This window comes from Lepidochelys kempii, chromosome 2 (genome assembly GCF_965140265.1).
Source record: "Lepidochelys kempii isolate rLepKem1 chromosome 2, rLepKem1.hap2, whole genome shotgun sequence".
NCBI lineage: Eukaryota > Metazoa > Chordata > Testudines > Cheloniidae > Lepidochelys > Lepidochelys kempii.
The window spans coordinates 252,441,460-252,563,355 of NC_133257.1; the positions used below are offsets into that span (position 1 = coordinate 252,441,460).

The window sequence follows — 121,896 nt, forward strand, 5'->3', positions numbered from 1 at the left end:
AAGAGTCAGATACCAGGAGTCAGGTCAGAGACAGGAGTAGGTAGCATTGGATGAGCAGGTCAAATCAGGGTAGAGCCCAGACAATTTCCTGCTCCTCCTTCAGGCTAAAGTAGGGGGAGCAGTCGAATCAGGCACTTCAATGTTCCACAAGTCAGGGCCCCAGGGGTGGAGGTGTCTATTGAAGCTGGGCTTCATGGAGTCTCAGTTCTAGTTGATGCCAGTAAGCTGTCCAGTGGATGGGTGAAGTGTGGTGACCTCCAGGAACCCTGCAGCCCTGATTTGGGAGCTGTAGGTCATGACAAAGTGATTTTGTGTACATGCTAAAGCAGTGGTGGTCAACCTTTGTTTTAGGGGTCCACGAATAAAAAAAAAAAATCTCAAATGGAAGTGCCAACCCCTTTGGAAATCTTAGCCATAGTCTGTGGACCCCCAGGAGTCTGCAGACCACAGGTTGAAAACTGCTGTGCTAAAGTGAAGGTCAGGTTGAAACTCCTTTAAAAATGTGGCCATAAATGTATGCATACTGTACACTGGGATTTGATATGTTTCTTATGCAGCAAGTTTGCTATTCAGGGCACATGTGGATTTTGGAAATTTGTGCAGTTGTAACTATATTGGTGCCAACCCCAATGTAGACACACCACACCAGTGCGAAACAGGATTTGCACAGGTGTCACTTACTCTAGTAATTTATGAGGGCATATTACACCATCAGTGCAAAAACCTCACTATAAGCAGGGCCTAAGTCTCATATGTTTCTCCAACAGAGTAAGGTCCCAGTTCTGTAAGGTGCTGAGCACCTCCATGGGAGTTGAGGAAGCTCAGTACCTCACAAGAAGCCATTCAGCATTGCCAGCTCTTATGATGTTTGCTTCAGCTATTCCTAACAAGCCCCAGCCGTAGTCATGCAATGATATGAGAATCTCAGTTCTCATATAAATAAAACAAAGTTTCTAGCCCTCATGGTTGAGGAAAAACGCTGGAAAATGTAAACCCTAAAGGCTCAAAAACCCAAAGGCAAATAACCCCCCTTCCCCTAAAATTTATTAATTTTTAACAAACTCATGATTTTTAAACCAATTTGATTTTGGGGGGCTGAGTCTTGAACGTTGGGATTGATAATACAGACACCTTGAAGGATCAAGGTCTACAAATGGAAATTTAGTACAACACAGGAATACTGGAAAGCCATACTTATTGTCTAATAATCAGATTTAAAGTATATAATATACAAAAGGACTTTTTCATGTAAATGTTCCTTAATTCCATATATATTAAGCTTGTGTGAAATCCTGGTTTCATTGACATCAATGGCAAAACTCCCATTGATTTCAGTGGACCTGGAGTTCACTCCTGGCATTCATATAGAAGTGATGTCTGAAGTGAGTGAGGGAAGATATATGAAAATTGGTATTATTATATGCACAGTTTCTTGTTATGGTGTATGTTTATTTGCTTATAGTATATAATACATATGCAAAATATTACATACAACATATTATATAGTTATATTCTATTGCATGTGTAAATATATATTAGTAATATAAAATTCAAGAATATGATTTATTTAATCTGGAAAGATAAATAATTACAAAATGCTACAACTGATAAGCCTGTTCCTGGGGAAGAAGGAAATCGGATGGGATTTGTTTGTAGTTAAAAAATAAAACAGAACAAAAACCTTTAGACTTGATACGTGTGTAACTTTTTCTCTCCAGATTTTTATGCCTTGTCCACCCAGTCCTGTGTAGATTAGCAGCAGACACCAGAAGACAGGAGTGAATGGGCACTCACCCCCAGAGTTGTTCCTGTAGATTAGTATTTAACGATGATTTCACTGAATCCTCTTATTGTGAAGAATTGCCCCCATTTCAGCTGAAGAAACTTGTAACCCTAACAGTGCTGGAAAGAGTATGTTTGTCACTAACTGTTATTGACATCATGCTAGAGACACAGATTGGACATGGGTCCAGGTGTTGGCCTGTAAACAGAGTTTGAAATTAATATCTGGTAAATATTTGTGGGGGGGTGGTGGTGGTGAGAAGGGTATAATATTTACCATCAGGATTTTTCAGTCTAGTTCTCTATTCTCTCTGATCATAAAATAGGTTATAAACATAAATGCAGAACTTGATGTAATTTTTTTTGCCATAAACTGGAAAATAACTTGTTGGAAGATGACTCATTAAATATACAGAGTATTAAAAATAGGTTAGTTAATTTAATCCCCCTCTAATTTAGAAACTAATTAAGGGACAGAGCCTGCAAATTCTTACTGATAGATTCTAAGGCCAGAAGGCACTACTGTGATCATCTAGTCTGACCTCCTGTGTAACATAGGCTAGAACTTCTCCAAAATAATTCCTAGAGCAGATGTTTCAGAAGAATATCCAATCATAGGAGTAATCTTTACCACGTGAGTGGTCACCTTAAAGCCAACCAGACTACTCACGTGGATAAAGATAAGATATTCATATGTGGGCAGATTGATAGCCCTACTTGTATTGAGTAGCACCTTAATTCATAAGTAGTCAGACTGAAATCAGTGGGGCCGCTCATGGAATAAGATACTACTCTGCATCAGTCAGGGTATCAATCTCACCCATTATTAGTAATAATTTACAAGATCAAGCCCTATATTTGAAGTTGGAAGCTAGAAAAAAGAGATGTGAATATCAGGATATAAGATTTAGCTAGATTTGTCAGTTGACTTCTCTGACTTCACCATTTCTGGCAGAAAAATCAGCTACAAAATAAACCTAAAGCAAAATAAAGTCCTTAATAACTGTCTGGATGGGATGTGTATGAGAATAACATTTCTTTTCTTTAATAAAAAGTAATTGTGGGGTGGGAAAGAGACTGTGTCTCAGTTATGTTGTGAAGGCAGAGAGAGCCTAATTCTTTCTCACAAGCAGTTTTACTGCAGCGCAGAGCTATTAGATCTGTCTCCTAATTGGCTTCAGTTGCATTACTCCAAACTTACATGGGTGTAAAAGGAAAAAATCAGGCCCAGAATCTCTAAAAATCCCACAGAAATTTCAGTTCATTTCAAATATTTATAAATCTCTATATGCATGCAAAATTATGAACCTGGCTTAAATAACTTCCTGAACTTTACATATATATTTCATTTTTAAGAGCCTCTGACAGAGACTACTGTGACTGTCATTTCAGAAATGAATTTACACAACTCTGTAAATTGGCTTCCCATAAGTCTCTGAGGCCAGCCCAACTAATAAATGAAATTTTTAAAAAATCTCACATGCTATTAAAAACTGTCTCTTGAAATGCCCCAAGGAATCTTGAATTGAAAAAGAACTACCTTCTACATTAAGACCAGCACTAATGTTCCCAATCTCATCGCACGATTCTGCCCCTCAGGGTACAAGTAACTCTCATTGACTTCAGTGGAAGGCAGATACTCATATACTGTGGGGAAAGAAAGGAGCCTCTGCTGACTGGGAAAAGACAAATTCAAACAAATGGAGAAAATTGGAAACTATTTCCCTTTGCAAAAAATGTATTACTGTTTACTACTTTCTCCCTCCTCCCCCCCCTTTTTGTTTTAAATTTGATCGCATTCAAACAGAATTTATTAAAAATGGGGGGGAAATGGAAGCAATCATTGATGTTGCAAAAGACAGGGAGAAAAATTTGTGATACTCAACTGGTATAATCTTTGGGCCCGATCCTGCTCCATGCCAATGGCGGTTTTGTCATGAATCTCAGGATCAAGGACCTGAGTTTTAGTCTTCCGATTTTAGACCTTAAAGCTTTTATCCCTAAAATCTTATCTCTGTTTAGTTTTTATAACCTGTTTGGGGGGAGGAGGGGCGGGGAAGTATTCCTCATTCTAAATATCCAGTAGTTTGGGTTTTTTCAAATGTACCAATCCATCAGGAAGATATTTTGAAAGAAAAAGGCTGCAGTAGAGAAACTGTAAATTACATATTGGGAAAAACTTTACAACTGTAAGGCATTGTTTTTTAAATGCACCCTTTTTAGAGACTAAAGATTATAAAATGGATTTCTGTCTGTGGTGCAGTTTTATGGACTTTCCCCCTTTTTATTCACATTGCATTAAACATGCCCAGATGGAATTAAACTTCATCCTGAGATCTTTATCATAATTGGCCAGGAAAAACAGTTTGGTTAAGACTGACACCTTATTAATGGGCATTAAGTGATAGGTCTCAATGATTTAAACATGTGCAGGGCTCTGACCTTGCATACTTAACATCTGATATTTTAAAGAGGCTGTCAGGTTGATGGGATTTTAAATATCAGGTGGATCTCTTCTGCTCCTGATTTGTCTTGCTGAATAAATACAGTAGAACCTCGGAGTTACAAACACCTCAGGAATGGAGGTTGTTTGTAACTCTGAAATGTTCGTAACTCTGAACAAACATGGTTGTTCTTTCAAAAGTTTACAACTGAACATTGACTTAATACAGCACTGAAACTTTACTAATCAAAAGAAAAATGCTGCTTTCCCTTTATTTTTTTTTTAGTAGTTTACATTTAACACATGACTGTACTGTTTGCCCCGCCCCACCCCCTTTTTTTTGTCTCGGCTGCTGCCTGATTGCATACTTCCGGTTCCAAATGAGGTGTATGGTTGACTGGTCAGTTTGTAACTCTGGTGTTCATAACTCTGAGATTCTATTGTATTGGAAAATCAAAGCGGCCCAGCTTGCCTCTGCCTAGCATTACTGAAGCAGAGGCCTGGGCAAGGGTATTTATTATTAAAAATCATGTACATAGCGCTGTCTATTTGCAATGTGCTTTCTAAACCGTGTAAAACATAGTGTCTGATTTGAAGAGTTTGCAATCTAAAGGATTAGTACTAGGAAAATCCAAGTCACAATGATTTCTTCCATGAGTAATGAAAATGTGAGTAAGGCTTTGTAGAACTGGGCCCTAAGATACCCAAAAAGAAAGAAATGCAAGACATAGGTCAGCAGTTCAGGGAAGGGAGTGTGATGAGAGATTGCTGAAGAAAAGTTGGAAGAAAGGATTCCTGGAACAAGTAGGTTTTAAGGAGGGATTTGAAAAAGGAGGGGGGGGGGTCTTGATGGATGCGGTGGTAAACTGTGTCGACTTTGAGGGACAGTATATAGGAAGCACAAAAACAGGAGTGAAAAAGAGATATAGGGAGTGATAAAGTGAATTGATTGGGAGAAGAATAGGGAGCAAAGGCAGGAATAGAAAGGAATGAGAGCAGGGAACAAGATTGTGTAAGGTCTTGACAGAGAGGACTAGGAATTTCAATTTGATCCAGTAAGAGGCAAAGTAAGCAAACAGATTCAAAGAATGAAGTGTGTGATGGAGGGAGAGCAGAGGGGGAGAAATTTGACTTCAGCCGTTACAAAGGGAGAGGAGAGGTTTCAGCAGTCAAGGTGTGGACCATACAGTGGGGCAGTGTGGCTAGTGAGGATAGGATGGATTTTGATGACACTACAGGAAGGACAGGGCTTAGAGAGTGGCTATGTAGGAAGAGGAGAGAGAAGAGCTGAAGATGACATCAAGATTGTGAGCCTGAGAGATGGGAAGGAGAAGGGGAACTGTTAATAGCGACAGAGAAGATAGGTAGAGGAGAGGAATCAGGAGGAAAGATAAGAAATTCATTTTTGGTGGGGGTTGATGGCAGTGGAACATTCAGTACAAGGTACTTGAAGATATAACACTGGATGATAGAGGAGGAGTCATTGGTAAAGAGACAAATTTGGCAATTCATAGAATCATAGAATATCAGGGTTGGAAGGGACCCCAGAAGGTCATCTAGTCCAACCCCCTGCTCAAAGCAGGACCAATTCCCAGTTAAATCATCCCAGCCAGGGCTTTGTCAAGCCTGACCTTAAAAACCTCTAAGGAAGGAGATTCTACCACCTCCCTAGGTAACGCATTCCAGTGTTTCACCACCCTCTTAGTGAAAAAGTTTTTCCTAATATCCAATTAGATTTGAGAGACGGCAGATGAAGCCATGGGAGTGAGTGAGATCACCAAGAGAAGAGTATGCAGAATAAAAAATGATGGAACTGAGGACAGAAACCTGATGGATACAGACATTTGGGGAAGAGGGAAGAATGAGGATCCACTGAAGATGCAGAAAGACCCATCAGGAAGATAGGAGGAGATGCAGTAGACCTAGCACAGAAACTTATAAGCCAACAGCATAGAGAAAGCTTAAGAAGAGAGAACAATAAACTGTGTTGATGATAAATAAATGTTTGACTTAGCCATGAGAAGATTGTTAATAAGTTTGGTCAGAGCAATTCTAAAAGAGTGGAGAGGAGAGAAGCCAACACAAATAGCAACACAACTGCTAAAATACTTATTCTTTTAAGATTTGTTTTAAATGATATTTAAAAGGACTTAAACCATAATAGCCATAAACCACATGTGATTGCTAATTTTGAAGTAGTTACAATATTCCATGGAAAATGTGAATTTTAAGAAGAAAAATGTATCAGGAAGTTTAAATAATAATTTTAATAGAAATATTTGGGGGTGACCTGTATACAAATAGCAATTAAACAACTTGGAGTATGACAGCAAGTAAGCATATCTAAGCAATAATTATTTAGGACCCAATTCTGCCTCACTTACTCAAATTGAGTAGTAGCTTATTTTGAGAGAATATTATTCTTATTCAATGGGGCTACTCCCAGAGTAAGATACTTTTCAATGTGAGTGAGAGCAGAATTGGGTCTTCAGTATTTAATGATAATTTAAAAAATTCTCCCTGTAACTGTCCTATGAATTGTCTTACTTCCTTCTATGTTGCCCTTACGTTGTATACTGTATATTATGCCTGGTGTATTTTTTAGTATCTTGTCTGTTGTATCCAGTATGTGTTTAATAAATCCGTTACTATCTGTAGTAAATTTGTTGTTTTAAATTAGCATGCATTTGATATCTGCTATATAGTCTGCAATTTTTGTTCATGTATTCCGTAACCTAATAAAATGTTGTGACTAAGTAATAATCCTAGCATTATGTCTGACTTTTCATCCAAGATTCTCAAAGCACCTTACAACCATTAGCAGCCAGATTCTGCCACCACTAACACTCATTGAGCAGCATCTTAATTCACAAGTAGCTTTTTCAATTAAACTACTCCGAGTGAATTACTGTAATATCGAATATCAGGGTAGCAGCATCTGGCCGTAAATACTTAACTGTCATAATACCCCTGTGAGGTAGAAATTATTATCCACATTTTACAACTGAGGAAACTGAGGTCCCAGTTCAGCAAAGCACTTACAAGTTTAAAGTCCCATTGACATCAAAGGGAGTTAAGCAAGTGCTGAAATGCTTTACTGAATCAGGGCTTGAAGTTCAGGAACAGAGAGTAGCAGATCAGTAGCGGACCTGGGAAGTGAGCAGTAGCTCACCAAAGCTTATGCTCAAATAAATTTGTTAGTCTCTAATATGCCACAAGTACTCCTTTTTGCGGATACAGAGTAACACGGCTGCTACTCTGAGACCTGGGAAAAGAACCCAGGAGAATACTTTTGTTCCCTGAGGCATTTACTACTGGATTGCTTGACATATGTAAAACTGTACAAATATTAATACTCATTAGGACACTATCTATAGTACCTGAACTATCACAGCAGGCAATGATTAGTCACTGAATATTGATTAGGTCCCCATGGACAGAGAATGGAGCCTTGAGTGATGAAGAAGCCAGAGGTAACATATAGGACTTGAATCTTTGCGTGCACCAGTGTTTTAAAATGGAGTAGAGCAGCTCCAATCTCATGTTTGTAACTGGGAGCCATGGAATACAGGGGGCAGGGAGAAGGGCAATAGATGGGCTTGCTCCCTCCTAGCACTGGGGACTGGAAAGGCCTGAGTTAGTCCATGTCTACACTAGTACTTATGTTGGCAAAACTTTTGTGTCTCAGGTATGGGGGGGGGAATGGTCACATCCCAAGTGACGTACATTTTGCCAGCATAAGCACGTGTGAGCCCAACGCTATGTCCGTGGGAGATGCCCCCTGAGCTGCTTTTAGTGTGTGGAGGGGAGAGCTCTCCCCCCACCCCGACAACAGGCGGCTACACCAGCACTCTTCCAGCGGCACGGGTAGGGGGCTGCCCCTGTAAGCTTAAGGACTTGGGGCACCTGGGAGACCAACACCTTTATTTGCGCAGAAGCTTCCCTGAGCGACAGCTCCCTTCGCAGCCCGCTCCCTGCAGGGGCGAGGGGACCGCGCCATCCGCCTGCACAGCGGGGAGGGAGGCGGAGGGACAGAGCCAGACATCTCCCCCTCCCCCACAGCAGGCCGGTCTGTGGGGGCCGGGGGCGGGGGAGTGCAGGCTCCTTTCCGGAGGTGCCCACGTGTGCCCAGGCGGGAGGAGGAGGAGGAGGAGCAGCGGGGGGAGCTGACGGGAGGGGATGGGGGAGAAAGCTGGCGGGGTGGGTCTGAGCCAGGCATGAGGTGGGGGAGGGGAGAAGGGCTGAGGCAGGAAAGGGGGGGGGGCAGGGGGAGGCACGGGGCGGGCGGGGGAGCAGGGGACACGGGGAGGGGAGGGGAGGGGCGGGGCCTGCGAGGGGAGCGGCTTCCCCCCTCCCTGTTGTTTGTTAATGGGCGGGACCAGGCACCCCCGCCGCCTGCCCCGTTCGCTGGGGAGGAGAGTCCATTGAACGTGGCGAGAGGGGGGAGTGGCGGGCTGCGCGGCGTGGTTGAACGCAGGCGCTCGGCCCTGGTTCCGGGAGAGCCCGTGCCCGTGCCCGGAGGCGCAGCCAGCGGAGTCCGTGGCAGTCGGGGACGCTGATCGGACCGCTCGGCTCAGTCTCCCCCCGGGTCCCGGCGGGGGATGGTGCCTTCCGCAGCGCGCGCCTTGCTCCCGCGGTTCGGCTGCTCTGACGGGGGAGGGGACGTGAGCGCCAGGCTGGTCCCAGGGAGCGCGGGCCGCGGCTCCGCACGGACTGGACCATGTCGGCGGGCGGGGAGGAGCTCAAAGTGCCCGAGGAGATGTTCAAAGATGTCAAGTTCTTCGCTGTGGGAGACATCGACCCCAAGGTACCGAGTCACCCCCCCCCTCCCCCGCTGGGCACTGTGGGTTCTTCCACCGCTTCCCCGCGCGGCTCGCGCCGGTGACAGCCGTGGGAGCTCGCGCCGCTTTAAAGCTCGCGCCGCGCAAAGGTGGGGCGGTGGGGAGGGACTCGCGCCCTCTCTGAGGGGGGTGCGGGCGAATGGGCTGCAGCCTCTGTCGACCCCGCGCGCCGTAGAACCGGCCGCCCGGCCGCCCCCCGGTGCGCAGGCCCCACAGCAGCCTGCGCCGAGCTGCCGGGACGGGGCTGGGGAGAGGGATTTCCTGCGGAACAGAGGCGGGCCGGGAGCCTGCTGCTGTTGCTGCCCCGGGCCGAGCCAGTGCCCCGGGCCGAGCCAGTGCCCCAGGCCGCTAGGGCAGCGCTGACCCCGGCCCCCTCCGACGGCGGCAGCCCCCTCTCTGGGCGAGCCCGTGGGCACGGCCCCTTCTACCCCCGCCTCCCCCCCGACAGCCCCCCACCGTCCTCCGGGCCAACCCGCGGATACAGACTCCCCCACAGCCCTCCCTTCCCCGGGGCCAGCCTGTAGCCCCCCCCCCCCCCCCCCGCGACAGCCGCCTCCTTCCCCTCTGCCCCTCCCCAGGCCAGCCCGTGGGCACTGACCCCGCTGCCAGGCAGCCTCCCCCTTGCCCATCACCAGGCGGCCAATACAGATCCCACTGGCAGGCCCCTTCTCTCTCCCCATGCCCAGTTCCAGGTGACAGCCACTGGCAGTCTCTCTCTCCCTGTATGCTCGGCGCCAGCCTGCAGGCACTGACCCCATTGACAGACCCTTCCGACCAGCTCCGAGCCATGGGCACTGACTGCTCCCTCTCGTCCATGCCCAACTCCAGGTTGCAGGGATTGACCCCATTGACATACCCCCTTCACACACACACCCCATACCAAATTCCAAGCTATGGGCACTGACTCCACTGATAATTCCTCCCCGCAGCACCCGACCATGGGCACTGACCCCAGTGGCAGCTCTCTCCCCAGCTCCAGAGCATACTGGTCATGTTGGCTTTTATGCAGAAAGTTAGCTTGTGGGGGATGGAGAACATACAGAGAACCTTGTCATTGTGTTCTTGGGTTGAAAATGAATACACTTTAACATGTGTGGACTAGGGGTGTGAGCAGCCTACTTAGTTACTATATTTGCACATAACTTTTGTTAAAGCAGACAGTTATTACTTTTTTGCATGTGAAAAATGTGATTTGGGGGCTTTTTAGGACTTGTTATAGTTTCATATGATAAACTTGAAATATTCATCTCTGTAAGTATTAGAATTGTATAAAAAAACCTATCGTAACTAACTGCTGGAGTTGATTAAAAGAACTTTTCTCTACTTTTTAAAGTAAAGTAAATTAGAATATTCTTGCAGTCTAACTTCTTCACAAAGTTTTGGCTGATTGTCAGTAAGTAGCACACAAGGCCCCAATCAGACCATTCTAAGAAATCACAAACATTCCAGGAGTGAAAATAAAACAGAACTTGAAGTACCACCTGCAAGGATACATGCGGGGGGATGGAGGGAGCAGGTGGTGTTGTCAGGGCAGGAGGTTTCTAAATGGTAGGGTGCACTTGCATCAGAGACAAAATAAAAAATGGCAGAGTTTTCAGAGACAATTTACCTAGATTTGTTCTGTTTTTGTAGTTATAATACTATTAAACACACACACCCAAAAATGTTTTTATTATTAAAGTAGCAAAGTAAAGCACCCAAAAGGTAGGAAATGCCAGAATTAATGTTGCCTGTGCAACCTAAATTCAGCTCCCTTATGCATATGCATTATGAAAAGTTTTTTAATTATGTGATCATGTATTATTTTTCCCATAAGACCCCTGCCTCATTCCTTGCAAGTATGGATGTCACTTACTTAATAAGCGGCTAGCTATTCAGTATTTTGTTTTATCCTCATTGTTCAATGTGTGTGACCCCATGCCTTGTTTACTGCACACTATTCAAACTCTGCTGTGGAGACAGAATTATTAATTTTCTCAAGGGTATTTCTGTGGTGCCCCTCACTGTAGTATTAAAGTGCTTCACAAACATATATTAATTAAATCTTCACAATGCTGCTGTGAGGTGAGGGGACAGTATTATCCCCATTTTACAAATGCAGTCTTAATTTTGTTTTTTCCTAACTTTTGTGTGCTTGACCTGGCAATGTTAATAGTGGTATTTCAATATAGCTTTTTATGTGTAACTTTCTAGGTTTTTAAAAAAACAAACTAAAAAACAGAAATTCTAACATGTGGTATTATATTGACACCCACAGTGGTCATCAGCAGGGTTGGAATCTTTAGATCCAGTGAAGAGATCTCTGCTATTGTTGGAACAGACCTCCATTATGGAGTAACTAATAGCAGTAGTAGTTTGTCATCCTCTGTGTGGACCAGCACATTTGCCAGTTGGTTTCATAGATATTTGCTGACAACAGAGGGATAGTTAGCTTCAGCAATCACAAGTTCTAGTCCAGCCTGTGGAGTGGAATGTACCCTACTAGGCACAGACTCTTTGGCAATTCGTCCCAAGCATTAGCCCTTCTACCCTGTCCCTCTTTCAGTCTTGTCTCTTTCCCACCCCTACTTCCTTGTCCTATTCCCACTGTTCTTACCCTTTCAGTCCCAATCTGCCTTTTTAGGATTCTCGTCACAGTCTCTCCCCATTCCCACACCCAGTCCCCATTCACCTCTTCCAGCTCCTCATCTGATCTGTGTCTCCCATCTTCCCACTCCTGCCCCCTTGCTCCTTGTCCCAATCTCTTTGCCCAGCCAATCCTAATTCTCCCCTCACATCATAGCTCCTTGTCAGATTTGTCTCCTCGCCCCATCCCTGTACACACTAGTCCTACTCTGCTCTCAGCTCTCAGCTGTCCAATCTCAGTGAATCCCCTGTTTCCACCAGCAATGTGGCTCTCTGTCCCAGTCCTCCTCCAACATATCCCTTACCAGCTCTCCACCCCAGTTTGTTTGCCCAACTAGCCTTCTCTTCCCCTCCAGCTCCCAGTCTCAGCAGACCGCTCCAAAGCATCGGGACACTAGAGCAGTTCAAATAAAAGGTTGCCAGAATTTTTTAACATGGACAAAACATTGTATTAGTTTCTAGTCTGATTCTCGTAAACGACTAAATTGTTTTGGGGCCATTGCTGTTCAACATTCATAAACAATCTGGAAAAGGGAATAAAAGGTGAGGTGGCAAAGTTTTCAGATGATGCAAAATTACTCAAGATAGTTAAGTCCAGTGGTTCTCAAATTGTGGATTGGGACCCCAAAGTGGGTCACGACCCCATTTTAATGGGGGCGCCAGGGCTGGCTTACACTTGCTGGGACCCAGGACCAAAGCTCAGGCTTCAGTCCCCCCTCCTGGATAGTAATTTTTATTGTCCAAAGGTGGTCACGGTGTCATGAAGTTTGAGAACCCCTGATTAAGTCAAAGCACACTGAAGAGTTACAAAGGGATCTCACAAAACTGGGTGACTGGGCAACAAAATGGCAGATGAATTTCATTGGTGATAAATGCGAAGTAATGCATATTGGAAAATACCCCAACTACACATACAAAATGATGGGGTCTAAGTTAACTATTACCACTCAAGAAAGAGATCTTGGAGTCATTGTGGATAGTTCTCTGAAAACAGCCACTCACTGTGCCAAGGTAGCCAGAAAAGCTAATAATGTTAGGAGCCATTAGGGCAGGGATAGATAATAAGACAAAATATTATAGTGCCACTATATATATTCATGGTACGCCCACACCTTGAATACAGCGTGCAGTTCTGGTCACCCTTTCTCAAAAAAGGTATATTAGAAATGGAAACGGTATAGAGAAAGCCAACAAAAATGATTAGGGGTATGGAACAGCTCCCATATGAGGAGAGATGGAAAAAACTGGGACTGTTCAGTTTGAAAAAGAGATTAATAAGGGGGAATAGGATAGAGGTCTCTAAAATCATGAACGGTGTGGAGAAACTGTGTACAGGGAGGAGTTATTTAACCCTTCACAGAGCAGAAGAATTAGGGGTCACCCAATTAAATTAATAGGTAGCAGGTTTAAAACATACATAAGAAAGTACTACTTTCACATGATGCACAGTCTACCTGTGGAACTCATTACCAGGGGATGTTCGTGAAGGCCAAAAGTATAACTGGGCTCAAAAAAGAATTGTCAAGTTCGTGTAGGATCGTTCCAACAGTGATTATAAACCAAGATGATCAGGGATGCAACCCCATGCCCTGGGTGTCCCTGTGCTTCTGACTGCCAGATGCTGGAACTGGACAACAGGGCCTGTTCTGTTCATTTCCTTAGAAACATCTGGCAGTGGCTGCTGTCAGAAGACAGGCTACTGGGCTAGATGGACCATTAGTCTGACCCAGTATGGTCATTCTTACGTTATGAAATTTTCCAAAATAATTCAGTATAATTCCCCATATAAAATTTCAGCCAAATGGTTAAAGTTTGGCAAAGTTATAAGCAACTGAAAACAGGGTCTTTTAATGGGCAGTGTGGGGCAAACTTAATATTAGGCAGTGCTACCAGCCTTGCCTACAACATAATTATGATTTCTATAAGAAGAGAACTAAGTGAAATATTACTTCTCCAACCCCCAAGAGTTGTTAGTGTTGCTACATTAATATTTTTCTCAAGCCAAAAATTATCAGATGACCTTTTGATTTGTCTTGCTCTTTGGTTTTTAGGTTATTCAGCTTCTGAAAGCTGGGAAAGCAAAGGAGGTTTCTTATAATGCACTGGCTTCACACATTATTTCGGAAGATGGGGACAATCCCGAGGTTGGAGAATCTCGTGAGGTCTTCGATCTTCCTGTGGTAAAGGTGAGTAACTACTGTATAACACAGTAGAAATGTTAATATAATTGTTTTCCACTGTAATTCATTGTAATTTGGGGTTGTTTTTTTTAAAGTATCATTCATGTTCACCTGATGTGTGAAGAAAATGGGGGGAGGGGTGTCTAACCTGCTCTAAATTTGGTGCCCAACTTGTTTTCTGAATGACAGTTATAGGTTTTCAAAGCATCATATAACCCTTTTACCAGCACTGTGCTCTTCCCCCCTTTTTTTTGGTTATTAGTTGCCTGTTTGTTCTCATTGTCCTTCCCAATTTTTTTTTATCACCTTTGCCTTTCTTCTTCCTCTGTTATCTAGGGTGCTGTGGTCCTAGTTACAGTTATTTGGCCTGGGAAAGTCTGTCTGCAGTTGCGGGCAATAAAATACTGTTATAAAAAATAGTCTGCATATACATTTCTTCTTCACATGCACATTCTGAGACCCGTTTTTTTAAAAAGTAAAGCCTAAATAGATTCCATATAAATCTCAGTGTTATCAGCTTTTGTGATGTTATTGTGAGTCTTTTGGTGCTTTTTCTTAAAGTGCAGGAGTCTTGTGTATACACCAGAATCTCATTTTTTTTTTTTTTTTAATGAAAGCTATGTTTCTTGATTTCATGTTTGTGGAAATAAGCTTGAAAATGTGAACCTAATTATTTAAGAGACAGAAAGTCAATATAAAGATCTTAGAATATATTATTTTAAAAATCTCATGGTTTGGGGATGAGAGGTCATGACTCATGATTTTTATTATTATTATTATTTTTTTAATGCTAGAAGTTGGCAATACTGAATTCTGGTGGCTCGTAATATATTGTACAGTAGAACTTCAGAGTTACGCACACCAGAGTTACAAACTGACAGTCAACCACACACCACATTTGGAATCGGAAGTCTTCAGTCAGGCAGCAGCAGAGACCAAAAAAAAATAAGGCAAATACAGTACTGTGTTAAACATAAAGTACCCCCTGCCCCACAAAAAAAAAAAAGGGAAAGCAGCATTTTTCTGCAAAGTAAAGGTTAAAAGCTGTCTTAAGTCAATGTTCAGTTGTAAACTTTTGAAAAAATAACCATACTGTTTTGTTCAGCGTTAGGAACATTTCAGAGTTACGAACAACCTCCATTCCCAAGGTGTTTGTAACTTTTAGGTTCTACTGTAGTACATGGGTTTGCATGACACTGTAGAAATGCAAGAAAACTAACAGGACATAGTGGAAGTCAAAAATGAAATACCATTAGGAGCAGGTTTCTATTTAAACACAAATCAAACAAGTCCATTTTGGCTCTTCGGTTTAGTAATAGTGATGATAATACTTTACTAATACAGCTCTCTTTACAATGCTTTTCATCTGTGACATCAGTGGAAGGGGAGTATCATTTCTCCCTATCACATTCTGGGGTGCAATCCAGATCAGTGGGGGGTTGTGTTACCACCTGCCTTCAACATTGGGTGCCTCACTATGCTTTCAGAGTAACTGCCGTGTTAGTCTGTATTCGCAAAAAGAAAAGGAGTACTTGTGGCACCTTAGAGACTAAGCAATTTATTTGAGTATAAGCTTTCGTGAGCTACAGCTCACTTCATCGGATGCATGCTGTGGAAAGTGTAAAAGATCTTTTAATATACACACAAGGAGGAGGTATTTTTTCATGCTTTGTGTGTATATAAAAAGATCTTTTACACTTTCCACAGTATGCATCCGATGAAGTGAGCTGTAGCTCACGAAAGCTTATGCTCAAATAAATTGGTTAGTCTCTAAGGTGCCACAAGTACTCCTTTTCTTTCCACTATGCTTTGCTGCCGTAGCTCCCAACCTGGGTCCTTAACAAACAGTATGCAGGTGTCTCCCTGAGCATCTGTATTGCTGCAGCCTGCCAGCCACGCCCCAGTCACACTCTGGCTTCCACCAGCCTTGGTTACCACTTGGAAGATGACCCCAACCCACTCCCAGTCCCAGAATTTCCCCCAAACGTGTGTTCTTCACTGTCTAGCTGTCTCCTGGACAGTTCAGATGTTAGAGGTCTGTTGCCCCTATAAGGGATCAGTATCCAACAGTTTGCTTTTTAACTGGAGATACCCAAACAGTTCAACTTAAATACAACACTGGATTTAAATAGAACACTCGTTCACCTGCACATCTACCAATGTGATATATCTACCAATGTGTGCCAGCAATGCCCCTCTGCCATGTACATTGGCCAAACCAAACAGTCTCTATGCAAAAGAATAAATGGACAGAAATCTGACATCAGGAATCATATAATTCAAAAACCAGTTGAAGAACACTTAGAATATCAGGGTTGGAAGGGACCTCAGGAGGTCATCTAGTCCAACCCCCTGCTCAAAGCAGGACCAGTCCCCAATTTTTGCCCCAGATCCCAAATGGCCCCCTCAAGGATTGAACTCACAACCCTGGGTTTAGCAGGCCAATGCTCAAACCACTGAGCTATCCCTCCCCCACTTCAGTCTCTCTGGTCACTCAATAATAGACCTAAAAGTGGCAATTCTTCAACAACAAAAACTTCAAAAACAGACTCCAATGTGAAGCTGCATAACCGGAATGAATTTGCAAACTGGTTACCATCAGCTTTGGCCTGAATAGAGACAGGGAGTGGTTGGGTCATTACAAAACCTGAACTTAATTTCCTCAATACTAATTTATCCCTACTGTTACTCACACCTTCTTGTCAACTGTCTGTAATGGGCCACTCTCTTACCACTTCAAAAGTTATTTTTCCTCCCTTGGTATCCTGCTGTTAATTGATTTATCTTGTTAGACTGACCTCACACTTGGTAAAGCAACCCCCCCATCCTTTCATGTATTTGTACCTGCTCCTGTATTTTCCTCTATGCATCCGATAAAGTGGGTTCTAGCCCACGAAAGCTTATGCCCAAATAAATTTGTTAGTCTCTAAGGTGCCACAAGGACTCCTCATTGTTTTTGGTAACACTGGATTAGTTTTGATCTTTAACTACAAAGAGAGATTTTAAACGAGTACAAGTATGAGGCATTAAAGTCATAAATGGTTAAAAGAGAAATAAAGATAAAATGTTTTCTGGTAACTAAAACTTAGCAAACAAGACTTAGTTCGAGATAAAATCCTTACACATGTTCCCAGCAATGGGGCTGACCAAATTCTCAGGTCAGAACCCTTTCAAATTCCAGAGTCTGGTTCCTTTGTTGTCTTAGGAGAAAGAGAGCGAGAGACAGATACGGAGAGAAAGAAAGTTAGAATACCTGGGTTGTTTTTGACCCTCACTTATAGTCTAAAGAAAAGGAGTACTTGTGGCACCTTAGAGACTAACCAATTTATTTGAGCATAAGCTTTCGTGAGCTACTGCTCACTTCATCGGATGCATACTGTGGAAAGTATAGAAGATCTTTTTATACACACAAAGCATGAAAAAATGGGTGTTTACCACTACAAAAGGTTTTCTCTCCCCCCACCCCACTCTCCTGCTGGTAATAGTTTATCTAAAGTGATCACTCTCCTTACAATGTGTATGATAATCAAGGTGGGCCATTTCCAGCACAAATCCAGGGTTTAACAAGAACGTCTGGGGTGGGGGTAGGAAAAAACAAGAGGAAATAGGTTACCTTGCATAATGACATAATGCCACTCCCAGTCTCTATTCAAGCCTAAGTTAATTGTATCCAATTTGCAAATGAATTCCAATTCAACAGTCTCTCGCTGGAGTCTGGATTTGAAGTTTTTTTGTTGTAATATCGCAACTTTCATGTCTGTAATCGCGTGACCAGAGAGATTGAAGTGTTCTCCGACTGGTTTATGAATGTTATAATTCTTGACATCTGATTTGTGTCCATTTACTCTTTTACGTAGAGACTGTCCAGTTTGACCAATGTACATGGCAGAGGGGCATTGCTGGCATATGATGACATATATCACATTGGTGGATATGCAGGTGAACTAGCCTCTGATAGTGTGGCTGATGTGATTAGGCCCTATGATGGTGTCCCCTGAATAGACACAGTTGGCAACGGGCTTTGTTGCAAGGATAGGTTCCTGGGTTAGTGGTTCTGTTGTGTGGTATGTGGTTGCTGGTGAGTATTTGCTTCAGGTTGGGGGGCTGTCTGTAGGCAAGGACTGGCCTGTCTCCCAAGATTTGTGAGAGTGTTGGGTCATCCTTCAGGATAGGTTGTAGATCCTTAATAATGCGTTGGAGGGGTTTTAGTTGGGGGCTGAAGGTGACGGCTAGTGGCGTTCTGTTATTTTCTTTGTTAGGCCTGTCCTGTAGTAGGTGACTTCTGGGAACTCTTCTGGCTCTATCAATCTGTTTCTTCTCTTCCGCAGGTGGGTATTGTAGTTGTAAGAACGCTTGATAGAGATCTTGTGTTTGTCTCTGTCTGAGGGGTTGGAGCAAATGCAGTTGTATCGCAGAGCTTGGCTGTAGACAATGGATCGTGTGGTGTGGTCAGGATGAAAGCTGGAGGCATGTAGGTAGGAATAGCGGTTAGTAGGTTTCCGGTATAGGGTGGTGTTTATGTGACCATCGTTTATTAGCACTGTAGTGTCCAGGAAGTGGATCTCTTGTGTGGACTGGACCAGTCTGAGGTTGATGGTGGGGTGGAAATTGTTGAAATCATGGTGGAATTCCTCAAGGGCTTCTTTTCCATGGGTCCAGATGATGAAGATGTCATCAATATAGCGCAAGTAGAGTAGGGGCGTTAGGGAACATCAGCCACACTATCAGAGGCTCGTTCACCTGCACATCCACCAATGTGATATATGCCATCATGTGCCAGTAATGCCCCTCTGCCATGTACATTGGTCAAACTGGACAGTCTCTACGTAAAAGAGTAAATGGACACAAATCAGATGTCAAGAATTATAACATTCATAAACCAGTCGGAGAACACTTCAATCTCTCTGGTCACGCGATTACAGACATGAAAGTTGCGATATTACAACAAAAAAACTTCAAAACCAGACTCCAGCGAGAGACTGTTGAATTGGAATTCATTTGCAAATTGGATACAATTAACTTAGGCTTGAATAGAGACTGGGAGTGGCATTATGTCATTATGCAAGGTAACCTATTTCCCCTTGTTTTTTCCTCCCCCCCCCCCCCCGGACGTTCTTGTTAAACCCTGGATTTGTGCTGGAAATGGCCCACCTTGATTATCATACACATTGTAAGGAGAGTGATCACTTTAGATAAGCTATTACCAGCAGGAGAGTGGGGTGGAGGGAGAGAAAATCTTTCGTAGTGGTAAACACCCATTTTTTCATGCTTTGTGTGTATAAAAAGATCTTCTATACTTTCCACAGTATGCATCCGATGAAGTGAGCAGTAGCTCACGAAAGCTTATGCTCAAATAAATTGGTTAGTCTCTAAGGTGCCACAAGTACTCCTTTTTCTTTTTTGTGAGCACAGACTGACACGGCTGTTAGTCTGAAACTTATAGTCTAATCACCCTTTGAAATGCATCTTCTTGAGGGTTACCCCTAGATAAAATTTCTTTTCACTTTGAGGATGGAGACATGGAGTCTCATGGTGAGAAGTTCCATGTTGCTTCTTAAAATGCAAATCGATTTGTTCTTGCTCCCCGCCAGTGCCAAAGAATGGCCACTTGACCAGTGATTGCCAGTCAGCTTTGATGAAACCTGGCTAGAGGCGTTAACTTGTCCTTTGTCTTTAAGGAACAAGTTTATTCCTCCCAGACTTGTCTGGTAAACACATTTCAGCCATAGTTTCAGCTTATGTTCATAACTTTACCTGTAATGTTGCTACTCACATTTCACCATGATATTATTGACCAGTGAGTTGTTAGATTTCAAATGATGCATCAAAAGGCGTATGTTATACAATGATTATTAAACTAGTGTGTTGGGTGTAAATACAGGGTTGCATTTGGTCACACACCCCACTTCATAGATGGGGAAACTGGCACAAAATTGTGTGACCTTGAGACACTTCCCTGCCAGTCTCACACACAGCTGGGAAACAGACCCCAGGTTCCAGATACTTACCCATTCTGGTGCCAAGAGGCAGATTAGGGGTTTGTGGGACCCTGGGCCAGAGCAAGTGGGGGTCCCCTGTTCCCCCTCTACTCCTGCCAGGGAGCTGATGTGGGGAAATCCCCCACCCACCCAGGGCTCCTGCCCCGCCCAGTACTCTTGACAGGGAGCAGGGTCGGGGCGCGTGGACTTCCCCCGCTCCCCAGCAGGAGCGCCAAGCAGGTTGGGGCACGGGGGCACCCATTTTTCTGGGGACCCTCAATTGGCCGGGGCCCCTGGGCACAGATTCCGTTGGCCCAGTGGCTAATCCACAACTGCCGGTCCCCTGTCCATGCTGCTTCTCAAACTTTTTTATCTTTTCTGGTAACTCCGTGCCCCTGCTTTTGTATACAGTAGATATGGATCTGTTCAGCTGGGGCACTTGCAGACACATTGTATGCTATGGCTGATGGTTTGCATGGAATGCTCTGTGGCTTACTTCTGTATTCACAAACAAGGAGATTGCTGTAAGTCTTAGGTGCAGAGGAAGGGCTTAGAAACATTAACAGTGCTTTCCACTTCCTAATGGCTTTAATTTAAATAATTTAATTTCATGTAGTAGTACCAACTTTTTTTTAAAACATTTATCAAGTAGAAGGGCAGCACTTCTCAGCTGTTTAATCTGATCTGATAACATCATAGTGTGAGCTTGTAAATCAAGAAGGTTTCAGAGTAGCAGCTTTGTTAGTCTGTATTCGCAAAAAGAAAAGGAGGACTTGTGGCACCTTAGAGACTAACAAATTTATTTGAGCATAAGCTTTCCTGAGCTACAGCTCACTTCATCGGATGCATTTAGTGGAAAATACAGTGGGGAGATTTATATACACAGAGAACATGAAACAATGGGTGTTATCATACACACTGTAAGCCCTTTGCCAACTGTGTCCACATATCTATTCAGGGGACACCATCATAGGGCCTAATCACATCAGCCACGCTATCAGAGGCTTGTTCACCTGCACATCTACCAATGTGATGTATGCCATCATGTGCCAGCAATGCCCCTCTGCCATGTACATTGGTCAAACTGGACAGTCTCTACGTAAATGGACACAAATCAGATGTCAAGAATTATAACATTCATAAACCGATCGGAGAACACTTCAATCTCTCTGGTCACTTGATTACAGACCTAAAAGTCGCAATATTACAACAAAAAAACTTCAGAAACAGACTCCAACGAGAGACTGCTGAATTGGAATTAATTTGCAAACTGGATACAATTAATTTAGGCTTGAATAGAGACTGGGAGTGGATGGGTCATTACACAAAGTAAAACTATTTCCCCATGTTTATTCCCCCCCCCCCCCGACGTTCTTGTCAAGTCCTGGAAATGGCCCACCTTGATTATCACTACAAAAGGTCGTCTTCCCCCTCCCACCCCCCCACTGGTATTAGCTCATCTTAAGTGATCACTCTCCTTACAGTGTGTATGATAACACCCATTGTTTCAGGTTCTCTGTGAACATAAATCTCCCCACTGTATTTTCCACTGAATGCATCGGATGAAGTGAGCTGTAGCTCACGAAAGCTTATGCTCAAATAAATTTGTTAGTCTCTAAGGTGCCACAAATACTCCTTTTCTTTTTTTAAATCAAGAAGATAAGCCTAAGTATGAAGAGAGAGGATATCAAAGGGACTAAAAGTAGTTATAGTGTGTGGCTAAAATAGGGAAAAGAAATAGAGAAAATGGAAAAGGTAAAGCTGGAAAAAAGTTTAAGGAAAAACAAAATGAATCTTTGGGATGGGGGAGAGGATTAAATCCTCAAAATAAATACATATATTTTGAATTCTTCATATCTTTAAGGGAGTCCAAATATATGGTGTTTAAAGCCGGGGACTGGAAGTCAGGAAACCTGGGTTCTGTTCCAGTCTTTGCTGCTGACTTGCTCTGTGAGCACTAATTTTTTGTGCTTCAGTTTATCTGTGTTTAAAAGCTAGTAATATCACGTGGGCTGTTGTGAGAATTAAGTAAATTGTTTATAAAGCACTTGGTGATCTTAAGATGAAAGGTGTAGAACTGAAGAGTGGTTTTAAAATGAATACAGACAGAAATCAAACTATTATTTGTGTGTGTTGCTGTAGATACTTCACTAAAAATATACTTCATTAATTTTGTCTTGCAGCCTTCCTGGGTGATTTTGTCTGTTCAGTGTGGAGCTCTTCTGCCGTATCCTTCCTATTGAGTTGTTCAAATTGTAACATACGTATGAAAAATATGTAAAAATTAAAGTATATATTTTGCATATTAAATGTTAAAATCTGTTGCAGCAATATGCGCACACTGTTAAAGCCAAAAAATCAGGAAATACAGAAGATAAGGCCCTGATACTGCAAGCATTTACACACGTGGTTAACCTTACTAATGCAGGTGGTCCCACTGTTACTACCTGTGGTAGTAAATGTAAACCACATGCGTACACATTTGCAGTATCAGGGCCAAAATGTCTAATAATAGTGTCCTCACAATGCAAATAATAAATGGTAACTCAGCTACACTTCATATGTCTAGTATTATCTATTCCTGTTCTTTCTGATTAAGAATGTAGCTTTATTTGTGTTTATGCTTTAAAAATGTGCATCAGAAGACACTGTGCAGGTTGGCTGAGTCAGTGTTGCTGTGTAACCATAAATTTTCACTTTCTTAACTTTATTTTAATTTTGCAACCTTTTCTGACCTAAGTGTTGTATTTTACAATGTATTGTATTTCCATTTAATAAAAAATGAAGACTGGGGGACGGGTGGGAGTTGCATGGATGACTTGCAAAGACACCTTCAGCATTATCAGCATTCAGTGGTTTCAGTCAGGCTTTTAAGTTAAACCTTCAGTGAAGGTGAATAAAGTGCCAAGTTCCCCAGCCTTTGGTTCTACTACTGCCTTGAGACAGTTTTCTGCAAGTCTGGGTTAACTCAGTAGCAGCATGTCTCTTTATGTTGTGATGGTTGTATCTTTTGTATGAAGGGGCTAGAATTATTTCTTTTTAATGAAAGTTTTGAATTTGCAGTATATTGGTCCATGGTCCAGATACTCTAAATTGGTTATCCCTTTATTTTTTTAATGCCCTCAATTTGTGGCAGTTCTTTTGCAGTAACTTGGTTTTGTTTCAATGAGCTATGTACAGTATCTCTGCAGCAAGTTTTCCGAGCAGCAGCCCATGAGTAGCTACCCCTATGCATGTCAGATTTGTTGGGGAGAACATGCAGTATTAATGTAACAAAGAGTGATGGGCCTTAATTAGGTATTGCAGAAATGGTTAGCAGATGATTGATTTAGTATGTCCAAGAGTGATTTTTTTTTTTTTAAATCATGTTATTTTGCCAAGTTTTAAAAGCTTGGTCATGGACATACTGGTTTGTGAAGGCTATTAGCAGGGCAAGTTTCAAAGCTGAGCCATTTTGAGAATTATTTGGGAAGAAGGGAAAAGCAGTACATTCTTTTAAAATGTGGAAAAGTGGGGATTTTTTTTCACTTTTTCAGAGTTTACACTTTCAAAACAAATAATTTTACAGCAGAGGCAAAGTATGGAAATTTCAGTCAAATAAGTGAATTTCTAAAGATCTGAACATGTACAAATGGTGGTATAATTTATCTGTAATAATTATTGCCAGGCCTCCCCAAACAGGCAGGCGTGGCCTCGCCTATACTCCAACCCCAGACCCATCCTGCCAGTTCCCCTGACTCTGTACCATGGCTCGGGCTGGCGCTGGGGCTGCACTGCCCTCCCAGTGCTCCAGGGCTGGGGCTGTGCCACCCGCCCTCCCGGCTGTCCGGGGCGAGGCTTTGGGTGGAAGGGGCAGGACTGGGCACTAGCCTCCCCCAGCCGGGTTGCTGCCCATGTTGCCAGGTGACTTCTTTAATAGCATTCATAACACTGGAGCATGTGGTAGTGCGTTCCCCATGCTATATTACTTCTATGTACTGTTTATTTAAGGTGTAGATTTTTAAAATTTTAGTGTATTTTTCAGTTTGTAGCATTGCCATCCTTAGATGTTGTTTTAGTTGAAGGCTACGGGCTACTTAACATTTTGGCTTTTTTGCTAAGGCAAAGATTGAATGGACATGGACACTAAGGCCTTGTCTACACTGGGCAGGGAGATCGATCTAAGTTAAGCAACTTCAGCTATGTGAATAGCGTAGCTGAAGTCAATGTACTTACCTCGGGGTCCACACTATGCAGTGTTGACTGGAAACTCTCTCCCATTGACTCTCCTTGGGCTTCTTGTTCCGGTGGAGTTCGGGAGTCAACGGGAGATGGATTCGCCGCCGATGCATCGATCGCTGTATGTTGAACTCCGGTAAGCGTAGACAAGCTCTTACACTTTTTTGCCAATAGGGATGTCCAGAGAAGGATTTATGCAGTGTTGTAGCCAAGTCGGTGCCAGGATAGTAGAGAGACAAGGTGGGTGAGGTAATGTCTTTTATTGGACCGACTGCAGTTCATGAGTGAGACAAGCTTTCAAGCTTACACAGAGCTCTTCTTCAAGTCTGGGAAACTTACTCTGAGTGTCACAGCTAAATACAAGATAGAACAAATTGTTTAGCTTAAGTAGTTACTACATATTTCAAGGGACCATTCAAGTGAAGTGATCCATTAACACCTCTCCAGTCATTGGGAGGAAAGCAGCCTGGTTGGTGAGGGGGTGTTGTTTGTGGGTTATAGAATGTTGTAATAAACCATAAATCCAGGGTCTCTAGTCTGTTCCTGATTTTTAGGGTCTAGCAAAATTATGAATTTAGGCTCCCAGGCTCGTTTTTTGAAAATGTTCTGATAGGTGAGATATAGAGTAATAGCTTTGTGAAAAGGAAGGATTTGCACGTTGGCAAGGCAGTGTGGGGAAGCCATGCAGCTCCTGCAGATACAGCACAGTCTTTAGGACAGCAATTCAGAATTTTTTTACAATCTCTACATTTAGTAAAATGCAAGCTGTGGAGACACTGGTAACCAGAAAAATACCATGTTATCATTGTAATTTCTGGATGCTGGTGGCCAAATTTTCAGACAGGCCTCTACCCTTGTGCATAAGCAGTCTGCATGTGCACAGAGAAACCAGGTAGTTTCCTACCTCACCAGTTTGTGCATAGCCGGTTTGTCCAGGGATGCAGATTGGGTAATGAAGCAGCCTTCTTGCAAGGGTGAAGTTTGAAGCGTGTTTGAAAATTTGGTCCTAGGAGAGCCTTTATAACAGACAGTGATTCAGGCTGATGCTTTCCTTCTGTGAGAATTGCCTGGCAGATGAGCTCAGACTCTTGTGTTACCTTTTCTTCCCTTTGTACCAGATTCTAAAGGTATAAAAGGATAGCATTCTTTTTGACTGCCAAAGATGCAGTGCGCGTTTTCTGCCCTTTGAATGTTTAAAAGGGCTTGAAATACTTACCAGATAACTACTAGCCAGTAGACTAAAGCTACTTGCCAGAAGCTGATAAAAAAGTTGATAGCTGTTGAGGGTGCACCCCTTATGGGTCCAGGGGACGCTGCTTAGAAAGTGTGAGAAGGGATAATCTGAAAACATCCTATGATAGGATTTTTAGAAGTGCTCAGCATTGGCCTTACTACTTCCACAACTTCACTGGCAGCAGAATTAGGCCAACACTTAATCACTTTTGAAATTCCACATTGAATGCTGTACTGCAGAGTTTGTTTACTTATTCAGAGACAGCAAGAGCATGTCCTATATGGGGAGGATCATGTTCTGTATCTGTCCCTGCTGGGCTCCTATATTTTATGTCATTCTTGACTTGTCTGATAAGTTCTTTTGGAGCATGTTGTCTTCATGCTGAGGTCCACAGCTCTGTTATGATTGGTATTTCAGTCTGTTTGCAGAGTAGGGGCAGAACCAGACCTGTCAGAGACTGGTAGCAAGGGAATGTTCTGCCTTCTGAAGTTCCTTCCGTTTTCTTTTTTGCCTCCCCAGCAGCAGGTGGCTCAACCGGATTCCCTGGATGTAGAGCTTTTCTGAGGAAAATTACAAAATTTATTTCAAATGTTCAGACTAACAATTTGGTTCATTACACCAGATTAGTGTCCCAGGGCTGCATTTTAATTTTTGGGAGCTTCCCCTGAACTCCCCATACCCTTCTGAGGTTTTTCCAGCATCTATAGGGATATCTATAGCTTTAATCAAATGTGGTCACAGGACACTGTCCAGAGGTCATACCTTATGGAGCTACGCAAGAATTACAGAAACAATTTTATCTGGTTTCTAGTCTCAGCAACCCATGCAAAGCTATCACATGAATTCAGTCATCAGTCATGCACATCTGGTGATGGATTACAGCCTGCTCCTCATCCTATTTTTAGCCTCAGAGAATCAAGGAGAAGCAAAGCAGGGCCCTGTCTGAAGCATCTAGAGGAGGTTTGTTTTCAGAGCATTCCCATTTTACCATGTTCAGACAATTCTTATCTTTTCCTAACTTGGATCATTTTCATTTGGTGTTTCAATGTGCTCCCTACAGACTCTCTCCAGAATCATGGTATCAATAATACTGGATTTAGGGAAGAAGGAAATTTGCGTATCTTTTTCTAGACAATTTTTCTGATGAGGGATCTGTACCAAGAGAAAGCTGAAGCAAACACACCGAGTGATACGGTTCCTGGAGTATCTTGGATTCAGGACAAACACACACATATGGTAGCAAGGAAGTCAGTCATTGACTGGGGATGAGGATAAATACTGTCAAGTACAAGATTTCATCTTAGAAGAATAACAGAAGATGGCCATAATGGACAGCAAGTAGTATCAGAAACAAAAATCCAATTCTTATTGGAGCCTATTATGAATTCTGAACTCATTCACAGGCATGCTTCTATGCTCTAAAGTGTATATGATACCTGGAATTACTAAATAGATATCTCCTCTGCCTCTTACCCAATCTTACCTGTTTTCAGAGATCTAGCTCCAGTTGTATATTCTCTGCTTTTTTGTTTGTTTGTAGATTCTCCTGATTCTTTTCAGGGAAGGTTCCAGAAAGAGAGAATACAGCATCCACCAGGTAGAACACAGTGATTAATTGAGGTCTCAGAGCACTGTTCCTTCCATAGATAACAGACTTGGTCTGTTAAACATCAAAGTCCAGTCCTTAGGAGCACTGACAGTTTCAGGGCAGGGTAGTCATGTCTCCTATAGAATATCGAGGTCTGATAGACTGCCACATAGTCCTCAATACATAATTTCACCAAATTCTGCATATTGGTCATCCAGTCTTAGTGAATGCCATTTCCTTAGTTTTGGCAGAAGTCTTTTCCATGCTTACTGCCCAGTGGAAGATGGAGGATATAATATATGCACTACCTCATTTTGGATATCCATATTAAAACGATTGCCCTGCTTCTTACCCTGGTGGCACATAGCTATAAAAATCCCATTGTAAGAGCTCTGTGGACCTTGGAATGAAGAATAGAAAAATTATCTGTGATTACATGGAAATTTATTTTCTTAGGGTAACAAGGTCCCCAGATCTGGCCCATCCTGCACACAAATGGATCATACAGAATAGAGATGGCAATGGACATCCAAAGATTTGGGTTTGTTGTTAAGTGCAATTTACCATCCTTTGTAGTAGGAGAAACCTTTATGCTTTTTTCTGAAAATATAGTTAACACAACCTACTATTTAGGAAGGTAGATTTACATAAGAACAGCCATATTGGGGCAGACCAATGGTCCCATCTATCCTAGCATCCTGTCATTTGACAGTGGCCAGTGCCAGGTGCTTCAGAGGAAATGAACAGGACAGGCAATCTTGAGTGATCCATTCCGTCGTCCAGTCCCAGCTCCTGGCAGTCAGAGGCTAGGGACACGCAGATCATGGGGTTGCATCCCTGACCATCTTGGCTAATAGCCATTGATGGACCTATCCTCTATGAATGTATCTAGAACAGTGTTATAGTTTTGGCCTTCACTACATTCTCTTGCAACGAGTTCCACAGGTTGATTGTGCGTTGTGTGAAGAAATATTTCCTTTGTTTTAAACCTGCTGCCAGTTAATTTCATGGGGGGTGGGGAGGGGAGTCTGGTTATTGTGTTATGTGGAGTAAATAATACTTATTCACTTTCTCCAAGCCAGTCATGATATTATAGCCCTCTATCATATCTCCCCTTAGTCGTCTCTTTTCTGAAAAGCTGAAAAGTTCCAGTCTTTTTAATCACTCCTCATACAGAAGCTTTTCCATACCCTTAATCATTGTTGTTGCCCTTCTCTGTATCTTTTCCAATTCTATTGTATCTTTTTTGAGATGGGGTGACCAGAACTGAAATTGAATTATCCTGGCTGTAGAAGTTATCTCAGTGGGAGGGAACTTATGGGAGCAGGGCATTCCACTGGTGCCAGCATCTGACAAATCTGGTTCTGTCCCCAACCTGCAAGCAGGCTGACATACACATTGTAATGGATCTGCTGTTCTTATTACTCAAAGAAAAGAAATATTCAGGTAAGCACAGATCACTTTTCCTATTTTACCATCCTGAAAAGAGGGGCAATTATACTTTCTCCTACTAGCAACCGAAGAGGCAGTGGGAGGAGTTTCTCTCTTTCTTACTGCTCTGACAGATGGTAGGAGATAGTCTGCACTCTTCTCCTTCTTTGCTACTGGCAAATAAATGGGAGCTTTACAGTTCTTTCTTTCTCTTTCGTTCTTTCGTCTTCCACTCCCACTTTTCACACCTTTGTTCTGCTTCTTGTAATTTTTCTTAGAGGCAGAATGAAAAGGATCGGTTTCACTCTTGCTCGGTATACAAGTGAGATTTCCATTGAAACTCGAACTCTTGAGCTATTGCTGCTGAGTATGCTATGAGCAGCTGCTAATGCAGGGAATAGACCTCCACCAAGTAGCAGAGGACTGAACCTCTGCCTTATATTATATGTTTGTAAGCAGTATTAAAGTGAAACGTATAAAAACTTTTCATTAATCTTATTGCTGTTTGAACACTATCTGTAACAGCAGTAAAACTGGTTATATTCTTGTAAATTTTAGTGTGCTGTGGAAGTCATTGACAGCTTTCCACTTGCTATGTACGGTCTTTCTTCAGTCTCTGTGGTTTAGCTATTATTTACAAGGTGCCGTATATGTTCATGGCACTCTATGGTAATGTAGGAATTAAAGGTGTAATCATAGAGGTTTTTGCATTTTGTGATGTCAGTTACAGTATAAGTGTGTGTGTATTTATATCTATATCAGCTGTATAAAATAATGTCTCAACAATGTGTGTTTTTTCTTAAACATATTAATAACACTATGCAAATTTTAACCACAACATGCATGTTTATGTCCTGTGTATTCTGGGGTGCTGATTTAATTTTGAAGAATTTTCCTTCTGACGCCTGGCAGTTTCCAGCATTCTCTAATCAGTATTTTCAATCAGAAACCAAGGCCAGGCAAAAGCTCTCCTGTGTATATTAAAGGGGGAAAAAAGTGAAGCTATGGAGGCGTATGAGAGTACTACATAAAATGACTGTAAATGTTTGTTATCCTCAAAGTTCTGCTGAACGTTGTAAATATTTGAAGAAGAGCTCTTTCAGACAACCTGTTACAGGTTTAGCTAATAGAAATGTACAATAATGAGCATGCTATCGCCATCTTTGAATACGTTTTTTTTTGTTTTGTTTTTAGTGTAGTACTATTAAGCTGTGGTCAGATGAGGAAAGTTATACCTTTCTGGTGAAAGTTCTTATAAGTTTCACTTTGATATCGCTAAAAAAGAAAAAAGAGCTAAGGCAGAATCCTCTGCTGCTTGGATGAAGTGTGATGATGCAGTCTCTGGCTTAGCAGCTGCTCATAGCATATTGAGCAGCAGTAGCTCAGTGAATAACTTCCAAGTGTCTCATTAGTTTCACTGGTGCCCTCAACTGTACAGAGAACAGGAGTATATCAGCAAGAAGTATACACACGCTTTCTGTATAAATTGTGAAGTACAAATAGATTTTTAATTAGATTTTGTTGGACTTTTTACAAAAAGAGCACCATTTCACTGCTGTTTCAACTACTCCGAAAAGACAATGAAATCCAAAAGGCGAAATCTTAGTATTGTTTATAATATTTGATTCCCTTTCCCTTCCAAAACACTTGGTGGGGGCGGAGAAACAAAACTAAGTCAAAATTAAGGTCCTTATTCTGTACATGCTTAACTCGACGCATACGAATGGTCCCAGTGAGTGTGTTAGTGTTATGTTCAGGAGCTAAATCCTAAAACAAGCAGGAACAAAATATCAAAAAGTCAAGCAGAGTTATGTGATTGTGATCCTCCAGTATGGAGGGCTCCTGGTTATAAAGACAAGATACATGTCTGAAAAATAAGTTGATGGTTTAATGTCTTTGTTGTTTTTCTTTTAGTGGGATAGAATGTGCTGAGAGAGCTGTCCAGGAGGAGTACCATTTGCGCCCCCACAGTAGTTCGAAGTAATCTGTATCAGTTTGACTAGAAACTTTTGAATTTTCACTGAAACTTACAACTTGAAGAAAAAAAACTCTCACTTTGAAGGACTAGCTTTTTTTTGTTTGTTTATTGGTTTGGCTTTTTTAATGATAAAATCTATGCAAAGTGCTGTGCATGATGTCATTAATTCTCTTCTGAAACCCCTAAAGAAATTTCCATTTTGGTTTTGTTATGTCCTTGACATCTGTTACCCAGGGTGAATGGTTTCTCTCCAGAATCATGTCAGATTTTTTTTGGAGTCACTGCTTGTCTCTCTCAGGTGAGAATATAACGATTTTAAAGAAATATAACTTAGAATAATTACAATACATTTGTATACTTTTGTATTCTGATTCTTGTTTTCCTTATCTTTCTATATGTACCATGACTTTTCTTCTTTGGTGTACAATAGGTGAACTGCTACCTGAGCAGCATATGACTAAATACTTAATTGGATATCAGACATGGGGATCCAAGAATCATTCAACACTTAGCATAAAAGGGGAATGATTTATATGGCATTTAGCAATAAAGAGAAACTATAGTATGCAGAGAGCAGCATGTAGGAATTGAGTGTCTTTTACTTGTAAATTTTTTACAACTTCTTATTTCTGGGTTGTTTTTGTTTTGCTTGTTATCCATGCACTAAGCAGAATAACTGATCACTATGATTATACCTATTCTTCTGTGCACTAACACTTTACTGGAAGTGCCACATCTAAAATTTGAGACAGGCTAGGCTAGAGTCTGGGAAAGATGTATTCATTTGATTAACTCTGAACACTGTGAGCATTCCTATTGAAATCAGTGTGTGAACAGGTGCAGTCACCTTTATAGGGTGGTGCCCTATGGTTTTATATTGCTGGTGCTTTCAGGAAAATGTTAATTTTCTGTTGCATATGAATGATTGTCCAGGTTTACCTGGCATGTCAGGTAGAATAGAGCGTAATCTGTTAGAGGCAACAGGCACTTCTGATTGTCTTCTTGTGTTGTTATATGTGGTCTCCTGGTCTTAATTCTATTTTACTTTGTTAGTGCCTTTCTCTGTAACAGACGTTAATACTTCAAATGAACTTATCCTCATCCTTAAAAATCTGAAGAATGTTGAAATTGGAATTTGTTTAAGGCTGTGGGTGTCTTGGTCATTACAATTACATAAAATGCCTAGGAATTAGGTAGCCATTGCCTTGGATAAACTACAGATTTTTGGTTGTTATTCAATAATGACATTCCCTAGGTTGGAGAATGCTGATACAATAAAAAGGACTGCTTTATGGACTTTACTTGCAAGAGGTTTTTTTTCAAGTAGCTAGTTTTGTAAGGTAATGGTTGAAGCTAAATGAACAGGCTGTCTTGAATGAATCTACAAAACCTGATATTTGCATTTTAGTACTATAGTTGTTACTTGCTCCTTCTCCCCCCAAAATAATACCTTAATTTCAGGTTAGCAAAAGTGAGGAACATCTCTAAAGTTTCTTTTCATTATATGGGTTCAGGAATTGTCCTTCAGTGTTTTGTGTAAACTTTAATACTAATCCTTTATTTAAAAATGGTAGGAAGTAGAACATAATTCAAATTGCTAAACAATATTTTACAAGCTATAATAATGCTCTTCAAGCAAAAGTATTGTTGCATAGATCTAAAAGGTTTATTTTTAACTTCCTATTAGATTTCATCTGAAGACCGAAGTGTGCTGTGGGCTTTGATTACTTTTTATGGAGGGGATTGCCAGCTGAGCCTCAATAATAAGTGTACTCATTTGGTTGTGCCTGAGCCAAAGGGGGTAAGAGTTTATGACATGTACAATCTTTCCTGGTGTAGTTCTCATTTGCTTCTGAATAATCAAACAATTTTCACCTTTCCTGAAGTTCTTTAGAGTCTCAAATTGCTTGCTGGATTTGAACAGCTGAACTGATCATGTTAATGCTTTGCAGCTAATTGTCTCATATTTATTTTTCCCTAAAGCTTTGAGTTTGATTAATTCAAAAGGTATCCCAGCTTCAATTTATGTATTTCTAATCTGATTTGTAGCTGCATACAAACTTTAGACATCAAATAGTTATTTGATAAATAACTGGCTTTACAGTTGCCTTCCTAGTTACTCATATACACTAGTCAGTAGAGCATGTGCATTAGTTAGTATATGTCCTTTATAATGACTGCGTGGCATTCCTGAAGAAAAATTACAAGGCTAGAGTAGAAATACTGTAAAACAACATATTGACTCTCTAATCTTATTACTGGAGTATCACTGAAAAAAGATTTGCAGTGCCTTCCATTTTGTTGACATTTTAGGGGTATGTGTATGGGGAGAAGAATCCAAAAGGAAACCCTAAATAACAAAATCCCCAAAGGATTTTCCTCTTGGAGGAAGATGAAGGGTTATTTTGTCCCACTAATTACTGCACCATATTTTGATGAAAAATACTGAGCATTTATACATAATTTTTAATATTCAGAGCTCTTCACAAACCCCAGCTAACCTTCAGATTAAATAAGTGGTATTGTCTTTATACAGATGGGGAAACTGAATAACAGAGGCTAAGGGATTTGCTAAAGATGGCACATGGAGACAACACCAGTACAGTGTCTTATAGTGTCCTATTAGTAATGCTCTAGTTATGGCAGTTCCAGTATAATTACTTATGTCAGGAGAAAAAAAGTCCTAGTGTGTTTGTTCTCAAACCATAATTAAATATTTTAAAAAAACCAAACCACAAAATATTCTACTTAGACATTTCTAGCTACCTGATACAGCAAGGTTTTCCTTGGTTTTTGTTTTGTTCTTTGGTAACTTAGGCACTGATCCTGCAAGTACTTCAACACATGCTTGACATTATGGATGTGAATGGTCTAAAAAAATTGTGACGTTAAGCGTGTGTCTGAAGGCTTGCTGAATTGGGGGTCTAAAATATATACTTTAAACTTGTGTAGACCTTTGTCAAGTTTGGAAATTTTTTGATTGAGAAATAAATTTTTTATAAATGTTTGCAAAGTACATAGTGTCTGTATGCAGTACATTGATTCAATTTACTACCATCCCATCAACAGTGTGATTTTTGTTTTTTTTCACAGCTATAAAATTAATCTGGGAAATCTTTGGGCCTCTTGTGGCCTGGAGTTGGGAGAAGGAAAAGGTATTCCTATTGATTGTGTGCAGGAATCTTAGTATTCCTCCCTCTCTTCCCCTCTCCCCCCTTTCCCCCCCCTCCAAAATAAATAAATAAAACTAAAACACTATATCAACCAGTACAGTTTAATAGGTTCCAGTACATACGTAGTACTGGTATCCAAAGCATACATTGAATGATTCAGAAGCCTTGAAATGACTGATATGTCTATTGTGACCCAGGAACCTCTTAGTGCCAGAGGGCATAGGGGATGCATAGGGTTTTACAGGGATCCTCTGGGTCAGATATATGCATATTAAGTTCACCTAAGGGTGGCATGTGAGGTGTCTATCAAGACGCAGTAACCCAGTGGTCGCCATGATCATTTTGAAATGTATGTAAGTATAGTATTTAAGGAGTTATTTCTCTGTACTGGAAATTATGTTCTCAAAGCCTTGGAGTTAAGGCAGGAAACCAAAAGGTGACTTGTCTTAAACAGGTTCCTTTCAAGAAGTAGCAGACACTTATTTGTCTATCTGGTCATTATATATTGTGTGTCTTATAATGGAAGCCTATTTACATATGGAGCCAGATGCTAATTAAATGATTGCAAAGCCCACAAGAGAGGGAGACCCCAAGAAAAAACAGTCAGCAGGGAATGTCTTGTGTATGAATAAGAACAAAGACTATTGTAATATGTCTAAGGCAGTGGTTCTCAATTTGCGGCCCATGGTCAGCTTGCGGCCTGATCAGCACACAGCAGCAGCCCATGTGACATCCTCAGGGCCATGCGGGTAGTATTGGATGCAGCCCATATAACATATTGTGGGCCACATTTGCGGGCCACAGTAGTAACTAGGTTGAGAACCACTGGTCTAAGGGTACCAAGAAACACCCAGCATCCTTCACCAAGGAGACAAGCTGACAGTATGGCTTGTCTCATGAAAAAGGGATCACAGCCTTCCTGGATGAAAAATGCTAGAAGGGCTTTGGGGGTGAACTTCTGCTCTATAAGACATGAAGTATTTATAGGTTCTAGAATGCATGTTAGGACTCTTTTATATGTAACCATTTGTTTCCAGTACTTCTACTTGCTATCACTTGAATCTCTATTCTTTTGGTAAATAAAACTGTTGCTTTTATTTATTTATAAACTTGTTTGAGTGCTGTATGTTAAGTGGAGTGGTGATCTAAGTTGTAACTGAGAAGCTGGGATATACTGCTTCTTTGAGAGAAATGAATCCCTGAATACTGCAAATGGCCTATTGAGCAGAGGCTAGACACTCCAGGGAGATGCTTGGAAGGCTCAGGAGTTGCCTATCTCTAACACGGGGGTGGGCAAACTTTTTGGCCCGAGGGCCACATCTGGGTATAGAAATTGTATGGCAGGCCATGAATGCTCATGAAAACTGGGGGTTGGGGTGCCGGAGGGGGTGAGGGCTCTGGGGTGGGGCTGAGGATGAGGGGTTGGGGGTGCAGGAGGGTGCTCTGGGCTGAGACTGAGGGGTTGGGAGGGCGATCAGGGGTGGGGCAGTGGATTGGGGCACGGGAGGGGGTCAGGGATGTAAGCTGTAGGGTGCGCTTACCTCAAGCAGCTCCCAGAAGCTGTGGCATGTCCCCCCTCTGGCTTCTACACAGAGGCGCAGCCAGGCTGCTCTGCGCGCTGCCACGTCCGCAGGTGACCCCCTGTAGCTCCCATTGGCCGTGGTTCCCGGCCAGTGGGAGTTGCGGGTTGGCACTTGGGCTGGGCCAGTGTGTAGAGCCTCCTGGCTGCCCCTATGCTTAGGAGCCGGAGGGGGGACCTGCTGTTGCTTCTGGGAGCCGCGTGGAGCAAGGCAAGCCCCTGACCCCGCTCCTCAGCAGGAGCTCGACGGCCAGATTAAAACATCCGGAGGGCCGTAATTTGTCCACCCCTTCTCTAACATGTAGAGAGAGAGGGGCCTGCATAGGCTTAGAGGAGAGCTTGTGTTGCCTGTGGCTGGTTGAGTCAGGAAGCTGACCCATGGCAGGCATAGACAAGGCTTCTGACCCTAAGGGCAGGGGGTAGTGAAGTGTCTCACAATCCTGGTTACCCCCAGGAAGTATCACATCTACACTGTAATATCTAAGCACCAGAAACTGAGTGGAAGATTTGATGTATTTGCATTTACTTGCAAATAAACTGTCTTGTATTAAAAATGTTAGGTGCGTTTAACAAGTTTATTTTAGATTAAGCAAAATAAGTATTCCCTTCAGTGCCTAATACAAATATTTATTGAACAGTTCATTTGAGGATCATCGGTGCAGTAGTGAGTGAAATTAATTTGTCCCATTGTTATGTTTTCTTCAGTGTTCAGATATAACTACATTATTTTTAGTTATAAGTTTTACAGGTTACCTGCTTTTTGCTCACATTAAAAAATCTCCAGGTTCCTTGACACAGACTGTCAAAGTAGGCTTCTAAAATTTGTCCACAATCTTATTAGCTCCCTCCAGTAGATCATCTGAATAGTCAGAAGAATGATAATATTCTGTGTCTGGTAAATTTGTGTAGTATGTATCTGGTGCTTAGCCATAAGGACCTAAACCCATTCAGAAACTCATCTTCCTTATTGATACCCTCCTTACCTTATATGAGCACTGAAAGCAAATTTTCCTTCTGAAAAAATTGTTTTCTTGTTGTTTTGTGGTAGGGGACCTGAGCATGTTTGTCAGAATCTGAGAGGGGGTGGAAAGTGGGACGGGTTTTCACCTTGCATGTCATATGATCCCCTTTTTTTCTTTAATTCTTTCCCCTTTCTCTTCCTGTCTAATGCCACACATGCAGTATACTCCTGCTGCTGCTAGAGGATTCATCTTAACACAGTGGAGTCGCATCATACGCGCATTTAACTTACGTGAATTCAACTATATGCATTCGGCAAAAAAAAAAGAAAAATAACAATAACTCGTGGCGGTGGAGTACTGTACAGGAGTTGACAGGAGAGCGCTCGGGAATCGATTTATAAATTTTTTGTATTTTTTGTACAACATGGCCCCTAAACGCAAGCCAACTACTTCATCTGGTGCCCAACCTCAGAAACAGTGATCTGTTCCAACGCTGGAGGAAAAACTGGCTGTGTTGGACTTATCGAGAGACGGTATGTCGGTCTCTGTAGCGCGTAAATATGTCCGCAACGAACGTAGCATCTGTGCCATCAAGATTCGAGAGAGAGAAATTCATCAAGCTGTGGCATCAAGTACTCCAGTAACTGCTAAGGTGACGAGCCAAGTGCATGGTAAGACTTTAGTAAAGACTGAAAAGGCATTAAACTTATGGCTGGAAGACATGAACCATAAATGTGTGCCTATCGATGGCAACACATTGTGAGAAAAGGCTCTTAGCCTCTACGCACTGTTCAAACCTCCCGCCGAAGAGGGAGAGCCTTCTGATGAGAAGGAATTCAAAGCCAGCCAAGGTTGGCTTAACAGTTTTAGGAACCGCTTCAACCTCAGAAACGTTCAGACTACTGGAGAAGCTGCATCTGCCAATGAAGAGGCAGCAAAAGTCTACCCCAACAATTAAAGAAAATCATAGAAGAAAAGGGCTATCTTCCGGAATAAGTTTTAATGTTGACGAGACTGGGCTCTTCTGGGGAAAAAAAATGCCCAACCTCACTTACACTTCAAAATCAGAAAGACAAGCCCCTGGCTTCAAAGCAGCTAAAGACCATGTGACTGTGTTGTTAAGTGGCAGTGCGGCTGGGCATTTAATAAAGCCGGGCTTGCTCTACAGGGCTGCAAATCCCCGTGCCCTAAAAGGCAGGAACAAAAATCTCCTGCCTGTGTTCTGGTAATCAAATAAAAAGGCTTGGGTGACAACAGCATTATTTCTGGATTGGTTCCAGAGGTCAAGCGGTACCTCGAAGAGAAAGGACTTGACTTTAAAGTGTTGCTGATCATAGACAAAACTTCTGGCCATCCAGAGGCACTCCGATTTGCGCATAACGACATTGAAGTAGTCTTTCTCACTTTTTTATTCTTTCATTCTTCTATCTCTCTCTGTTTTTGACTATATGCGATTTTCGCCTTACGTGCTGATTTTAGAACCTAACCCCCGCGTAAGATGCGACTCCACTGTATGGTACACAGTAGTCATTTCTCAGTTTTCCTTCCATCTGCTTACCTGCCACATTAACTTTTTCATCAAATGGTGCAGAAAAAACTAATAGTGTTCCTAGACTTTGGTTTTTGCTCTGGCACGATGATATGCTATTAGTAAAGCAGCCATTGTGTTTGTTCACAGGAGAATTTAGCTGCTCTCCCCTTCCCCTTCCTTGGGCTATAGGGCTTCTTCGTTATTTTTGGTCTTCTATCACAGAAAAATATCTTGGGTATTTTTTCCACACTTTTTTGACGGTGCATTTATTCCTGTGGAGGAGGTCAGCTGTTTGATATGTTTGACTCCCTTATTCTGGTACAGAAGTTTGAAACTCCTTTCCTGACCTAATCTCCCCTCTTCCTTAAGCACCCCTTCTGAAGACACACTTCTTTTATTAAACCTACAAATCCCCTCTCCTCAATCATAACAAAACTGATTTTTTGATGTGGATGTGGAGCCCTGTTGACTTCACTGGGGCTTTCCACAGTCACAGTGGTCTGCGTATGTGCTATGTATTGGGGTATCTAAGCCCTACATTCTGCCCTAAAAAGCTTATAAACACTATGTTTTATGTTTTGAGCTCGATGCATATTGTGACGGGGGGTCAGGCCAGATGGCTACAGGAGAGGAATAGAAGGCAGATATATTAGCCCCAGGTTAAGTAGGTCCCTTTCCCCCGGTAAGCTAACAGGGAAGGTTCCAGAACAATCAGGAACCTTCCGGAGACCATTAAGACAGACAGGCTGATTAGAACACCTGCAGCCAATCAAGAAGCTGCTAGAATCAATTAAGGCAGGCTAATCGGGACACCTGGGTTTAAAAAGGAGCTCACTTCAGTTTGTGGTGCGCGTGTAAGGAGCTGGGAGCAAGAGGCACTAGGAGCTAAGAGTGAGAATGCATACTGTTGGAGGACTGAAGAGTACAAGCATTATCGGACACCAGGAGGAAGGTCCTATGGTGAGGATAAAGAATGTGTTGGGAGGAGGTCATGGGGAAGTAGCCCAGGGAGTTGTAGCTGTCGCACAGCTGTTCCAGGAGGCACTCTAGACAGCTGCATTCCATAGGGCCCTGGGCTGGAACCCGGAGTAGAGGGCGGGCCCGGGTTCCCCCCAAACCTCCCAACTCCTGGTCAGACACAGGAGGAGTCAACCTGGACCGTGGGTTCACAAAAATGGCCAAACTGAGGGCTGCCGTGAAGCTCCAAGGCGAGCAAATCCTCCAATAAGCGCAAGACCCACCAAGATAGAGGAGGAACTTTGTCACAACTGGTGTCAGAAATGGGATTTGGTGTGCACAGCACAGCGGAAGAAGGAGGATGTTGGGGGGTGGGGGGGAGAGGGATTTTTTTTTCACCACAATGGAGGATGTAGTGCAGGCACTGATGCAAGCCACGGCTGCCCAGCAGGAGGCTACCTGTGTCCAGGCAGCCGTCCAACAGGAGGCTGTGCAGCTGCAGCAAGAGACTAATCGCCTGCTGATGGACCAGGCTGCTCAAGACTGGGCTATGTTGCAGGAACTGGTAAACCAGGTAAAGGCCCTTACAGAGCTGAACCCCCACGGCCATGATGGGACGCAGATCATGCAGGCCAGCAATTTGCTGCAGAAAATGACACGGGAGGATGATGTAGAGGCATACCTCCTGGCCTTTGAGAGGACAGCCCTGCGGGAGGCTTGGCCCCAAGAACAGTGGTCTCGCATCCTCGCTCCATTCCTGTGTGGGGAGGCCCAGAAGGCCTACTATGATTTGCCTGAAGAGGCTGCAGCAGACTACCCCCAGCTGAAAGCAGAAATCCTGGCCAGATCTGGGGTAACGACCGCAGTGCGGGCCCAGCGATATCATGAGTGGAGCTACCAGGAAAACAAAACCCCATGGTCCCAATTATATGACCTCATCCATCTCGCACGAAAGTGGTTACGAACTGAGTCACAGAGTCCAGAGAAGGTAGTAGAGGTTCTTGTCATCGACGGGTACATGAGAGGACTACCGCCAGACCTTCGTGCCTGGGTAAGCCAGAACAAACCTTCCACCTACGAAGAGGTTGTCACGCTGGTAGAAAGGCGAAGGACGGTGAGGGAGCTGACCCGACCAGTTAAGGAAGAAGCATGCTGGGTTAAACTAGCAGTGCCAAGCCCTAGAGCTCAGGTGACTGGGTCACCAGGAGAGCCCAGGGGGAAAAAGAGAAGGGCTGAAGGCCCACCAGAAGCCACAAAGAGTCGGAGCACTGAGGGGGAAGAGGATCGTGATGTTAGACTGCCCAAACCAAGAGACCGGGGAATGCCTAGGGGCTCCATACAGATGTTACACCTGCGGGGAGTGGGGACACATAGCTGCACAGTGTCCCAATGCCAAGGAGCCTATGCAGTGTAACCTGGGGAACTGGGCAGACCCATGCACCTTAATCCTCCTTGTGGGGGTCTCACTAACCCCACATATGTACACCAGACCAGTAAAGCTAAATGGGGTAGAGACCACAGCACTAGTTGATTCGGGGAGTACTATCACGCTTGTCTCGGGGAACCTCGTGAAGCGTAGTCAACTGCTGTGGGCTAAGCGTACAGGGATAACATGCGTCCATGGGACAGTTGGTTATTACCCCACTATCCCAGTAAAAATCGAGATTCAGGGGAACACTGCTGAGGTAGCAGCAGGTGTAGTCCCTAAACTCCCATACCCGGTGCTCATAGGGAGGGACTTCCCAGGGTTTGAAGACTTACTCCCGGTCGGGGAATTGGAGAAACGGGGAAGCCCTGAAAGTAGTGAGGCATCCACAGTAGACTGTCAACCCCCAACCTTCTCTGAAATATCCCCAAATTTGTTCTCCGCTCCCAGACAGCGTAGAAAGACGAAAAGGGAAAGAAGGGCAGATAAGGCCTTGGGAACCAGAATACTGGCCCAAAGTCAGAGGGTCACTCTTGTAGGTAGGCGGACCTGAGCAGCTGAAAAGGAGGCCACCTAGGAGGGAGAAGCACCCAAGTCTGACCCACACCCTAATGCCTCTGAACCAGTAGAGGCAACAGAGACTGGCTCCCTAGATCTCGGGCAGATTAGCCCCGGGAGAGGAAATTTTGGACGGGACCAGGCTGAAGACCCAAGGTACGACAACATTAGGAAGGAGGTGACCGAAATAGATGGGGGTCCCCATGGAAGGGAAAACCCATGGACCAGGACCCTACTTCATAATGAAGAAGAATCTCTTATATCGGGTTGCACCAGTACAGGGGCAGAAGGTACAGCAGATCCTAGTACCTCAAAAACACCAGAATGCTGTATTAAGTCTGGCCCATAGTCCTTTATTTGGGGGTAGAGAAGACCCTGGCACGAGTCCTGCAACGATTCTTCTGGCCCGGAGTACATGAAGAAGTGTGGAGGTACTGTGCATCCTGCCCGGAGTGTCAGCTGCATTGTTCCCATCCCTACTTGAGGGTAGCTTTAGTACCCCTTCCCATCATAGAGGTCCCCTTCGAGCGAATAGCCATGGACCTAGTGGGACCCTGGAGAAGACAGCTCGGGGCCACCAATATATACTTGTCATTCTGGATTATGCTACTCGCTACCCAGAAGCCGTCCCCCTGCGGAACACGGCCTCTAAAACGATAGCTAAAGAGTTGGTGGGGATCTTTGCCCAAGTGGGGCTACCAAAGGAAATATTCACAGACTAAGGTACCCCATTTATGTTGAAGCTAATGAAGGATCTCAGTATGCTGCTCCATATACATACCCTGAGAACTTCAGTATGATCTGCAGACCGATGGGCTGGTAGAAAGGTTTATCCAAACCTTCAAGGCAATGATAAGGAGAGTGGTAAGTTGGGACGGGAAGGATTGGGACACCCTACTACCCTACCTTATGTTTGCAATCTGGGAGGTACCTCAGGCCTCAACTGGGTTTTCCCCCTTTGAATTATAACACTGACGCCACCCCTGTGGCATACTAGATATTGCAAAAGAAATCTGGGAAGAGGAACCTGATGAGGGGAGAAATATAACTGACCATGTGTTGCAGATGCGAGAACGGATAGCCCGGGTCACCCCTATTGTACGGGAACATTTGGAAAAGGCGCAGGAGGCCCAGCGAACCCATTACAATCACCAGGCAAAAGTCCGACAGTTCCAACCAAGGAATCGGGTGATGGTGTTGGTACCCACGACAGAAAGCAAGCTTTTGTCCCAATGACAGGGGCCAATGAGGTGGTTGAACCCGTGGGGGAAGTAACCTACAAGGTGCGGCAGCCAGGATGCCGGAAACAAGAACAAATTTATCACATTAACCTCTTAAAGCGTTGGCACCAACGAGAGGCGTGTGTAGTGGCCCAAGAGACCCCGCTCCAGGGAAATAACATGCAGGAGCAGATCTGGATATCCCCTGATCTGACACCAAACCAGAAGAAGGAGGTAACTGAGATGATCAACTGATACCAGGACATGTTTTCAACCAAACCAGGTCGGACCATTGAAGCATATCACCACATTATCACAGACCCTGGGGCAAAAGTAACTTTAAGGCCCTATCGGGTCCCAGCGGCAAAAAGGGAGGAGATCAAGGCAGAGGTAAAAAGGATGTTGGAGCTGGGAGTCATTGAAGAGTCCCACAGTCAGTGATCAAGCCCGATTGTGTTGGTACCCAAGCCCGATGGCACCACTAGGTTTTGTAATCACTTTCGCTGGCTGAATGAGATATCCAAATTTGATGCATACCCCATATCGATGTGTTAGTTGACTGCCTGGGCAATGCCCAATTTTTGACCACCCTTGATTTAACAAAGGGATAGTGGCAGATTCCCCTTGCCAAAGATGCGAAAGAAGAGACGGCATTCTCTACACCAGAGGGTCTGTTTCAATATATTTATTGTTCTTCCTTTTAGACTGCATGGGGCACCTGCCACCTTCCAGCATCTTATGGACAAGCTCCTATGGCCCCATACCAGTTATGCAGTGGCATACTTGCATGATGTGATTATTCACACCCCCGACTGGGAAGCCCACTTAGGAAAGGTGGAAGCGGTTCTGGACACGCTAAAACGGACTGGCCTCACAGCCAACCCAGCCAAGTGTGCTATAGAGCTAGCCAAGGCTAAATACATTGGCTACATTGTAGGAAAGGGCATGGTCAAGCCCCAACTAAACAAACTAGAGGCTATCCAAAATTGGCCCCGGCCGAATCAGAAAAGCAAGTCCGGGCATTCCTGGGTGTGGTGGGGTACTACCGACAATTTGTTCCCCATTTTGCTACCAGGGTGAGTCCCTTGACCTGATAAAAGACCGGGGTCCAGACATGGTGAAGTGGACAGATGTCGCAGAGAAAGCATTCATGGATCTAGGGACAGCCCTCTGCAGTAACCCCATGCTTATAGCCCCAGGCTTCAACAAAGAATTCATTTTACAAACAGATGCATCTGAAGTAGGAGTGGGAGCTGTCCTGTCGCAGATGGTCAGAGATGAAGAACACCCAATCCTCTACCTCAGCAGGAAACTCCTCCCGAGAGAGCAGAAGTATGCCGTGGTTGAAAGAGAGAGCCTAGCTGTGAAATGGGCCATGGAAAAACTACGTTATTACCTTCTGGGACGACGGTTTACCCTTGTGACCGACCATGCACCCCTCTAGTGGATGCAGCGAAATAAAGAGAAGAACACAAGGGTGACCAGATGGTTCCAGTCCCTACAACCTTTCCAATTCACCATACAACATCGGGCTGGAAGCCACCATGGCAATGCAGATGGCTTGTCTTGAGTACACTGCCTGTCATCCCAAGTTGCCCAACCCCGTAGTGTTGAGCAGAGTGGGGGGATATGTGACAGGGTCAGGCCAGATAGCTACAGGAAAGTAATAGAAGGCAGATGTATTAGCCCCAGGTTAAGTAGGTCCCTTTTCCTAAGGTTAAGCTAACAGGGAAGGTTCCAGAACAATCAGGAACCTTCTGGAGACAATTAAGACAGACAGGCTGATTAGAACACCTGCAGCCAATCAAGAAGCTGCTAGAATCAATTAAGGCAGGCTAATCGGGGCACCTGGGTTTAAAAAGGAGCTTACTTCAGTTTGTGGTGTGCATGTAAGGCGCTGGGAGCAAGAGGTGCGAGGAGCTGAGAGTGAGAATACCTACTGTTCGAGGACTGAAGAGTACAGCATTATCAGACATCAGGAGGAAGGTCCTGTGGTGAGAATGAAGAAGGTGTTGGGAGGAGGCCATGGGGAAGTAGCCCAGGGAGTTGTAGCTGTCACGTAGCTGTTACTGGAGCCACTGTAGACAGCTGCAATCCACAGGGCCCTGGGCTGGAACCTAGAGTAGAGGACGGGCCCGGGTTCCCTCCATCCCCCCAACTCCATACTTGATATCAGAGGAGTTGACCTGGACTGTGGGTTCCACCAGGGGGGAAGGTCTCTAGCCTGTTCCCCGATCCACTAGGTGGATCAGCAGAGACTGCAGGGATTGTTGTTCTTCCTTTCCCCATGCTGGCCAGTGATGAGGCTATCTGAGTGAACGGCAGATTTGAGCCACGAAAGTGGCCAAACTGAGAGCTGCCGTGAACCTCTGAGGCAAGAAAATCCGCCAATAAGCGCAGGACCCACCAGGGCAGAGGAGGAACTTTGTCATACCTTTTATACATAATGCCCAGAACTCTGTCAGGCACTCCACAGAAACACACAAAAAGTCATTTCTGTGCCTTTCCATGTAAAGATAACAACATAAAGGGAGACAAACAAAAAGGTGGCAGGTAGGGGTCATGGGGATAAGGCTTACAAATGTAACATGAGTTTGCTTTTGAGGGTTCCACGTTCACCTTTATTTTGGGTTTGTAGAGGTCTTCCTGTCTCTATGTGGTGGTGGAGGGATGTTTAAAATGAGGTGGCAGTGAGTGGGGAGAGGGGGAATGAAAGGAAGTAAGAAAGGGAAATAGAGATCAAGGGAGAAGTAGAAAGTTGGGACAGGGAGAAGGAGACCAAAGGGATGGAAAGAGAAGTTGATGGAGGAAATAGGATTGTAGGAATTGCCATACTGTATCAGACTAGTAGTCCATCTAGACCAGCATCTGATTTGTGACAGTGGCCAGAACAAGATACTTCAGAGGAAGGGGTAAGAAACTCCATAGTGAGCAGTTATGGGTTAGCTGACTTATACAAGCGGTATCTTCCTTAGGTCCTGGGCATGAGGGTTTATATCCTTTCTGGTATTTAATTCTATTAATGTAAATGTAGTATCCTTATTATCTGTACAATCCTTTTTTGAATCCTATTGAATGCTTGGCCTCTGATATCTTGTGGGGGTGAGGCCCACAGATTGTTCTCTTATCCGTTTTAAATAAGTCATTCAATTTAATTGAACATCCTCTTCTATTATGAAAGAGAGTAAATAGAATGGAAATAGGGAGAGCATGATGGAGAGAAACATGGTGGGCAGGGAGGTTGAGGTTTGCTTTAGGAGTAGAATAACTTGGACTAGGGTAGGTTGGGATGCTAATTGTGTTACAGTAGCACCCAGAGGCCCTAGTTGTGCAGGGAGCTATAAAAGACGTTACCCCAAAATGTGTACAAACTAATTCATTAAAGGTAAGAGGCAGCAGGCTTGTGGGAATTGGGGTGAGGCAGGGATAATAGAAACAACAATGCATGGTTATGTAGACGAGTAATGTGCACAATTTGGAAGAGAGAGCTGTTCATCTGTAAAGTGACCATAGATCTGTTTGTAAAAGTCTGATGTCAGGAAGTTGGCGTGGGTGTGAAAGGCTGTTATTGCTGGTGGAGGAAAAGGAGCTATAGCTTTTAGGCCAATCCAGAATGTCTCCTGCTGGTGCTGTGCCCCAACATGAGCAATGTAAGAGGCGAAGCTGCTGAGCTAATATTTTAACAATGGCTCCCTTATAGATTTGGGTAGGAGTGGAGTGTGGTGAACCGGGACCGTGACTCTCAACCATCCAGTCTACCAGTGTGCAATACAAGCAATAGAAATGTGTAACAGACTGTTAAACATGAGGCGCCTGTATTTTGTTATGTATTGTACCATTATAGATTATAATGGATTTTTAACTATAAATTCAGTTTTAAAGGAAGTTTTCTCACTGTGAATTAAATAAACTGTGTTTAAAAATGAGAGCTGGAAAAATCAGATGCCATCATTTGCAGTCGTAAGGACTCTTCGTATGGACTGTAAACTGGATTTGAACTCTGGACCTTCAGATCCCTAGCACAGACCTCTAATTCTTGAGTTATCCTCAGATTTGGCACATGGGGTTTGTAAGGCAGTATGACTGAGACTTGTTTGCTCTGTTAGAGACCTAAGTCCTGTTCTGAGCTCTGTCTGAAGTGACCTTCTACATTTCCACAGTTAACTTATTTGTAAAATCAGTGTTGTTGGGGAGGGCTGATACTGAGGTAGGAGTACAGGCCTAATAGAGAGAAATGTAAACAATAATGAGTAGAAGAGTGAGTTTTGAATTTGTGGTCCTGGCTTCCCGCCTGATGCACTTTTCTCTCGTCTAAAGCCTATGTGTCTGTGCCAGTCGGCAAACATGCTGTGGCAGAGGCAGGCTAATTCTGCTGAGGTATGGAACTATGGCTATTAGCCAGAATGGGCAGCGATGGTGTCCCCAGCCTCCATTTGCCAGAAGCTGGGAATGGGCAACAGTGGATTGATCACTTGATGATTGCCTATTCTGTTCATTCCCTCTGAAGCACCTGGCATTAGTCACTGTCAGAAGACAGGATACTGGGCTAGATGGTCCTTTGGTCCGACCCAGTATGGCCGGTCTTACATTCTTATGTTCTAATGACTAGCAAAATCTGGTACACTTGAAAATGACCTATCCCCCAGATAGAGCTGTTCTGGCTTCTGCTGGTGGAAGGGGAGATCTGAGAGGCTGAGGATAATATAGTAGCACACTTATTAGCATATTGTAAAATGTAATTTAAGTGCTTTAAGCAATAGGATGTTACCATTACTTCCCTTGGTTGCACTGTCTAGATTTCATTTTGAGGAGTGTGTGTGTGTGTGTCTCTCTCTCTCTCTCTCTCCCCTTTACTTTCATCTATGTACCCCTTTTAGGGATCCTTCAGATACCCAGGATCTTATGTTCTTTAGTCCTCACGACTAATTCAGCAAAATCGGAACCATGGAATGAATATTCGGTGCTAGATTTTCAAAAAGTGGCATCCATTTTGGGGTTGTAATTTTGTGGCCACTGTTAGTTGAGGTACAAATTAAGTGCTTGAATATCTGAATGACTTAAATTTCTCCTGAAGTTATTTGCACCTGAGAGAGTTATTTGCACAGTGAGATTCCATGAGGTTTGGAATGAAAATCATGTACTCTGTGTCCAATTTGTTTTTTGTACTTTGAGTCTGAAGTGAGAATGATCACAAAGGAAGAGAGGTGCCCTAATTCCTTTAATTAGTCTGCTGTTGCTTAAGCCTCCCATGGAACAGGTCAAAGTGTCTCCATTGCAGCCCATCTTTGTTTTAGAAAGACTGTTAAGTATAATCTTGACAGTCTGCACACCCCAGAAAATAAAGCAGACTAACTAATAGTAGCATTAAATCTGAATACGGCAACTTCCTGCACAAGTGTGACTGTCCTGCTGATTTGAACAGTTTTATTGGCCACAGACGATAGGATGTCTGTTGCTTAATTCTATGGTAGGAAGTGTGGTGTAGTTTAGAGCCTCATGGATTTGTCCAAAGGTTTTTATTACACATTTGGTCTTTTAGCAGTGTGGGCTTAGTTATTTTATAGGTTCACTGTGTTCTTAAAATACTTGCTAGTTTGTTTTTGCATAGCAGCTCCACTCGCAGATATGGTCACATTATCAATATAGTTCTAATGTGAATCTTAAATCTATTTTGTACAATGCCTTTAAAATACTGAGGCTCACCAAACCAAATTGCACTTTGTTTTAAATACAATACTCTTAAAAGCAACAACTTAATGTAGGATTGTGTGTTAAAAGCCCCACGTAGGAGGTTTAAGAGAGCCTGTAGCACATAACTGATTTTTGAATTTGTCTTTGTTTTCAAGTCCCACAAAATAATAGATTGTTGGCCCCTTTTTCCAAGTGATGCCCCAGCATTGCTTATGTTGGTGATGTCACAACTTCTACAGCACTGTGCTGGAGCATGGAGCCAGCCTGTAGAAGGTCAGGTTTTGCACGCGCACACACACAAATTTTAAAAAATTTAACAGTTTACACCTTTGGGGATTTAAAATAATGAAATGAAAAGCTGCATCATGTCATATGAGAAGAATACTCGATCCTCTTAGGCTAGCTATAAGATCCACTAAGGTTCCTTTGTGGCTCTGATGTCAACAGTCTCATGGTACAGGTATCATTTGGCATGGGAGACAGCAATCTGTGATCTAATAAGTGAGGAAAATGTTTGTTTGAAATCAGTGTTGAGTGGCCCTCTTACTTCTAGTGGTTGGGACAGTTAGCATATTAACCTCACAATTAGTTGATTTTAAAAAAAAGTCTTTCGGATTATGTTTAGGATTTTTAATATAGTTATTTTTATTTTATTTCGGTAGCATCCAAAGGTCCCAATCAGGATCATAATTTGAATGTACCAGGTGCTTTAAAAATACATAGAAATAGAGAGCCCCTGCCTTGAAGAGATACAGTCTGAATATACAAGACCACCAAAGAATGGAGAAAAGAGATGCAAAATATACTTTTAGCCTGAGTTTTTCAAAGGAGTATAGGAATGCTAGGGACCAAACTCCCACTAGTTGAATGCCTAACTTCATTTAGGTCCCTTTTGAAAATATCTAGAATGTGACGACAGTGCTAGATTTTTTTTTTATATGCGTGCGCACGCACACACAGAGCAATTATATCAGTGCTGGATTGCTTTTAAAGCCTAACAACCCTTGTTGGATATTGGTGATTCGTTTACCTGTCTTATTTAAAATGTAATGTTTAAGTTCACAGTTTAGTTTGCATGAACACACTTATGATTCATATATTGGACTTTTCCATTAATAATAAAGTGAACATTGAGTAATTGGTATTTCCAACTCAGAGACATGCCAGATTTTGGTTTTCTTCAACGTTTTCTTATGGTGATACTGATGTTAATACTTTAAAACATCAATAGGTACAGTCTGATCAGTATTGGTTTCACTTATCTTGTGGAGAACTAGGTTCAAATTACATTTATTTCAGTTATATTTGGTCTTGATGCATTATAAATTAAACTTATTAAACTAGTTTCCAGATTTTGCACTGTACAGCTTTATAAAACATTGTGGAAAACATAATGTGCTTGTGACAACTTCGGTTTTGATCTGTTTTTCTCTCTTCCATTTGGAAGAGCCTACACGTTCACTAGATACAGAGAAATCGAACTGTGAACAACAAAAGAAATTCTCCACTCCAAGAGAGGAGAAATATGTGTTTAATAGCAGACAGGAGTAGCTAATTAAGGAGCTGTTTTATATTATTGCAGTGCTCCGATTAAGCTTGAGAAGGCACTTGTCCTCTGAACCTGCAGTTACCTATAACTTTTTTAAAACATTTACCTTTGGCAGTTGAAAATTCTTATGCTTTCTTTCAATCCAGAGGCTAAATATTTTAAGTTTGAAAATGTCTTTTGCCAAGTTATGATTGGTCAAGAATGGAACTGTTTAAAAAATTGTTCAGATTATACTTGGACTTTGAAAAATAAAAATGGTGCTCGTTTTTAAAATATGGTTTTGAATTAGTTTTTAATGCAAGTCCCTTGTCTGAAGAAATTATATTGTAATTTGTTACACACTTTTATTATGTGTGGCCATATGAAGTTCTAATTTACTGTCTTTTTTATTTTAAGTTAATATTAAAATCTGATGACTAATATATGCCACCAGTGACTGTTGAGTTTTAGGGCCTGTCTACACTTGAAACACTACAATGGCACAACTGTAGCTGTGCTGCTGTAACACTTCAGTGTCTACACTGTCTACGTCAAAGGGAAGAGTTCTCCCATCGGCATAGGTAGTCCATCTCCCCAACAGGCAGTAGCTAGGTTGATGGAAGAATTCTTCCATTGACCTAGCTCTGTCTACACCAGGGTTAGTTTGACTTAAGTACTCCACTCAGGATGTGGATTTTTCACACCGCTCAGTGACATAGCTTGGTCGACCTAATATTTTAGTGTAACGCAGGCCACACTATGGTAAGAGAGGTTACTGGATGTTATCATCCAACAGATTGATATATCTTCTGAATAGTTTGGATCCTTTTACTCAGGATGAGAACCATTCAGCACCACTTCTCAGCAAGAGTGGTCTTTTATTTAAAAATGTCACTGTCACGGTTATTGACCATATTTTTAAAGCTAATGGCATAACAAACTAATGACATGGCAGTTGTTAAAGTGCATCCATAAGTGAATGAATAATTACATGAGTTTTAATGACAGGTTTCAGAGTAACAGCCGTGTTAGTCTGTATTCGCAAAAAGAAAAGGAGGACTTGTGGCACCTTAGAGACTAACCAATTTATTAGAGCATAAGCTTTCGTGAGATGAGTTTTAATAGATTTCAACTGAAAGGGTAAGAGTTGGTTGTTTGAAAGCAGTTGCCTTACTTGACTTAATATGTCTCATCACTTCTTTCTTGGTTCTTAGTTTGGGTTTTGTTAAAGTGTAATTCGTAAATGTTCAGTTGTTGCTGTTTTACAGATTCCATTGTAGTCATGTACACTGTGATACCAAGATAAAAGTGGATAGTGATGGTGTCGGCTAAGTGTATATGAAATCATATTCAGAGCTAATATTTATTCATATCACTAGAATTAATTAAATCTTGTCTAGTTATATGTGGGAGGGGATACCTAATACATTTTATTTATAGTCTTTTCTTATGCCTCGTCCACAGGAAAAATATGAATGCGCTTGTAAACGAGAGAGCATTAAAATTGTGACACCTGATTGGGTACTAGATTCTATATCTGATAAAGCTAAAAAAGAAGAGATATCCTATCATCCACGTCTAATTATATATGAGGAGGAAGAGGAGGAGGAAGAGGAAGACGCAGAAAATGAAGAACAAGATTCTCAAAATGAAGCTAGTACTGATGAAAAATTATCAAGCCCAGCATCATCTCGAGAAGGATCCCCTTTGGGTGACCAGGCATTTTCACCAAAATCTATTAGTGCTGATAAAACAAAAGGGGAATTGATGTTTGATGATTCCTCAGATTCCTCTCCTGAAAAGCAAGAAAGGAATTTGAACTGGACACCAGCTGAAGTCCCACAGACAGCTGCAGCCAAGCGCAGGTTGCCTCAAGGCAAGGATTCTGGGTTAATTAATTTATGTGCCAATGTCCCACCAGTACCAGGCAATATTTTGCCTCCGGAAATCAGAGGTAATATTATGGCTTCCGTTCAAGGTACCCAAGGCTCTGAACGACCAGAAATGATGACTACGTGGAGTCCAGCAGTGCGGACATTAAGAAACATTACTAATAGTGCTGATATTCAGCAGATTAATAGACCATCAAATGTAGCACATGTAAGTGTTGGATTTTTAATTTACAAAATATTGGGCTAACATTTTAAAGAACTTTGTTTCCTTTCAAAATCCTCAAAATATGATAAGGGGGGTAAAATATTCCCAGATTACATAGAGATTACATACAGCTAGATTAAACTTTGCCCCAGTAGTAAACCTATTCATTAGTATTTTAGCATTACAAAAGGAAAAATTTGTGGACTGGTGGAATATAGTGATATTACAAAAATCAGGATTTAACTCCAGCATTTGATACCAAGATTCATATTAGGCACTTTCACTGTTGGCAGGAGCACAAAGTGATTCACAGTCTTCAAACTAGTTACCCTGTTTATTAAACCAAACTTTGTGTCCTTCAGTACTTTTATTCAGTGCAATAAATTGCCATGTACTATACTCAGAAAATTTTTAAAGTTGATGGTTCTCTCAAAGAGCTGCAGTTTGATTCATATTGTGCATTTTCAGTGTTTAGTACTACTGAGTAATGTTAAATTGCGATGCAGTACAGTCAAGGTACAGTTGCAAAAGTCCTAATTTAGAAGTTCTATCTCCAGTGCAATCCACATAGTTTTGGTGTAAAATAGCTATGGTTAATCTAGTTCTTCTAGAAAAGAATATGAAATGAGTGATTATGCATTGAAATAAACACACTACTAGATTTCAGTGAATGCATGTTGAAAGGATGGAAGTGGGGAAAGGCAAGGTGCTGGTGAATTTATTTGACTCTTATAGACAGTGAATTTTATTCAGATAATTGTACTTGAATATGCAACAGTTGGACCAGGGTAAAACTTTCAAAAGTGCCTAAGGGTATGTCTACACGTCAGTGTAAGTCCAGGGTTAGTGGAACTCAAGTAAGCAGACCTGGGTTTGTTAACCTAGGGCCTGAGCATCTACGCTTATTTGTAACTGGTTCCAAAACTAGGGGCTCTAGAGTCTACACTGCATTATACAGGACTGAGTCCAATCATCCATATCCCAGACTTCATAGTGCCCTCCCAAAATGTGGCCGCTCTAGCCCTTTTCTCATGGTGCAGTGTGGGAAAACTTGACTGTCCATCAAACTTGACTATCTAGAGCACAAAGAAAGTCAGCCCATGGGATCATGGGATCATGGGATACTTTTGGTAGTCTTCCAGAGTACAAGTCCGGTGGAGCTGCATCTAAACTACAAAGTGATAGGGCTTGAACCCTGGATCCCAGTTTGACTCAGGCTCGAACTCTCCCACCCCGATGGGGTCCTGGGACCCTGGGTCTCACCTTTGGGTTAGCACAATTTGTGTGGACAGATGGGTGCTTTGCCTTGAACCCGAGTTTGAACCCTGGGCTTGCATTGCAGGGTAGACAGACCCCAAGTGACATACGAAGGCACATCCCATATTCAGAAATGACTGAGTCACTCAGGAACCTAAATCACATTGAAAGCTCCCATGTGCCTAAGTCAATTTAGAAAATGGGACTAGGGCTCATAGGTCACTTAGGCACTTCTGAGAGTTTTGCCCCACATCTTGAAATATAACCTTTGTTTGCTGTGTGTCCTGCAGACTATGGGACCTTTTGGATTCTGTGCTTGGATGAGGAGGGAATCAATATACAGATCTCCTTGCATACTAGGATCCTTCCAAAGCTATCCTCTCTGTGTGTGCTTATTATTATGTAATGTTTATATTATAGCCTCTAGAGGCCTCCGTGAGGTCAGGATCCATTGTTGCGAACTGCTACACAAACATAGACCACATAACAGTCACTGTCCCAAGGAGCTTACAGTTTAAAAGATATAACAGGTGGATAAGATAAACAAATGAGAAGGGATTGAGGAACAAATGTAATATTTTTAATGTATAATAAATCCTACCCCAGTGGTTCTCAGTCTTCCCAAACTACCGTACCCCTGAAGCCCAAGCCCCGCTGTGTGGGGCTGAAGTCTGAGCCCTGCAGTCTTGGGCTGAAGCATGTAACTTAGCTTCGTGGGGCCCCCTGTGGTGTGGGGCTGCAGGCAGTTGCCCTGCTTGCCACGCCCTAATGCCAGCCCTGCACTTGCCACCTGTTTAAACCTGTCCCGCAACTCTTGGGGGGGGTCGCAGCCCCCCCAGGTTGAGAAACACTGATTTAGATGAGTTGATATACCCCCTGGAAGACCTCTGCGTACCCCCAGGTGTACAGGTACCCCGATTGAGGACCGCTGTCCTAGCCCCATCTTCTCCTTTTAAGATGGAATCAGAAGGGGCCTACGATGTCTGACAGCCTTTCCATTGGTGGGCAGAGCAGTGCATACCACATAACATTGGCTACGCACTATCAGACAAAATGAAAAATGGAATGACGTGCTAAATTCTCAATTGTTTTTATTTGCAAAGGTAAATTAGACCTATATATAATATTTGAAGAGGCATGAGATGCACACACAAGGTTGCAGTCCTAAGTTTTTGTGCATGCTTAACTGTTGATCGCTTGAGTAAATGAGACACGTGTGTGTAGATCATTAGGTGTCTCCTTGGCTTTCTGCTTGTGCCGGTATCTGGCTTTCAATTGCACATGCATACACAACAATGCATGTACAAGCAGGTCTTTTTAATAATTTGGCTTTTGAAGACACTAAGCAACTTTTTAAAATAGATGTTTTTTCCCTCTTTTGTAGCAGTAGAACAACCAAATATAACTAATGCAAATTTCACTTAAACTTTCATTTTAACCTATGAGTCTGTCTATGTCAGATTTTAACTGATGTTGCTGATATGTGTTTCACAACTGGGACCAGTTATGCAGCCCTTATGCAAAAACTGCCATTGATATTAATGGGGATCTTGTGTAAGACAGGAGGATCAGACCTTTAAGATTTTCTGTGTTTTTCTGTTTGATTTGAAACGGAAAATCTAATGCTGGCTGTGCTTTTAATTTCCCTTCCACTAGAATTCTTGTTTTCCCTCTTCCCGCTGCATCTTGTACAATCTCAGAGATTTTTTTAAAAAATGTTTATAATAAAATTTACTGTAGTGAAGACTTTGTGCGGGAGGTCATCTCAAAAGGATTTGCTTCTAGAAAGAAGGATGGTTCTGTGCTTAAGATACAAAACTGGGGCTCGAGAGATTTAGGTTCAGTGCTTGGTTCTGGCACAAGCTTCCCATGCATCCGTGAGACAATTATTTAATTCCTCTATGTTTCAGTTTCCCATCCGTAAAATGGGGTAATTGTATCTTTTCTGGGGTAATTGTATTTTTGTATCTAACAGGGAATTTGGGAGGACAAAATTCATTAATTTAATTCATTATCTGTTGATATGTTCAGAATCTTGAAGTGATAGGCCCACATAACTGTCTCTTATGGGCAGCTCTGCACTGCCTGCTGATCAGTCCTGACACCAAATGAAGTACCGGCCCTGAGTAGTGGCATCTCTTTTAACAAGGGATGTTTGCTTTTGGCTTGTGGGTACTGTGATGGTTGCTGGCCCTCATAAACTGTGCTGCATTGAGTAAGATGGCTGGCGCCAGCACAGAAGGCATTTCTGTCTACTATTGTATGGGAAGACTGAAGTCACAGAAGCGCCAAAAGTGAAAATGTATTAAACAAAAATGAAAGTGGGCTTCCTGACCTTCCCTTCTTCTTCTTCTTTTTTTTTTTTTGGACACAATATCGGATTTTTTCAGATACTAAAGAACTAAACAAGAAAGCCGGGGGAACAGGATAGTTTATCATCTTAATTTGCCATCTTTAAATACGATTTATTTTAGTCTTTTTTCATCAGTAAATTCAGATTTTGTTTAGTGAAGTAGTCCAATAAACCAGTTTTGATTGTTTCAGTATAACTTCTAAATTCCTCTTCATGAATATTTCGTGTTTTGAAAGACTTTTATGAAATTTGTAGATTAGTAGTTCATGGAGACTACTGTATCTTTCTGTGGCTTTTTGAAGTTGATTATTTGGGGGGGATTTGATAGCTGCTTTCAACTACCTGAGAGGTAGTTCCAGAGAGGATGGTTCTAGACTATTCTCAGTGGTGGAAGGGGACAGGACAAGGAGTAATGGTCTCAAGTTGCAGTGGGGGAGGTTTAGGTTGGATATTAGCAAAAACCTTTTCACTAGGAGGGTGGTGAAACACTGAAATGCGTTGCCTAGGGAGGTGGTGGAATCTCCTTCCTTAGAAGTTTTTAAGGTCAGGCTTGACAAAGCCCTGGCTGGGATGATTTAATTGGGGATGGGTCCTGCTTTTGAGCAGGGGGTTGGACTAGATGACCTTCTGAGGTCCCTTCCAACCCTGATATTCTATGATTTATTAATGTTAGAAAAGTATCTGCTGTTTTAGTACACATTTTGGTATTATTGACAGTTTGCATAGTTTTTCTGTTATGGAGTACCTTTTTTTAACAAAATTAAATATATATGGTATCTGGACTTCTGTTAAGTGTGAGGCAGTCTTTCTTAATTGTGAACTGCAAAGTACAAAATGAAAATTAAGCCCCAGAGGTATATGACTGTTGCCATTAATATAGACATACTAAGTTTAAAAAGAAATCCCCCTCATATTTTAGCAGCTTTTAAACTTTTTTGTAAAGGCCATATCAGAATAGATAGTTTCATAACATCACAACGTCCTTTGACTGCATTGCAACTGCTAGCATTTGTGCTGTTACAGCATGATCCATTTTTGGATGCCCACAAAAAGATTTTTGGAGGGAAAAAGGTGGCCTGTGCTGAATTCCCCTTCCCAAACAACCTAGACAGTTGGGACTTTCTGCACAGATTTTTGGAGTTATTTCCACTTTCATGTTTTCTTTACAGTTTAGCTATTCCATTTGTAGTGCAATTATTCCTTTAAATATGCTCTTTCCATTTTTGAATGCTCTAATAGTGATGATATAATAACACACATAAATGAAGGATTTTGTTTACTTTGAAAGGTATGTAAAACATAGGCATATTATATTCATTTTTTTAAAAGCTAAATATTTTTCAAATTTGTTGTTTATATTTTTATATCTGAAAGGTCACACCATTAATCTTTGTTTTCTAGATCTTGCAGTCCCTTTCAGCACCTACAAAAAGTTTAGAACAACAAGTAAACCATAGCCAACAGGGACATACAAACGCCGTGTTGTTTAGCCAAGTGAAATTAACTCCAGAAACACATTTATTACAACAACAGCATCAAACACAGCAGCAACAGCACCACCCTCTTTTACACCTTCAACCTCAACAACTCATGCAGTTGCAGCAACAGCAGCAGCAGCAGCAACAACCACAGATTCCTCAACAACCTTTCCCACAGCAACAGCCTCATCAGTTTTCGCAACAGCAACAGCAAGTCCATCAGCAGCACCAGTTTGCACAGCAGCTACAGTTTCCACAGCAACAACTTCACCGTCCTCAGCAACAGCTGCAATTCCAACAGCAGCATGCCTTGCAACAGCAGTTGCATCAGTTACAGCAACAACAGTTGCAGCAGCAGCAGTTACAGCAAATACAGCAGCAGAACATTCAACAGCAACAACTGCAGCAGCAACAGCAGCAAATTCAGCAACAGCAATTGCAGCAGCAGCATTTACAGCGATTACATCAGCAACATCAACAGCAGCAACTGCAAACTCAAGCGCCGCAACATTTGACTCAAACATCTCAGCCACTCCAACATCAGGTGCCTGCCCAGCAACTACAGCAACATCACCAGCCGCCACAGCAGCCACCGCTGCAACAGCATCAGCTGTTTGGACATGATCCAGCCCTAGAGAGTTAGTAATGATTGATTTATAATCCTGACAGTGATGGCCAGTCATATGAAATGTTTGTTGGGTTAAAATTTTGTTCTTGATCAAAAATATAATCTACTATAAACACATAATAACTAGAGACTATCCAGTACTCGATGAAAGGTGAACGCATTGAGATATTTTTATTTTCTGGGTTGTTTTTTTTTCGCCACTACCATCTAAATGCATATATTGTTCTGTGACTACAGCGTTAGTCCATGTGTACTGTACACACAAAAGCAAAACACAATTTTATTTTTTGAGAGGCAGGGAGGGAAATTTTCAAAAAGAGAGAGGTTGAGGAAGAATATTCAAAAGGCTGGGGAAACTAGATGGCTCATGAGAGAAATTGATATTCTATTACCATTCACTTCTAGATTTCTGTTTCAGCTCCTGACCGTCTTGGTATCAGCTGAAAAGTTTTTCCATCTGACTGGTGGTGGTTTATGTGAAATGAACAACATATAATTCTTGGTTGACGTAGTTTTCATTTCACATTAGGGGAAAATACACTTCTTGAGCTGAATTGTTGATAAGCAGGACTTCAGTGTCTGGGGTATCCAGTTCTAGAACCTTTGAGCATTAAATTCTTTAAAAAGAAAGAAAGAACGTTCAAATTTCATTTATTCCATAGCTGATAGTGGGAAATTTTAATATAACAAATGTGGTCTGAAATGGTAGCCTCCAAACTGCTTTAGTTTACAATTTGCTATTCTTTCATCTGCAAACTGTTCTAGTTCCAGAAGAATATTTCCTGTTGGGCTGTGTTTTTGCAATTGCTGATTATCCAGAACAGATGTCCGACAAACAGCTGTTAGCAACCTGGAAACGGGTAAGATTCCACCGTATTCAAAAGAACCAAATTAATGTAATATGATTGATAAGTAAAATCATTAGAATGCAAAGATTGCAAGTATTGTGGTATTAAAACACTACAGACTTTGTGTTACACATTCCAGATGTTTTGTTATATAATTTATGATATAAACAGTAATATTAAACTACAGAGTTAACCAGACAAAACAGGAATAGAAAATGCTACATATGCAATATGGCTCAGTTAACGCTGCTATTGGCAGCACGATTTAGCATTTTCTGGCAAGTTGTGCACACATAATAACTTCAGCTGTTAAATGGGCCTAAGTAGGCTGTGAAACACACATCTGGTGGAGGTGAATGAGATGGGAGAGTAATGTATTTTCACCTTTGCTGATGAATAAATATTGGCAAAACCTAACCCTGTTCTTTTCTAATTGAGAGGAGGCTGATCTTCTTGGAGCTTCTGCTGGACAGGTTGTAGACAAAGTTACCAAGATCATCCACATCAAATTTTGCATAATAAAATACAGTTAACAGTGAATGTTCTGTATGGACTTTGTGTTTACTATCCAGGCTGAACGCATGATTTTGTAAGCTAATTTTATAGCTAAGCCCTGCTCAATTTTCTAAAGAGTACAAATAGTTATTACATATTTGTTTTTCTAATACTTCTAAAGATGAGAATGCATCTTTTGTCATTCAGCGAAAAAGTGTAAACTCTAGTCTGTTTCTTCCCTTTCATTCAAATACTAATAGTTCTTCTTCAAGTGCTTGCTCATGTCCATTCCATATTAGGTATGTGTGCTCGCCACATGCACCGGTGTCAGAAGTTTTTCCCTCCGTGGTTTCCGTAGGGGACCAGCTCTGGCAGCCTCTGGAGTGGTGTGCACATGCTGCGGTATAAGGGACGCCGCCAGCTCCCCCCACCCTCAGTTCCTTCTTGTCACCAATGACGGTTCTGTAACGTCTGCTGCTTCCGCTAGCTTTTTTCACTTCGTTCAGTGTTTCAAACTTTTCTTGTAATATAGTTGTACATAGTTAAGTTTCCCATACTGTGTTAGTGTTAGAGTGATTTACTTGGTTAGTCCTGAATGAGAATTAGTCTAGGTTTGGTCCCCAGGCTTAAGCCCTGCAATCGCTGCAAGAAACCAGTGCCCATCAGTGATCTGCATAATAGTTATTTAAGGAGTCTCAGCAAGTCGCGTATCAGTGACAAGTTCTGTATCTGCAAGTCCTTCAAACCTCCGACTAAGGAGAAGAGAGACATCCATCTCAAAGTGCTCCTAATGGAGTTGGCTCTGACTCTGGCACCAGAGCAGTCGAGGTCCGACTCTGCCCCAAGCACCACAGTGTCGGTGCAGAGCTCCCCACCGGCGCCGTCGATAGACCAGCGCTAATCCGCCTCCCCAGCAAAAGAAGACCGGGAGAGGAAGATCTCCTACATCCCACAAGGGGAAGGAGAGGGTAAGAGGGGAGCCAAGGCCCGAGGAGGGCGACTTAATGCCTCCTACCGGGAGTTGGGCCCCAGCTCAGGTTGAGCGGTCCAGCCTGCCTGACCCATGGCTGCCACTCTGGACAGTGATGAGGGCCTTTGTCAGTTAGAGATCCTGTTGATCCCCGAGGCCCTGCAGGCAGCACAGGATATCCTGGTGCTACTGGAGCCGCCCACACCGGCTACAGCAGTACTCCAGTCTAAGGGTAAACCCGCTTTGGGTCCTTTCTGTAACTCCCTGTCTCAGCGGCACTACTCCTCATCGTGGGGGACGGAACCACCAGGCCTTGAAGGCAGAGAGGCAAGCTCGGCAAAGCCCTCGCCAGTGTCCAGACTGACGGCACCGCCTGCAGGACTTAAGAGGCACCTCGCCGGTGACCTGGCACAGGTCTATAGAAATCTGCCCAGTGCTTCACCCATGGCTCGTCTCTGGTCACGGGCCCAAGACAGTCTGTCACAGGAGTGGAGTTATCGGTACACGTCCTCGCAACACAGATCCCCTAGGTCAGGAGGAAGGTCTTCATGGAGATTGACCCAGTGCAGTTCCCGGTCCCGCTCCAGATCTTGGTATTGGTTGAGCAGCATGAGGCTTAGATCGCTGGAATGCCGTCGCTGATTCACTGAACATCACTGGTCCCTGAGGACCCACAGAACGGACTCGTCCCGAGTGGAGAGTTTCCCTTCCAGGAACAGTGATTGGCACCACAGTGATCGGAATAGCCGATCTACTCGCTCATGGTCACCTGAGAGCAACCACTCGGCCTCGAGCTCCACCACCAGTCAGGAGTCATTGCTGGTGGACCAAAATCCAATACCGGTGGTCCCCTCAACATCAGCGGTACCGCCAACTACCCCATGGCCGCAGGGCCAGTGGCCGGCTGCCTGGTACCCATGTAACCCATGGGGCTTTACCCAGCCTTCACAAGGGCTCAGGGCGGTGGCGGGGGCCTCGAACAAACCATCGGCCTCGGTATCCCGCCCTCCCCCAGAGTCGGCCATTCCTGAAGAGAGAACCCCTCAGTCTCACGCAGACCCCATGGCACCAGCTTCCTCCTCATCTTCGCCTGTTGAGGCAATTGCGGGGGCCCCTCACGCAGTTCCTCAGGATGATGCTAAGGCTCATCAAGAACTGTTGAAAAGAATTGCCTCTAACTTGGGGCTCCAGGCGGAGGAGTTGGAGGAACGGTTGGACTCCCTATTCGATGTTCTCTGCTCAACTGCACTGGCCAGGTGCCTCTGCCCCTCCATGAAGGGGTGTCTAAGATCACAAACGCCCTGTGGCAGACCCCCTCATCCCTGCCCCACATCTCCAAGAGGGCAGAAAGGAAGTACTTGGTGCTGGCTAAGGATCATGAGTCCTTATATACCGACCCGGCCCCAAGCTTCCTGGTAGTAGTGACTGTTAATGAGCGGGAGAGACAAGGCCAACCAGGAGCTACTCCTAAGAATAAAGACTCAAAGAAGCTAGATTTGTTCGGACGCAAAGTTTATTCATCCTCCATTTGAGGGTGGCCAACCACCAAGCCCTCCTTGGCTGTTATGACTTCAATATGTGGCAAGCCATGGCCAAGTTTGAGGATTCGCTTCCTGAGGACACCAGGAAGGAGTTTCGGGCGATTCTCGATGAGGGCAACGCTGCAGCCAGAGCAGCCCTGCAAGCAGCCTCAGACGTGGTGGACTCCGCGGCACGCAGCATGGCCTCAGCCATCTCCATGTGGAGGGCTTCCTGGCTCCTTCTCTTGGGTTTGTTGATGGAGGCCCAGCAGTCCATACAGGACCTTCCCTTTGATGGCCAAGCGCTGTTTGATGAGTAGACAGACAATAAATTACATAGGTTGAAGGACTCCTATGCTACATTGAAAATCCTAGGGCTCTACATCCCAGGTCCAGCCCATAAGTGGTTCAAGCTGCAATACCCCAGGGTCAAAGGAGCCAACCGAGGCAGGAGATGGCTCATGAGAAGAGCAGAGGCCACAAACGTCTCCAGAGCCACCAACCTCCGCCCTCTACGCAATTGGGCGCCTACCACAACAGGCAGGGTGGCAAGGAAGCTTTTTGAGGGTGCGTCTGAGGGCGACCTACCAGACTGTACCCCAAATCCATCCTCCCTATGTTTCTGCAACCGCCTTTCTTTCTTTTTTCCTCCCTGCATGGACCACAATAACTTCAGACCGCTGGGTCCTCAACGCAGAGGCCCAGGGCTATACCCTCCAGTTTCTTTCATCCCAACCCCCAATCCCTTCCCTGTCCCTCTTCAGGGACACTTCTCATGAAAGTCTCTCCACATAGGAGGTGAAGGGCCTGCTGCAGCTGGGAGTGGTGGAAGAAGTTCCTCGCAAGTACAGGAACAAGGGATTCTGTTCGTGGTACTTTCTAAGACCCATCCTGGACCTGCGAGACCTCAACAAATATCTAAAGAAGTTGAAGTTCTGCATGGTCTCCCTGGCCTCCATCGTCCCCTCCCTGGATCCGGGAGACTGGTATGCTGCCCTCGACTTGAAGGATGCATACTTTCATATTGTGATCTTTCAAGTACACAGAAGCTTCCTGTGCTTCACAGTGGGATTGGACCACTACCAGTTTGCCATTCTCCCTTTTGGCCTAGCAACAGCACCGAGGATGTTTACCAGGTGCATGTTGGTTGTAGCAGTTTACCTCCGGCATCGGGGTATTCAAATATACCCATATCTCGATGACTGTCTGGTCAAAGGCCGCTCCAGGTCTCCAGTCCAAAGGGACATCGTGATGCTACAGGTCACATGCCAGTCCATGGGCCTATTGGTGAATGACAAGAAGTCAAAGTCAATGTTCGTTCCGATGCAAAGGATAGAGGTAATTGGAGCAGTGCTTGACTCCACCTGCACCAGAGCTTTCCTGCAGCAGGAGAGGTTCCAGATGATGTTGGACCTCATCGCGGGGGGTCTCTGCGTTCCCTCTAACCACAGCCCAGGTATGTCTGCATGTGCTGGGCCACATGGCAGCATGTACATATGTTGTCCACCATGTAAGGCTCAGAGTGCAACCCTTGCAGCAGTGGCTGGTGACAGTCTATTTCCAGTCCAAAGATCACCTGGACAAGGTTGTTACTGTCCCACCAGTGATACTTACCTCCCTGCAATGGTGGACCAATCCCAAGGCAGTCCTGGAAGGAGTTCCGTTCGACAGCCTGCTCCACTCTGTCGAACTGATATCAGACGCTTCGGACATAGGTTGAGGAGCGCATCTAGGCGAGCTACAGACCCAAGGGACATGGTCTCTGGAGGAGATGATGTTGCACATAAACATCATGGAGCTCAGAGTGGTACATTTGGCCTGCGGGGTCTTCCTGACACATCTGTCAGGCAAGGTGGTGAGAGTATTGACCCACAATACGGCCTCGATGTTTTACATCAGCAGACAAGGGGGAGTATGCTACTCAGCTCTGTCAAGAGGCTTCTCTGACTGTGGGATTTCTGCATCAAGCACGTGATCAAGCACCTGGAGGCCTGTCACCTCCCCAGCGTGACCAGATCACTTCAGCAGGTCTGTTTTCTTTCCCCACAAATGGTTGCTGCATCCAGAGGTAGCCCAAATGCCCTTCCAGAGGTGGGGAACTCTGCAAGTGGACCTGTTCGCCACCAGACAGAACAGAAAATGTCATCAGTTCTGTTCCCTGCAGGGTCTGGGCAAGGGCTCTCTCTCCGACTCCTTCCTCCTGTCATGGTTGGAGGGCGGGGGCTGGGGGGTCTGATGTATGCATTCCCACCGATCCTGCTCATTAGCAGAGTCCTGTCAAAAGATAGAGAGACAAGGCCCAAGTCATCATGATCAGTCATCATGGCGTGGCCACACCAACATTGGTTCAGCACACTGATGAACCCAGCAGCAGCCACTCCCTAGCCCCTTCCTGACCGACCATGTCTGATTTTGCAAGATCATGGGCACCTCCTCCATCCCAACCTCACCTCCCTCCACCTCACAGCATGGATGCTGGATGGTTGAACCCGGAGGAGCAGGCCTGCTCTGATGAGGTCCAGCAAGTCCTCCCTCCTGGAAAGCGGGAAGCCTTCCACCAGAGCAACCTACCTGACCAAATGGATGAGGTTCTCCCACTGGGCACCTGAGCATCACCTGTCTCTGTTGTGCTCTTCCTTACAATCTGTCTTACATTACCTGCTTCATCTTAAGAACCAGGGACTGGCCCTCTCTTCCATCATGGCGCATCTTGCGGCCATCTCCTTTTTCCACCCACCTATCCAAGGTCAGATGGTGTTCTCGCACGACATGTCAATCAGATTTCTGAGAGGCCTCGAGAGGCTCTTCCCGCCAGTCTGGGCTCCTGTGCTACTGTGGGATCTTAGCTTGGTTCTTTCTAGGCTCATGGGTCTGTTCTTTGAGCCTATGGGCTCCTGCTCCCTTTCCCACCTGTCATGGAAAGTGTTTCCTTGTGGCGATAACATCACCGAGACGAGTGTCAGAAATGAAAGCCCTGACATCGGAGCTGCCGTATACGGTGTTTTGCAAGGACAGAGTTAATCTGTGACCCCATCCGGCCTTTCTGCCGAAAGTGGTGTCTTCCTTCTATGTCAACCAGGAGATCTTCCTCCCGGTGTTTTGTCCCAAGCCACACACCACTAGTGAGGAAAGGAGGCTGCAGACGTGCCTTGGGGTTTTACCTGGAGCGTACCAAGCCCTTCCACAGGTCGACCCAGCTCTTCATCGCGACAGTGGACAGAATGAAGGGCCTTCTGGTGTCCTCGCAGAGGATTTCCAACTGGATCATCTCCTGTATCCGGTCCTGTTGAGACAATGGTGGGCAAGTTGTGGCCCGCGGGCTGCACGCAGCTCGTCAGGGTAATCCACTGGCTGGCCGCTAGACAGTTTGTTTACATTGACCGTCCGCAGGCACGGCCGCCCGTAGCTCTCAGTGGCAGCAGTTCACTGTTCCCGGCCAATGGGAGCTGCGGGAAGCGGTGGCCAGCCCACACCTCTTCCCGCAGGTCCCATTGGCCAGGAACGGCAAACCGCTGCCACTGAGAGCTACGGGCAGTCGTGCCTGCGGACGGTCAATGTAAAAAAACTGTCTTGCGGCCCGCCAGTGGTTTACCCTGATGAGCTGCGTGCAGGTTGCCCACCGTTGTGTTATGAGCTGGCACAGGTCCTACCACCACCAATCATGAGGGCCCATTCGGCCAAAGACCAGGCATCCTCTGCCGCCTTCCTGGCGCACGTTCCCATCCAGGACGTTTGCAGAGCCGCAGTGTGGTCTTCGGTTCACGCATTCATGGCGCATTATGCCATCACTCAGCAGGCCAGAGATGACGCTGGGTTCAGCAGAGCTGCGTTGCAGTCTACACGTCCATGAACTCCTACATGCCTTCCTTGGTACTGCTTGGGAGTCACCTAGTATGGAATGGACATAAGCAAGCACTTGAAGAAAAGACAGTTACCTGTTCCATAACTGGTGGTCTTCGAGGTGTTGCTCAAGTCCATTCCATGATCTGCCCTCCTTCCCCACTGTCTGAGTTTCCGGCAAGAAGGAATTGAGTGTGGGGGGAGCCGGTGGTGCCCTTTATACCGTGACTTGTGCGCACCGCTCCAGGGGGTGCCGAAGCCGGTCCTCTACAGATAGCACTGAGGGAAAAACGTCCGGTGCATGTGGCGAGCACCTAATATGGAATGGACACGAGCTACACATCTTGAAGAACACCAATTACAGAACAGTTAACTGTCGTTTTTAAATTCATACAAAGAGAAGCTGTTCCCAAGTAATGCATTTTTAAATCATTATGAATGAATGTGTTTTTAAAGATGAATAAGCAAGAGAACGCACTTGTCATATTGATGGATTGATGTATGAAAGAACTTGGCTTTGTTTGCAAAACTTTCTTGCTTCTTGCAAATATGCAATCTTTTTTTAACTGAGGCCAGCACTTAAGATGTAAAAACACTCCACTAACATGAAGTCTGTTAAGCAGAGGACTCTGTTTGGAACTGTGGGCTTGTTAGGTTAACGAACATTTTAATTAAAAATTTGGTTTTAATGGTTTACCAGATCATTCAAGCACATGGCGGCACTGTGGACCCTACGCTTACAAGCAGATGTACGCATCTTCTCTGTGAAAGCCAAGTCAGTAATATGTATGTTCAGGTAAGCAAAATTAATAACATAAGTTGACACAGGCTCATGTACTGAAGTATCACTGAAGTATGTCAATGTTTGCAGGTTTTATTGTACAGAATAAATAACACACTATTGGTCAAGTTCTTCAGTTTTCACTAACACAGAACACATTCCATTGCTGTTTCTGGGAATTTGTCTCAGTAAAGAGTGCAAGATTTGTCACTGTATTAATAACTTCATAGCTCCAGTGGGGAAAGAAGTTGACAGCATATGTGAAACTGTCACAGTTATTAGATTCACAGTGTGGAGTATCAATACAAAGAATTGGAGAAATTATGAGACCCTGCAATTTAAGACTAGAAAATAGATTTTTAGAGTAGTTCTACATTAAATATTTACATTTTTTTCATTATTTCTTTTTTAACCTGCTGTGTGCTTGTCTTTCTGACAACTTGTGATCTGATCTCATTAATTCACCATTTTCCTTTTAAATGGAAGTTGTTTTATAAGTAAGACTACAATGTTCAGTATTTCAGCAGATACGTGATCTGTACATACAATTGAAAATAAGTGATAAAGTGGAACCATACAGTATAAAACTTGTCCTCACTCTGAGGACACAGGCTATGTCAATGTTGTTTTTAAGTGACATTTCAGAATTGGATGTTTGCAGGTTTGCCACTTGGTCTTCTGTGCATACATTTACCAACCATTATGCCATTCCTGCGGCATCCAGAGCAGATGCAAACTTTGTTAGAGCAGTCCTGCAGTCCTTGTTTAAGTAGATGCCAGGCCCCACCTATGCAGGTACTGCTTGTGAGTCACCTAAATGGAATACACGTCTGAATCTGCTCAAAGAAGAAACAGTTACTTGCTGTAACTGTGTTTCTTCAAGATGTGATATAAATGTGTATTCCACATCCACTCCATCCCCTCTGCATTGGAGTCTATACTCTTGATTTTTGGTGTGAAGGAACTGAGGAGGGTCGCAGCGGTGCTGCCTCGTGGAGCCAGGGGAGGGGTTACACCCAGGAGGTGCAAGCGTCACCCCCCAACTAGTACTGCTAGGCAAATTCTCTGGTTCTGGTGCTCTGGGTGTGTACATACCTAAGTAGAGTACACATCTGCATCACATCTCAAAGAGCTATAGTTACTATAGGTAACCGTTTCCTTTGACCAGCTCCTCCATAATATTACAAGAGAAATAAAATGTATATTCTGGAACACCCAGGTCTCATGTTCATGGTATGTCTGAAGGAGATGTAGTGTGAAAGAGGGCACCTAAAGGGCTGGGGAAAAGTATTATATACTCTGGGAGCTCAAAAGAGCAAAACATGCCTTTTTAATGGGTTACATGGGTGTCCTAGCATACTGTTTTTAATATAAGTTAAAGCAAGAGTAACAACTTCTAACTGTATATACATGTGTTGGTAGGCTGTGAGAGAAAGGAAGAGGTGCATCACAGCACACTGGCTGAACTCCATCTTGAAGAAGAAGAAAATGATACCACCACATCGAGCCCTTCATTTTCCAGTGGCATTCCCACCAGGAGGAAAACCATGCTCTCAGCACGTAAGAAAACCCGAAGTTAAAACAACTAGCATTTTCTTTAAAAGCTTAATTGCACCGAGTATTGAATATTTGTTGTATTGGGGCAGCATTTACATATCCAGAAAATACCTATTTGAAGTAAAATGTGGACTCCTTTTCCCAATGGTGGAATTGGCTTCAGATACATGTAAATAAAGGATTTTCTCTTGTTCTTACAAGTGGTAGTTAGAACTTTTCACTTCTATGGTGTGTACCATCCATTGATCTCAAAGTGTTTTATGCATTAATGAGTTTTAAGCCTCACAACAACACCCTTTAATAGTTCTCCCTCTTACACACGAAGAAATTAAGGCACAGAGATTAAGCAAATTGTCCAGGATCGCACAGCAAGAATCGAGATTAGAATCTAGGTCCCCTGTTCTTTAACCACTAGACTGTGATCACTTTTCTCTAACTTCATAGATGCTAATGTTCTTGCAACTGTAGCAGTTTTTATGTTTTCATTTTTAATGCTCAGCATTGGGAAATCCCAATTTGCAGGACCAAAAAGAATAATGAAACCTGTTCTTTGACTGATAATTAACCATTCACAAACTCAAGAGATTGGATTTTGATACTTAAGGTTGAGAAATGATATTTTTTTGAGTGCAGTGGATGGCGTCTTAGTTGCACCACTTTCATTACCACTAACGGCAAAACCCACCACAAGACACTGAACTTTCCCCATACAGGTCCTGATCCTTCAAACGTTTGTGCATGAAGTCACTGAGTAATGTTTGCATGATTGGGGCCAAAGCCAGTAGTTTCAGTTCCTGTAACTTTTATGAGAAGATTTTGAATTCAAGTAAGGAGGGACATGTAGCATAGGAGATAGAAAGCATCATCTTAATATAGCTGTTAACTGGGCAATGAAGACTGGAAGATTTTTCAATTAGCAGAATTTAATGTTTGCACTGATGCCTGAAGCAGGATTTGTAAAGGCCAAAAGCAACCTATTAATTTGGGTGTTAAAATATTTAATCTTGATGCATTCTCAATAAAGAAAGGTTGATGAGGACTTCGTAGGGGTCAGACAGCAAGAAATCAAGTAGTCAGTCAGTACTGTTCAGTTCATTGCAGTATAGAAACCGATCTCATTGGTCCCAGATCTCAGTTACTGAGGTCCTGCACTTGAGCCGGGAGTATATTGAGGGAGCATAATTAGCTTGAAGTTACCTTTTGTGCCCCCCGTATTCTGATGCAGCTAGGGTCCTGCTGTGCCCCTGGTGTAAATTAGTCCAGTCTAGCTTCAGGGCCCTAGGAAGGAGAGAACAGTTGCAGTGCCACAGCCGCGGCATGTGGGAGTGGGAGAAACGCTGATGTAGAGCCCTTATGCCTGCTGAAGAGGCACCTTATGAACCACTGAACATTCTGCAGCCTCAGGGCCCAAGTAAGTGGGCTCTCCTGATTAACGAAGCCTTATTGGAACCAGTGAGGTGGTTCTGGCATATTCCAGTATTCTGCGCCCCCACACCTAAGAGGGCCAAGAGGGGCTATTTTGTCCAGGCAAAGGGAGCCGAATTTATGTTCTCCCACTCTACCCCCAACTCCCTGGTGATACAGGCTGCTACAGAAAGGACTAGGTCACAATACTTTTGGACCACCCCATCAGACAAGGACTCCAAAAGACTCTACCTTCTGGGGAGAAAGGTCTTCTCTTCCGCTGCTTGCAATTTTGCATTGTCAATTCCCAGGCCTGCTAGTTCAGTACAACTTCAGCAACTATTCTAGGCTGGTAGCCTCTCAGGACAAACTTTCCCCTGAAGACAGACCCCAATTCCTCTCCCTTCTAAAGCAGGCAAGTTAGTGGGAAAAACAGCCCTTCAGACTGCAGTTGATGTAGTGGATACAGCATCAAGAAATTTAGCCACTAGTATGGTTATGAGAAGGGATTTTTGGTTGCAATCCTTGGTCTTTCCCAGGGAAAAGAATACTATCCAGGACCTTCCCTTTGACGAGGAAACCGATGAGACTCTTCATTCGTTAAAGGACTCGAGGTCGACCCTCCACTTCCTGGGGATCTACACACCAGCTCCAAAAAGGAGGCACCAGAGTCAGACCTATAAACCAAGACCGCCTCCCCCTCCTCATGCTTTCTACTACCAATGTCCTGCCAAGTCTCCATGCAAACAGAAGACTCAGAGGCTCTGCTTTTCAGCCCTCTCTACCACCATGATTGTGACCCATTCTCAGCCCCCTCATAGGATCCACGGTAGATCCATGCTTACCATCACTGGTGCCACATACCCCTTCTCCTGCCACTTTTGTAGGCCATTTTACTTTTTTGCCCACAGTTGAGAGCTAATCATGACAGACAGTTGGGTCTTGAAGCTTATCCATCAGGCATCCTCTATAAGTTCCTCTCTTTCTGTTTTTACAAACCCCCTTCCTGGTACCCCTTCAGGGACCCCTCTTACGAGGTGATTCTTTAACAGGAAGTGGAATCCCTACTACAGCCTCTGTGGTGACAGCCCAGATGAGACCTCAGGGCCGTACAGTTTTTCCATATCTGGAAGACTGGCTCCTGGTAGGATGCTCTCGATGGGAGGTCAGGTCAGCTACACAATTCCTCATTCAGTTTCTCGCATCCCTGGGGATTTGTCTGAACAGAGAAAAGTCCATTTTATCCCTCACGAGGATGCTCAACTTTATTGGGGCAACATTGGATTCTGTTTCTACAAGTGCCTTCCCTCCTCCCTGCAGAAAGATTTCAAATGATGTGCAACCTGATTTCTCTGATATCCTGCAGACCAAAGACTACAGTGAGAATGTGCCTATCCCAGTGAGGCCACTCGTGTGACACCCTTTGTCAGGCTTCATCTATGATGCCTAAGGGCCCGGCTCAATTCAGTCTACTTGCCCAATAAGGACCACATCAACGCCAAGGTGATCATTCCTTCCAGGATCGTCGCTTCCTTCATATGGCGGTCGAACCTAGAAAAGGTGAGAATGGGAGCCCCCTTCTCTACTCCCACTCCTGTTGACACCATTGTAACAGATATTTCCCTTCTGGGGTAGGGCACCCACCTGAACAATCACACTGACGGGACACGTGGACCCCACAGGAGGCCAGGCTACACATCAACATAATTGTAACTGTGGGCACTCCGCCTCATATACAAGGCCTTCCTCCCACTTATATGTGCCTTCCATATCCAAGTGATGTCAGACAATATCACTGCCTCGTCTACGTAAACAAACGGAGAAGCAAGATTTCTACCACTTTGTCTGGAAGCAGTCAGGCTTGGAACTGGTCCATCAAGCACAACATTCCTATCCAGGTAGCATACCTCCCAGGTATTCGCAGCTCCTTAACAGACAACCTCAGCAGGTACTTCTAGGCAGACTGCAAGTAGGAAATCCACAGCCTATTCCGACAGACATATTCATGCAATGGGGCACACCTCCTGGGACCTCTTTGCATCCCAAACAAAAAACCCCTTCCCCTATGTTGCTTCAGGGGAGCCATAGGCCATGACTTCCAAGATGACGTTCTCCTGTTGTTGTGGACGAACGTTTTCATGTATGCCTTTCCTCCCATTCCCCTGCTTCCACAGGTCCTGAGAAAGAGGTGCAGCAAGGCCAGCGTCATTCTCCTAGCACCCTACTGGTGCAGTTTTGGTTCCCAGAGCTGCTGTCAATGTCAGCCTACCCTCCAGTAAAGCTCCATCCCTTCCCAGAACTCCTAATGCAGGACAGGGACAGAATCAAAGACCCCCTGCCTGAGCTCGCTCCGCCCCAGGGCCTTGTGTTTGAATGGCCGTTGGAAGTAGAACTTTCTTGTTCTTCTCCTGGTCCAAGCTACACTTACCCAAAGTAGAAAAGATTTGACTAGGACTTGCTCTTTAGCTAAATGGAAGCATTTCTCCACCTTTGCACAGCACAATCAGTCTTACCCAGTCACTTCAAGTATCCTGATTGTTTTAGATTACCTCCTGTCTCTAAAGAAGTCTGGTCTTTTGATCGGCTTGTTATAAGCTCACCTTGCAGCCATTAGTGCCTTCTTCCCTCCAGTAGCTGGGCACTCTCTTTTTACCCACCCAGCTATGACACAATTCATGAAAGGTCTCATTGAGGCCTTCCTGCCAGTTATTAAACCTATATCGCTATGGGATCTTAACCTCGTGCTGTCAAAATTCACCAGACTACTGTTGGAACCTTAGCAGTGTGCTTCATGTCCCACCTATTCATGAAAGTAGTGTTTCTAGTGGCCCTCACTTTGGCCAGAAGGGTCAGCAAACTGGGAAGATCCTCCCCAGAGGCCTTTCAGAAGGAAGAGGTATCCTTTTGCCTCCAGCCTAAATTTCTCCCCATGGTTATCTCTCAATTTCACATCACCCAGTTTATTCACTTATCTGTCTTTTTTTCTAAAAACCCCATGCTTCTCCTGAAGAGAAGAGACTTCACTCCCTTGGCATCCCACATGCAAAGAACCAAACGTATCAGAAAGTCACCAAAACACTCTATTGCAATTGCAGAGAGATCCTGAAGTCAGGCCATATCTTCTCAAAGAATTTCTAAGTGGGTTTCTGGCTTCATTGTTAAATGCTACAGGCTAGCTCACAGCCCACTCCACAAGAATACAAGCCACCACTATCGGATCTGTGCAGGAACTCCCAATGCAGGACATAGGTACAGCCACCAGCTCCATACACATTTCCTAGACACCATGCAGAAGTCCAGGCCTCTGTTGCAGATACAGCAGTGGGATCTACAGTATTGAAAGCATCTTTGCTTCTGGCTTCCTCACACCCCCGTTCCAGCTTGCCACCCACTCACGTGTGGAATATACATAGGAGCCAGCACTTGAAGAAGAAATGGAGGTTACTTACCGTACCTGGAAGTTCTTTGAGATGTGTGATCCCTATCTGCATGCCACTACCTGTCCTCCATCCCCTCTGCTTTGGATCTGGTTAGATTTGCGGTAAGAGGAGGAACTGGGTGGGGGGCATCCACCCTCACTGCCGTTTATACCCTCACTCAGAAGCACAAGGAGACCTACTGTGCAGGTGCAGTCCAACGGATACTGCTTGTTAAACTCTCCGGACTCATGTCCACGGTGTGCATGTGTACCCACACGTGGAATTCAGATAGGGACCACTCCTCTCCAAGAACTTCCACTTACAATAAGTAACCTCCATTTTATTGAGACACACTGACAAGTTCACCAGGCTAGAGAAGAATAATCTCTCATTTATTTGCAACCTTTGTGTGCATCTGTGTAAATACTGCCTAGTTCTTTTATTATTATTATTTATTATTACTATTATTATTTGTAACTTTCGTTCTTTTCTACAATAGATTATCTCAGTGACCGGATTTGTTGATAGTGACAGAGATGATCTCAAACTAATGGCTTATCTAGCAGGGGCCAAATACACAGGCTATCTGTGTCGCAGCAACACAGTTCTCATCTGTAAAGAGTAAGTGGTTTATTTCAACAGCATTCAAATCTTCAGTAACCTATTTCCAGTCTAGCTACAAAACTATCCTTGATTATGTTAGTGACTTCCTTGCTATGTTATTCATTTATAGCTATTTCATAATAAAGGCACTTACGTGTTAATTATTTTTTTCCTGGAGTGATCCAGACAACTGCAGTATGGATGCCCAGTTTTATTAATTATATTTCCAAGTCCTGTTATATTCCAGTAATTACAATTTTTTACTTCTGACTTTAGAAAGCTAACTTTTGAGCCTTTAAGTGTAAATTTTATTTCTTTTAAAGAGAAGGTACAGTTATTAGGCCATTTATAAGTAAATGGTTAATACTGATTGGTTAAAAGGTCTTCAACTAGAGCCATTTTAGATCTTCTGTTCTGGGCAGAAATTCTAGCTCACCAACCACTCACATGTATAGCAAAAACATCTCTTAGGAAAAACAGTATTTGGCTGCAACTACCAATAAAAAATACCCAGAGGGTAGGCTGAAAAGAGAATGTTGGTATTCTAGAACTTACTGAAGAAAGTACCTTTTTACTAATGTGAATATTCCCCCCTCCTCCCCTCCACACAATAAGGCCTACTGGGTTAAAGTATGAGAAAGCCAAAGAATGGAGGATACCATGTGTAAACGCACAGTGGCTTTGCGATATATTGCTTGGAAATTTTGAAGCATTACGGCAGATTCAGCATAGCCGATATACAGTGTTCAATCTTCAGGATCCACTTTCTCCTACTCAGCATCTAATTTTAAACCTCCTCGGTAAGTGGGAATTTCCATTCACAATATCCTGTATACCACAGAGATTAGCCTACTGGACAAAATTATAATTGTACTCAGTCATATTGGACTGTGTCATATCTTTTTTGTAACAAATTACTCACACAGTCCTATGTTTTTTCTTCACCTCTTGTAGATGCTTGGAGAGTGCCATTGAAGGTATCATCAGAGCTACTAATGGTATGTTGACTTAGTCTTTCAGTTGTGTTTTCAACTAGTTATTGCTAGGGTTTTGTTGTATCCATGTATGAGAGAGTAGGTGAAAATCAGGATGGGTATAAAAGTATATTTTTTTAAAAAGCCTCCTTCCTGTATTTGATAATGTTCTCCATGTTAATTTATTTTCATGCTTCAGCAGAAAAAGAAAAGAAATCATTTTGCAAAATCCAAGCAATTTTGGGTGCCCACTTGAAATCTCTTAAAGGATTCTGGTTTTCAGAGGATCAATATTCAGCACATTCTGAACCTGAGGCCCCTTTTAATATGTTTCAGGTTGGACAACCAAAATCATTAGTCACTTTTGAAAATCTTGGCCTTAATGCATATGTCAAGGTTCCTCCCCCACTCTGAACTCTAGGGTACAGATGTGGGGACCTGCATGAAAAACCTCCTAAGCTTATCTTTACCAACTTAGGTCAAAACTTCCCCAAGGTACAAAATATTCCACCCTCTGTCCTTGGATTGGCCGCTACCACCACCAAACTAATACTGGTTACTGGGGAAGAGCTTTTTGGACACGTCTTTCCCCCCCAAAATACTTCCCAAAACCTTGCACCCCACTTCCTGGACAAGGTTTGGTAAAAAGCCTCACCAATTTGCCTAGGTGACTACAGACCCAGACCCTTGGATCTGAGAACGATGAAAAAGCATTCAGTTTTCTTACAAGAAGACTTTTAATAAAAATAGAAGTAAATAGAAATAAAGAAATCCCCCCTGTAAAATCAGGATGGTAGATACCTTACAGGATAATTAGATTCAAAAACATAAGTTTTGCCTAGAGGGGTTCTCTAAGTTACAAAAAAGATACACAGACAGAAATAGTTATTCTATTCAGCACAGTTCTTTTCTCAGCCATTTAAAGAAATCATAATCTAACACGTACCTAGCTAGATTACTTACTAAAAGTTCTAAGACTCCATTCCTGGTCTATCCCCGGCAAAGACAGAATATAGACAGACACACAGACCCTTTGTTTCTCTGCCTCCTCCCAGCTTTTGAAAGTATCTTGTCTCCTCATTGGTCATTTTGGTCAGGTGCCAGCGAGGTTACCTTTAGCTTCTTAACCCTTTACAGGTGAGAGGAGCTTTCCCCTGGCCAGAAGCTTTTACCCTTCCCTTTATATTTATGACAGCATAATATTTATACTGCGCAAAATTAAGGCAGAATTGTTCCATTCATATGGCTTCAAGTACTGTTATGAGTACACAATATGAAGTTCCAAAATCACGGACTTGATACCAAGTGAAAGGCATTTGTTATCTTATTTAAGAATATTATGTTCTAAAAAGTTGTCTTGATAAAAAATGTGGTAAAACTGTAGTGTAAACTGTCAAAAGCAAGGAAATTTAGAATGACTGTTCCACATTTTCCTCACGTTTTCTTGATATTGCAGTCCATACTGTAGACTATGTAAAAGTTCTTTTATTTTATTTAGACTAATATAAATACAAAAATTAAGGTTGAAGTGACAACTTCCACTCTGAATTTCCTTTTTTGTCAATGTATAATAACATTAACCTATTTTATGATCTTGAAAACTTTGACTAGCATTTCTCTAGCTTTTAACAATTTCACGTTTGACTCGATTTTATGTTAATTCTAGTTTGTACCAATTAATATACAGTTCAGTTGTACAACAGATGGCATTCAGATAAAATTTCACATTGCACACAAAATACTTGCCTTATCTTTTCTGTTCTGGATTATTTGTTATGTCAGTTTTATTACCATACTCTTTAGTAAGCAAGAGCTGATTAACCTCTACATCATTTGAACTTTTTTTTTAGCTGTCAAAATATTTTAAATAATTCCATTTTTTTTCAAGCACTCAGCAGTGGACAAAACCAGTACTAAAGTATCCCTGACACCTGACCTTAAGCCCGATGCCGTCTTCCAGTTTTTTAAATGGATTTTAGATACTTAGGAATATGGTCTTGTGTGCCTGCACTATTTGGTACTTACCACAATATTTATGGAGGGACTGATTGACTAAGTAGGCAGCAATAGGATATGCAGCCTTCAATTTCTAGGTTGCCAGTTGAAATGTAGCCTGTGCTAGCACACATTTTTCATCTACATGTAGATTTAGTTGCCTTCATATACTTTAAAATAGGGGTTCTCAACCTTTTTCTTTCTGATGGCCCCCCCCCCAACATGCTATAAAAACTCCACGGCCTGCCTGTACCACAGCAACTGTTTTTCTATATATAAAAGCCAGGGCTGGTGTTAGGGTGTCGCAAGCAGGGCAATTGCCTGAGGCCCCATGTCACAGGGGGCCCCACAAAGCTGAGTTGCTCAAGCTTCAACTTCAGGCCCAGTGGTAGGGCTTGGGGCCCCAGGCTTCAGCACCGCACAGATTTGCTTTCTGCCCTAGGCCCCAGGGAGTCTAACACCGGCCCTGCTTGGCAGACCCCCTGAAACCTGCTTGTGGCCCCCTCAGGGGTCTCCAGAGCCCTGGTTGAGAACAGCTGCTTTAAAATATAGGAGTTAAATGTTTTATTGTGAAACAGAAAAACTAGGATGGCTAATCAGAAAGTTTGTGCTTACTTCAGACACAAATGTATGGTGGTCTAATTGCAGGGTGTGAGATTGCCCCTGAAACCAAAGCAAAATGAATCAAGTCTTCAGCCTTCTTCTAAACGGGCAAGGTAAGAATAACTGGCAACCAGTGACAAAAGCTCATTAACTTCCTTTTGCACAGGCTTCTGTTTCCTTTGCTATTAAAAAACTTAGGAGAATGTCCACAAAACTGTCCATTAATTGTCCGCCTGTAACCATCGAAGCCCTTACTTAGTAAGATGGTTGTATCTGGCAAAAATTTTCTACATGTTGCCACTAGGGCTGTCAATTAATCGCAGTTAACTCACCCGATTAACTCAAAAAAATAATCACAATTAAAATAAAATAATTGTGAGTATCGCACTATTAAACAATAGAATACCAATTGAAATTTATTAAATATTGTTGGATGTTTTTCTACATTTTCAAATATATCAATTTCAATTACAACACAGAATATAAAGTGTATAGTGCTCGCTTTATATTATTTTTTATTACAAATATTTGTACTGTAAAAATGATAAAAGAAATCTTATTTTTCAATTCACCTTATACAAGTAGTGTAGTGCACTTTTTTTATCATGAAAGTGCAACTTACAAATGTTGGGTTTTTTGGTACATAACGGCACTCAAAAACAAAACAGTGTAGAACTTTAGAGCCTACAAGTCCACTCAGTCCTACTTCTTGTTCAGCCAATCACTAAGAGAAACAAATTTGTTTACATTTACAGGAGATAATGCTGCCCATTTCGTAATTACAATGTCACCTGAAAGTGAGAACAGGCATTGCATGGCACTGTTGTAGCTGGCGTCGCAAGATGTTTACGTGCCAGATGCGCTAAAGATTCATGTGCCTCTTCATGCTTCAGCCACCATTCCAGAGACATGCGTCCATGCTGATGACACTCGTTAAAAAAATAATGCATTAATGAAATTTTGACTGAACTCCTTGCAGGAGAATTGTTTGTCCCCTGCTCTGTTTTACCCGCATTCTGCCATATATTTCATGTTATAGCAGTCTCAGATGATGACCCAGCACATGTTCGTTTTAAGAACACTTTCACTGCAAATTTAACAAAATGCAAAGAAGATACCAATGTGAAATTTCTAAAGATAGCTACAGCACTCGACCCAAGATTTAAGAATCTGAAGTGCCTTCCAAAATCTGAGAGGCATGAGGTGTTGGAGCATGCTTTCAGAAGTCTTTAAAGGGGAACACTGATGCAAAAACTACAGAACCCAAACCACCAAAAAAGAAAATCAACCTTCTGCTGGTGGCATCTGACTCAGATGATGAAAATGAATAAGCGTCGGTGCACACTGCTTTGGATCGTTATCGAGCAGAACCCACCATCAGCATGGATGCATGTCCTCTGGTGGTTGAAGCATGAAGGGACAAATGAATCTTTAGCGCATCTGGCACGTAAATATCTTGCGACACCAGCTGCAACAATGCCATGCAAGTGCCTGTTCTCACTTTCAGGTGACATTGTAAACAAGGCAGCATTATCTTCTGCAAATGTAAACAAACTTGTTTGTCTGAGCGATTGGCTGAACAACAAGTAGGACTGATTGGACTTGTAGGCTCTAAAGTTTTACATTGTTTTATTTTTGAGTGCAGGTTTTTTTTTAACGTAATTCTACATTTGTATGTTCAACTTTCACGATAAAGAGATTACACTACAATACTTTTGTATTGGTAAATTTTGTTTTTTAAAGTACAAATATTTGTAATCAAAAATAAATATAAAGTGCGCACTGTACACTTTGTATTCTGTGTTGTAATTGAAATCAATATATTTGAAAATGTAGAAAACATCCAAAAATATTTAAATACATGGTATTCTATTATTGTTTAACAGCAGGATTAATCGCGATTCATTTTTTAATAGTGGGATTAATTGCGACTCATTTTTTAAATCTCTTGACAGCCCTAGTTGCCAACTATGCACTGGAGGAGATGGAAAAAAGAGAGTACACCCAGGTAGTGAACTAGAAGAGAGAGGGGAGGATAGGATTTGGAGAAATTGCGGGGGAGAAATTAGAGAGGCAGAGAACTGGGGGCTTCACAAGCAGGTAAAGGGAAGAAAGCAGAGACAGTGAGAGGAAACGGGATGAGAAGTGGAGAGGAAAACATGGAAGTAAAAAATAGAAAGCAAAACTGAAAAAAGGATTTAAAAAGGCAAAGAAACAAAGAGAACATAGAAAAGGTTGGGAGGGGAAGAGAGAATGGACAAAAGAAAGTGAAATGGAAACACCATATTCACATAAAAACATAATAATTGCAAAGGCCTCTTTTTAAATACACTAAAAAGTGAACTCATGAGCCTTTCATGAATCCGAGACTACATCATCTTGTGAAAGATTTCTTCACTCTGTCTCCAAAACTGGGCCGAGCAATTGAGCAGAGACTTCTAAAGGGTTAGCATTCATGGCACAAACAATATGTTGCCTGTTAATGTAAATGCTTAACTCTCTAGATTAAAATCATGCTGGATGATTGGTTTGACATTGGTGATTTTTCTCTAGGGAATCATTCTGCCATTCACTGTGTAAAGTCTACAGTCCTTTATAATGGTGAAATGTTTAACTTTATCTACAAGTATAAATAAGAAAAGCAGCCAGGGCATCCAATATGTTTCTGGAAAAGTGCTGCAGCTTAAGAAGCCTTTTTGGAGATAGTCTGACCTCCACTGGGTCAGGACTGTGCTCAGTCTGTGCCTTGAACCAACTTAAACACATCTTGTTCTCAGGTTGGCAACCTTTTATCAAAAAGTCATAAATATTGAAAACCTTTACTTGTGCGGGTAGTCCCATGAGTAAAATTTTGCAAGATTGTGCTTCAGTGGTTTTAAAATAAAAACATTGGTCCCAGTCTTCATGATGTCCTGTATTTTTCTATTTTGTAGAATTGAGGACATACCACCACCTACTAAAAAGCTCTCACCAGAATTGACCCCAATGGTGCTCTTCACAGGATTTGAGCCTACACAAGTCCAGCAGTATATCAAGGTGACTTTCATATTTTTCACTTATGCACAATATGTTGGAACGTTTAGCAACTTTAGATTATTTTCCCGAATACATCAAGTTTAATTTGTGTCTACAAGACTTTAGCAGAACAGGCCTAATGGATATAAAGAGAGAAAATTGTAGGGAATGGTTTTAAAATAGTAGAGAGTATAGTTTTCGGTATATTGAGTTTTATCTGCTAGTTTCTATCCAAGTTAGCCTTACTCAAGTACTTCATGCTTGTGTCTAATTTTTTCTTTCCTCATGTTAATTTTCAAAGGGGTGGGGGTACCTTCTGTACCTCCAATAGCAAACTAAATGACCAAGTTCAGGTGAGGAACATATGAATTACGATACTGAATCAGACCCAAGGTCCATCTGGTGCAGTATCTTGTCTCTGACTCTGTGCAGAACCAGATGCTTCAGAGGAAGGCGCAAGATTACCCCACATCTGCCTACTCCGAGTTATCTGTCTCCCATGAATGTTTAATCCTGCTTCTTCACAGACATTGTTTTACATTTTAAAGCATGAGGCTTTATATCCATTCCAAAACTTACTAATTGTTAAAACTCTGGATATTCTTGTTACCCATATAAAAGTCCAGTCCCTCTTTGAACCTTGCTATGTACTTGGAGCTAGATTCAGAAATGAACTTAGGTGTAGCGATGTTCAGCCTCAACATGCCTAACCATGCCTAGAAAATCCCTGGGATTCTCAAAGCCTGAATTAGGTGCTCAGGCTCCTTATACAATGCATGCGGAGAGATAGACTCATCAGAATGGGAGTCACAAAAGCAAGCACATTAAATGGATCCCTGCCTAAGCCAACCAATGGGAGATGCCAAGCAGAGGGGTGTGTCCTAAGCCCCACCCCTCTCAGGGAGGAGGACCTCCCTCATAACTTTTAGCCCAATGAGGTGTATTCCACATATGGGTACATACGCGCCTGAGTCCAGAGACTTTTTAGTAGTGCGTCCATTGATCTGCATATGCGCAATTGTTTTTCTTGTGCTCTGAACCAAGGGTATAAGGGGCAGTGAGGACTGGAGCCTCTCCAGTTCCTTTGTATCATCGCATGGCCTGAGTCAGAATCTTCTGTGTCCACAGCTTCGTTCTTTGACTGCCTCAGTCTGTGTATAAATATTGTAAATAGTTTTACTACTTTACTCTTTTAGTGTTAAGTACTAGTATAGTTAGTTAGTTGTTTTTCCCCATCCTGGGGAAATCATCCACGGGAGGCTAGGATTATGCCCAGAGTCCCAGGGTTACAGAATTGTGTTTCTCGCCCCCCCTCTCCTTTTCAGTGAGTGACAAACACCAGCACTGCTTTTAGAGCCTAGGCAAGGCTCACATCTTGGCTAAGTGCAACATTTGTTGTTCCTTCCCTCCTAGAACTCGTGCGAGTCAAGACTTAGAAAAGGCCATGAGATCTCAGTCAGATCCGGGCTAAGGACAACCCCCTAGACATCACCTTTAGTCAACAGGAAGAGTCCCTCCAAGCATAAGCTTAGGGCTCGAGACTGAGACTTCTAAGCCTAAGGTGAAGGCTTCTCATGAAAGTAAGGGGCATTGTCACAAGCACAGAGACAACATTCTTCCAAGGCTGCCCCAAAGAAAAAAAGACACCCCCCCCCCCAACCCCTTCAAGTTGGGAGAGTTCTTTCCCCCGGTCCTAAAGATTAAGGCCAAAGTAAACCACCTCAGCAGGAGAAAGTGGCACGAAGGAGAATGGATCCATTTGTTCCAGTACTGGTTCTGATATGCTGACAGAAAAGCATTCACTGCCACTCCCTTTAACATCCAGACCATACTCTGCCAATAACATCACGGCCCTGGAGGGATCCAGCTTCCAATGTGACTAGGGAAACACTGGATCCGACAGTTCCACCAGCTGATTCTCTCCATATCCCTAGATGGTCCGAGACCTACGTCTCTCTGGAGGACATCTTTGTTCTCCCCTATCCTCACTCCCCCCTACTCTCAGGTTCGCCTTTATTCACAGACATAACTGCTGCAGAAGAGGAAGCTATTTTGCGGTCCTGGGGTCTCTCTCCTCTCCCACCCTTGAACCTGGGTACTGTATCACTTGTTCTGCCAGAAGTTCAGGATCCAGCTTTTTCATCTGATGAGTCAGAGGTTCTAGAAGAGCCCCACCCTATCATGCAGAAACGGGTCTAGAGAGATCAGGGTTTCATCCTGTAATCAAACTATGACTTTCTCAGAAACAGGTGGCACCCAGTGCCAGGGGGTTCACCTCAGCTGGTTTATCCTTCATACTGGGATTACCCAGGATCAGTACATGAACCTTACATGCCATAACCTGGCCAACACCAACTGGCCCCATCGGAATATGTAGAAGACTGAGCTGAACTGGATCCAACAGTTCCAATGGTTTTGGGAGCAATTTCATTGTCTTTTCCAGATGAGGCAGTTATCCCATCTTCACCATCTCTGCCTGACAACTAGAGGCAATATCAGTAGCTCCTACAAAGCGTGGTGTCCAAGCTCCAGATACAGCTTGAAGAGGTTCAGGAGTCCCAACATAGATTGCTGGATATCTTGCAACCTTTGGGTCCCAGTTGAGCAGCCCTCCCTATCAACAAGGCCATCCTGGATCCAGCTAGAACTTCTGCTTCCTGCGCTCCCACCCCAAAGAGTGCTGAGAAGCGCTACTTTGTTCCATTTAAAGGGGCAGAGTTTCTATTCTCTCACCCATCATCCAACTCTGTGGTGGTACAAGCAGCCACTGAAAGATCCAGGCTGCAGCACCCCAAAACTACACCCTCGGACTGGAGTGCCAAGTGACTAGTCCTCCTAGGAGGAAAGGTCTTTGCCTCACTCCAATTTAGAATTTCAAATTATGAGGCCCTTCCTCCTAAATACAACGTCACTAATTATGCAGAGTTTGTTGGATTTTCAGGACAAGCTCCCTCAGGAAGATAAAGTTCAGTTCCAGTCCTTAATTGATGAAGGAAAATTATTGCCCAAAACTTCTCTCCAGGTGGCAGTAGATGCTGCAGACACTGTGTCCAGAGGGATGGCTGTGGCCATTGTCCTGAGGAGAGATTCCTGATAGAATCCTCGGGTTTCCCTGGCGAGGAGCAGAGTACCATTCAAGATCTCCCCTTTAATACAGTCAACCTGTTCAATGAAAAGACTGATGAATCTCACCACTCTCTCAAGGACTTGAGGACAACAGTTTGTTGTCTGGGTATCTATTCATAAACCTAAGAGGAACCATCATAAGCAATGGTACAGACCACTTCTTCAGTCATTTTACCACCAGTGCTCCCAGGAACCACCACACAAACAGACAATACAAAGGCCAAGATACACAGCTCCTGCATCATCAATTGCCACACCTTAATTTCTTTTGATGAGACTGTTGAGACCTGTATCCCTTTATTGATGCCACATCATCCTACCCTTTAGTATTTTGGAGGCCACCATATCCAGTTTGCCCACAAATGGAGGGCTTTCATAACGGACAAATGGGTGATGGAAATTATTCACTATGGCTATCTGATCAAGTTTCTGTCAATCCCTATCCACAAACTTCCTTCCCGGCTCCTTTGCTGGGACTAGTCACATGAGGAAATTCTGCATAAGAAGTGGACTCCCTTCTCCACTAGGGAGCCATAGAAAGAGTTCCATCTCAGCATCAAGGGAAAGCATTCTCAGCATCCTCATACATGTTAGTCCACAAAATGAATGGGAGATGGAGTCTGATTCTCATATTCTGTGCCAACTAAATACATTATTCATCCAAAAATTAAAATTCCGCATGGTCACACTGGCATCAATAATTCCCTCTCTGTAAGAGGGCAAACTGTTTGTTAAATAGTTTGCCCTCTTCCATGGAGGGAATTATTGATGCCAGTGTGACCATGCGGAATTTTAATTTTCATATAGACAGTCACCCATCCCACAGAAGGTTCCTCAGGTTCCTTCTTGGTGAAGACAATTACCAATACAGAGCCCAGTTTGGGCTAGCCACAGAACCCTGGGTCTTTACAAAAGTCATCAGTGGTGGCAGCTTGGATAAGAGGAAATTGGTTTACCATCTTCCTGTAACTTAAGAACTGGCTTATGACAGGCAGATCATACAAGGAAGTCCAGTTGGCTACCCAATTCCTGCTCCATTTATTATCTTCCTTTGGAATTAGTGTCACCCAAGAAAAGTCCACTTTGACTACCACAAGGTCCATAGATTTCATGGGAGCCACCTTGGACATAACTACAGCAAGAGCCTATTTACTTATCAAGATATTCCATGCGATGGAAGAGCTCATAAAACAGGTCATTCTCTGACCTCTGACTTCGGTCAGAACTTGCCTTTCCCTTTTTGGTCACATGGCCTTATGCACATACATGACACCATTTGCCAGGCTTCATCTTTCTTGCCTGCAAAATTAGGTTCAGTCAATCTTCTCACCAGAAAAAGTCAGTGTCCATGCCAGAATAACTGTTTGTCCAAGTTTCTGGCCTCTCTTATCTGGTAGACAAAGCTGGAGAAAGTTTGAGTGGGGACTCCTTTCCTCACACCTACAACTAAGGCAACTATTGCTACTGATGCCTCCCTCTTAGTTTGGGGAGCTTATCTGGACAAATATACTGCACAAGGCATCCAAACCCTTTTGGAGTCCAGGGTGCCTATCAGTTTACTGGAACTAAGAGCAGTCCACCCGGCCAGCAATGCTTTCCTCCCACTCATCTGGTCCCAGGATATCCTGATTGTATGGTTGTCATATTGTCTGACATTATCTTCACTCATCCCATGACAACTAGATTCCTGAAAGGACTTCTTAGATCCTTCCCACCGCTGGTGAAGCCAATTCTTCATTGGGACCACAACCTCATTCTTTCTTCTCTCTCCAAACCTCCTTTTGAACCTTTAGCCACATGTTCTATATCTCATCTGTCAATGAAGGTTTCCTTCCTAGGCACCATCACATCAGCCAAGAGAGTCAGCGAGCTGGGAGCACTGATGGCAGACCCACCATATACTACCTTCTATAAATAAAAGGTCTCTCTTTTCCCCCACCCAAAATGCATCACCAAAATAATTCCAGAGTTTCACATTCATCAAACCATCCACTTCCAGATATTTTCCCCCAAAACTGCATGCCTCTGATGAGGAGAGAGAAAGCTTCAATCTCTGGACATCCTAAGAGCACAGGCATTTATCTGCAAAGAAAAACGGTAATTAAAGGACACATAGACTTTTTGTTACTATAGCAGAGAGATTGAGTGGTCAAGCTATATCTGCACAGAGACTTTCTAAATAGATCTCTGGTTGCATTATCCTTTGTTATCAACTAGCTCACATCCCTGCCCCAGAGAGGGTGAGGGCCTATTCCATCAGAGTGCAAGCAACTTCTACTGCATGTATGTGACACTAGACTACTGCATCTCTACTAGAGATATATAGGGCAGCTACCTGGAGCTCCTTTCACACCTTCACAAAACATTACACTTTGGTCCAGTCTTCTACTACAGATACAACTATGAGGACAGAGGTATTACAGTCAGCCATCATTTCTGCATCCGTGCACCCATCTCCTGTTAGACTACTGCTTGCTCATCTCCCACATGTGGAATACACATAGGAACCACCACTCGAAGAAGAAAAGGAGGGTACTAACCTGTAACTAAAGGCTCTTTGAGATGTGCGGTTCCTATTTGTATTCCACTACCTGTCCTCCGTCCCCTCTACTGTAGATCATAACTGGATTTGTGGTAGGAGAAGGAACTGGAGAGGCGCCATTCTGCACCGCCTCCCACATATACCCTAGGTTCAGAGCATGAGGAGAACTGCACATATGCAGAACAATGGACACTGCTTAGTAAAAATCTCCAGACTCAGGCACAAGGTGCGCATGCATCCCCATGTGTGGAACACAGATAGGGACCACACTTCTCGAAGAACCTCCAGTAACCTCTATTTACACTGTATAATGTTTATCTAAACAAAAGCTCACTGTTGGTACAATTGTTTTGTCTTTGATATTTACATGGCATAGATTTGTAAACCTATTGAAACTTTAAAAATCACCTATTTATTTTATGTAGGAAGTTTGTACACTTCATAGATTTACCAGTTTGGCATTTATAAGATGCATATATGTGCTCTACAGAAAGTTTCATTGGTTTGGAATGAAACTTCAACATCTTCCCTCAGGCCCAGATACTTTTGCCTGAACATCGCCCAAGTAAGCATGATATGAGGAGGATTTGCTGGGGTGTCACGGAGTCTGCCTACCTTAGTACCATCACCACTAGCAATCAACAGAGCATCACTATAGAACTACATAGCAGCTAATGCAGCCTCTGGGCTGTAGTAGTGTTGATGACTGCTTTATGCTTCCCACTCTATCCTTTTTAATGTTTTTATTAATGTAATCTTAAAAATGTAAATTCAGGCTGGGGAGAAGTATTTCTAGTTCAAACAGGAAGAATTGAGGACAACTATGCTCATGATTGAGCTATATTTGATAGTAATAATTCTGGTTCCTTGTTAAATAGTGGTGTTCACAGTAGTCTGTACCATGGTAGATTTCACTGCATTTGTGAGAATCTATTTGTAATTTTCTTGTGATTAGTATGGGATACATGTCTCCAAAAATATATATTTTTATTTAATAGTTACTAGACCTGCTCAAAACATTTAGGCCAAACAATTTTCTGTCAAAAAGTACAGTTTTGTCAAAATAAACATTACTGCAAAACATGTCTATGTTGATGAAATTTTCAGTAAAGTCCAAAATGATTCATTTTGACTTTCCCATTTCATTTTGAGAACGTTGACATGTTTTGTTTCAGCTGTATTTTATTTATATTTTATTATTTTAACATTATCAAAATGTTTGGACATTAGTGAATTGGAATATTTTGATGATTCCAAATCTTTTTTTTTTTTTTAATTTTTCTTTTGCAAGAAATTTCCATTTTAAAATGTGGAATTTCCCATTTGATGGAAATTCAGTTTTCCAACCAGTTCTAATAGATACAGGAATGAGTTTATGATGGACCTCTTGTTAATGTGCATTTTAGACAAAGCCACCAATATCCTATGTTTCTTATTTAATCGGTACCTCATTTGTATTGCATAATATTGCTGTTTTTCATAATGATGCTGTGGATGAGATATCATTTAGTTTTTAGTGAGTATTCAGTTCCTAGTTTGTTTGGAATTGAGGCAAGCAACAGAAATGATAAAAGGAGTAGAAAAATCTGACCTGTGAGCAAAGGTTAAAAAACAGTTGGCATGTTTAGTCTTGAGAAAAGAAGACTTGGTTGATGGAGGGGAGGGAGCAGTCCTAATAGTCTTCAAATATATTAAGAGCTGTTATGAAGGGGTCGATTGTACTGCATCTCCGCTGAAGATAGGACAAGAATAATGGGCTTAATCTGCAACAAAGGAGATGTAGGTTAGATAGCAGGAAAAACTTTCCAACTATAAGGATAATTAGGCACTGGAATAGTTTTCCAAGGGTGGTTGTGGGATCCCCATCATTGGAGGTTTTTAAGAACAGATTAGGTAATCTAGATGATCTAGGTTTATTTGATCCTGCCTCAGCACAGAGGACTGGACTAGATGACTTCTGAAGATCCCTTCCAGCCCTACATTTCTATAATTCTATGATTCTAACTTTCAGAAACTCTACATTCTTGGGGGTGAAGTAGCAGAATCTGCACAGAAATGCACACATTTAGTTGCCAGCAAAGTGACCCGTACTGTAAAGTTCCTGACAGCAATTTCAGTAGTCAAGCACATAGTAACTCCGGAGTGGTTAGAAGAGTGTTTCAAATGCCAGAAATTTGTTGGTAAGTGAATACTAGAATCACTCATTCACTATCGATAAACTGAACTTTAAAAAAAAAAAAGTATGCAAGGGTGGTAATTATATTTGAACAAAACATATGTTTTGGTGGTTGACTTTGTTTAGACAGCCTTTTTGGAATGTGATATTAGGCATTCAGTTATTGTATGAATAAATTGTATGTAAAACTTCAAACATAATTCTCCACATAGTTGACAGCTAAGACTTTAGCAGTCTGTTTTGTATTTTAGAACTGACAAAATGTTTAATTTTTTAAAAATATTTCATGGTTGAATAAGGGTTCTGCTATCGGTTTAGTGCTATCACAGGAACAAAATTCACTTTGGTTTTCTATTAACTTTTTCTCTTTCAATTAAAGCCCTCTGCGTTCAGCTTTACGCATGGTTTAATACCAATTACTTTACCCAAAGGAAAGAAAACTAGTTCCTTTTTTCTTAACTTTTAATAACGTTATTCCTTATTTTTTAAACTTTCTGAATTATCAAATAGAATAGTATGCACTAATATTACTTCAAGCCTTCATAACCCTCCCTCCCTTTTCTGTTTTTGCCAACCATAATTTTAACGAGTGCTTCACCCACTTGCACTTCTGCTACTTTTTAGGTGTCCAGGTTGGTTGGTTGGGTTTTTTTGGGGGGTGGGAGGGGATTTATTAATTTATTTATTTGGAAAAACAGTCAAAAACAAAAGTGCACATTTTATGCATTATGTTGGTAGGCATGACTGTAATGTAGACAAAGAAAAAATAACTAATGTTGATCCACCTCTTTTATTAAATTAAATTAGGAGGTGTGCTTAACAGGAATTTTTCTTAAGTAAAGATGAAAGCTTGAGTCCAATGCACTTGTGGATAAAAGTGCATTTAGGACTGGAAGTGTGTGTGCTTGTGTGTATATATATTGATCGTACAGTGGCCCCACTGGTTGTTTAGCAGGCTTCCTGCTTCTGATGTACTTAAAAATTTTTTTGCTATTACTTTTTGAGTCTTTGGCTAGCTGTTCTTCAAATTCTTTTTTGGCCTTTCTAATTATATTTTTACACATCACTTGCCAGAGCTTTTGTGCTCCTTTGTATTTTCCTTACTAAGATTTAATTTCCACTTTTTAAGGGATGCCTTTTTGCCTCTCACTGCTTCTTTTACTTTGTTGTTTGGCCACGGTGGCACTTTTTTTGGTTCTCTCACTACGTTTTTAAATTTGGGGTATACATTTAAATTGAGTCTCTATTGTGGTGTCTTTACAAAGTCTCCATGCAGCTTGCAAGGATTTCACTTTTGGCACTGTTCCTTTTAATTGCTGTTTCACTAACTTCCTCATAGAATCATAGAATATCAAGGTTGGAAGGGACCTCAGGAGGTCATCTAGTCCAACCCCCTGCTCAAAGCAGGACCAATCCCCAATTAAATCATCCCAGCCAGGGCTTTGTCAAGCCTGACCTTAAAAACTTCTAAGGAAGGAGATTCTACCACCTCCCTAGGTAACGCATTTCAGTGTTTCACCACCCTCCTAGTGAAAAAGTTTTTCCTAATATCCAACCTAAACCTCCCCCACTGCAACTTGAGACCATTACTCCTTGTCCTGTCCTCTTCTACCACTGAGAATAGTCTAGAACCATCCTCTCTGGAACCACTTCTCAGGTAGTTGAAAGCAGCTATCAAATCCCCTCTCATTCTTCTCTTCTGCAGACTAAACCATCCCAGTTCCCTCAGCCTCTCCTCATAAGTCATGTGTTCCAGACCCCTAATCATTTTTATTGCCCTTCGCTGGACTCTCTCCAATTTATCCACATCCTTCTTGTAGTGTGGGGCCCAAAACTGGACACAGTACTCCAGATGAGGCCTCACCAGTGTTGAATAGAGGGGAACAATCACGTCCCTCGATCTGCTCGCTATGCCCCTACTTATACATCCCAAAATGCCATTGGCCTTTTGGCAACAAGGGCACACTGTTGACTCATATCCAGCTTCTCGTCCACTGTCACCCGTAGGTCCTTTTCCGCAGAACTCATTTTTATGTAGTTCCCCTTTCTGAAATTAAATGCTACCATGTTGGGCTGCTGTGATGATTTCCCTGCCACAGGGATGTTAAATTTAATTATATTGTGGTCCTATTATCAAACGGTCTAGTTATATTCACCTCTTGAATCATATCCTGTGCTCCACTGAGGACTAAATCAAGAATTGTCTCTCCTCTTGTGGGTTCCAGGACTAGTCACTCCAAGAAGCAGTCATTTAAGGTGTCAAGAAACTTTATCTCTGCATCCTGTCCTGAGGTGATATGTACCCAGTCAATATGGGGATAGTTGAAATCCCCCGTTATTATTGAGTTTATTTTTATAGCCTCTCTAATCTCCCTGAGCATTTCGGAATCACTGTCACCATTCTGGTCACATGGTCAGTAGTATATCCCTACTGCTATATTCTTCTTATTTGAGCATGAAATTACTATCCATAGAGATTCTATGGGACAGGTTGGTTTGTTTAAGATTTTTTTACTTCATTTCATTCTACCCTTTTTTTCCACATACAGTGCCACTTCCCCACCAGCACGACCTGTTCTGTCCTCCTGACATATTTTGTACCCTGGTATTAGTGTGTCCCATCAGTTATCCTGGTTCCACAAAGTTTCTGTGATGCCTGTTTTATATCAATATCCTCATTTAATATGAGGCACTCTAGTTCACCCATCTTAGTATTTAGACTTCTAGTATTGGTATGTAAGCATTTTAAAAACTTGTCACTTTTTAGCTGTCTGCCATGACATGTTGTAATTGAATGGGACTCTTTTTCATGTAACTGTTTCTAATCATATCCTACCCATATTTTATCATCTTCCATCCTCTCCTCCTTACTAGGACATAGAGAATCCTAGAGACATCATAGGGATGTCTCTGTCCAAACCATGTACTTCTCTGCACCTGTCAGCTTTCCCCCAGCCCTTAGTTTAAAAACTGCTCTATGACCTTTTTAATTTTAAGTGCCAGCCATCTGGTTCCATTTTGGTTCAGGTGGAGCCCATCCTTCCTGTATAGGCTCCCCCTTTCCCAAAAGTTTCCCCAGTTCCTAATAAATCTAAACCCCCTCCTCCCTACACCATTGTCTCATCCACACATTGGTACCCTGCAGTTCTGCCTGTCTAAGTGGCCCTGTGCGTGGAACTGGAAGCATTTCAGAAAATGCTACCATGGAGGTCCTGGACTTCAATTGCTTATCTACCAGCCTAAATTTGGCTTCCAGCACCTTTCTTCTATCCTTCCTTTTGTCATTGGTACCTACATGTACGACGACTACCTGTAAAAGCTCACAGTACCGTGTGTGTGTATGTATAATATATATAATATGTGTTTGAACTTTTTATTTATTTGGTTAGTTAAACACATGGTGTTGCTTCCAAACCACTGCAAAGACTTAAAACTGTAGATAATAAGCAGTAAATATTTTCTTGTTTATAAACGTGAGGTAGAGTTTTATCTTGCTTTGTCCAGCCATATCAAACAAAACAAACTGTAAGAAAGCTATTAAAAGGTGTAACTAAAAAATGTGAGGAGAAGTTGACATTCTCACACTGTATAGAACTGAAGGGAGACTATCAGTTTGAAATGTAATCGATTGTAGTAAAAGGAGTTATGTATTTTCAGGTACAACATCTATCCCAAGTCACCCTACCTGTCTTTTTGATTTTACTATGCTTTTTAAAAAAAAAAAATAATAATAATTTCCCTCTCCTGTTTTGGTATGAGGGTAGGGATGGGGTGTGAGTGAGAGACGTGAGGGAAGAAAATCCCGCCCAAGCAAAAGGGAATGCTGACTGACTATGCAGGGGAAACAAATGGAAAGATTGCCAGGTGGCTACGGCTGTGGACTGGGAGTCAATTCCATGGGCTGTCACATATTTCCTTTGTGACTTGGGCACAACTCAGTTAACCACTTTGTGCCTTTGTTTTCATAAATGGGGATAAATGCATTAATGTGGCTTGAAGCTCTCCAGTACAGAAATTATGGGGCCCATATAGGATAGAAAATGCTGTCAAATGGACAAAGTAAACGCAACAAAAATAAAGAAATATTAAGAATTTTTGTCAGTCAGTAATTTTGGTTGATCCTCAACAATAATAGTAAAATTAAATAATAATAAAAACACATTTTATACAGGAGTCGTGACTTTTAAATGTACAACATTTTTTAGTTGCTTGACTTCAATAAAAGGCAGCTTTTTCTTAACAATGGGATTATGTTCATGTCACATCAAAACAAGTGAGATTTTTAATTTTTTTTACCATTAGTTTTTTATAACTAAGTTTGAAATAGGGTTTGAATCTGGATAAAGAGTTACGTTGACATCTTTTCTTCCTTTGTCACATTTGTAATGTGTATATTTTTTTTTTTTTCAGATGAGCAGAACTTCATGCTCCGAGATGCAGAAGCTGAGGTGCTTTTCTGCTTCAGTTTAGAGGAGTCTCTAAAGAGAGCACAAGTGGCTCCGCTTTTTAAGGTACACACATTTTAATAACATGCGTAAATACATATTTTTTGTTTCATTGCTACAATAAAGGACAAAACATGCTTGGTCGCTCATTTGATCAATCTTAAGTACATTTTTCTGATAATTATCAATGCTTTTCCCAAACATGTGCTTAAGTAATAAGACAGCTTTCCTCTGCAAGAAGGCAGAGTAACACAAAAGGCTAAAAACTTGGGTGTCTAAAACCAAATGAAAGAACTCTCTAGAATGTGTTATTGCTATTTATAGCTGAAATTTATACATGCACTTATAGGGGAAACAATCTTATATATATGTTTATTGCACAATGCTGATACAAGTGTGATATTTTTATTGTTAGCTTTGAATTAAAGTTCCACTTAGAGCCAAAGTTGTAATGCAGTTTCATAATCTTTCAAAGCAGTCTGACTTCTTAATAGAAAACATATATGCAAACTAGTTTCATCTGTACAATCACTTCACTTTCAGACTCCTGTTAAGAGCAGAATGATATGATTCTTCTAAGAATATTTGTATGGGTAGATTTCTAAATATTTCATGTAAAAACTTACAATGAAATAACCTGGAAATTACTAAAATCATATGTCAGATAGTATTGCTATTGGAATACACTACATCTATTCACTGTTGGTTTTATTCTTATACTTAAAGAAAAACTGTTTCTGTTGGCCTTTCTGTGCTGTGTTTTCACAGCAAACAAGAAAACACATTCACCTTTGTCCTGAAAGCAATACATAATGAGACATATCTCATCTAAAAGATGACTTTCCTGAACTTTGCCCCAGGATTGTGCATTATACGAAACAATTTGAGATTTGGAGTGGAAGTGTTGTTTTAACAGAGACCAATTTACCTAGACATTTTTTTTTTAATCTGTCACTTTCGGCATGTCAAAATAACTCGTGAGGGATCTAGCATAAAACCTTTTGCACCTGGCATACTTCAGTCAGAAATTCAGAAGCCAAAAATAATGTAAAACTTCAGTTTTTTTCTGCAAGTAAAGTTGGCTGGAGGATCAAAAGTTAAAATAGCATCTCTTCACCAGTTCAGAGGGCAAGAACACATCTTCCCTCTAGCAAGTAGGAACAGATAAAATACACTGTATATGATCCCCTGTATTAAGATTCTCAAGCAGGCAGAAAGCTAGTTGTAGTTTTGTTGGCAGACAATAGAAATTAGTGGTTATAAATTGGACAGTAAGAAATTGTCTGTGAAATTAGATAGCTAGATACAGAAATTAGATAGAAATAGAAATTTAGTGGTTATAAATTGGGCAATAAGACTTAACTTTTCTTTGTAGAAGTCCTTTTGCAAGCCATTGGGCAACCACACGGTTGAAATAGGGTGTTTCTTTTTACATCCTTACCTAATTGCTGTTTAATATTCATTCAGAAAATATTTACCATTTGAAGGTTTTATGGTCATTATTGTAAGTGTCACAGAAAGATTTTAGGTAAATAGGGGCAGATCTTTATCTCATGTAAATTGTCATAGCTCTTAATGGAGCTGTGACAGTTTACACCAGCTGAAGATCTGCTTCATAATTTACAAAATGACCCTTGCATTATAGTGGATGTCAGCACTATACAACACATCAGGTGCTAAAGGATCAAAAGTTGTATTCTTTACTTTCCCCTTTTTTTACATCTTATTGATAGGTGTATGTGTATGTTTTTTAAAACATTGTTTGTTTTTAGGGAAAATATTTTTACATTACGCCTGGAATTTGTCCTAGTCTTTCCACCATGAAGGCAATTGTGGAATGTGCAGGAGGGAAAGTATTATCCAAACAACCTTCTTTTCGAAAACTTATGGAACACAAACAGAACAAAGTGAGTACAGTATCGCTTGGCTTTCTAACTATTATGTATAAAATATATTGTTCTCTTATTTGAACTCATATTTAGTATTTTTTTTAATGTAGAGTTTGTCAGCGATAATCTTGATATCCTGTGAAAATGATCTTCACTTATGTCGAGAATATTTTGCCAGAGGCATAGGTACGTGTGAACTACTAATAGAATTCCAAATCATAAATTTGTTGACTGTATTTATTTTTCATTGTTTGTTTAAGTACATGCACCTATTACTGGGAACAGTCCTAGATTAAAATGCAGCTAAAGGAATACTGTCTACTTAAAAAAAAAAAAAATCAAATATGACGAAGCACCTTTTTAATATTATGTCCTCGGTTATAAAATAGAATATATAGGGGTTTTCCTGTTCACCTGCTGATGCTTGAGTAGACCCATTACTGTCCCCCAATAGGTCAGACCCCTACCTTCTCCTTCCTGCCACCTTTATGTGCAAATTTTCTGCTGCCTTTCAGTTTCAGCTCTGCTACTGCAGAATACTCTTCCAGGACCAAAAAGACTGCATGTTAGTCCTTGCCAACTTGGTAGTGCTTGAGTAATGTCATCATACCAATTCATAAGACAGAAAATGCAGTTGACTAGCAACAAATGCACAAACTGCATATCTTTCTCTGTTTTAGGTTTATTTTCTGATCTCGGTATATCTCCTAAAATCTTCATAATTTAAATAGTAGGTACAGCATTTTCAGATGGAAATGTGATTTTGAAGTTGTCAGTGTCTCCAAGGCAGAGTAATCAATTTTTCTTCAAGTAGTGTCCCTCTGGGTACTTTATTCTAGGTGTGCTTGCTCCTTCTGCACGTTTCGAGATTTCAGATAAGTGCCCATTTGGCCTGTGCATGTATGTTACCCAGTCTTATGCTCCACACCGTGGTTATATAGCACTCTGTGCGCGAACCACCCTCAGTTTCTTCTTAACTGCCTTGGTCTGAGACAGAGCCTTAGCAGCCGTCCATGTTGATGTTTACCTCAACTGGGACCCCATAGCTCTTATAATAGTTGTTGTTAGTGTGTAGTTATTCATATATAACTACACATTAACAACAACTAGAAAGATATATATTATGGGCATGCCTGGTTATCCTGATTTCAAATGCTGCCTATCATGCCGGGAGGCAGTGCTAGTGAGTGAGAGACACTCCTAGTGCATCCATTGCCGTAGGGAATCTCATATATCCCAAAAGTGCAACTTCTGCCTGGCATTAAAATCTAGAGCCAGAAAAAACAGGATCAAATTTCAGCTCCTCATGATGGAGAACTTGCTGCACCCAGCCTCTGAACCTCGCTGCACCTTGCTATATGCTGGTGTCTGAATAAGTGGGCTACCTCTACTGTCTCCCATCTAAGAGGAGAACCCACGATTCCTCTCAGTCTTCCAAAGATAGTGCTTTGAGTTCTCCAGGAATGGAATCTACCTCAGAGAAGTCTTGGTGGCCAAGGACACCAGCTAGTTCAGCACCCATTGGTCTCCAACCTGGCATCCACTAGGCTGCTGGTTTCTCAAGTACCAAGGACACGGTTAAGCCTAAAGACTCCGGATCGTCGGGCTCCAGTAGGCCATTGGTACAGTCAGGGAAGCAAGGCAGCAAGAAGAATTCTACCTCTTCTCACTTGGTACTCGCTCAGGCTCCATCTGGACTCACCTCAGAGCATTTGAGACACATAGTCCCCGCAACTCCCTCAGCCACCATTACTTTGGCTCAGGCCATGGACGTGGTACTGACAACACTCTCGGTACTGCAAAAGTTTTGTTTTCCCCAAGACCTCGCTGTTTCCAAGATGCCTGACTCACCATTGTTTGACTCTGATCTGCTCTCAGTACCAACGACCTGCAGCTCTCCTGACACCCGTCCAGTACAGACAGTTTTACCTTCTGTTTCTTCCAGTGCTCCACCACTCCAGAGTGATCTGGAAAAGGAGGATTCTGATGATGATCTTGCCTCGGTCTCTCAAATATCTGTCCAAGGCTGCCCTCTCCACCCTTAAAGGCACTTTTCCAGAGGCCTCTAAGGAATTTAATCACATTCATGAGAGATGTCCACAGCCACCATCTCTCTGATAGAAGCTCCCATGGATGCCTCCACCCATGCCATATGCACCACCCCATTGGCCATACTGGGCCCCTAAGTGGCCTACCATCAGCAATTCTCTAGGGCCTCAAGTACCACCTGTCAGAGAGATAGATAGCCTTCATCACCCTCTCTCTCTCTCTCTCTGGGAGACCAGAACCTCAGGAAGAAGCCTTTGAGGAACAGGAAGCTAGGGCTAATGAAGAGGTCTTTCCACCAGCCAACATCTCTCCTTAATCCCCGGATGAAGCTGTTAAGCCACCTCCACCATCCCTGGCTGACAATTTTAGGCAGTTCCAGAACCTTATCAAGAGACTCGTGGATTCTTTGAAGATCCCTCATGAGGAGGTTAAAGAGCCATATCATAAGCTGCTTGACATCCTTCATACAGCTTAATCGGCCCACATGGCCCTGCCTGTTAATGAGGTTTCCTAGACCCTGCAAAGGTTATCTGGCACACCCTGTGCACAATTCCATCCATGTGCAAGAGAGTGGATAAGAAATATTATGTCCCCTGTAAGTATTCAGAATCTTTATTTTCATATCCCTCTCCTAACTCCCTGGTGGTCAAGGTGGTTAATGCACACACAGAAGGCAGCACCACACTAAATGTCTGCTCTATGATAGAAATCATAAGAGTTTCAACTTGTTCAGTAGAAAATCTTGTTTGTCAGCTACTTTACAGTTCAGAATAGCCAACCGCCAGCAATTGATGGCAAAATACAACTATACAAATTATACCAAGCTGAATTCCTTTCCTGAGCATCTGCCAACAGAACAAAGAGGAGTTCCAAGCAACTATTGCAGAAGGCCAGCTTCTTGCCAGAACATTTCTGCAGGCCTCTGTTGACGCTGCTGATAGTGCCGCTCGTTCCGTTTCTACAGCGGTAGTTATGAAGAGGGCCTCCTGGCTGCAGCTCTCCGGATTTCCGGAGGTCCACAATATGGTCAAAGACCTCCCGTTTGAAGGCACTAAACTGCTGACAGGGCAGACACATCTCTGCACATGTTTAAATGACTCTAGGACTTCGTGTTTTAGGGGGATTTATATACCTACCCACAAGTTTAGTAAGTCCCACACAGTGCAGAGATCCTGCCCTGTCCAATTTTCAAGCTCCCAGAGATCATATAAACCTCAACACAAGAGACAGAAGTTCTAGAGGAGAGAAAAGTACCCATTTCCCAACCTTTGACCTCCCTTCCACCTTGAAAACCAGTTTTGACAGGGTTGTCAAGGTACTGAGCTCCTATCCCCATTCATACCAACTGCAATGATTCACCTGCATTCCTCCCTTCAGAGACTGCCTTTACCACTTCCTGCAGGCTTGGGAGTCTATCGCTACAGACAAGTGGGTTTTGGAAATCATCTCCATCAAGTACTCCAGTCGAGGTCACTTTTCTTCCTCCTGCCAATCCCCCTTCCCCATCCCTCTTCAGGTAACCCTCTCGTGAGCCCCTTCTAAGATAAGAAAGACGCTCTCCTACTCTTGGGTGCTATAGAGCCTGTTCTCATGCAGCACAGAGGGAAGGGTTTTTATTCCAGGTTCTTCCTGGTTCCAAAAATAATAATAGCAGTTGGAAACCCATCCTAGATGTAAGGCAACTCAACATATTTGTGAAGGCACAGAATTTCAAAATGGTGACACTTGTAGCAGTAATGCCATCTCTGGACCAAGGGGATTGAGTCTGAGTCCTCAACCTTCAGGGCGCATATTTCCATATAGCAATCCACCTGTTTCACAAAAGATTCCTATGTTTTACTGTTGGTCAGGACCACTTTCAGAGCAGGGTTCCCTTTTGGTCTCTCATCTGCCCCAAAGGTTACATCAGTAGTAGTAGCACACCTCCGCAGACAAGGAATTCTGGTGTTCCCTTACCTAGATGATTGGCTTCTGAAAGGTTGTTCTCATAACAAAACTTCACTGGCTACTTGCAAGGCCATGGACCTCTTCCTTGAGCTGCGCCTACAATTGAACATTCACAAGTCCTTGATCTGTACAAGGGTTAGAATTCATAGGAGCTTATTTTGATTCAATAGCAGCAAGAGCCTACCTCCCAATGCACAGATTCATGGCCCTATCCAACATAGCACAATCCAGATCAGCCCACAGACTCCAGTCAAGAACTGTCTACAGCTGTTGAGACATATAGCAGCTGACATTTTCATTTATAGACCATGTAAGACTGTGAATGCATTGCCTTTAAGGGTGGCTCAGGACTGTTTATTCACCAGGCAGACCCAGACTAACCACATTATTTTCCATACCCACCTTTGTTGAAGGAATCTCACAACGTCTGCACAGCAGTCCTTTTTGCCTGCCATTCCTCAATTATTGTTATAACGACCGATGCATCCCTGTTAGGTTGGGGAGCACATCTGGACACCCACATAGCCCAGGGCAGGTGGACCTCTCAGGAGGCCTCTCTTCACATCAACCTCCTAGAGTTCAGGGACATCATATGCATGTATCCAATTTCTACCATTGATCAGGGCAAACACATAAAGGTCATGATGGACAACATATCAGGCATGTTCTATTTTAACCATCACAGCAGCTTACCTTCCAGGTGCTCAGATTGTGACTGTGGATACACTCAGCAAGTACTTTTCTCAGAACCATAAGTGAGAAATAGATTCCACTGCATTTCACCACATATTTTGGCAATGGGGCATCCTTTGGATAGACCTGTTCGCCATGGCCAGAAACAAGAAATGTGCTCAGTTTCTCTCCAGAGGCAGGCAGGGTCACCAATCCTTTCACCTTCAGTGGACATCAGGTCTGTTGTATGCCTTCCCTCTGACTCCTCTAATATCCAAAATTCTGCTGAAGATGAAAAGGACAAAGGCAGAGTTATTCTAAGAGTTCCAGACAGACATGGCCCAGACAAACATGGTTTTCTTACCTCATACAGCTGGCCGCTTGCTCACCAATCATTCTCCGGACCATTCTTTATCTTATCTCCCAAGAACATGAGAAGATCCTTTGTCCCAATCTCTTAAGTTCTTTGTCTCAAAGCATGGCTAGTCTATTGTTCACAGGTTCAGAGACAACCTGTTCGGAGGGAGTACAAAGAGTACAGTTACGCAGCAGGAAGCAGTCAGGGTGCTACACTCACTTGCAGAAATGGACAGAATATCACTGCTTTGTGTGACCTTTCCACTAGTAACCTCATTGCTGTCAGATACACTGGAATACATCCTGAAAGTTTTAAAAAAACAAACAAACTTGGGTTTGTTGCTGAGCTCCAGTAGGGTCTAGCTACGGTCATCACAGCCTTCCACTACCCAATAAAGGATTATTCCATGCTTGCTTACCCAATTATAGTGAGATTCCTCAGGGGATTCCAAAATCTCTTTCCGCAAGTCAATAACCCTACTCCAATTTGGGACCTTAGCTTGGTTCTTAAATGTCTTATGAGAGCTCTGTTCAAACCAGTGGCTACATGTACACTTCTCCATTTATCAATGAAAATGGCATTCTTGGTAGCCATCACGTCAGCTCGACGAGTTGGGGAAATAGAGGCCCTTATGGCATACTCCCCCTTTCACTTTATTTTTCAAAGATAGTCACATGACAGTTTCTCCCCAAATTTCTAAGAGTGAGAAGAGCCCTGGCCTTCTGTCTTGATGGGACTAGATCTTTCAGAAAGTGTCCCAAATTGTTTGTCTCAATTGCAGACAGATCAGAAAGGTCTGCAGTCTCAAGGCTTTCCAAATGGATATCCGGCTGTTTTAGTTGTTGCTATCAATCTTGCAATTTCCAAGCAGCCTTGGACATGCGTACTCATTCTGTGTGGTCTATCTAAGCCTTTTTGAAGAATGTTCCCATTACTGAAAATGTAGCACTGCAACTTTGACCCCTGTACATGCCTTTGCTGAGCACTATGCGAAACCTCACAACTCTGCTTCTGGTGCTGTGTTTCAGAGGTGACGCGTGGAGGGGCGGGCATGCGGGGTCATGTGTCATTCCCCTCCTGCCCTGATTTGTTGGGGCGCCCAGCAGCAAAGCAGCAGCAGCTCCCCTGGTGGCTGCACTCGTCTGTCCATGCAGCGTGGGGAGGGAATAAGAAGCAGGGTGACTGGCTGCAGGCTGAGCTCCTTTCCCCTCGGTGTACGGGGCTGCTTCTCCATCCCTGCTGCTGGAGTGCAAGCACTTCCCACTGCCAGCTTTGTAGACCACCTTCTGAGGTGAGTCAGGGAGTGGAAGCAGAGGCAACACGTGGGGAGATCACCTGCCCCTCCCAAAGCCTTTCAATTGTGCCCCTCCACTATCCACAGTTATGTCATCTCTGCTGTGTTTAGCTTTATTACTTTATTCAATATGGACTTAACTCTGAAGCCCCCCCCCTTAAGGGGAAGGCTCATAGTCGCCTAGAATGGAGCACAGACGGAGACACTACTCAAACGAGAAGAAGAAATGATTACTCAGTGCAGTAACTGGCTCTTTGAGAGGTGTTTCCCTACAGGTGCTTCACTGTTCGCCCTCCTTCCCCTCTGCTTTGGAGCTGTGTGCTGTGGAGCTTCACAGCAGAGAAGGAACTGAGGGCAGTTCTGCACAGCATTGCATGCTGCATGCGGTGTGGAGCATGAGATGACGTAGCGCAGGGATGACCAACCTGAGCCTGAATTTACCAATGTACATTACCAAAGAGCCACTGTAATAAATCAGGTTTCAGAGTAGCAGCCATGTTAGTCTCTAAGGTGCCACAAGTCCTCCTTTTCTTTTTGCGAATACAGACTAACAAATTTATTTGAGCATAAGCTTTCGTGAGCTACAGCTGCATCCAGTGAAGTGAGCTGTAGCTCACGAAAGCTTATGCTCAAATACATTTGTTAGTCTCTAAGGTGCCACAAATCCTCCTCTTCTTTTTAGTAATAAATCAGCAGCCCCCCACCCCGCTCCCAGCGCCTCCTGCCCACCAGCAGCCCCGCAGATCAGCGCCCACCCGCACATCCTGATTAGCTGTTTTGTGGCATGCAGGAGGCTCGGGGGGGGGGGTAGGGGAAGGAGCGAGGGCATGGCAGGCTCAAGGGAGGGGGCGGGAAGGGGTGGAGTGGGGGCAGGGCCTGTGGCAGAGCCAGGGTTGAGCAGTGAGCACACACCCCCCCCCCGGCACATTGACAAGTTGGCGCCTGTAGCTCCAGCCCCGGAGTCGGTGCCTATCCAAGGAGCCGCATATTAACTTCTGAAGAGCCACGTGTGGCTCCGGAGCCACCCCAACGTAGTACATGTGCAGGCCGAACAGACACTGCTATGAGAAATCTCCGATCAAAGGCACGGGGGCACAAGTACACCGAGAGTGGAGCACCCATTGAGATGTGTCCCCCTAAGACCCACAGGGTGAGAATCCATTGCATAGACAGATATGATGCCATCATTGAAGGGCAGGGCTTAAACACTTGGGTCTGTGTTTGGTGTGAGGTGGGGGAATTGCCTTGATACCAATCCTGAAGGATCTGAAGAAAATAAATTTGTCAATAGGACAGAAGAACACAAACTAATCCTGCGCTGGAGAGGGGACAAACAGAGACGTTCTGACTCTGCTGTGTGTAGCAGGGAGGACTGTAGGCAGTTTCAACTCGCTGCCATAGGCAGTCAGAGGGAACTGAATGGCAGTTGGGGCTGCACTCCCTTTTATGCCCTTGGGTTTGGGAAACTGGGACATGCAGGCTGCATGTGTGGACCCAGTTGACACTGGTGGCCAAACTTTCTGAACCTGCGTGCATGAGATGCCCAAACACCAATAGCGGGATCCACACAGACAGTACTTGAACGTCTACATGCAGTAGCCACAAATACAGACCCAGTGCAATAACCAACAGTAATCACGCTTCAGACAAAAGAAAAAAACAACACCTTCCTAATCAAAGCTTTGATCCTGCACTGAACTCCGTGTGGACAGACCCCTCTCCCTGTGTGCTCCTGTAGTGCTTCACTGACAGGACTGCACTCCTGGGGTGCTTCAGTGATTTACAGGGTTTTTCTCAAACAGAACTTTGCGCAGGATCAGGGTCCGTTTCAGGCAAGTGGTCAAGCAGATAGGCCAAGTCAGTAGACTTCAGCTGTGTTGCACTGGTAGAGGAAATATGGTCACAGTAAAACAATCCTAAGAGAATGCCCATCTTCCAGTTCTTCAGTGTTCAATTCTAGGTCTGTCAGTGGACATATCTCAGCTGATTCCCCCATGCTCCTTGTGATGTAGAATGAAGAAGGCTCTCTCTGTAGTATATTAATCTTTTTTTTAATATTTCTAGATGTCCATAATGCTGAGTTTGTTCTGACTGGAGTACTTACTCAAACACTGGATTATGAATCATATCCTTTTTATATGAAAACCAAGAAATGCTTCAGTGATTGTTGGGAAAGGTTCTGTGGTTTTACTAAATGTATTTATATACTAGGAGACAAGGTAAGTTACAACGTTAGTCTGTGGTTTCTGGAGATGTAGGTTCAATTTAAAGTGGAATGAATGTGGTGACTTTTTTCCAGTCACAGAAGGCATTACAATCACTCATATGTGTAATCTCCTCCGTCATATTCATCCTCCTCCCTTTTTGCACAGTTAGACCTATCTAGACACTGCCTGCTTTGTCTTGAATTTAAGACTTGGGTGCATTTGTGGAAAACATACTTGCTGTTTTCCCAGTACCTAACAGATTACTTCGGATGCCCCAAAGCAGAGAACACTTTAGGGTAGGTGAGTTGGGGAGTGATCTGAATAATTAATTTTAAAATGTCAGATTTTATCTGGATTACTGAAACTAAACATTTTTGGATTGCAATAATGTATCAAAGATGGATAAAGAAGGTACTACATAAATACGATGTAATTGATTGGTGTGGGGGGGGGGGGAATCCTAAAAATTTGTGGCTTGTTTGAAGTATATTCTAGAAAAGATTACTCTGAACATTAAAAAAAAATTAGATTGAACATAGAATTTATACTTTTGCTTAATGTTATGTCAGTGGTTTCTAGAAGTAGCAAATAGCTCATTAGTCCAGAATGTTGTAAACCCTGTAGCTATCAGTAATATTCACCTAAGAAAAGCAAGTAGTATACTTTGAGTTAATGTTTTATGTAAATGTTTTCTGCACTGATTTTTCAAAGTTGTGTTCCCTTAACAAACTTACATATAAATTTACTTGATGGATAGTAAAATGCCTTATTGCTTTGGAGTCCTTGGAGCATTAAATCTAGCTGTTCCAGCCACTGTGTAAAGTAACTAATACTTCCTGTGAGTGCTGTTTTCCAGCTGTGTTCCTTGGGATGATGAGCAGTTCAAAGCAGGAAAGCAAAAATAAACTGCATCTTTTTTAGGATGTGTAATTTTATTATGAGAAAAACATAATTTACTATGTTTTGTATTATACTACTGTTTTAAAGGATCCCATTTTAGATATAATTAGTTTGCTAGTTTTTAAACATTTTAACTATGGTACTTCAACCTACAGGAAAATTTGGATGTGAAAATAAAAATAAAAAGGGCTTGCTGTCTCTTAAGTTATGGATTTGAAGACTGAAAATGTTTTGTACTTTATTTCTTACTCTATTTTCTTTTATATTGGTATTTTTCCCAAGTTTTAAATAAATGTACTATAAGTGTTTTACTCTAAATTTTAGTGGTGTTTTTTTAAATATTGTGCAGTTATGGCACTCCGGTAAAAGAAAGTGAATCATTTTTCCAAGTGGTGTAAGATTAAGTTTATTTTTTGGGGTATGTAAATATATGAAAGCCAGGTAAATAAAAGGGAAATTCTTGTAAGTGTATAAATGTGTTGGAAGGAACACATTTATAAACTTGGAGGAGGGAGTGACTACAGCCCACACTCTTAACTCTGTTGTGATAACTTTCTTCTGTATAATCAATTTTATGAAATATTTTTTAAAATCTCAATTTTTTCACTTTTATTTTATCAAAAGTGAACTGTTCTTGCAATACACATGCCATTACATCTTATTTATTGCTTTAGATTCCTAATCAGCAAATAGATAAGTCTGAGAGCACCTATATTTTGCTTAATCAACAAGCAGTTATGTTTACCTCTCCCCCGAAGAGTTTGTGCTTGCTGGTGAAGCAAATACTATTTAATTTAAAACTACGTACTTTGTGTTTTAGATAATACATGGGTTTCAGAGTAGCAGCCATGTTAGTCTGTATCTGCAAAAAGAAAAGGAGTACTTGTGGCACCTTAGAGACTAACAAATTTATTTGAGCATAAGCTTTCGTGAGCTACAGCTCACTCTGATGAAGTGAGCTGTAGCTCACAAAAGCTTATCCTCAGATAAATTTGTTAGTCTCTAAGGTGCCACAAGTACTCCTTTATTAGGGAATACATAAAATCTGTGGTATTTGACCTCTGTTGCTTCCCTTCTGGGAATGTTTAAAGTTAGGCATATGGTTAAGTACCTTGCTGAACTGGAGTCCTGCACTCTGATGTGATTTCTTAACCATTTTTTGCTCCTCCCTGGGGTTGCTATAGAACATGACATTTTCAAACTATACAGTCTGTTTACTGCTGATCTTAGAGCTGGATAAAATTGAGTTAAAAATTTTGCTAAAAATTTTCATGACTTTTTTGCCAGTTCTAGTGATATCTATTGAAATTTTTTTGTTGTTGTTGAAACATGTATCATTCAAAATAAATATTGATTCTTCATTGAGAATTGCCTCTGCAGAGTCTCACTCTTGGGCATGTGGACATTGTCAGTAAGAGCTCTGAAACTATTAAGAAAGCAGTGAATGTTGGTACACTGCACTCTTCTAGAATCTGAGAGTTAAGTGTGAAGATATTTAAGGAAACAGCCTTGTTGTCCTAGGTTCTTACCACCATGGAAAATATCTATCACTTAAGTTTTCTTTAGCATTGTAGTTTTCACTTTCTATCTTTTTACTCTGAGTAGTGATTTGTGTGTGGGGGGCACAGAAAATGATGGTGACAAAGGTTTTATTGGCATGAGTTTTGGTATGGCTGTCCTATCAACAAGTGACAAAGCCATGAGAAATAAGTTGTCTCTTGCTTCAGGGTAGGTGGAGAGGCTGAAAGGGAGCAGATGTTAGCCAGGATCAGAACAGGGGAAAACAAAAAAACCCCAAGACTCTCCAAACTTCCACCTCTTTGTGACACCAAAATTGGATGCCACTCAGCAAGTTGTGCAGCTTTTTGTAATATCTCTTTCTTGTAGGGTTTAATCAGCAGTGAAATAATTCTCATTGTTGATGTTTAAATCAACCGTCACAGTATTTGTTTAATTTTAATACTTCTGGGAATCACATAAGAGGTGCGAAAATGCAGCTGGAGTCAACTAGCTGGGTATTTCCTGATGGGTTATTGTTTTCATTCAAAAGGAATTTCTGCTGTGTATCGGCAGTTTTTTAAAGAGCCATTATAAGGGCCCAAGAGCAAACTATCCCACTGTGTAGGAAAGACGAAGTATGGCAATAAACCACACTGGCTTAACCAGGAGATTGTCAATGATCTGAAACTCAAGAGAGTCCTACATAAAGGAGAAACTGACAGATTACAAAGGATGAATATAAACAAACGAGCAGCATGTAGGGACAAAATTAGAAAGGTGAAGGCACAGAATGAGACTAAACTAGCTAGAGACAAAGGGTAACAAGAAAACATTATACAAATAAGTGGAAGACCAGGGATAGGATAGGCCCATTGCTCAATGACGGGGGAGGGGAGGAGGCAATAACAGAAAATCTGAAAATGGCAGAATTACTAAACAACTTCTTTGTTTTCAGTTTTTACCAAAAAGGTTAGCAGCAATCTGATGTCTAACATAGCAAAAGGCAGTGAAAATGAGGTATGATCTGAGGCTAAATTAGGGAAACAACAAGATAAAAATTACTTAGACAAGTTAAATGTCTTCAAGGCACCAGGGCCTGAAGAAATACATCCTAGAATATTCAAGGAGCTGACTGAGGAGATATGAGCCATTAGTGATTATCTTCAAAAACTCATGGAAAATGGGAGAGATTTCAGAGGACCGGAAGAGGGCAAATAGTGTCAATCTATAAAAAAGGGAGTAAGGACAACCTGTGGAATTACAGACTAATCGGTTTAAACTTCAGTACCCAGAAAGATTATGGAGGAAATCAAGCAGTTTGCAAACACCTAGAACATAATAAGGTGATAAACAGTCAAGAATAAATCATGTCAAACCAACTTAATAGCTTTTTTCACAGGGTAACAAGCCTTGTGGATGGGGGAAGTGGTATATCATGACTTTAGTAAGGATATGTCTATACATACAGTGCTTCAGTGGCACAGCTGTACCAGTGGGAGGGAGCTCTTCTGTGAGCATAAAAACCCCCACCTCCATGAGTGATGTAAGTTATGTCGGTGGGAGAAGCTCTCTCGCCAACATAGTGCTGTCCACATGAATGCTTATGTCAGTGTAACATGTCTCTGAGGGGATGGAATATTCACACCTGAGCAACATATGTTTTGGCAACATAGGCTGTAGTGTAGACAGCCTAAGACTTTTGATAAAGTCTCACGTGATCTTCTCAACAAACTAGGAAATAAAGCCTAGATGGAGCTACTCTAGGGTGGGTGCATAACTGGTTGGAAAACTGTTTCCAGAGACTAGTTATCAGTGATTCACAGTCAACGTGGAAGGGCATATTGAATGGAGTCCTGCAGGAATCTGTCCTGGTTACAGTTCTGTTCAAGATCTTCATCGATGATTTAGATAATGGCATAGAGTACACTTGTAAATTTTGTGGACAATACCAAGCTGGGAGGGGTTGCACATGCTTTGGAGGCTAGAATTATAATTCTAAATGATCCGGACAAACAGAATGAAATTCAGTAAGGACAAATGCAAAGTACTCCACTTAGGAAGGAACAATCAATTGCAAACATACAAAATGGGAAGTGACTGCCTAGGAAGGAGTACTGTGGAAAAGGATCTGGGATTAATAGTGGATCACATGTTAAATGAGTCAATAGTGTAATACTCTTGGGGGGGAAAAAAAACCTCACACCAAATACACCACATAATTCTGGGATGTATTAGCAGGAGCATTGTAAGCAAGACACAAGAAGTAATTCTTCCACTCTGCTCTGAGAAGGCCTTAGCTGAAGTATTGTGTCCAGTTCTGGGCACCACATTTCAGGAAAGATATGGACAAATTGGAGAAAGTCCAGAGGAAAGCAACAAAAATTATTAAAGATCTAAAAAAGGTGAAAAAAATTGGGTTTATTTAGTCTGGAGAAGAGAAGATTGAGGGGGAACATGGTTACTGTTTTCAGGTACATAAAAAGTTGTTACAAGGAGGGAGAAAAATTGTTCTCCTTAACTTCTGAGGGTAGGACAAGCAGCAATGGGCTGAAAAGCTTCCTAATGGTCAGGATAGTTAAGCATTGGAACAAATTGCCCAGAGATGTTGTGGCATCTTGGTCACGGGAGGTTTTTAAGATTAGATTAGACCATTTGAGTGGTTTGTTTTTACCTAGTCCTGCCTTGAGTGAAAGGGACTAGTCTAGATGATCTATTGAGGTCCCTTCCAGTCCTACACTTCTGTTAGTCTATGGTTGTATAAAAAAAAAAAAAAAACTTTTAAATTGAATGGGGTAATATTCCCTTTTGGTATGTTTAGGAATTTCACAGATTGTGATATAAAAATTAAAACTGATGTGTTAGCTGTTATATGCTGTTTAAAAAGCATTCTCTGTGCTGTGTATCAGTTTGTGGGGGTTAAGAGGTTTTTTGTTATACAAAACAAAAAACCCTGCGTTTGTTGCTCCTGGCCTTGCATTTAAAGCAATTGTTCTGAAGCAGAAATATTTTCAATGCATAATCATTTGTGCCAGTCTGAGTTCTACAAAACTTCATGTCTTCACAGTACACTACAAAGATTAATCTCCTAACAAATTTAGACCCTGATCCTGCAATTAATAGGCTCATAAGCAAGAAGGGACCATTATGATCATCTAGTCTGAGCTCCTGTATAACACAGGCCATAGAACTTCCCCCAAAAAAATTGCTAGAGCAGATCTTTTAGAAAGAGTGGATAACTTTATTTTATTTAAAAGTTGTTGGTGATGGAGAATCCACCATGACCTTTGGTAAATTGTTCCTATGGTTAATTAGTATTTACACCTTATTTCCAGTTTGAATTTGTCTTGCTTCAGCTTCCAGCCATTGGATTGTGTTATACCTTTCTCTGCTAGACTGAAGAACCCATTACTAAATATTTGTTCCCAGTTGTGGCAGAGTGCTGAAGGCTAGCATTTAAGTCAGTACTCCTAGTCACTATTAGTGTTAATTAGGATCTCCTGGAGAAGACCTAATTGGACAGAGGTGTACTTGATTACCAGGCCAGATTGAGGCTAATGAGTCAATTAGCCCATTAATAGGGAAGCCATATAAAAAGGCACAGGAAGGAGTGCTTCGGGGGGGAAGAGAAGGAGAGAAATAGAAGGCTTGGAGAACCAGTGACACCTTACCACACACCCCTTTTGGGAAAAGGGTTAGGAAGTTGAGATACAGTGGTGTCTCCACACCATTACACACTATGTATGGGAGGAGGGATTAGAACACTAAACTGTACAGTGGTGTTCACAAACAAGAAGGTCTCAGTGCAGTCTGAACTTTTAGTAAAGGCAGGGCTGCAACCCACAGCCCCATCACACCCGTGTCGGTACTGATAGACTAATCAAGTCACCCCTTAACCTACTGATGTAACTGTTCTATATGACAGGCTGGCTTTCACCCAGGTCAGTTATATACTGGACAGCTTCCAAATTTGACCATATATCAACGATGGATATGAAAAGGGATTGATTATGGACCCAGTGTTCGTTGGTTTCTCAGACGCCTACAATACAGTCAATCACAGGCTCCTTGCCAAGGTATCAATGGTGATGAAGAGCCACCACTTCACAAAGCTAATACAGACCATACTGGAGAACAGAAGAGTCTTCATGAACTTGTGGCAAACGGAGCCAATGGGAACAACAGAAGAATGGGTCTCCCCTCACCCCCCCCAAAAGGGGGTGTCTTAGCATCTAGGTTTTTCAACATCTGCACAAATGACCAGCCAACCTACCCTGCACAAGATGCTTTATCTGCGCAGATGATCTGTGACACACAGCCTAAGAAGTTTGGCATATTAGAGAGTACTCTGGTGAATGCACTTAGCACCCTAGACAAATACTAGGCAGCCAACGAACTGCATGCCAACCCAGTAAAGTCACAAGTCAGTGCATTCTGGCTCAAAAACCGAGCACAAACTCCATAAATCTTGTATAACGCAGAGTTAAACTGTGCATTCTCCTGTAGAGTCCACACTGAGAAAACTAAAGCCAAGGTTGGCATCTGAAATTTTATCAGCAAGCTGGTTACATCAAAGTGGGATGCTGACCTGTCCATTCTCCAATCAACAGAACAGTACTGGCCCTTTTCTACTTCTCTGCTGAATAAGTCTGTGCAGTGTGGGCCAGATCCCCTCACACCGCAGGCCAGATCCCCTCACACCACAGGCCACTATATTGCAGGATGCCTTAGGCTCTCTCACTTCAACAGCCTCTACATCCTTGCAGATATTGCTCCTTATATATACCACAAACTTAAGAGTCAAGTGCACAAGGTGATGCACAGATCCAAGACATCCACTGTATAACCAGGATGCTTAGTAGACTGAAGTCACAACAAAGTTTTCTTGCCACCATTAAACACTTAACATTGAACCCTTGTCTGGGTGACAGTTATGGCAAAGAGTAGAGAATGACCCTATAGCTTGTGTGCTCTAGCTCCCACTTGCTACAGATCAGTCCCACCTTCCACTTTTTACAGATCAGTTGAGGACTATATGGTGTTACCTTAATCAACTCCACACAGGAGCTAGCCAGACTAGAGATGCAATGATCAAGTGGGGCTACGCCACTGGCCCCAATGCCTGTGACTGTGGCAGAGAGCTTCAAAATATGAAGCCTCTCCTGCAGTGCCATCTGCTTGAGCATGAATGCTCTTCCAGTGGCCTGGTGGAGTGCATTGATTGGGCAATCATATGTGCACAGATGTAGCAAGAAGCAGTATGAGGACACAACAAGAAGATCCCTTAACCTCTTTGTTAAGCTAACTAGATTTTGAGCTTCTAGAGTCTATCACTAGAAGGCATGTCTTCTAGTGCTTTAATCATGCTCATGGCTCTTCTCTGAACCCTCTTCAGTTTATCAACTGAATTGTGGGCACCAGAAGTGGACACAGTATTGCAGCAGCGATCGCACCAGTGCCAAATACTCACTTCTGGTGGTTATGAACTGCCAGGCTTCCTGCCTGACTCCCTCTCTCACCGATTTTTCTTTACAGCCAACTCTATTCTTCCTTCCTGGTGTTTCCTGAACTTGGTTGCCCAGGAGTTCAACAGTGTCTCAGCTTGTCCTCCCATTCAGGAGTCTTTCCCTCCAGCACAGCCACCAGTTTGCGCTTCAGGCACAGGAAATTCCTTCTGGTTTCAGGCAGGAAAGGGAACATGACACTGCTGGCGCCCTTCAGCCTTAGCAAGGCAGTGATCAAAGCTCCAAGGGCTTACTCAGGCCCACGGCCCAGCTACACAACCTGTATACACAGAACAGCAGCTCACAGACAGACCATCCACCAAGTTCCACTACCTCCAAGCACAGAATTTGCTGCTGGAGCTACTCCCTCTGAAACTCTCCTGTTAGCTGCCTCTGTTCATGTGTGCGTAACTACTCATGGCAAAAATCAGTGGGACTACTCACGGTGCATAAAATTAAGCACATGCATATGTCTTTGCAGGACTGGGATCTTACCGCTAAAATTGTTAGAGCTACCTACTGCAGTGCAAATCCTGTCATCTTTACTCAGGCAAATGTAGCATTGAACGGGATAGAAATTTTGCCTAGGGATTGAAATAGAACTGCTGGATTTGGCCCTACTTGTATCTTTTTATAACTGTTCTGACCTTTAAGATTAATTTCTTCTCTCTTCAGCAGCTATGTTGTTGATGTATTACTATTTACCAGAAATACAGAACAGTGAGAAGAGGAGAATCTTGTAGCCTCTTAAAGGTAACAATTTCATTTCATGAAAGCTATCCAAAATACTGTCAGTTATTGCATAGAGTAGCTTGAAGAAAAGTGAATGCAATGATGGAACAAATGAACCCCCTGAGAACGGTGAGCTGTAAAGCATCTGTTTCATCATCAGTGGAGACAGTGTTTATGTAGCCAACATACAATATGAAGGATTTTGATTAACCTTTCAATTAGAGTAAAAGAAAAAAATCTGCCAAGAAATAGTCCTTCAAGAACCACAGGAGCTGTCCAGAGCCAACTGGCTTGCACAGATGTTGGGTGTATGATTGGTGGTCAAGGGAGGATTTGATGCAGGATTCCAATATTAGATTTTGAGAGAGTATTTTCAAAGAATGGTGCATTTTATGGAGTTAGTTACTTGGGCGATATCTATACTGCAATGTAAGCCCAGCTTTTGAAATCAGGCTCAAACCTAACCCCCCTTTCATCTACACACAAATCATGCTAGTCCAGGGCTTGGAACCAGGGACCTAGGATCCCAAGGGGGTGGAAGCTCTGAGCTGGAGTCAAGCTGGGTCCTAGGGTTCAAGCCCTATTGCTTTGCAGTGTGGGCACAGCCCCACTGGACTCATGCTCTGGGAATCTGCAACAGTATTCCACAATCCTACAGACTGACTTTGTGTCTTCTGGACAGTCAAGTTTGGTAGACAGTCCAGTTTTCCCACACTACACCAAAAAACAAGAGGCTAGATTTTGGGATGGCACTAGGAAGTCTGGGATCTAGGTGGTTGGACTCAGGCCTGCATAATGCAGTGTAGACACTGGAGCTCCAGATTGAGGCCCAGGGTTCAACAAGTCCTAATCTAGGGTTACAAATGAGTGTAGACACTCAAGCCCTGGGTTAACAGACTAGGGTCTGCTAACTCAAGTTCCACTAACCCTGGGCTTGCATTGCACACATACCCTTGGGGTCTGACTTGATCCTAATGGCTCTCCTTCCGAGGACAAAATGAGCAGCTTGTTCCCTTCCAGAATAATGTAAACAGCAACATGAAGCAGACATTTTTAGCTCATAACATTCCTGGGTATTCTTTGTAGAAAGTCTTCATTCTGATGTGTTAATACTAACATTCTGGTTCTGAGAATCCATTTATCCCTCACATTATGTTGAGAATCCAGTTTGCTCTCTCTTTTAGAGTATTGATATGTTCCCCATCACTGTAGTATCCGTGCGCCTCGCAATCTTTAATGGTTTTATCCTCAACACCCAAGGTCACAAGTCTGGTGGAACAGGGAGTTGAATGTAGGTCTCCCATGTCCTAGGCTAGAGCTCTAACCACTGGAAAAATCCTTCCTCACACAAGCTTCAAATACAAGGTATATGCACAGGAAGAGTAAAGAAATACCAACCCAATCGGGCTAAAGGAATAACACAGAGTAATAATTAGATACAATTCACAAGCAGCACATATGGATGAATGAAGAAGAAAACAGACATGCTAAAGGGGAAACTCACTGTACATCTCAAAGAAAGAAAAACTTGGAGTGCTGATCCTGATGTGTATTCCACATGCGGAGACACATCTGCTCCACGTATAGTGTAGGTGCCAACTCAGTCTCTGATCCCATTGTTGATCCAGTGATTTTTCTAAGTTCCTCAAAGTTAGGTGTTGTAAACACCTCCCTGAAATGGCATTTATCTTCCAGAGGTTGGTACAGAACTGTGTCAACCCATCCAGTTTTGGTACAAGCATGATGGAGCTCCTCCACTCACTGTACAACTCTTCAAGGACTCTCAGTTCTATCATAACTTGGTGAACTGTCTCCCTCATCTTCCTCCGGCTCTCACATACCTTCCTCCCATGTTTGGTGTCTATATGATATAACATCAAGTAGGTTCACCTGGGTACCGCTGAAAACACCTCTGGGAACGATTCAATCAGCTGGCATGCTTGTCGCTCTTATGCGGGCTGCAGACCCTTTCCTCCAGGCACTGTCACATAGCTTTGTGGGGTTGAGGCCTGAGGCATGAGCTCTGGGACTGGGGGAGGGGAAAATTGGGTGATGGGGAGCCCCTCGTGCCCTTTCCAGACCTTCAGATTATCTAGGTGTATCAGGTCAGACTTCCTTTTCCTGGGTTTCTGGATCTCATAATTAAGGCTGCAAGTCTGTCACGGAAGTCACAGATTCCATGACTTTCCAGGATCTCTGTGACTTCTGTAGCCAGCAGATGAGAATGACCCCAGGGCTGCCAGAGCAGCACCGCCCTCCCCTGCAACAGTGGCAGTCCCAGGCCGCCCCCTGCGGCGGTCCTGGGCTGCCCCCCCACAGCAGCGGTCCCGGGCCACCTCCACCCCCAGCAGCAGCAGCGGCAGTCCTGGAGCTCCCTCCACCCAGAGCACCAGTGGGCACCCTCGAGCCCACCCCACCCTGAGGACTAGTGGGTGCCCTGGAGGCCCGCACAGAGCCAGCAGGTGCCCTGGAGGCCACCCCTCCAGAGCAGTAGCTGTGCCCCCAGAATACCCGAGATTTAGTCAGGGGTATATAGTACAGGTCATGGGACCTTGAATTTTTGTTTATTGCCCGTGACCTATCCATAACTTTTACTAAAATTACCCATGACTAAATCTTAACCTTACTCATAATTGATCACCCCTACCGTTTTTATCACCTCAAAGGGGCCTTGCCAGCTAATCAACAACTTGGACTTGGGTTGGTAGTAGGAGTAACACTTGGTCTCTGGGCTGCAACTTGTGCAGTTGGGCCCCTTTGTTATAGGTTTGTTCCTGGGTGTGTGTTGCACCTTCTGTAGGTTGTCTTCAATTTCTCCTGCAGCTGTATCTCATACCTCACTACATTGCTTGTCCTGGTGCTTTGCTCTTCCCATGTTTCCCAGAGGAGGTCCAGGATCTCCCTTGGGTGTCTCCCATATAATAATTCAAATGGGGAGAACCCAGTGGGGCACCTCACAGACTGCCAACAAAAGAGGCGGGATCAGGCAGTCCCAGTGGTCACAAACTCAGACTTTTCTTTGAATTTGTTTGTTAAACAAGTTTTGTTAAATTGTTCGGCCAGCCTGTCAATTTGGGGGTGGTACACCAATGTCCTTAAGGATTTTACCTTCATCAGGTCACATAGCTACTTCATCAATTAGAAGGTGAAATTTGTCCCTCGGTCCATCAATATTTCTTTTTGGGATTCCCACCCTGGCAAATAGTTTTATGAGTTCACTAGGAATGGCAGCCACTGTTGCAGACCAGATGGGACAGTCTTGGGATATCTGGTAGCTTAGTCCAAGATTACTGGTATATATTTGTGCCCGCAATGGATTTCTCTAATGGGCCCACCATGTTGACTCCAATTCACACAATGGGTAGTGGCCTTTGGGACCGCCTTCTGGTCCTCTGGCATTCCAGGCATGCAGCAAAATAGTCTTGCACCTCCAGGTGGACACCTGGCCAGTATAATCTCAGGGTCATTCTATCAAAATGTCTTTTCCCTCCCCAAGTGACCCCCATATGGGGCTGTATGGGCCAATTGTAATACCCCCCCCCCCAGTACTTCCTTGCTACTAGGAGCAGCATCTTTACCTCCCCCGTCTTGGGATCCTTCATCATGTGGTATGCCCTCTCCCCTATCAGTTCAAAATGGGCCACGCTTTTAACTCTGGGGATCCAGTACCTCACCATCTGCATGGGCCAGATGCTCATAAACTCAGCTCAGGGTGGGGTCATTTCTTTATTGTTCCACAAAGTCCGCATTGCTGGACATCAGGTTGAGGTTGACAGGCAGTAGGGTACTCCTATGGCCCTAGATGGGTCCAGATGATGGGCCTTTTCCCCCTGTGGATGGTCCTTCTCCTAGGTCTTTCTCTTCCTGAGCCATGTTTTTCCCGTGGCTCCTCCTCGGCTATTGTGGCCATATCCTGCCTTCCCGGGTCTCCAGGCCCTGGCTCCACTTTCGCCATAGAGGTATCCCACCACCCTTTGACCACTTCTTTGAAGAACTTCCAGTCGCCCCCAAGTATGACTGAGCAGGCCAGGTCTGTTGCCATTCCAGCCTGAACTGTTTCCATATCATCTTGTACAGTCAGTTGTACTTCTCACATTGGGTAGAGTCATATGTGCCCATGGATACACTGGAGGTAGATTATATCTTCATCTTTACCTCCGGTCCCCACCAGCTTCGCCTGGACTAAGGTCTGGCTATAGCCTGAGTCCATCAGCCTTTATATGGCTACCCCATTCACTTGTACTGGGACCCACATCTTCCCAAGGCTCCTCTTTCAGGCCTGGCTATTGGCTGTCAGTCATGCCTGTAATTACAGTCCATGAATGGGCAGTCCTTTCTGAAGTGTCCTTGTTGACCATATGCAAAGCACTCCCACTGGGAATATTTGGTTTCTTGGCTGATTCTCCCAAGAAAGGGAATCCCCTTGGGTGAGGTCATTCAAAGGGCCAAGTGGGGGCTTCTGGTCAGTGTGGGGTGGACTTGTGCCCCCCACAGTAGGGTTGTGCACCCAAGCTCCCTGTTACCTTGTCAGTATTCAGGTATTGGTGCTCCAACAGGATCCAGGGTGAGCCAGACGGACTTTCAGTGTTTCAGCCTCTGGTTCAACTGACATCAGGTAGTTCCCTGCCAACGATGCTGCCCCAGCCAATGTCTCACCCCACACACGTCTTCCCGTTGGTAGGATTTGGGTGAATTGCTCCGTGACGATCTTATCTGCCACCTGGACCCCACTATACCCCTCTGGCTGGAGCCACTGACAGCGGTGTTGCTTCAGGCTTTGAGCAACTGCTCATGGCCGTGCACTGCACGGCATTTCTCAAGGTGGAACCGTTGTTGGTAGGTTTGTTGAAGGCAATATGTTGAAGGCATCTGCTTAGCTGTGTAGTCCAGGACAGTCATCTTGTTGAGACCTCAATAGGTGGTCTGGGCCAGTCTGGTCAAGTAAGAACCCAATAGGATGGCTTTCTCTGGGCCATTGGGCTGCGACAGCCACCTGCTTGAAAGTGACCAGGAATGCGTCAAGGACATCCATGGGCCCCATTTTGGTCACCTTCACTGGGATGGGCAAAGTTGGACTGGCGTTCCCTCCTCCACTGGTTAGGCTTGAGTTTGCTCCTGATGCTTGTAGGAGTGTTACCATTTGCTGGATGAGTTGCTTTTGTTACTCCTGCTGTTGGGCAGCCATCTCTCTAATCAGTAGCTGCTGCTGGGCCGTCTGCTGCTGCTGGTGATTTTCAAGAATGCACGTTAGCAGATTCTCAGTATCCGTCTGTGCAGTTTTCTCTCTTTAGCCTACTATTGGGCCTAGATTCCTAAGCTGCCCACATTCTCCACCAATGTCCTACTCCAATAATGTCCTCAGGGGGCTCGGAGGCCCAGTTGTCAGCATCTACTGAGTCATGGGGCAGTGGTAGGGGACCCTGCCCGCTCCACCAGGCTCTGACCCAGAGCCCTAGGAAGGTCGGTAGTGTTTGACCCCTGGGGGTACCCTCTGAGTTACCCTCCCTGGGCTACTTCCCATCACTGCTTCTCTCCCAGGTAAGGAAAAGGAAACCAAACAGTCAGCCCCAACCAGGCTCAGCATACAGTCCTGGTACTTCAGAAAGGCCCCTCTAGCCCCTTTTGGCAGTAGCCTTCAGGGTAGGTTTACACTCCTCTCCAGCCTTCTGAGTTGCGTTGATCAGTTTTTAACCCTGTCTCCAGTAAAGCATGCTCTGCAGGCTTGGAGGGGTTGTGCTAGCTGGGCCCAGTACTGCTCTTTAACTTTTTCCATCCCAGTGTGGCGTTTGTATACCCCACCACACCTATTTTGAGGAATATATATATGCCTTGGGCTGATCATCTACACAGGGGACAGTTTCACTCTGGTTGAGTAGCTGAATCTTGCCACTGCCATTATCAATTCTATTCCTCTCTTAACCCACAGAATACTATTACTAAGTGTTTATCTAGTGTAGGGGTGGAATTTTCATAAGCACTAGGTGCTGGCCACATTCTTCTCCTGCGGGAGTAGTTTTAGTGTGAGCTCTTAGCACTTACTTTCTGAAGAGGATATTATTTGTATTATAGTAACACTGAAGGGCTCCAACCAGGATTCCATGGTGCTAGGTGCAAACACATGACCATAAGACAGTTCCTGCTTTTAGAAGTTTAGTATCTAAAGGAAATCTGTTCAATCTTAGGGGCTCATTTAAAAAAAAAAAAAACTACTAACTTTTTTTCTTTCTGGTCAATACCATTCTGATTCTGCCTGATTTGTTAAGGGTAAAATATAATTCCAGAAATCTTTGTTTGTGCTAGTGTCCTCATGTGTGACAATGTGAGGTTTCATCCAGCTGCAGAACATCAGGCCAGTTAGATTTCTGCAACCTCCTATTCCATGTCACTCATGCATCCTCACTCTTTCTACTTACTCCTCTCTCATCACCTCCCAAAGGGCAAGGTATCCATATATTATCATTTCTTAGTCTTGGTACAGTTAACACTGAGGTAAATTCACATAATTCCAGGTGGTTAATGTTATGGGTTATTGTGACAGGGTTGGGACTCACCACCACAGCACCTCCTGTTGGTTCTTCCAGGAATTAGTTCAGTCCATGTGGTGCGCCCTCCGCTGGTGGTGTCCCATCCATCTCTTGCCCACTGTTGGCATCTGGACCCCCATTGCTCCCTTCTCACTGCCCTCTGACAGTGCCCCCTAGTCCACACTCACCCCCTTCCAGGGGTGGGTTGGCAGCAGTCTTTCCGCTTCGCCCCAGACACAGTGGCCAACCACACCTCCAAAGTCTAACCCCTTTTGTCAGAGGTCAGGTGCAGTCCACTATGGCCACTTCTAACAGTCAGGTGTAATACAAGGGGGGGACCCAGGCCTGCCCTCTACTCTGGGTCCCAAACCAGGGACCCTCTGGCAGCAGCCTCCTCACCTTCCTTCACTCCCCATGTCTGCCTCTCCTCCCTGGGCCACTTCCCCTTTGGCCCCCTTTCACCTTCTATCAGGGCCTGCAGCCTGGCAGGTACCAGGCTGGAGTTCCCTTCTGCTCCCCCGAGCCTGCACAGTGCTGTACTATCCCAGGTGATGGTCTCCTCACTCAGGAGACAGACCTTCCCCTTTGAAGGTCTAGGAAAGACTGACTACCTCTCACCTGGCAGCCTTTATATAGGGCCTAGCCTGGCCCTGATTGACTGCCTCTTGCTCAGCCCTGATTGGCTCTCTAACAGGCCCTCCCTGATTGGCTGCTGCCTTGCGCAGCTGCTCTGGCCTGCTGTAGCCCAATCTGGCATAGGAGTGGGGCAGCCGCCCCACTACAGTTATGTATGTGAAAAGTTAATAATGTCAATTGACCTCAATGATGGAGTGTGTGGTTGCCTGCTGTCTCCATCTAAACTCAAAAACAGCTGATGGTTTGGTTGTTTTTTTTCCCCTTCAGGATCATTCAGGTTTGCATTGCTGCCAGCAGCTCTCATTTCCGGCTCGCATACTGGCTCCTCCCTGTGATCTAGTCTGTTCCTCTCCTGTACATGGGGTCATCAGCCGAATGCTTTTTCTCCAGAAAGGAAATAAAGCAGCTTGTTTACGAGCAGCTTCTCCACAACTTCGTTTCATGATGTGCTGCCTGACAAGAAAAGATGCTTTGAGTTGATGTATTAGGATAAATTTCCCGGTTCCCTCACATTTTAAAGCATACTTCTTCCTAATGTCTAATGCCCTATCTGAAAGTTAGCAGTGACTGATACGACTTCATTTCCTGTCTTACCATGCCATACCATGCTTTTTTTAATTTGTAAAGCACGTGAGTATGATTTATGTTTTCTTCCTTTGAATATACTGGCTCATAAAGTTTAGCAATTAAATGTCTTTCTCTGAGAGAGCAATTTGTAACCTAAGTAGAGGGAAAAAACAGTTTACTGTGGAAACTGCTAATTTTTTGTCTTACAGTAGAAAACACATTAAAGGAAAACTGGTCAGAAGTGAAGTCCATTTTATTCCCCAAATATCCAGTTGTTATTTACAGGGAATGTTCAGGGTGCAATGTTGGCTTGGTCTGGCCAAGTCCAAATAATATCCTCAGCTAGAGATGGAAAAACTGCTTTCCTTGCAACCTTTTATGTGTTGTTTTAAAATTACCTGTAAAACTTATTTAAATGACAATCCTCAGCTCAGCAGCAAAATAGCCTCCTGTCCAGCCATACCTCTCCTTTAGCTTTCCAAGTGCAAATGGCATTATTTGTTGCTGTTTATTATTTGTATACTTGGAGGTCTCCACTGTGACCGAATCACGACTGCGCTAGGTATTGTACAAATGAATAGTATGACAGCCCTTTCCCTGAAGTGTTTACAGTCTAAAGAGACAAGCGAGGCATCAGGTGGGAAAGAAACAGAAGGACAGTGAGGTATAGTGTCTTGAGCAAAAAGAAAAGGAGTACTTGTGACACCTTAGAGACTAACCAAGTTATTTGAGCATAAGCTTTCGTGAGCTACAGCTCAGCTCACGAAAGCTTATGCTCAAATAAATTGGTTAGTCTCTAAGGTGCCACAAGTCCTCCTTTTCTTTTTGCGAATACAGACTAACACGGCTGTTACTCTGAAACCTGTCCTGAGCAAGGTCATACAACAGGTCATAGCAGTGCCCTATCCAGTTGATCGCTGTATCTCTAGTTTCTAAAACAGGATTTAAAAAGAAAAAAGTGCTGTCTTTGGGAGGTTGAAGAAGGATAATTATTCAGTTTTGACTGGGGAGGGGGAGGTTGTCCCCATCTAATAAACATGTGATAGGATTGAAAGTTAAATTACCAATCCAAACTTTACTGGTGTGAGTAGTCCTCCCTTGCTCACGTGAAGAGTTCCATTGATTTCAGCCACAGGTAGAGGTGCATGACTGGGCCGCCCAAAGAGGGCACCAGTGTGTGGCATTCAGAGGCTGTGCTGCTGGCTGCCAGTACAGGAACCTAGATGAAGACTGAGGGGAGCTTCTCTCAGGTGGCAGAGAATTGTAAGCAAATCCTGTTGTGAATAGAACAGACTTCATTGGTATTTGTGTGGCATTTTTAATCCTTTCCTGGTGTAACGAGTGGTCAGCAATGACAGTTGTTAATCACTCTCTTGTCACCGACCCAGCCATCTGCCCACCAGGTTTTGACCGACCACGGCACCCGTGGTCATCCCTGAAACAGTTTCGAACAGGACAGGGCAATTGTGCGGTCAGTCTCTTCAAACGGGGTTTATCTAATGACCCGCGATGTAGATGCAGTCAACTTCAGGCTACGTTGCACACCCTTGATGAGTGTCTGTTGACTGACTTCGACCGTGGGCTACCGGCGCTTCACCTGGCTGCTGATGATGCAATTAAATGGCTGGGCACACTGCGCATATGCTGAGAGAGAGAGAGCGAATCCTTTCCTCCCTTCGAAAACATATTAGTGATTTTGTTTTCTTCAAGTTTATGGCATTGAGCCAGCCAAACAGTCACCAGGGCCTCAGTTCAGTACGACACTCAAGCACACATTGGTGCTGGCTCTGTAGGCGCTCTGGGACTCAAGCACCCACCAAAAAAATAGGGGGAGCTCAGCACCTGCAGGGCCGTATTAATCTTTTGTGGGCCCTGGCGCTCAGACTGTGGCCCAGCCTCCCGCTCCGCCCGTGCTCTGCCCTGAGGCCCCATCCCTGCTTGGCCTCTTCCCCCTGGGGCCCCGCCCACTGCTCACGGGGCGGGGAGAAGCACACACCAACAGAAACAAGAGTCAGTGCCCATGCACGCACATGTTTCATTTTAAGCTGAATCAGGGCCCAGAACCATAAGCGTTGTGGCTTTATAGAGCGATCTCTCTCCTCCCTTAGTCAGAATAAGCATTTTCTGTCCATTGAAACCTCTGACTTAATGCACCATGAATCCTCTGAGCAAAACCCTTCTCTTCAATCCACACTGCAGATAATTCTCTATTATTTGCAAGAGGGGAATTGCACTCATTTTCAAGCATATGTGTCTAATATTCTAAACAGACATTCTTCCAAAATTTTAATTAACAAAGCTGTGGATTTTTTCCCAATTAAAATCTTGTTTTTAATAGCATTCCACTTCTTTCCCTTGTAGGGTGTTTTTGGTCTCTTTCATCAAGAAGACCATGGGCAAATATTTTCTTCCATTTTTTCAAATGTTCTGTAAGTAGTATTTGCTAAATTATGATATTATATTGGAATTGTGGCTTTTCATCTTGAGTCCCAAAACTGTTTCCCAAGGATATAGGCAGCTGGAATTTTTTTGACCATTTTCCATCACAAAATGCAGTTCTGTCAAAATGTAAACATTTTGCAGGAATATGCGGATTTCAATGAAATTGCTTTTTTTTTTTTGCAAGGAAAAAGTCCAAATGTTTCATTTAGACTTTTTATATTATATTAAAATATTATATACGTGGTCAAAATGATAAACTAGAAGGAAAACATTTTGACACAGTTGGAATGACATTTTCATTTCATGGGAAATTTTGAAAATTTGGCTTTTTGTTCTGATTCAATCTTCCCTGCCCCCCTCCACAAAAGTCAGAATTTCTTCTAGAATGGAAATTCCAGTTTCTGACCAGCTCTACATAAGGATCATTTAATCACCCACTGAAATGCAGTTACTGCTGGGGGTGAAATGCAGCAGCTGTGTAACAGCTCACCAAAATCATAAATGGTTTAAGAAAAGAGGGGATGAATACTCTACAACAGTGAAACACTCAAGACCGATCTGAAGTCTCATGAAGTCAATGGAAAGGCTCCTCTTGACTTCAATACGAATCAGACCCTTGGATTGAACAAAATTATTGGAGTTTGCATTTCGCCAGGACACCCTTATTCTTAATAAGGGTGATCATCACATGTGTTCAGATCATACATTTCATTTTAAAATGGCAACTCTAGCAGCCCAGAGCTCCCTCAACATATTTGAGCTTTGTCTCGTTAGTTAGAGGATTGACTGATAGCTCCTGAGTTACCAACACCACTTCCTGCATCACCCTGATGGTGTATTTTAAAGACATCTCCCAGTCAGTACTAACCAAACCTACCTGTCCTTGCTTTGCTCGGACAGGATCACAGCACAGAGTAGCAGGGCTGCTGGCCACATTCAAAATGCATTTTTAATTTATGATGATTAATTCTGCAATATTTAGAATTGTCGCAAACCTGAGAAGTCATCCGTCATGGAGTCAGAGAAATGTAGGGCTGGAAGAGTCCTCTGGAAGTCATCTAGTCTATTCCCCCTGCACGGAGCCAGGGCCAAGTACACCTTAACTATCTCTGACAGGTTTTTGTCCAACCTGTTCTTAAAAACCTCCAGTGATGGGGATTCCACAAACTCCCTAGCTAACTGGTTCTAGTACTTAACTAGTCTTATCATTAGAAAGTTTGACCTAACTCCCCCATGCTGCAAACTAAGCTGATTACTTTTTGTCCTGCCCTTGGTGAACATGAGAGCAATTGGATGACTCTTCTCTTTATAACAACCCTCTACATATTTGAAGACTTTCATCATATCTCCCCTCAGCCTTTTCTTCTCTAAAATAAACCAAGTACTACAGCCCATAGGAGACTGGACTGTTCTGTGCCACATACAGAGAATAAGAGGGACCCAAGTGCTGTAAGTACACTGCAATGGCATAGAATTGATTAAATGAGCTATACCCAGATAATGTTGGCAAGTGATCCACACCCACATGCTGCTAAGGAAGGTGAAAACCCCCCAGGTTACTGCCAATCTGAGCTCGAGGAAAAATTTCTTCCCGACCCTACATATGGCGATCAGTTAGACCCTGAGCAT

General features: G+C 43.1%; 1 protein-coding gene across 5 annotated transcripts; it reads left to right on the forward strand.

The window, feature by feature from the left end:
• Nucleotides 1–8,631: 8,631 nt before the first annotated feature.
• Nucleotides 8,632–103,278, forward strand: PAXIP1 (PAX interacting protein 1). Of its 5 annotated transcripts, XM_073334576.1 has the most exons (22): nt 8,635–9,032; nt 13,743–13,877; nt 22,033–22,076; nt 30,533–30,596; nt 31,986–32,099; nt 50,388–50,799; nt 50,902–51,023; nt 56,032–56,746; nt 57,502–57,596; nt 65,110–65,205; nt 66,613–66,750; nt 72,070–72,191; nt 72,789–72,973; nt 73,128–73,171; nt 75,791–75,858; nt 78,679–78,781; nt 86,440–86,608; nt 91,015–91,115; nt 92,822–92,956; nt 93,049–93,124; nt 101,323–101,382; nt 102,199–103,278. In XM_073334576.1, exons 1-22 carry the CDS (start codon nt 8,946–8,948, stop codon nt 102,213–102,215), a joined length of 3,102 nt encoding a protein of 1,033 aa, XP_073190677.1. In that variant the 5' UTR covers nt 8,635–8,945; the 3' UTR covers nt 102,216–103,278. The 5 variants fall into 5 exon arrangements, with proteins under 5 accessions (XP_073190680.1, XP_073190677.1, XP_073190676.1 ...); XM_073334575.1 differs by having other exon boundaries at nt 50,388–51,023; XM_073334579.1 differs by lacking the exons at nt 50,388–50,799; nt 50,902–51,023 and having other exon boundaries at nt 8,632–9,032.
• Nucleotides 103,279–121,896: the final 18,618 nt, after the last annotated feature.

Coding starts and splice junctions, on each gene's coding strand:
- PAXIP1 (XM_073334575.1), top strand. CDS start 8,946: ATGTCGGCGGGCGGGGAGGAGCTCAAAGTGCCCGAGGAGATGTTCAAA. Junction 22,077..30,532: donor CAGTGTGGAGCTCTTCTGCC/GTATCCTTCCTA, acceptor TCTGTTACCCAG/GGTGAATGGTTTCTCTCCAG. Junction 75,859..78,678: donor CCTTCTTCTAAACGGGCAAG/GTAAGAATAACT, acceptor TCTATTTTGTAG/AATTGAGGACATACCACCAC.